Raw genomic sequence first — 144,179 nt, forward strand, 5'->3', positions numbered from 1 at the left:
AAAAATTATCTTATGAAGATGATAGAGACCATTAAAGAGGAAACAAGAAAATCCCTTAAAGAAATAGAAGAAAAAACAAGCAAAAAATTACATGAAATGGAGGAAAAGACAAACCAAAAAATTGAAGAAATAAACAAATCTCTTAAAGAATCTAAAGAAAGCAAAGAAAAAACAACCAAATAAGTGAAGGAAACAATTCAAACAGTCCATGGTTTGAAAGCAGAATTAGAAACAATAAAGAAAACACAGAATGAGGGACTGCTAGAAATAGAAAAGCTGGTAAATGATCAGGAACCAATGATTTAAGTATAACCAATAGAATCCAAGAGATGGAAGAGAGAATCTCAGGTGTTGAAGACTCACTAGAGGATGTACAGTCATCGACCAAAGAAAATCTCAAGTCCAACAAGTCCCTAACACACAATATCCACGAAATATGGGACACCATGAAAAGACCAAACCTAAGAATAATAGGTATAGAAGAATGTGAAGAAATTTAGCTTAAAGGTACAGAAAACATATTCAACAAATCATAGAAGAAAACTTCCCCAACATACAGAAGGAAATGCCTATGAAAGTACAAGAAGATTACAGAACACCAAGTAGATTAGACCACAAAAAGAAGTCCCCTCACCACATAATAATCAAAACACCAAACTTACAGAATAAAGAAAAAATATTAAGAGCAGCAAAAGAAAAAGGCCAAGTAACATATAAAGGCAGACCTATCCGAATTACACTGACTTCTCAATGGAAACTTTGAAAGCCAGAAGATCCTGGATTCTATAAATGCTGGGAACATGGATGCCAGCCCAGACTACTATATCCAGCAGAGCTTCCAATCACTTTAGATGGAGAAAACAAGATATTCCATGACAAAACCAGATTTAAGCAATATATATCCATTAATCCAGCTCCACAGAAATTACTAGAAGGAAAATGACAACCCAATGAAGATAACTATTCTCAAAAGACCATAGGCAATAGATAATCCCAGTTTATGAAACACCAAAGTAAAAAAGGGGGAAATACATACATAATAACACCACCACCACCAAATCCAAAACAAACAACAATCAATAATAAATAGTCATTAATATCACTCAATGTCAATGGTCTTAACTTTCCTATAAAAAGATACAGGCTAACAGAATGGATACAAAGACAGAATCCACCCTTCAGCTTCATACAAGAAACATATCTCAACTTCAAAGACAGACAGCACCTCAGAGCAAAGATTGAGAAAATATTTCCCAATCAAATGGGCCCAAGAAACAAGCTGGTGTAGCAATTCTAATATCTAACAAATTAGACTTCAAACTAAAATCAATCAAAAGAGATGAAGAAGGGCACTTCATACTCATCACAGGAAAAGTCCATTAAGATGAAGTCTCAATCCAGAACATCTATGTCCCAAATATGAAGGCACCCACATTTGTAAAAGAAACATTACTAAAGCTCAAATCACACATAAAACCTCACACACTTATACTAGGAGACTTCCACACCCCACTCTTGTCACTAGATAGGACCACCAGACACAAACTTAACAAAGAAACAAAATAACTAACAGAAGTTATGACACAATTGGGATTAACAGACATCTATAGAACATTCCATCCAAACACAGAAGAATATGCCTTCTTTTCATGGAACCTTCTCTAAAATTGACCACAAACTTGGCAATGTAGCAAACTTACACAGATACAAAAAATTGGAATACCCCCTGAATCTTATCAGACCACCATTCTTTAAAGTTAGAATTCAACAACAACACAAATTGTAGAAATCCCACAAACTCATGGAAATTGAATAATGTGCAATTGCACCATTCCTGGGTCAAGGAAATATAAAAAAAGAAATTAAAGACTTCCTAGAATTTAATGAGAATGAAGACACAACATACCCAAACCTATGGGACTTTGAATGCAGTGCTAAGAGGAAAGTTCATAGCACTAAGTGCCCACATGAAGAAACTGGAGAATAGTCACACTAGGGAATTAACAGCACAACTCTAGAACAAATGGAAAAGCTCTAGAACAAATGGAAGCAAATGTGCCCCAGAGGAGTAAACACCAGGAAATAATCAAACTGTGGGCTGAAATCAATAAAGTAGAAACTAGGAAAACATTACAAAGACTCAATGAAACAAAGAGTTGGTTCTTTGAGAAAGTCAACAAGATAGACAAACCTTTATTCAAACTAACCAAAAAACAGAGAGAGATCATGCTAATTAATAAAATCATAAATGAAAAAGGGGACATAACTACGGACACTGAGGAAATCTAGAGAATCATCAGGTCATACTTTGAAAACCTATACTCCACAAAATTTGAAAATCTAAAGGAAATGGACAATTTTCTGAATAGATATCACTTACCAAAACTAATCAAGAACAGATAAGCAATTTAAACAGACCTATAATCCCTAATGAAATAGAAGCAGACATCAAAAGTCTACCAACCAAAAGAAACACAGGGCCAGATGGTTTCAGTGCAGAATTCTATCAGAAATTCAAAGAAGAGCTAATACTAGTACTCCTCAAATTGTTCTACACAATAGCAGCAGAAGGGACATTGCCAAGCTCTTTTTATGAGTCTACAATTACCTTGGTACCCAAGCCACACAAAGACAAAACTAAACAAGAGAATTACAGACCAATATCCCTCATGAACATCGATGCAAAAAATATTCAATAACATACTGGCAAATCGAATCCAAAAACACATCAGAGAAATCATCCACCATGATCAAGTTGGCTTTATCCCACGAATGCAGGGATGGTTCAAGATATGAAAATCCACCAATGTAATCCACCATATAAACAAACTGAAAAAAAAAAACATGAGATCATCTCACTAGATGCTGAAAAAGCCTTTGACAAAATCCAACATCCCTTCATGATAAAGGTCTTGGAGAGATCAGGAATAACAGGAACATACATAAACATGATAAAAAAAAAATACAGCAAAGCAACAGCCAACATCATACTAAATGGAGAGAAACTCAAAGCAATTCCTCTAAAATCAGGAACAAGACAAGGCTGTCCACTCTCTCCATATCTCTTCAATATTGTACTTGAGGACTGAGACAAGGGAGGAATAGAGGAGGGCAAGAAAGGAGATGCCTTGATAGAGGGAGACAGTACAGGTATGGAGAGAGGTCTGGCACAGGGGAAATGTTAAGGGATTCACAGGGATGACCCCAACTAAGAATCCAAGCAGTGGTGGTGAAGATACCATTGATGCCCTTCCCCTATAATGAGATTGATGCCTACCTTGGTTACCATTCCTAGAGCCTTCATCCAGTAGCTGTTCCAAGCAGAAACAGGCACCCACAGCTAAGCGTTGAACCATACTCCTGGAATCCCGTTGTGGAGAGGGAGGAGAGATGAGCAAAGGAGGCAAGACTGTGCTGCAGAAACCTGAAGAAACAGTTGACCTGACCTAATGAGAGCATGGAGACCCTAGTCATAAAGCTTCGGAAACAGCCTTGGACCAAACCAAGCCCTCTGAATGTGGGTGTCTAGGCCCTCCCCCAAATGATATGATGGACCTTGAAGGTCCCCCATGGAGGGCCTCACTATCCCTGGGAGGAGTTGGGGAGTGGGTTGGGGGGGTTGGTGGGGAACATGGGAGGATGGGAGGACAAGGGAATGGGGGGATGGATATGTAAATATGAGTAGTAATTAATTAATTAAAAAAAGAATCCCTCCTTAGCAGAACTTGCCTTTATTAGGAAAATTCAATTCCTGCCTGAGATGAACTGCCCAACCTCCCATCTTCAGAGGTTGGGTGTGACTCATGACCTCACAAGGAGCTAGGTCCTGATGAATCTGTGAGAGAGAAAGGAAGAGGGAAAGAAGACAAGTGACAGAAGAGATATTGGATGCCATGCTATTTGGAGCCCTTAGAGGACTCAAAGTTTTAAAGTAAGTCACCAAGAATTTCTTCTGGAAACTGTAGAGAAACTGAAGAGGCAACCATCTATGGCGCCATGTAAGAAGTCCTTGGCGAGGTTTGGACAAGGCCAGGCCCAGTGGGGGCCCACGGACAGACAATAAGTGTGAGTTAAGACACAGTAGCAAGCATAGATACAGGGGACATGAAGCAGGTAGGTTAGTGAAAAGATACAGAGCTACTTGGAGAAATAACAGAGATTGACATGATTTTGAGAGAAGGCTAGGTTGAGAGAGCTTCAAGAAGGCAGCTTGTTCCATTTGGCAAGGTTTAAGATGACAAATCCCTGGAGAGAGAAGAAAAATGCAACTATTTGTCCCCCCCCCTTTTTTTTTTTTTAAAAAAAGATTTATTTATTCACTGTGTATACAGTTTTCTGTCAGCATGTGTGCCTACATGCCAGAAGAGGGCACCAGACCTCATTATAGATGGTTGTGAGACACCATGTGGTTGCTTGGAAATTGAACTCAGGACCTCTGGAAGAGCAGCCAATGCTCTCAACCTTTGAGCTATCTCTCCAGCCCTATTTGTCTGTTCTTGAATGAAGTGAAGCGTCTCTAGAAACTGTGTCATTAAGTATATTCTACAAAACAGAACCCGGCTCCTCCTAGGAAATATATTACAGTGGAGTAGAATCCTGACTGCTAATTGAACATCCCATAAACATAAATGTAGCCAACTGCATGTCACAAAAACAAAGCAAAGTGTGAATTTACTAACCACCTAAAACTGTAAGATGAGTCTTAAGTCCCATAAAACAGACAAGGATTTAATGTATGCATAATTTTAAGAGATTCTGGTATGTCAAAAGGTAAACAGCTGTAAAAACCCAATGAAACAAATTTAGCATAGAATGTTAGTTATAATAAAAAGGAATTTTGTTTGTCTTCTCGGTACTTAAATGTGTTTTTATGGGGTGATAAATATAACTCTTAAAAGAACCAGTAAAAAAAAGTTCTAGTCGTTGCTGTCTTGGGACTGGATGAATGTTTCTGAATTAAACAGTGTTGCTTGAAGCCATACAGTTTAACTGAGTCCTGTAAGGAACACAGTAGATATAACTTACTGTTTTTGCTATGACATTGTCAAAGGTAATAGAAATAATTTCTTTTTGGAGCACAATGAATGGCAAATTGTTGAATCAAGCTTCAAGACTTTAAAGAGAAATCTGGCACTAGGGAAATGTTCAGAGATCCACAAAGATGACTCCAACTAAGAATCTAGACAGTAGTGGAGAAGCCACCTTTGATGCCCTCCCCTATAATGAGATTGATGACTACCTTAATTGCCATCCTAGAGCCTTCATCCAGTAGCTGATGGAAGCAGAAGCAGGCACCCACAGCTAAGCACTGAACCATACTCCTGGAATCCAGTTGTAGAGAGGGAGGAGGGATGAGCAAAGGAGTCAAGACTGTGCTGGAGAAACCTACAGAAACAGCTAACCTGACTGAGTGAGAGCACAGGGACCCCAGTCGTAAAGCTGGGGAATCAGCATTGGGCTGAACCAAACCCTCTGAATGTGGGTACAGTTATGAGGCGTGGGCAGTCTATGGAACCTCTGACAGTGGAACCAGTTTTTATCCCAGTAGGATAAATGGACTTTGGGAGGCCATTCCCTATGAAGGGATACTATTTCAACCCAGATACACGGTAGAGGGTCTAGGTTCTCCCACAAATGATGTGACAGACTTTGATAATCACCAATGGAAGGCCTCACTAGCCTTGGGAAGTGGATGGGTAGAGGGAGTCGGTGGGGGCTTGGGAGGATGGGAGGGATTGGGAACAGGGGGATTGATATGTAAAAGAAGATTTTATATATATATGCTTCATGACTAAGAAGTCTCTGAAATAAAGGGTTGATTGAACTGGGACAAATGATAACAATATCTTCCTTCAAGCCACTAGCGGTAGGGCCAGAGAGCAGGTAGGAGAATGTCCTCTGGATCTAAGATGCAGGATGTTGTATCATGTTTTGGGGGAGAAGAGGCACACACAGTTGGGCCTGACTATGTATAAGAAGAACAGGACAGAACAAAGTGCTCAAAGTCCTCAGTAGAAAGTTTGTCCATGAGGAGAAGGTTTTTCTGCTTCTTGATTGGTTGTTCCTGGAAGCAGAATGCCATGTAGTCTTAATGGACAGCCTTCAGAAAATTAGAACGAATGTGTGGCAGCCTTTGCTTCATTGCTGATTTACTCTCATGCTGTGGATTACAATAAATTCTTTTATATCATCCATCCCTCCATTCTCTGGTCTGTAATTTAATTTAGGGCATCTCTGGGTCCTCTTACAAAGATTTAGAAAAAAAGGAGGAGAGAAAAAGTAAGCCACTGTCACAGAATATTAAACTATACTGACCCCAGCTGGAAGCAGACCTTTCCTAAACAGAATCAGCTCAATGGCATGGGCTTTGAGATCTGACCTGGGCCTCTCTCACTTCTAGACAATGGTCTGTTACAGTGATGTAGTGATGGCTTTGAGAGAGGCTCGGAATAAAGACAACTACTCAGTGCATTGAACTACATTTAACTGGCTACAAAATCTAATCTCAAGCAAAATTTCACTCTGTTTGTGGTAATAGGGGAGGCCAAAGGCACAGATTAGGTGGATAAAACACTTAGGGTTTTTTTTTTTTTTTCTTGCTCTGAATTTTCTGCTTGATTCTGAGAAAATCCTTTCTCTGATATCACTCAGTATCAAATGGTCCATCCGAGCCTCTGTAGGCCTTTTCACACATTATTTCCACTATATGAAAACCTTCAACCTTATTTATATCCCATAATCCCTCAGTTCTGATCATCTTTTGTCTCAATTAAAGCAGGTCTTTCGTACCCCTTCCCAGACCACTCTAACTCTCCAGGAATGCTAATTTCATATTTTCATCCTTGTACTCCATAGATAGATTTCACTTCTGGTGGACAGATTATCCCTTCCCTTAAAAACAAAAACTAAACTGCCTACACCCTAGTGAATATGTTCCAAAAGTGATTTTGCAAATGTGATTAAAATATTGATATGTGGCTGATATGGCTTAGTGGTTAAGAGCACTAACTGCTCTTCCAGAGGACCCAGGTTCAATTTCCAGCACCCACATGGCAGCTCACAATGCTCTGTAATTCCAGTTCCAGGGGATCTGACACCTTCACATCAATGCATATAAAGTTAAATAAATTATTAAAAAACAATATGGGGAAATTACCTGAAATACCTAGTGGGTGCAATATAACCTCAGAAATCCTTATAAACAAAAGAGGCAAGAGGGTCAGGAGAGAGATATTCGGGAACTCTGTGGTTGCCTTCAGATGAGGAGGGAGCAAGAGTCATGGGGTGTAAGCATCCTCTAGAAGCTGGTGAAGGTAAGAAATGGAATCATGGAAGACAAGCAGGCTGGATGACATCCTGAGTCCAGCAAAGTGTTTTGCAGACTTTGGATATGAGCACTGAGAGATACTTCTTCGAGGCACAAAATCCTGCTAATGCTACAGAATTAACAAAATGAACACTGTACTGACCCCAGTTACTTGTCCCTCTGTCTTCCCTTTCCCACTGTGTCCTTAGCACAGTAGCTGGCATTCAGAAACACAGGGTACACATTTGTAAATGAACTGGCCTAATTGGTATTGCATTAAAATGAGTTGCAGGAGATTCCGTAATCATTAGGTAATGTGCTTTTCTGTATTCTGAGGTCAAGCTTGTGCTGTCTTCCTCCCTGGAAGATGACCGTGTTAGCATCCAATTCAAAACCTGGGTTCGAAGAGCACCAACAGTGTGCTTGCTAGTTGAGCTTCCCAGCTCTCCAGGTCAGTAAGCGCAGAGCCAGTGGAAGTGAGGAGGGAATGCAGGGTGATGAAGCTGGAGCACAGTTTCTGTAGACTCTAGTTCAATGAGCACACCATCTACAGAATTTTCTTTTTCTTTTTTTTAGAAAAGCTCTGCCCCATCCTGAAAAGCTCATGTGTTCTCTACTGCCACCTGCTGTTGTCTCTGGGGAAATCTTTGTGCCTCTAAATTTCACAATGGTCAGATTAGGATGACTTTATGTAGTGGAGAAAATATGAAAGTTCATTTGCTCTACACAGCTCTGACAACACATGGTAAACTTTTAAAACTGTTGCCATATTGGTGACACCCTGGAGGTACCTTCTGGCTTTATTCTGCACTCTATGTTCACTAACACTGGTGAATATTTTTCCATGCTCTTATGCATAACCACATAGGGAATGGCACTACTGGAGGTGTGGCTTTGTTGGAGTAGGTATGGGCTTATTGAAGGAAGTGTGTCACTGTGGCGGTGGGCTTTGAGGTCTCCTATGCTCAAGCTATGACCAGTGACACAGTTCACTTTTTATTGCCTTTGGATCAAGATGTAGGACTCTCAGCTCCTTCTCCAGCACCATATCTGCCTGCATGCTGCCATGTCCTACCATGAAGATAATGGATTAAATCTCTGAAACTGTAAGCCACCTGAATTGTTTTCCTTTATAAGAGTTGCTGTGGTCATGTGTCTCTTCACAGCAATAGAACCCCTAACTAATACAGTAACACATTTGCATTCTGCTAGCAGGTTCTAGAAACTAAATGAAAGCACTAATCAGAAAGGATACAGTGGCAGGGAAAAAGGGATTCAGTTTTGTTTAGGGTTTCCAAGGAAAAGGCAACATAAGGCAGGGCGATTGGTTTGGGAAAGCAGCTCATGTAATTTCAGAGTTCTAAGCCAGCTGGGTGATCATCTTGTTTCATGGCCCTGGGATGATCAAGGCCGGGGAAGTTGCCCCCTGAGGTGGGGCTCAGGATGAGTTAGTCTGTATAATGTACTCTAGGCATGCTTCTACCTAACCTCACAGTTCTAAGAATCTCCCAGCAAGAAAGATTAAGTAGCTGAAACATCATAGTATAATAAAAAAATAAGATGTGTATTCTATTCAAATGACCTGTGCCACCCTAAATCACTATGCACTTCTTATGAATATTCTAGTTTCTTTTTTGGATGTATTTGACTTTGGTTTATCTTAAAATCTAATACAAAACACACCTTTTCTGAGGTTGAAGCCCTGATGACCCAGAGGCACAGTTAATAGGTTTTAAGTTATATCCCTGTGGCTACAACTGTACTTAATGGTTAATATCCCCCTTTCCTCTATCAGTGATAAGACCCTTATGAAGGGCTAGGAAGTGGGGAGAGGTGTTTGAATGAATGAACAAATGAATGAATGAGTGAATGAGCAAATGAAAGAAATCCTTGCTATTAAAGACACAGTATCCCACACGCCCTCCTTTTCTATACTCTGTATCATGAACCAAATCTTTAGCACTAGATGGTGACAGCTCCTTTCTTGCACCATGCAACCACTACTGGAGCCTTGTGGTGAGGCTAGAATAGCTGAAGAAGGCTCAGCATCTCATTAATCTGAGTATCAATATCATGAAATTAATTCATTTGCAAGACGGACATATATTTTGAGAGACTTTAAGCTAATAATACTAATTATTATTGCTAAAAATAAGAACTTCAACATTCATAGATACTATTTTAAGATTTTGCTTACTTTTGTGTGTTGCAGTGCTGTGGACCAGACCCAGGATGTCATCTACATTAGGTGTGATGACTATTCTTGATTGTCAACTTGACTACACCTGGAATAAATGAAGCCTAAATGGTTGTGCACACCAGTAAGGGCTTTTTTCTTAATTAAATCATTTGAAGTGGGAAGGCCCACTTCTAACCTGGATCTTTGAGGTAGGAAGATCCCACCTTTAATCTGGACCACAACTTCGGCTGGCAGCCTCTATAAAGGACATGGAACATGGAGGCTGGCTCTCCCTTTGCCTGCTTGCTTTTGCTCTCAGTCTCAATAGCAAGCCCATTCCTTTACTGTCATTAAAGCCTAATGCTTCACTGAAGACCAGCTAAGACGCCCAGACTTGTGTAATGAACAACTACTGGTTCTTGGACCATTTCTTGGTAGATAGCCATTGTTGGACAAGCTAGACTATTTGTAAACTGTGCTAATATCTCTCCTCTCTGTATATTCAACACACACACACACACACACACACACACACACACACACACACACACACACACACACAATTCTGTAAGTTCTGTTCCTCTAGAGAACCCTAACAAATAAATCAGGCAAGTGTTCTACCATTGAGCTACACCCCAGACTCCGGTTGTAATCTTATCTTAAGTCAGTCTCTTAATATATGAATCTTTGGGACACCCAAGTGGTGAGGAAAGGATACTATTTCTAGTAAAGATGTAGTGTTTTCCACGGTGAGTGAAAACCTCTCATTTGAATCCACAACTGGTACAGCTTCATTAAGCCATTCTGCTTACTGCTCTGACTTCCATTTACTTCCCCTAAGATGATACTGGTCAATATGTACATAACAGGAAAAGACACAAGCTTCTTGCTTGAAAGCATTTGAGTTAAAATCATAGTGAATATGCCCCCATACAGATTCCCAGCCTCCTCCAATAGCAGCAGCCTGTTTACACAGGTATTTTTGGGACTGCTTATTTCTGAGAAGGATACAAAGTACACCGAAGCTTTTACAGGATCCCCTTTAGGGCCCGTTTCACTGTGAAGGGACAGGAGTAGAAGACACAATCAGTGTTTCCAGGGACTGTGTGAAACTGGTGAAGCTGCTACAGAAGTAAACAGGAAATTTAACGTGGGGCAGAAACCAATGGTTGCCACACTGTGTGAGATGGGAGCACAGGATGGAACCAAGGCACTAAGTATACACAAAACTACTTCCGAGTCGATCCCCTTTTCATTCTCAGCAAGTGCCGTACCAGATTCTACATTTTGAAATTTACTTAAAGCACTCACCTTAGTAGTAACGATTTATTAAGGCATGAAGGCTGAAGTTCTTCTGAGTAGGTGGTTTTAAGATTCTATGCTGCCTCCTTTATTCACCCCTGTAGCATGTATAAGGACACCCTAATGAGGTTTACAAAGTGGAGTCAGAAATAGATTGATAACAGGTAGTTTATTAAGGAATAGTACTCACGAAAGGGAACCAGTGACCAGGTTTGCACCGGAGCTGGAGGGACCCACACGATGCTTCCTAGTGAGCTCATCCAGATGAAAGAGACCACATGGGCACCTCCGTCCTACTTAAACCCTTGTTCTGTCACTCTGACCACACTCAAGCAGGCGTGGTCAGCGGTACCTCTTAATCTGGGTTTCTCCCTACAACACCCTTGTTCTGTGGCCCTTCAGAAACTACAGTTCCAATGACCCTGCTTTTTACTTCTTTCCTTTTCTCTTCAGTCATCCACAAACAAAGGGAACGTGAAAGATCCAGCTTGGGCAGTGGCCAGACACCTGTCCTGACATACTGCATTCCTGAATGCTAGGTTTTCTGGTATACACAAAAGGAAATAGAAATGAAAAATGTTTATTATATATTTTTGATTCATAAATATATACAGTATGTACATTGCATTGCATTTAAGTGGTTACACAGCATCCTTGTAGGAAGCAGTCAGAGATGGTGGTTTTAGAGTACAACAACTATCCTTCAGTGCCAGAGCCCTGGAAGGACAGGGTATGCCATGAAAAGAATTATTTAAGAGTATCCTGAGAAAAATAGAAACTAGAAAATGATTAACTATGTGGCTTAGGACTTTTTTTTTTTTTTGGACACAGGGTTTCTCTGTGTAGCCATGGCAGTCCTGGAACTCACTCTATAGATCAGGCTGGCCTCAAACTCAGAGAGATCTGCCTGTCTGTGCCTTCTGAGTTCTGGGATTAAAGGCATGAGCTACCACTGCCAGGCTATTTCAATGGTAATTTGAATCCATTTTTCCTTATTAAAAAATAAGCTACTAGGCCAGGTGATGGTGGTGGCACACCTTTAATCCAAACACTTGGGAGGCAGAGGCAGGCAGATCTTTGAGTTTGGGGCCAGCCTGCTCTATAGAGTGAGTTCCAGGACAGCCAGAGCTACACAGAGAAAGTCTGTGTCCAAACAAAAAGAAAGCCAGACAAAAACAAAAAATTAAGCTATTGACTTATGAAGCCTAAATTTGCTTTCAATAAAATGGTCAAATAACATGATATATTTATAGTCTGTTATTTATAGTATTTACTCATAATATTGAAAGACCCCTGTCCCTTAGCCCTTTCTTTCTCAAGTTTGTCTCCTCTTCCTCCTGTCGGCGGCTTCCCCGATCCCCACCCCCGGTGGCCTTTCCCCGCCCGGCCCGAGAACAAGCACCGGGTGGGGCCGGCCCGAGAATGAGCACCAGGTGGGCCAGCCCGAGAATGAGCACCGGGTGGGCCGGCACGAGGGCGAGCACCAGGTGGGTCAGCACGAGAACAAACACCGAGTGAGCCGGCCTGGAGCCCTGCCCCTGAGCCCCCGCCCCGCCCGAAGAGAAACACTCCGTCCCAAGGTCTCCGCCCCCAAGGTCAGCCATCAGGAAAGGGGGGGGAATTGAGTCTGCTGTACCAGACACCAGACCTTGAGAATATGCTGATCTGGAATGGCTCTGTGTCTCATTTGAACCATCCAATGGAAATGATTCTGTATTTCGCCTCATTTGAAAGACTCTATGTTTCACCTCATTTGAATAACTCTGTACTTTGCCTCATTTGAATAACCCTGTATAGCGCCTCATATACATTGACCAATGGGAATAGCTCTGTATAATGCCTCATTAGAATTATCCAATCGAATCCCTGCTCCTAGCTTGCGCCTTTTTCCCTATATAAGGACCCCTTTCCCTTGGCTCGGGGCGCTTAGCCACACAAAGGCTAAGTCGCCCCGGGTACCCGCGTCTCCAATAAAGCCTCTTGTTTTTTTGCATCCAGTTCGTGGCCTCGCTGATTCCTGGGTGTGTGGGTCTCCCTCTACGAAAGTGCCTCTTCGGGGGTCTTTCATTATAAAAGCAGCACTTTGGAAGAGTACTCTTAAAATATTAAAATGGGTGAAAAATCCTATGTTGGGAAAAAAGTCACCCAGCTTATAAATGTAAATGACCTGAGAGACCAGGTTCACGACTGACTGGCTAGATTTATACCAAACCACCCTGTGTCTAGTAGGGACCTGAGTCAGCAATAACACAAACAAAAAATTTAAGTACAATTGAAAATATATTTATTTAACAGTAAGCACAAATAAAACAAGCAAATACTGAACACTAGCTTTGAACCTAGAATCAAACAGAATTGTAATTATGGGAAAATGTAGGCAGAACAGTTCTGAAACGATGACAGTTATGGAAACTAGCTTACCATCAAGGCCTGACCATGGAAAGCAGCACTGGTTTGTTCTCTTTCTCCCTCCCTCCCTCCTTCCCTCCCTCCCCCCTCCCTCCCTCCCTCCCTCCTTCCCTCCCTCCCTTCCTCTCTCCTTCCTTCCTTCCTTCCTCTCATTCTCTCTTCCACCCTCCCTTTTTTCCTTCCTTCCTTTCTCTCCCTTCCTCTCTGTCTCTCTCCCTCTCTCCCTTCCTCCCTCCCTCTCTCCCTCCCTTCCTTACTTTTTTGTCTTATGGTCAGTATTAATGTAAATTAAACACAACATACAATGGGGAAATAGTACCTTCAACTATATTGCATATTTTACAAGTTATAAAAATAAGTTTTTCTGTAGGTAAAAAAAATGAAAGAATAATATGTATTACAAGTTTTAAAAAATATAACTTGACATCATGGCTTGTGACACAATTACACTGAGTTCTTAAGTTTTGTAGTCACAGGTTAGATCAGAAATCTTTCATCCACTAGTGTTTTGGTTGCCAAATTCTTTTGTCCTACTGTATTACGGATAAATCGAAAAATCTGGGAAAACAAAACAGATGAGAAGGAAATTAACTATTCCTTAAAAATTAAATATGAAAATCAATTTAAAATATTTAAATTAAATTAGTTAATTTTCTCAACCATTTCTTGTCATGAATGAGATATTTTAATTATTTGATACTATATTTAAAAAACTGTAAAATATGAAATATGTTTATGAATTAATATATACCTCTCATGCTTACAAGAATATACCTTTGTTTTTAATTTAAATAAAATTAATTAAAAAAGAATATACCTTTAAATACTTAAGGATTTTTTTTTGTTATGATTCTAGGTCTCTATCTAGGGATAGCTCATGTACTGACTCATGCCTTCTTTCATGCTGGAGGGTATTTAGGTGCTATTAATAATGGCATTTCAAGGCCAGGCATTGGTGGCGCATGCCTTTAATCCCAGCACTCGGGAGGCAGAGGCAGGTGGATCTCTGTGAGTTTGAGGCCAGCCTGGTCTCCAGATCGAGTGCCAGGATAGGCTCCAAAGCTACCCAGAGAAACCCTGTCTCAAAAAAAAAAAAAAAAAAAAAACAAAACCAACCAACCAACCAAACAAAAACCAAACTGGCATTTCAAGTACAGTTGCTATTTCTTGAAATGTCCACTTCAGAGGTTTTACCCACACAGTTACTCACTATGCACACGGGTGAGACTGATGTACAGCTCCAAATGGCATCTCCCATTGTTTGGATGGGACTCTTATAAAAACTAGTGCTCACTTTTGGTATGTGGGAGACTGGCAGTGAAGTATCTTTCTGGTTGCTCAAGGAACTTCTGCCCTCCCCTGGATCCTAGCATTTACTGTCCCTGGGACAGAGTGCAGAGTGTGATCAGCTAAATGCGTTTTCCTTTATTTGGTAGGGTTAGTCACATCGTAAACATTCCCCAAACCTTATTGTAAGTAGAGGCTCACACATTCTGTTAAGAAAATAAACACCTACACTTCTAACACTTCTGCTTTAGAAAAAACCCAAATATATGTGTTTAGATTTACCTCTTGTTGCAGGTATGTGAGGAAGGATGCTAAGACAAAATTCTGGCACGCCAAGTCCACAATGCAGAAGAACAACAGATCAAAGATAAGGAGTGTGGCCTCATTTCCATAATACAGCACACTGCTGAAAGAATGGCTTTCGTCTACAAAAAAAAAAAAAACATGTATGAGACATGTCAAACATTGGCAGAACAGATCTGTACTAGCCTTTGGTAACAGTAGATTATTCATTCAATGCTTTATGGCTCACATGAAAATAAAAGGTATTAAAATTTGCCAGTCTCAGATGTTAGTCAAAGAACTCAGAAGCAGTGGTTTTAATATCAAAGCCAACATCGATAATTGCTAGTAGTGTAAATATCCTATGAATGCTTTCTAAAGAGCAGTTAGTGAATATTCTTTCTCTGATTATAGAACCAAAGAATAAATTAATCTTAGAAATATTGTCTAAGATAAAGAATATAAGTTAAATCCAGCAAGGCATAGCACAAGTATTCTAAAATTTCTGTTTCAGTGTCCTACAGTTTTGTACTATGCATGAAACACACAATTGTGTCCTTTGTGGGATGTGAGCACCCTTTTAAAAGACCTGATAAGTGGTACACACCCCTTTACCATGAAAAACAAACAAAAAACCCAAGTAGACATACACAAATGCTATAAACAATTTGTAGGGTGCTCAGAGAACCACCAACACTGCCATAGAAGTCCAGTAAGGGCCGGGCGGTGGTGGCGCACGCCTTTAATCCCAGCACTTGGGAGGCAGAGGCAGAGGCAGGCGGATCTCTGTGAGTTCAAGACCAGCCTGGTCTACAAGAGCTAGTTCCAGGACAGCCTCCAAAGCCACAGAGAAACCCTGTCTTAAAAAAAAAAAAAGAAGTCCAGTAAGGAGTTCGTTTTATACATTATACAGGGTACAATTCCACCATGCCCTAGGTGCTAGAACAAGGATGACTCAGTTTGTTAAAATCCACTGACCTGGCAGCAATACCCTTACAATATACACACTTCTCTACATATGTATAGGCATGTAATACTTATATAAAGCAAAACAAAACAACCCGAAGTTCACATATTCGCCTGGTGACTGCTATCTCTTATAGCAATGACACCATAGGATGGTTCCCTAGCTAGCTGTGCACCTTCTTTCTCCCCAAAGCTTCTCCCTTATATTTCCTTAATGAACACCTCGTCCTAGATGTCCCAAGTTACCTGCAGATACAACATAGTCTCATTCTCTTTCCTCAAACCTTGTCCTCATCTGCATTCCCTGATTAGGGAAGGGCGTTGCTATCATTCACTAAGTTGGAATCACAGCTGGAAATATGGATAATTTTTGTCTTCCTTTCCTCTTTCTTTTTAATTTGTTGTGGGTGGTGGTGATGATGACAGTAGTGGTGTGTGTATGTGTGTGAGTGTGGTGTGTGTGTGTGTGTGTGGTATATGCACATGTGTATGGGAGTACACATGTCTGTGCATGCCTACGATGCATTTGGGTGCTAGAGGAAGATGTCAGGTGTCTCAGGTTTCCACTCTCTGCCTTACACCTTTGAGACAGGGTCTCTCACTGAAGTTGGAGCTAGGCTGGCAGCTGGTAAGCCTCATACTCTTCTGCCCAATCACTCTGCTGTAGCAACAAGATTACAGACATGCATGTGGTCATGGTCCAGCTTTTAACAGGTACTGCTGGTCCAAACTCAGGTCCTCATGCACACACAGCCATCTCCCTAGCTCCTCTCTTCTTTACTGATGAGGTCTCACTATGTGGCTTAAGCTGACCTGGAACTCGGAGGTCTTACCTCACCCTTCTGAGTTGATGGAACTGTAGGGTATACCATGTCTGGCTTTGTCTAATTTTTCTTTCCTAGTGCCTTTTTCTCCTAACATCTCTGGTAAACCCCTTGTCTTTTTTGTATCCACTCCTACTGCCTTAAACTTTTTATCATCTCCTTGTGAAGACTGAGACAGAGGAATGGAAGGCAGGAAAAGAAGGAAGGTACAGGAGGAACGTGTGAAAACAATTGTACTTTTAGACCATCTTCCCTCGGCACCTACCTATAAAACCCCTCTCCTGGCACCTACCCTAACACCCCTCTCCTAGCACCTAGCCATAATACCCCTCTCCTGGCATATACCCTACACCACTCTCCTGGCACCTACCCATATTCTGCTTTAGGGTCTTTACACATGATTATTCTCATACTAACTTTAGAGAAAAGGGGTCTTCAAAAGTTCAGAAAGGTTAAGCAGCAGTTTGAAGTTCACAAAGCTAGGGAGTGTCAAGTTCAGTTTTAAAAATAAGGGGAGAAGAGTCTGAAGCTATATTCTCAATGACTGGCTCATTGTTTTAACTTAGCCTACACCATGCCAACAGAGTAACTAACTAATCCAATCTACATACCAGATCAGTTCTTCTAACCTGCTGCCACCATGTGTGCTCACCAAAATAAAATGCTGGTAATACACTCTCACATAGACATAGCCCACTATCTTTTATATTATACAGTTTTTAAAATACAGGTTAAGAGGAATGGGATGACACATTTATGAAGTAATTCTAGTATTTCACACCACATGCATCAATTTACATATAGCTGGTGGTGTAAATTAAGTATTTTTATTTTTTGAATGACTAGTCTGTAAAATAAAGGGAAACTCACAAAACAAATTCTTTTAAAATCTTTTTTTAAAATGGGGATGGAAAGACAGTTTGGCAGTTAAGAGCAGTGGCTGCTTTTTCAGAGGCCTGGACAATTTGATTCCCAGTGCCCACAGGCTGGCTCACACAGTAACTCCAGTATTAGAGGATATGACACCGTCTTCTGGCCTTGGTAGGTATCGGGCACATACTTGACACACAGACATATATTCAGGCAAAACATCTATAAATATGAAAACTTAAAATATAAAAAAAAATTTAAAGATGTTTCCTCTATCAATATAGGTAATTTTTAAGACGGGCTAAAAATGAATTAGATATAGAAGATAAACCACATAGTACTCTTTACACATTTTGTAAGTCTGGCATTAAATGAATATTATGTATTTGTTTTACTATTTGAGATGTAACACACACACACACACACACACACACACACACACACACACACGTTATATTTCAAAATAAAATGGGAACACAGAATAGACTATAGCTCCATGAGGTTGAGTTATCAAAGCTCTCATTCCTTCTACATAAAATTACTAAAATTAATGAAAAAAACCTATCTCAAGCCACCCCCCCAAACTTGCAAACAGGACTCAGGTTCAGCAAGGCCACAGGAGTCACCGTTGTAGAAGATGCTCTTCTCCATGGGCTCCATGAACTCCATCCCCAGGACCCTCTCAAGTAGCAGCTTGTCTTTTATAAAGTAATCCATTTCCTTATGAACCTAGTTTGAGAAGACAGTCATGTAAAAAACTGTAATGAAATAAATAAATAAATGTCTAGTTAATGCAAAATTTCTATTAGAAATAGAAAAAAATGAGGAATAATTAACATACTAAGAAATTCTTAAAATGAATCACTACATTAGTCTTTATAACAAAAAATAGTTTTAGAAAAAATTTTAAGTCTTAAATTCTGTGAATTTATTTAAGGGTAGATATACTGAAAATTGATTTATAAGATGCTTTTAAGAATACAATCACAGTGTAAGGATGCCAATGAGTAATAAAAACATTTTGGTGACATAAAATTCTAGTATAGGCATATTTAAGAGAATCATCATTTGCTAATGGGCACATTGAATTCACATCTTTCTTTTATATCATCTAACTTTAGCTCTAAATCATAAATTATTAGTGACTATAAATGCTTTTTAATATTATTCATAAGTATTAAATGAGACAGAAAACAAAACAGTAAGAGGTCCCCTGACTTGGCTGATTGAAAATATAACTGAGTTCCCATTTAACTTTTCAAAAGCAGCAGACAACCTTTGCTTACATAGAGACATTAGTATACATACATGATCAATGAAGGAGCCAAGGAACTTATTCATTGCGTGGTATGCTTTTACACTTTGTTCAAAAGTACTTGCTGATGAACTCAGTAGTCTGGCAGGGCCATTTCTCTAATATAAAAAAGAGAAATGAATAAATATAACACACTTTATGCCTTGGACCTTAAGTACCATAAGCTACATGTCAACAGTCCTTTATACAAACCCTTGTTAGTGTTTCATGAATTCTGTCATAGTGTTGTCTCATCTGATCAGAAACTGCAATCTGAAAAGTCTGCCCATCTGTGTTGGGTACCAAACCTCTTTGGCTGCACAAATTTTCCTGAAAAAGTTAAAGGATTTAAGTTAAGATAGAAATGATTGCTAAAGGCCTTTCCTAAAAAGAAAAGCATACCACTTCTCTTTAGTTAGTATCACATGTTATTGGACTGATTAACATAGTGAAATTGAAATTCTGCTGATACTGTACTTGAGACAAAGGTTCTAATGTTGCTCAAGGTCCCTCCCTCCCGATTTGACCATGTTCCCCTCCATTCTTGTCCTAGCTTCCATGTAGGTCTTCATGTTGTCCCATTTACTGTGCTACTTAAACCACCCCACTCATTGTGTACTTGGTATTCTTAGCTTTTACTGTGATTAGCCTTACTGCTTTTCATGTTTGTAAGACGAGACTCAACAGTGAATGTTATGGATAGGACTTCTTCTCACAATCTGACAATCACAATCTATGACACACACTTTGCTCTGGCTCACTGCCTAGCCAGTTTCCACTGAAGGCTCTTGGTTCCCTCAGATTCTGGCTCTGTGACACCCATTCACCTACTTCAGAACTCACTACTCTGCTTTCTCTGATCCAATCAGCAATCAGTATAGCACTTGGCTTCCACAAAGTTAAAGGAAGAATATATACAATGAGCTTCTACATTTTAAATAAAAGTTTTTCATAAAAGAGTACAGGTAATTGTGGAAAATGTCTAAACCATGAAGAGTTACCAAGAACAAAAAAAAAATTAACTATAAATTTTAACATCTGGACTAAAGATATTTAAAGCCCTTCATTTCCAGACCTTTTCTAAGTCATAACATATGGACAACAAAAAAACTAGGGTCACACTTTTTTTGTCTATCATCATACCCTGAGCATTTTCCATGTCATTACATACTCTATAAATCATTTGTGGTGGTGGTGGAAAGAGTGACATTTATTATTTATTATTACTTATTATTTATATAAAAAGTGGCATCATAGGAATGGTACCCAGGTGCAGTCTGATAGCTCTGCTCAGTTGGTGATGATGAACCCTCAGTCTTCACAGATTCCATCTGGCAGGTAGTGAATAATGCTGGGGATCTTTCAGGTCAGACCTTGAGTTCCTTCACAGTGAAGAACTGGCTTCCCTCCCTAGCTCTACCATCACTGGGGCACACATCGTGATCTGGAGTGCTATGGGGTCCAGCATGTGGGCGTGCTGTACTTGGTCATGTATGGAGGATGATTCACTTCTGGTTGGCCTGTGGTTGCTCCTCAGAGGAGAGGACTCTATATATTCTTCTGACTCTTCTCCTAGGGATTTTCCAAGTCATCTAGGCCTTCATCCTCCTCCACATCTTCAAAGACATTGCTATCAAAACAGTCCCCATTGTCTGACATGACACTCTCATCATGAACCTACGTTCACACACCTCAGCCTCGCACAGCACCACTCATGGTATTCCATTTTAATAGAAAATATTTAAACACCTACTTCAGAGATTTTATTGTAAAGATAAACCAACTTATATAATAATCTCCAACTTTTACATGTTTTCTCTTTGTGTTAAAAATCTAGAATCTAATTAGCTATTTATATTTTGAATTTTCCTTGAGTTAATTCCATATCATCAGTCAAAGACTAGGAAGTCTTAAGAAACCCCTGGCATATATTACCCAAAACATTTTCCATTTGTAAAAGCTTATCCTGATAACAATTGTTTTATTGTCCATTCTTCAATGTTATTAACTATTAGCTTCAAAAAAGTACAGTAAGTTGAAGAGGGAAAACCATGTTTTTGGTTATCAATATCACTATCATATTTGTTATAAGCACTTTACCCAAATTTGCTATCTTTTATTTATGACTGATATATATGTACTATGTTACTAAAGTAAAATCAATTTTTACTTGATTCTTATGGCTTTCTATTTGTTATGCTTTAATCACATTCCTCAGTTGGGCATATTCTTTTTCAGGTGCTTTTGGTTTAATCTCTAAGTGCTAAGAGAATGGTTTAGCATTCTAAGTATGCCAAGCTCAGTAACCCCTAAGGCTTTCTTCTTAAGCATCCCTAGTTTTTTTTTTTTTTTTCTTTTATTTGAAGGTTATCAGGGTACACAGTAGAAATAAAACAGCAACTCCATCATCACGCAGGCTTCAATGTTATCAACATTTAACTAATCTTTGTTCATTTATCTTCCCAAGTTTCTTTTTTCTTAGAGTATTTTAGAGCAGACTTCAGATCCTGTCATTTCATGTGTGTTTCTCTAAAAAGGACTTAAGCTACCACAGTAATTTTTATAGCTAACAAAATTAACCATTGCTCAATATAAGGTAACAATAAAACCATTAAATCGGATTTTTTTCCAAAGACTGAATCAGGATCCAAAGTCCACATCTTGAGCTTCATTGCTTTGCTTTGTAGGCTTCCCTCAGTACATGGTATCTCATCACTCACGCCATCACCTCTTCTTTCCGTTCATGCCACTGGTTTGTTTGAAAACACTCTTGTCATTTGTTCTGTGGCATTATGCACTGGATCTGCTAAGGACTTCCTTCAATTCTGTTGAAGTTGTTCCTGTAGTCTTTGTTATTTCCTATAAACCGTGACTAGATCTAGAGACTTGATTATAGTCAGGATCGATTTTCACATCCTACCAGGATTGCCTCATTTGTACCTTATTGAGAAGGAGTCAGTGTGTGCCCAGTGTATCAGTCTGACTCTTCGTTAGCAGTTCCCCACTGGCAGGCGCTTGTTTTAGCACCCACTGATGACTACAGCACACGCTCATTTATCTGTTAGTCATTGTGAAATGCTGATTTCCTAACATAAATAAATGTCCAGTTTCTTCCCTGCTGAGGAGGAACCTTCCTGTTCTACTTGATTACTCTGAAGTGTAGTTCACACCGAAACTACAGGACAAAATGTGACTATTAGTATTTGGGGTCATGAGTTGGTCAGGAGCTTTTGAAAGGTACCCACGAGCATTTTAAGCCCTCTGAATGTGGGTACCAGCTAGGAGGCCTGGGAAGTCTATGGGGCCTCTGACAGTGGAACCAGTATTTATCCCTAGTGAACAGAAGGATTTGGGAGTCCATTCCCTATGGAGGGGAACTATTGCAGCCCAGATACACAAAAGAGGTCCTAGGCCCTCCCTCAAAAGATGCGACAGACTTTGACAATCCCCCTTGGAAGGCCTCACTATTCTTGGAGAGTGGGTGGGGAGTAGGTTGAGGGGGTCGGTGGGGGCATGGGAGGATGGGATTGATATGTAAAATAAGATTGTTTCTAACATAAAAAAAAACTAACCAGAAGAGATAGGGAAGGAAACTATATTCTCATGAAAGGAAAAATCCACTAAAATGACATTTCATTTCTTAATATCTATGTCCCAAACACAAGGGCATACATATATATACATACAGTGTTTTATAAGAAACACTACTATAGTGCATGAATGGACTTTGGAAGCCCATTCCCCATGGAGGGATACTGTCTCGGCCTAGATACATGGGGGAGGGATTAGGACCCGCCCCAAATGGTGTGACAGACTTTGATGATCCCCCATGGAAGACCTCATCCTCCCTAGGGAGGGAATGGGGGGTTGGGATGGGGGGGGTTCTAGGCATGAGAGGATGGGAGGGAGAGAGAACTGGGATTGATAATAAGATTGCTTCTAATTTAAATAAAAATTTATATAAAAAGAAACAAAAAATAAAGAAGATATAGATTACATTCCTACCGCTTCTCTTTTGAGATTCATGTTCATCTCTTCCATGTTGGTGTCTGCATGTCCATGGACTGACCTCCCATGAATGTAATACCCAAAACATCTGTGGGACAGCAGAAACACAGATACCTACAGAAAGAGAAGAAAGAGAAGCAGAGGCTCATCCAGAATACTACAAAATTAACTTTTGGTTAAAATTGCTCCCCTTTCCCCAAAATAATAAGTATTGAATTCTTAGGAAGTACATGAAATAGAAACCAAGATAGTGAAGATAATAAAGGTTTACTTTATTTTACTAGATGGAGAAGACTGGAGCTGTTTTCTAAGAAAGGAAGGCTGTAGGATGAATGAATCTATTTTTCAAAACTAACTGTGGATAAAGAAGAAAAAAGCTAAGGCAGGAGAATTAACTTGTGGAAGGTTATAGCTATTCTTCAGGTTAATAGCTGGTTGAAAATTAGATTAACAATCCAATCATCATAAACCAACTTGTTAAGCTGCAATAGAACTGCTTTGTGAAACACATGTGTAACATAGCTGTCTTTTCAGAGTGGGAATAACAGCTGCAGATGGGGTCAGATGGTACTCACATTACTCATGGAGCAGAGATCAACAAACTGCCGGATCTTGTCTTCTATGAATCGCTCATAAAAGGCAGCAAAGAAAAAAACCTGCAACAGTAAGTCAGGGTCATGAGCATTTGCCTTCAGGACAACCATCTTCTTTAATAACCACGGTGCAGTATTTTAGAGAAAAAATGAAGCTCCAACCAAGAACACAGTGGCCTCTAAAGGTTCCCATGGGATAAAGTCCCACTTACCAATTCTGACTCTATCCTCAAAGCAAGGGAGATTTAGAATTATATTAAGAGTTATTGAGTACTCATTTGAATTTTAAAAACTTATCTTGCTAATGAAACCAGGAAAGACAAAGGTAGGAAGAAAGAGTCTTACAAATTTAGTACATATTAGTGTTGGGAAGAGGGCTCAGAACATAAATGCTTGCTGCACATGCCTGAGGACCTGTGTTTGGATCCCCAGCAGCCGTACCAGAAGCCTGCTGTGCAGGCTGCAACACCTCAGAGCCTGGTGTGCAGGTTGCAGCTAACCTCAGAGCCTGGTGTACAGGCTGCAGCTAACCTCAGCACAAAGGGTGGAGATGGGCGGGACCCTGATTCACTTCCAGACCCTCCAAGAGTATAGTGGAGTAACTGAAGGAGACACTGCATGCTGATCTCTGGCTCACACATGTACACACATGTACACCTACATGTACATGTGCACACACTTACACAAGCAGGTATGTACATCACCCATTCACAATTTGAATAAATCATTGTACTGGTAGCCAAGACATATGACTAGATTTGTAATTTTGCTCATGTTTTGAATTTCAAAAGCTATTTAAAACCTTCATGGATTTCAAATTAATCTTGAACAGAATAGCATATAAAAACATATTTAGCATTAAACTTTAACTATTGATAATGTGTTAACTTTCAAATGAAATGCTTTTAAGCGTCTAATTATATAGATTTAAAAGCAATACTAGGTAAGGACATTTTATAAATTCAAGTTTCAATTATAGGCATTTTTAGATATGTTTCAGAGAAACATATTCCCTAACTACCCCTATTTAGGGCTGCGCCTACTGTTTCCCTACGCTGACCTCTACTCTACTCTTTTGGCTGATGATCTCATATTCCTATAAATATCTTCACAACACTCTTCACATTCCCTAGTAAGCTCTTGTTAGAGCATTCCCATGAATTCAACACAATATCTATTATGTACACCATGCTTAAGTCCAAGAATTGATTAGACTCTAGAGCATCTCATTTGGTCATTTGGCTCCTTAAACTGAGCCAAACGACCAAACAATAATGACAATAGCAACAACAAAACAACAATACACACACACACACACACACACACACACACACACACACACACACAGACACACAAACACACACGCTTTTAAAGCACAGGACAATACCAACAGTCAAGGTTTAAACACGTGGAAGAAAAGGACACTAAAGCCTGACTACCATCCCACTGCAGAGAGGTGAGAGGTTAGGTGGTGGCACAACTGCTAGCCCTGTCCTCAGCCCCTTCCCCTGTTCTTCTAAGCTACAGACCTGTCCTTTGGGCAGGACACACAGATGCCTAGCACAAGGGCATCAGCACAGTTAGGTGTGGCCACATGACTAAGTTAGAGTCCCAAAGATCCTGAATGTTACTTCACAAAGATTCTTTTATTCTTTAAAAGTGTTTTTTTTTTAACGTGTGTGTGTGTGTGTGTGTGTGTGTGTGTGTGTGTGTGTGTGTGTGTGTGTACGCTGGTGTGTATGTATATGTGCATGTACAAGTATATGTGCAGACAGGTGTCTACAGAGGTCATTAGAGGCCATTGGATCCTCAAGAGCTGGTGTTACATAGGTGATGAGCCACACAATTTGCCTGCTTATGGAGCCCTGCAAGAGTACCCAGTGTTGTTCCAGTTAGTTTAAACTAACTTGATATGGCCTTGTCACCTGAGAAGGCAGATTCAGTTGGGGGACTTTCAGGGTCAGACTGGCCCTCCTTCAGGCATGTCTGTTGGGGACTGTCTTGATTATTAATTGATGTAGGAGAGTCCAGCTACCTATGGGCAATGCCATTCATAAGTCCAATACATCTTTCCTCCCCTAGTTGTTTTTGTCATTGGTGCTATATCACAGGAACAGAATGAGAGTTGCACACTCTGAACTAGAGTCATTTCTCCAGTCCCAAGACTTAAAGAGAGGCAGAAAAACCAGACTCCCAACTCCCTTCTGTAAACCCATCAGCCATTATGGACCAGGAGATGAACTCAGGGATGGAGGTTCCACTTCCACCTGGGTCCTGATGACAACACCAAGCCACCTCTTCAGACTGCACTGCTGACTTTCTGCTCTTCTTTTTCTTGAGAAGAAGGTGGAAGGGGAGGGAATAGCTTTCCCTGCCAACACTCCTGTTTTGCTTTGTTGTTACATGTAATGAAATGGGAAATGTTTCAAATTCCATCTTCTGTGTGTCATCCTCTCCTGGTGATCAGTCACTAACTCTCACTAGACCCAGCTCTGTAGCTTCAAGTTTGAACACTGTCACCTATGCAAAAAAGGTGTACATTCCAAAAGTCAGTTCTCAAGCTGGGAACAATACATACTTCAAGTGGTAGAGCACTTGCCTGGTACACGTAAGGCCCTGGGTTCAATTCCCAGCTCAGGGGGAAAAGCCCAGTCTCAGGCAATGGAATGTCACTGGAATCCAATCCAAAGGAAAATGATAATTTAAACCGAATAGGTAAAGAAAACACTGTCCCAATAAATGCAAACAACAAGAAAAAGAAAATATCCAAAATATAGCAGCACATCTGGCCCCTTAGTTACATATAAACTAGTCTTCTTTGGGTGTGTGTCTCCAAAAGACCCTCCAGAGTCCACAATGGATAAGAAGTGAACTTTGAAACCAAACTCCCTGGGTTCAAATTCCAGCATTGCCAACTCTAACTGTAAGGCTTTATATAACCATTTACTACTCTAGAGCCTTGGGTTTCCTTGCTCATAACTCGAGGACACTAACTTAACCCATTTCCGAAGGGTGAAGTACAGACTAAGTAGTTAATGTGTGTAAAGCAATTATTGATTCTCAGATGCCTGGATCATGATACACTATAAATAGCTGTTATTATTTCCTTTGTCACCATCTTTCTGCTGTAGAACTCAGCATTAGAGCGATGTTAGTACATAAGCAGGTTTACAAACTGGCAATGACACTTACAGCACAATTTATTGTTACCTGTATTATTCCAATCACCAGCCAGATAGCAGTAGCCACGGCATATCTCAAAATGCGGCTGTAAGGAGCTATGTAGTCAGACATGTTTCTAGAAAGGCTAGAGGATGAATCCATTAATGCTAAGTGTTTGAACCCCACAACCTGAAGGAAAAGGAGAAATGGGAATTTAAACAAACATAGGTAAAGAAAAAAAAGTCTTCCAAACTGAAAATGAAAAACTCTCCTTTACTTACCTTGAAAAACTAAAATACCCAGACTTGCAAACAGTAGGAAAACCTAGACACAAATTACAAAACTAAAGCTACCAATAAACAAACCAGCAACTCGTGAATATTTAACACATGCCAGGTAGCTACATTAAATATTTTCTGTATTTCAAAAGAATACATTCCAAAATATCTAACAAGGAATATACCTCCTTGTGTGAAACGAAGCCATAGTTAAGTTCCATGGGTATTTGATGGGTATATTATACTGACTGTCATGTCTCTTCTTACAAAACAAAGGCTCTGAGAATTTTTACAGTATGATGTCTATACAATTTTATTTGCTCTAGTGCTTGCAAAGTTAACTGCAGAAGCATATAGTATCTTTTCAAGTTCATCAAATATTCTAATCCTTTTTACTTTTTGGGATTTGAATCAGGGTCTCCTTAGCCTAGGCTAGGTTGGAACTTGCTATGTGCATGACCTTGAATTCTTGATCCTCTTCTGTCTCCACCTTTGGAGTAATAGTCCTGTATTACCACACCTGGCTTCATCAAAGAGTATTAAAATCAAACAAACAGTGCTTTGCCAAAAAGTAAGTATATGAGGCAGTAGAAACGTTGATTAAATTCAGCCATTCTACAATATGTATGCTGTATACTAACAATATACCATTTGTGTAGAGTAGATATGCTGGTGAGTAACTTAGGGCTTCTCGGATGCTGAGTAACTGCTCTATTACTGAGCTATAGTCCCCTGTATGCATCCACCTAGAACTCCTTCCTGTAACTACTTGGAGACAAGGTCTTACTAAGTTGTTCAGGCTAGCCTTGAACTTACTCTGAAGCCCAGGCAGGCCTTGACCTTGTGACCCTCACACTTCAATTCCTCAATAGCAAGCATACAGTAGTTGTTGGCTCTAAGGCAGGGGTGGGAATATAAAATCATATAAAAAGGGGGATATTTGAAAATATACAGGTGAGATCACCTAAAAGCTACCAAAAATAATCTTTAATGATAATGTACACAGGTATACAAGTTCATCACGGAATTCTGCTGCAGACTACCTGTACAAAAGCTACTCCTTAAAATTCCAGAGTTCATGGAGACACAAAGAGGAATAGTAGTGACCTGGATAGGGGGGCTGCAGGGAAGAGGAATGGTGGTGATGGGAGGGGGGAGGGGTTCAGATGGTAAACATTCCATGTGTTCCATCACAACTTACTTAACTTTGTGTTTTTGTTTATGTTATAGGAAGGATAAAAGGGAAAAGTAAAAGAATTCCCTTCTACTGCTGTGACAATACTTCACCACAGAACAATGTTGAGACTATAGTGATATTTGTGAAGTGCTAATAAAAAACTGCACTCAGTTGTATCACATGACTACATCACACAGTTTATACCTCCAAAAAGAAGAGTGTGGCAAGCACTTGAAAGAGAGGATTAATTTTTCTCACAGTCTGAATCTCATTCCATTCATTTGCTACAAAATATGTCCTCCATATGCTCACAGGAACGGTGGCACTCCGGACACCGCCTTCACCTGGGGAGGGAGAAGAAATAAGTAAAAACTTTTCTCCCTTGCTCTGTAAGACAGCAAAAGAATTTTGGTACAAACAATGACTTCTGTTACCTTCGACAGCTTTAAGAACTTTTCCTTTAGGTCGCTCCCAATCAATAAAGAATATATCTATGGTGATTTGGGATATGAGCTTATGCAAAAATTGTAGAGCCTAAAAATAACATACAAAAAAAACACTTGAAAAGTATCAGTATTTAAGACTAATTATAAACATACACAATTCTTTTCTAAGCACCAAGAATACAGAACTGTCATACCCCTACTAATTCACCTACTTTTTTTCTTTCTGTCCTTACGATAGGAACATGAAGAAGAGGAGCTGTCCTTCTTCCTCTCTCCTATGGAACCTTGCTCAAATGGCTCCCTTCCTCTAGGTTCTGTGCATTTTCTGACTCCATTATGAGTAAGGTGAGCTTTGAAGCCTCGTGAACACAGTAGATGCCCCGATTGTCTTTTCCATCCCTCAGACTGAGAGAGAAGCAGAGTGCTGTTGAAACACATCTCTCTCCTTTACAGAAGCAGTCGGTTTAAACCTAGTTCTCATCCCTGGGGCATTACTGATCAAATGATAAAATCCAAGTACAGGATGGTAACTGTCCTCAAGAATTATTTTCTCGGTGGGTGAAGCAGATACTGCACTTCCAACAGCAAGTGTGGTGAGGGATGTGAACAGCTGGCAGCTGTGTGGATGAGGACATGTTGAGGGGTGGACACCACAGAAAGATGAGGAGGAAAGAGTAATAATAGCTTCTACAATTCCAGCACTTCATCAGAGTTGGATTTTACTCTTCATTAACAAAGAAACAAAATCCACAATGGAAGGTATTTTGTCCCATTGTGAACACATTGCCAGATTTTAAAGGAAAAGTTAAACATTGAATATCATTTTATCAAATTAGTTGCAATTTGTGATTGCTCAGGCATATTTGCAACTTCTTTGAAAAAAAAAACAACTTAAGGTATAAGTTTAAATGGAATATTATAAATGAAGGCACATTTCCCAAGTAAAATTTTCACTAAAAGTCATGAATGCATCTGGAATTTGAAAGACTCACAAGCTTTTTAGCAGGCCTTTGAAATTGAGTAAGCTGTCTTTTGAAACGTACCTTCATAGCAAATGCACACCCCACGTAAGTAACGAAACGTTCTTCTTGAACTGGCATTGGCAGCAAAACAGAGACAGATTTCTGTGCCTAAAAGACATGGTGTATAAAGGAAGCAGAAGTGTGGCAAATATTGACAACCTCAGTAAATGACACACCAAAGGGTGGGGAGCTCAGCAGCTGCCCAGAACTTGAACAGAAATGTCCCTAAAAGTGTTCTGTTATTAAAGTAGCTTGCCAGTTATTCAGATATATGCATTTAGTTTAAATTCAGAAACTTACTCACTTTGAAGAAAATAAGCCAATAGAGACCGGTTCCCACTGTGATGATAAAAAACACATTGGCCAGGTCGCCAGCATAGTACACCAAGAATTTCATAACTGTCTACAATTTAAAAAGAATTACAATTGTTAAAGATTCCATTTATTACCTGCCTATTACATTTATTTCTGCTGAAAAATTGAGCAGAAAATATGTTCTACTTCACTTTCATCATATATAAAATGGGAATAATAAAAGTACTATTTTATTTAAGAACTTAAAGTATAAAATACTTTCTTCTTACTGGGTGTGAGCATGATCTGTATGCATGAGTGTTAACTATCATGGAATGCATTAGAAGTCAGAGGACAATTTTCTGGAATTGGTTCTCTCCTTCTACCTTTATGTGGGTTCCAGAAATAGAACCCATATCTGACAGCTTTTGTGGCAAGTGCCCTTACTTCACTGAGCTGTCTTATTGGCCCATGAGTACTACTACTTCTTACTTATTTATTTTTATTATTGTAGAATTGTGCCCATCTGAGTGCAGGTGCCTGATGTCAGAAGAGGGTGTCAGATTCCCAGCAAGTGGAGTTGCTGGTGGTTGTGAGCTGCCCAAGGTGGATGCTGGGAATTGAGTCTGGGTCCTCTGCAGGAGCAGTACACACTTAATCACCGGGCCTCTCTAATATTATTAATATATTGGCCATTTACATCCATACACTAACAGTTACAAAGACCCACTGAGTTTGACTGTTGTATTTCTCTTTCACTTTAAGAGAAAGTGGAAACTACTTGCAAATTTCCTTAGTTGGGAATCACTACCCAAATCTATCTTATATATTTTCATAGTTATTATTATATTATTATGTATTATACAAAAGGATTGAAGCTTGCTCATGCTGGACCCTAGAGTTAGCTTTCTTAGATGTAAATTAGATTAAGTCACTTTTTTCTTAAAAATATACAATGACTACTCACTAAATTCTTTACCAACAAGATCCTTCACAGTATCAACCAGAGTCAACTTTCTCCTTTGCTCACATGCTAGTTTCCACTCACAGTTCCATCTTGAATACTTCATGGAAAGCAACTGTCATCCTTTTGTCAAATGTCCTTCCCTTTCTCTATCATGAGCTCTGAGGGCAGGATCTGTTGTAGCTGTTTCTGTCATGTTCCCCAGTACCTGGCAGTCTACAACAGACCCTGGGTGACCACTGTGGAATAAACAGTTTAAAGTTTACTTCCATGAAAGTCCTTCTTTGGCTGTCCCAAAGAGGAGCAGAAGCCCTTTGCTCTCACTCCTTATCACACTGGCTAAACAAATTACTACAGAACCATTCTCATGTGCTTGATTTGCAAAACAGAAATAACACTGTTGCTGAATTATTGCAAAAATTAAGCAGAAAATCTAAGCTCTGTTTCATTTTTATTATATATAAAATGGGAATAATAATAATGCCCAACTACATAAGGCTATGTGAAGATTAAGTAAACCATACATATAATGCTTAAGAATGTGCCTGTGCATAGTAAATATTCAATAAATGTTAGGCAAAAGTTTTTATTAATTTCAAAATAAATGAGAAGTAAACTATAAAGTTAATGGAGTAAAATCTTTTTTTGGTATTGAGTGGGCAAGTTTTCCTGAACAAAAAGAACATAATATATATAACACATACAAAATTCATGTGACAGTGTAGACATGAACTAGATGTTAAGTACTAATTATATATTGAATGTTAAAGGCATGGATATTAGGTAGCTCATAAACTTGCACAAAAGATTTCAACATAAACAACCAGAAGGAAATTAATATTTTGAAAAGACAGCTCCTTCATATAAATAAGAAAAAGAAGGAACCTAGTAGAAAAATGACCAAGAGATCTAAATAGTTCACAAAAAAGGAGCCTAAACATTTACAAAGTATATAAAAGGTCAGAGAAATGGCTTAGCGGTTAAGAACACTTTCTGTTCTTCCAGATGTTCGATTCCCAGCATCCAATGGCATCTCACAACCATCTCTGACTCCACTTCCAGGAGATCTGGTGCCTCTTCTGGCCTCTGTGGGCACAGGCAAGTATGTAATGCACAGGCATACATGCAAGCAAAAACACTATATACATAAATGTATGAATAATAAAACAAAATAAAGAAAATAAAATCAACAATGACATCTTAACACATGCCACTTTATTTATGTACAAATATGTTAATGTTGAAAAATATCAAGCATTAGCAAAGACAAAAATAAAAATGGAGGTGGGAATGTAGAGACCTTGGGATCCTGGAAAGAAAGTGAAGTTGCATATGTTCTATGACCTCAAAATACCTTTCCTAACTTATACTCCAGAAAAATCAAAGGCAGCTCGCTTACTCATCTTCTACCTGTATCTTCTGGAAAAGATCTAGAATAGTTAAAACATAAAAACATTCATTTCAAAACCGACTGTACCTGTAAATCAATCATGGGGCTCCCAATGCGCCTCTTCCACCCTGCCGTCTTCAAAAGAGATGACAACACAGCCAGCCCACCCAACACGCCCAATGCAATCTAGAAAAGAAAACAAACATTTTAGAACTTGCATAATTCCTCTCATTGCTCCTAAAACCCATGGTAAATAGAATGTGAAGTTACTCAAAAATTGATGGCAAGTGGTTGAAAAGACATGGGAGACAAGCTGTAAGAAATTCCAGTGACTAACTTTGGAAAATTGTACAAGAAAATGAATAGTAATGGATTATAAAAAATCACTTAAAATCAATGAGATTATATTGACTTAAGTAAATAACTGAATAAATATTAATGAGGGTAAAAGGAAAGTTCTGGCTTATAATAAAGTTCCAATCCTTCAATTCTAAAGAAATGAAGGAAATAAAAAAACATCTGGCAAATACCACAGTGATATTATCCTACAGGCGAGCATCACCAGTGGGCACCAGTATTAGAGGGCAGCAGCGCTGGAGATGGCTCTGTCAGCAAGTGCTTGCTGCACAATCACAAGGACATTGATTTGGGTCCCCAGAACCCATGTAACAGCCACATAAAAAGCATGGGGCATGTGCCTGCGATCCCAGTGACACAGAGGTAGAGGCTAAGGATCCCTGTAGCTTGCTGGCCAGATAGTCAAGCCAAATATGTGAGTTCAGTGTAAGATACTGTCTTAAACAAATAAGGTAAACACACACACACCTGACCCCATGCACTGAGAAGGGCTTGATACACTCCTGTGGCATCTCTAATAAAACTACACAAACTCAATTTAACCATGGAAAATTCCAGAGAAACCCAAATTGATGACCAAAAAAGCTAACTAACAAATGCTAGCAAAGGATGATGGCCATGAAAGACAAAGAAATACTGGGACACTGCTATAGACTGGAGGAAAAAGATGTGACAACCGAAAGCAATGTAGGATCTGAAAAATGATAGAGAAATACCCAAACACAGTACAGGTTAACTGACAGGATTACATCAATATTCATCTCCTGGTTGCCATCACTGCACTATGGGAAGCCAGGGTAAAAGTACATGGCATATCTATTTTCACAACTTTATTTACATCTGAAAAATTTAAAATTAAAAGTAGAGTGTAAATATTTTAAGAAGGCAAAAGGTACTCACATCTGTCTGGACAAATGCATCTCCTTGATTCATCTCATATTTGACTGAGAAGGAAATCTGGTATTTAAGAGAACAGATCAGTCATACTAAAATTAGACACCATATGCCTATTTCATAATAGTAAACTTGTAGCTAGATTTTGGCATAAACACCATCTTTTTAACAATCACTATTATGGATGTTGGCTTTTATTCACAGAGAGATATGCTTTTATGAGAACGTTTATGATGCATTAAATCTCTCTCTTGAACATGCATAAAGAACGGAGGGGTTTATTAGGAACTAAGGTCATTGACAGAAGTTCAAGCCAAACTAATCATATTTCATTTTCAGATAGGTTTTTGCCATTGAGAAATATGATTGTCATTGTATCAAAAATTATCAAGTAGCAAAACAACCATATCCTAGGAAAGCAGGTCTTCAAACATCCAAACAGGAAACCTGGGGATAGCATAGTATTAAGGCACAAGAGAAAGAATGAGAAAAGGTATGGGAGGTGGGAAAGGCAGTTACCTTGGCCACCAAAGAGTGAGTTTGGGGAAGGGTGAAGGAGTTAAAAGTATACTATCAGATGTAGCAATGCCAAGATCAAGATGGCTGACCTCCATGATTTTCAGAGAAGTTTTCTTCTCTGTCAAGAGCTGGAGTGAAAACAACAAAAGATTCAAATGGTTGGAAAATGGAAGGAAGGGAGCCAGGGGCAAGCTGAGGAGCTGGCAATATTGAGGGAGGATCTGACTGGCTGTTAGCTGCTTTAGGCGTGTTTTTAAGGTGAAGCACCCCAAGAGTTCTACAAGTACAGGAAATGATCTATTAGAGAGGCTGGCTGAATACCAGCTGGGGAGGATGGGGTGTCACATAGACCCAGAGTCACTGAGGAGGAAAGGGTGTCATACAGGCCCAGAGTCACTGAGGAGGAAGGGGTGTCACACAGACCCAGGGTCACTGGGGAGGAAGGGTGTCACACAGACCCAGGGTCACTGAGGAGGAAAGGGTGTCACACAGGCGCAGGGTCACTGAGGAGGGAGAGTGTTACACAGGCCCAGGGTTACTGAGGAGGAAAGGGTGTCAACCAGGCCCAGGGTCACTGGGGAGGAAGGGATGTCACACAGGCCCAGGGTCACTGGGGAGGAAGGGATGTCACACAGGCCCAGGGTCACTGGGGAGGAAGGGGAGTCACACAGGTCCAGGGTCACCAAAGAGGAAAGGGTGTCACACAGGCCCAGAGTCACTGAGGAGGGAGAGTGTTACACAGGCCCAGGGTTACTGAGGAGGAAAGGGTGTCAACCAGGCCCAGGGTCACTGGGGAGGAAGGGATGTCACACAGGCCCAGGGTCACTGGGGAGGAAGGGATGTCACACAGGCCCAGGGTCACTGGGGAGGAAGGGGAGTCACACAGGTCCAGGGTCACCGAAGAGGAAAGGGTGTCACACAGGCCCAGAGTCACTGGGGAGGAAAGGGTACCACACAGGTTCAGGGTCACTGAGGAGAAAGGGTATCACACAGGTTCAGAGTCACTGAGGAGAAAGGGTATCACACAGGCCCAGATTCACTGGGGAGAAAAGGGTGTCACACAGGCCCAGGGTCACTGAGGAGGGGAGGAACAGACAACAATGGGGCAGGAAACGAAGTGAGTCCCTTCTTAGGTGTCCAGGAGGAGATCCAAAGGATTTGTGCAGGTAAATCAAAAAGTAAAGTTAGTTAGCTGGTGTGGGTCAGAGAGAAATGGTGGACATTTGAAACTCATGCATTTTGTAATGACTGCTAAGAAATTTAAAATGACTTAATTATATTTTAATTAAATTGTATTTTAAAAAGGTCAAAACACTGTATTTTTGCACTTTCAATAAATTTAAGGTGAGTGCCATCAACTCAAGGTAGTTGATAGCTCTAAATTTCTTTTTCTTCTTTTATTTTGAAATTTTATTTGTGGCACATGTGTGAAGGTCAGAGGGCAACTTTGTGTAGTCATTCTCTCCTTCCCCCACTCCAGGACTGAAACCTGCTGTCAGGCTCCTGGGGAGAACTTCCACTCACTGAGCAACCAGTTGGCACGGCCTGCTGCTCCTTTATTTCTTATGTTTCAGTTTCTCAACACTTAGTTTGAAAATTGTGGACAATAATAACACTTAAAGAAAAGAGTGTTTCCATTGAAATAAGAAACTTAATAGAAAGTTTTAAGCCGGGCAGCGTTTTCTGTTGTTATTTAACATGTTTCTGGATTTTCTTCTCTCACTAAGGATACGTAAACTCAGTGAATGGAAGTTGATCTTACCTAATTGTATTAAGTACTACAGATGAGAACAAGACATCTTTTGGGTTATATTGTGTCCCTCTTTTGTTCAGTGAAAGCCTGGTCACAGCGGAGAGCAAACAGGAACAGGAGCACCAGCTAGCCAGGAAAATTAAGATAGTAATAAACAGCAGGATGACAGAAATTAGGCTGAGTGAGTTCCAGAGGTAAGGAAAGTTTATCTCCTGCCTTTCATGTTTCCAGAGGACAGGTAACATAACATACTAATCTTCAGCAACCAGGATTTCCTGTTTCACTGCTGTCCCTCTCTCATTTGTTCCCCCTCCAAGCAGGAATGCTCTCTGAGGGACAGAAGGAAAGGCACTGGCCACATGTTGCCTGGATTTTCCAGGCTTAGTCTTTGGTACATCTGCCTTTTGGATGTCTGAGCTCTTTCTCTCCCATAGGTGGGCCCTCTCAGACAAGAAGGCCTTCAGCTCTTCAGTGAATTGAGGCTACAGGTACGAACTCCATTCTCTAGCCATCTTTGCACTACTAGTTCTGAAGCTGGTGATTATAGTCTTTCTGCCTGCTGAAGCATCTCTATCTAGTGATGAGCCCACTTAGATCCACTGTGATTTCTGAGTTCCTGGCTTAACCAGGCAAGGAAACAAAAAGCCAGATCCAGATGCTATGTGTCTCATGTGTAACAGTTAGCCACTGGTGATCCTTCCACTGAAAAGCTTCACCCATTCTTGGGGCTGGAAGGGTGGCTCAGTGGTCAAGAGTGCACACCGCTCCTGCATAGGACCCCAGTTGAGTTCAGTTCCAGGTCCCAGATTGAGTGAGCTATCCTCAGTTCCAGCTCAACTCCAGCTGAGTTCCAGGGGACCAGGTGGCTCTGATTTCAACAGGAACCTGCCCTCACCCCCACTACACAACACATGACTAAAAATAAAACAAATGCCACTCATTCATGCCTTTTAATACCTTAAGTTCCTTAAGAGTTCAGCTTCTTTCTTTTATTAGATACTCCTAATTAAGATTAGAATATATAAAGAAAAAGATTTGTTTAAAACTTTAAAATATTACCTTTTGACCATTATAAGCTACATCAGCATTATATTAATATTTATAATTACAAGGGCACTGACTAGTAAAGAACTCACCTTCACAAACTGGCTGTTAGCATTTTTGATGTCAATGTCACTGTAGGCAATGCTAAGTAAGGGAGTATATATGTTTCCATTTTTTGTGTTGGGTACAAGGCGTATGCTATTAAAAGAAAAATACTCAAAATTATAAAAATATTTAATAACTTAAGCATATATTTATCTTTCTTTTTGAATTTTATATAGACTGTTTTTATATTTTAGGCTCAATCAGAAGAGCTAGTGGAGGCTAACTATAAGCTAAGGGTTAAACCATAGTTCATCTTCATTGGTTAAAAACTTTAACAGTAAAGTATGCTGCAGGAGATACGTTTGAAGCTCTGCTGATGTTGGCTCTGACATATACAAATGAAATCACTGACACACTGTGACCAGTCTTTAAGGAACAGCTGATTGAGCTGTACTACACGACACCTAAATGGAAGACATAGTGTAGATCTTCAGATAAGAAAGATGAAGTTTTACTAAAATACATGCTACATATAGCCCTGTTTTAGGCACAATTTGGCAAGTTCAATGTTTTAGTATCATATAGTTAGTGAACCCCAAAAGAAAAATGCCAGCATGGCTTTCCCAAGAACAAGTCTACCATAATTAGGTTTGATTTCATTTATATTAGAAATTCCACTGGCAGATTGAGCAGATGTGAAAACTCAGTACATATGGATGTCAGCATGATGTACGAGAAAATTCTCAGTGTCTAACTCATAAACTCATGAGAATCCAAACAAATAGTGAGAAACTAATGAGCAAATGAAGTACTTCAATGTGAAAAACTAATGTATTCAGAGCATAATTATAAAATACTGGAGTCGGGGTGGGGGGTTCAATTTCAGGCTGCATGGTACCACTCTAAGGTAGGCTAGTTTAGAAAAAGGGAGATGCTGCTGACCTAGGTCAATCTAGAGAGATAACCATGAAAGGGAATGGGGATGAGGAGGCTGAACCCATCCTCATTTCTCAGGTCTTATTAAAGTACCCATTTCAGCTACTGGTATCATCTTACTTTCACTTTCAACCTACTGCAATTCGACAGGTGCAGAGTGACCTAGGACATGAATCTGGGCAAACTCCTGAGGCCCTTTTGATATCAGTATATCAGTGCCCCCTTTATCCCTTAACCTTTTTTTTTTTTTTTTTTTTTTTTTGGTTTTTCGAGATAGGGTTTCTCTGTGTAGCTTTGGAGCACCCGTTCTGGAGACCAGGCTGATCTCGAACTCACAGAGATCTGCCTGCCTCTGCCTCCTGAGTACTGACGCCCGGCCTGGCCCGGCCCGGCCTATCCCTTAACCTTTATTGGTCTGTGCCAACCTAGACATGTCTAAGGAAAGCTGAAGTACTATTTCAGTTCAGTTCCCCTTCTGGTTTCTATCTGATAGCTTCTGGTAAATACTCTCCTTACAGCATTGTCTCATACACTCCAAAGTCTAACTTAGTCCTCAGGCATCAGTTTACCTCAGTGATATCTGGGTAGCAATCCGAATGACTCTTGGCTGACTTCCCAGGTCATTTTCTCGTCCACTGACTGCATCCACTAAGAAAATACGCCGGGTAAGAAACCACTTGCTGGAGCTACTGTCTTTTGTTATAAAAAGGGAAAAAGAGGCATTAGGAAAACTGCTTCAAACTGATTAAGATATCACTCACAAACCCTTACTGACAAAAATCAAGATTAAAACTTAGTGTTTTGTTTAAAGTAAGATGGCCACAAAGAGCTACTCATGTTAGAGATTGTCAGTCTTCTCTTCTCTCTGCCTGGGTCCTATTTTATAGCATGGGTAACAACAAAAGAAATTAGCTTGTCCCCAAAGAGGGTCAAGAACAGTAAAGAAAAAGTCACTTTGCAGTCCTCCTCATTTTCCTCAGGATATTCTCTCAGCTAGGGTATGAATCTTAAAGTTCTGAAAATCAAATTTATAAAATGGCCTAAACACAGCAGCCATCCTACCACTTTATTGTACCTTGGGGCACATTGTATAAAATCACACACTAAGATGATCGATCCATCATTATCGTCATCACTGCCTTACTGATGTTAACATATTGGTTTACATCTATTGAGTTCAGCTATGAGACAGCAGAGTAGAAAGTCTTACCTTGGTTCACAAACATCTTATTGTGTTGAAGATTTAGGTTTAATACAGGGACAGCCCAAATATAATGGTGTTGATCGTTGCCAGTATACTCGAGGTAAATATCATAAAACATAGGACTGGGAAAGTCAGCCAGGATTTTAGAAAGAGAGATTTCACACTAGGAAGTAAAACAAAAATAAAAGGATCATGACTCAAAATTAGAAAGTATATGTTATCATTAAATATTTCTTTTTAATTTGTTGTGTCTTTAAACTATATTATTTGCATGCACTTCCAAGAGACTTCCATAACATGAATTCCTAAAGGTCTACTCAAAAAAAAAAAAATTCTAACCAGTAAAGAACTTCAGTTTTTTACTGAGGAGAAGATCAGCTTCTACTTTTTATACTAAGTGAATATCAAAGAAGAGGCCTAAAAACTACTGTTGTCCTACAGGATGAAGGACAATTCTCTCTCCTGATGTATAATGATGCATATGACTGGTTCCCCTCACGAAGGCTAAGCTCACCTCTCAGTGTTCCCTATCAGTCTATACTCATCCGTTCAAACTATTCCATTACAGTCCTTACCATGTATATGCCAGGCCACTCTATCTTCCCAACATTGCCCATGTATCATTAATTCCTTTCTTCCTGTGCTCCATCTAACTCACGTTAGTTAGACAACTAGAGCATCTTTGACTCTTGGACCTTTCTGTGATTCCCCTAGAACTGGTATCTTATGCATATCTACAATATAACATGTGGACAGTCTCTACCATCTCTGTCTATATAGGTATTTTGTTTATGAGCTCTCTGAACTACATTTATGAGTGGCAACCAGTTACACTGTAGTAATCATGGTTTTAACCCAAGCAGAACATTTACCTGATGCAGCAATTGGAGTAATCACCTAAGACCACTGAGTGCCATTGAAGCACAAGTACCAAGCACCTCAGATACTTGTTTTAGGATTGAATGGGACATCAATGATAAAATGCTGCACATCATCAGATACATAATACCTGTTGATTCTCCCCACTCATTGTAGCTCATGTTGTTATAAAAAGATGATGACAAAACATCCTATAAGTCATTTCTTATCACAGAAATAAATTCATGTTTATGGTAGAAAATTTGGAAAATTTAAGAAATGAAACAAAAACCATCTCTACCACAACTATCCAAAACTGATCAATAAAAACATTAATCTTCTTCCAATTAGTTGCTCATGATGGTACTGTTCACTGTGTTTTTTTTTTTCCTTTGAGTGTGCACAAACAAGTTAAGAAACATTTTTATATGCTACTGAGGATCTTTCAAATGTTCATGGCTCACAGTATTCCTTTGTACCATGCTGCAATGTTGAAGTGAATTAAGTCATAATAAGAAGGAGAAAGGAAGTGTGGAGAGAGAGAGAGTGATGTGTTAAAAGAAAGGGAAGAAAGCACTGTTATTTTATTGGGAGGTAAAGTGAACAGGGAATTACATTGTTAGTAGTCACCAACTGTATTATAAAGTGTTCAAGAGTAGCATTATGGTAAAGACACATAAGCCTAGATGCAAATAAACAATTGACTATAGAAATCTAGTATTATAGAGTATTTAAAACTCTGTAGATGCCAATGTACCTTTATCTTGATGATTAACATTTTCTGTGCCCAGATATGAGATTTACTAATTAATGAAATTTTTATTACCATTAAAACTATTTCTGATTAAAAAAATATTCACCTATCATATCAGTCACTGGAGAACAAAATGAAAATACAGACACACTCACATTTTGCTGGTAGGTTGTTCCAAAAGAGTAAGCCGCATCTAGTCTTGTCTCTGTGTCTGGACAAAGCTTCAGAAGAATACAATTGATGAGTGTCTCTTTCAAATGATTTCTTTGCTGAAAAGTTCTCTGGCTCCCATGTGAACATATGTTCTATTTTCTACTAATTTAATGTGTGATGGCCATACAAAGTTAAGAGAGGGTGGGTGGTAGAACATGCCTTTAATACCAGCACTCAGGAGGGAGAGACAGGCAGATCTCTGTGAGTCTGAGGCTAGCCTGGTCTAAGAGTAGGTTCCAGGATAGCCAGAGCTACACAGAGAAACCCTGTCTCAAAAAATAAAAACAAATAAACAAAAAGCTAAGGGAGTATTTTTTATTATAATATTATAACTTGAAAAACATTTTTAAAAAATTGCAACTTGGAGCAGGTAAGATGGCTCCACAGGTAAAGGCACTTGCCACCAAGCTTCAGTCCCAACAGGGACCAACATGGTAGAAGGAAGAGAACTGACTCCAAAAGTTGTCATCTATCCTACACACATTATAGATGTACATGAACACACACACACACACACACACACACACACACACACACACACACACACACACACACACTGCAATTTTAAAATTCTAATTTAAAGCATCAGGAACACCCTCCCACCACCGCATGCTCCCCATAGCAGATTCTCTTCAAGCAATACTCTAGACTGTTCCTTTTGTCCTTGATAAAAAAAAATAAAGCACATTAGTAACATTTTAGGTAGGATCACACTTACCTGTAAAACACCACCTTCTAAAGTTTGCCATTTGATAAAATTTCCTCTTATATCATAAGAAGCAGCAACAAACTTCAGCTTTATGTTTTGGTTAAAGGAAAACAAGAGTAAAATAATGTCAAATAGTCTATGGAGGGTATTCTTATTACTATCTTTTCAGTATTAACACTGTTTCTGTTGAAAAATTAAATTAAATTATATTTATTTGAATGTAAATTAATCCCACTATCTATACATTTAAACGCACCATAAGACAGGACTGGTATTTTGCACAAGTATACTTCAGAACTGAGATGAACACAAGTGCAGGTACCTTCCTCTCAAATCTATTACATGAGATGAGTGTGGACAGAAGGTATAGCACCTCATTCTGAAAAGTTCAACACTTAGAGGTGAGAGTGAGGAGCTGTGGGGTGCCATGAAATGCCACAGAGCCCTGGGCATTTTCTGTATGCTGTCTTAAAGGTGAGGGCATACACAATGAGGTGAGTCTGCATTTGGTGATGGCACCATTCACCTCAGTCCTCCAAGTGCGGCCATATCCACACAATCCAGATACCAACAGTGAGACAGCCCAACTCTACACTATGCAGTTTCTATAGCAGCTGATACTTATATAATTGAATACATACACTTTTAAAAGTAATCTTGGAAATTAAGAAGTGTGACTAGTAACTGCCTCTTTTTTCTGACACTAGAGTCTGGGGAATTGAAGCCAGGACCTTGTGTGTGTCACATAAGCACATCACCACTGAGCTGTATCCCCGATCAGTTATTTCTTCTCTTAAAGTTGGTAGATCACATGGAGTTATCCCTCTGGTGATACGGAGACTTGTACCTGGTTTTGTCCTTTAAAACTGAAGTTTGTAGGAAGAGGGGTAGTACTGAGAACCTGAGGTGCCAATCCTGGCTGGTCTCCATAAAACAACCAAGGAAGGTTCTGTCTCCTATGAACAATTAGACTTGTCTTAATAAAGGGAAGAAATAGTTATTACCACATTTGTGAAAATAATTGCACTGAGTTCATTTCAGAACATTTCACCAATCCAAATATCCTTACCAGAATGGGATAGAATGAACACTGCTCAACCCAGCAGCGCTTTCAAAGATATAATGGAACAGGCGACATGCGTCAAATGTGGTAGAGTCATAAGAGTTCATGTTCATCACACACATATTTCCAAGAGCTTGGCAAGATGTCAGGTTAGCATGAATCTGCACAAGAGGAGCAATAATAGCCGTGTAAACAAAAGGGGATAGGAAGCCTATGTAGACAATTAAGTAGACAATAAAGTTTTAAAAACTTTTATTTATGTGTCTGTGGACTTTGCTGGCATGTGTGTCTGTCTTCACCATGACAGCAGAGGCTAGAAGAGGGCTTCAGTTTCCCTGGGACTGGAATTACACAGTTGTGAGCCACCATGTGGGTGCTTGGAATTGAACCTGGGTCCTTTGCAACAATAGCTAGTGCTCTTAACTGCTAAGACATTTTCCCAGTCCCAAAAATAAACTCTTAATACATGAAGATGAATAATAAGAATATTGCAATTATAAATTTTGGGCAAAATTTTAGCATGAGTATCTGAAAGAAGTACAAATATAGAGAATGATATTTTTTAAAAAAAATATTAAAGAGAAGTTATATTTTGCACATTTTATGTATGTCTTACTTTTTTAAGTCTTTTTTTATTAATTTATTTTTTTTATGTTCCAATTCCAGTCCCCCCACCTCCTGCTCCCCTCTCCTTCCTCCCATCCCACCTCCCATATGCTCCATGGAGAGGATAAGGCCTCCTCTAGTGAGTCTACTAAGTCTGTCCCATCACCTCACTGAGGCAGGACCAAGGCACCCCCCACACCCCTGTGTCTTGGCTGAGCAAGGTATCTCTCCATATAGAATGGGCTCCACTAAGTCAGTTTGTGCATTAGAGTTAGATCTTGGACCCACTGCCAGTGGCCTCATATATTGTCCCAGCCGCATGATTGCCACCTATATTAAGAGAGTCTAGTTTGGTCTTATGCAGGTTCCCCATTTGTCAGACCTGAGTCAGTGATCTCTCACTAGCTCAGGTCAGCTGCTCCTGTTGGTTTCACCATTATGGTCTTGACTCCTTTGTTCATACTATTGCTCCTCCCTCACTTTGATTGCATTCCAGGAGCTTGGCCCATTGGTTAGTTGTGGATTTCTGCATCTGCTTCCATCTGTTTCTGGAAGATGGTTCTAGCTTCTCTGTGGTTGTGGATTATAGGTTGGGTATCTTTTGCTTTATGTCTAGTATCCACTTATGAATGAGTACACACTATGTTTGCCTTTCTGGTTTTGTGTTACCTTGCTTAGGATTTTTTTTTTCTAATTCTGTCCATTTGCTTGCAAATTTTGGGATGTCATTGTTTCTTACCACTGAGTAGTACTCCATTGTGTAAATGTACCACATTTTTTAAAATCCATTCTTCAGTTGAGGGGCATTTAGGTTGTTTCCAAATTCTGGCTATTATGAATAATGTTGCTATGAACATAGTTGAGCAAATGTCCTTGTGGTGTGAATGTGCCTTCCAAACAATCCAATTAAAAACTGGGGTACAGATCTAAACAGAGAATTCTCAACAGAACAATCTCAAATGGCAGAAAAACACTTAAGGAAATGCTCAACACCCTTAACATCAGGGAAATGCAAATCAAAACCACTCTGAGATTCCATCTTACACTGATCAGAATGGCTAAGAACAAAAACACCAATGACAGCCTATGCTGGAGAAAGGGGAACACTCCTCCATTGCTGGTGGGAGTGCAAACTTGTACAGTCACTGTGGAAATCAGTACGGCAATTTCTCAGTGATTGTATATTTTATCTAAAATAGAATTTGTTCCACTTTGCTTGAGTTATTTGTTTTTATGAACAACAAAATCTAATCAGTTGAGTTTAATCTCTCAATTTCCTTTCCTGGTTTTCCCTATTTAGAAAAAGCAACTTTGTTATTCAAGTAGAAAACTTTAGAAAGAACTTACCTTTCCCCTTCTCATATTCAACTTGTTAGTGAGTATTGCTGCTCAGTCTTGACTAAGAGGCAGAAGCTCAATGTGTCTCTTATTTCTCCATCTCCACCCATGCCTGTGCTCTCCCTCACTCAAGTTACTTTAATAGGACTCCAAGTGATCTCCTTGCTCCTGGTGTTGTCCCAAAAAAATCTATGCTGCATGCCACAGAAACACTTTCAAAACATGAAATCAGATTATGATCTCTCGTGCAGAGACCCTCGTAGCTTCCGGGGAGCCATTCACTACACTCTTGGCTCTACCTTCAATCTCCTGCTCACTCTGCTTAGCCTCTCCTGCCTACTTCTAGCTGTCTAAGCATGAGTGAGAAAGAGTCAATTTGGCTCTGTGATCTTTATTCCAGTGGTGGTCTCCTAGAGCACTCTTCTTCTTTGTATTTACATGGCTTACTAGCACTTCTTCCAGTCTTTGCTCAAATATCACTCTCTAAGACACGTATGCCTTTACCACTCTAGATAACACAGTGAAGGTCAGGCATGCTGGTGCACAGATTTAATCTCAGTACTCAGGAGACAGAGATAGGTGGATCTCTGTGAGTATGGGCCAGCCTGGTTTACATAGTGAGTTTCTGACCAGCCAATGCTGGTTGATAATGAGAACAACAATAACAAACAACAACAATAACAAAACAACTAAAAACAAACAAACAAAAATCTAAAACACCCAGCATATACACAGACACACACTTACTTTTTTTGTCTTTATTCTGATTTATTGCTGTCATACACTATTAATAACCTGGCATTTATTTAGATCAATGTAAAGAGGGATGATGTAAGTACATTTGGATTACTTAACTGAGGGAGATATTCTGTCTTCTGAATATTAAAGCTGAGAACAGGCCTGGCACATACCATGTCCATAAGATACTTCCTAAGTGACAGTTTCTCCAGACAGGAAATTACAATTGTGATGCCTTGAATGAGGATCACCCCATAGGAGCATAAGTCTGAATACCTGGGCCCAGTGGGGTTAGGAGAGGATGCCTTGAGGTTTCAAAAGACTCCTTGTCATTCCTAGTGTTGTCTCTCCCTCTCCTGCTTGTGGATTAAGATGTGAGCTCTCAGCTGTTCCTGACACCATACCTGCTCTGCTATCAGGGACTCTAACCTCCTGAACTGTAAGTCCAATTCAATGCTTTCTTTTATAAGTTGCTTTGGTCCTGGTATTCTGTCACAGCATTTGAACAGCAACTAAGACAACCATCAAAAAACCCCGGAGACAATCAGTATGTGTAAACTGCATAGTCATTTATATACTCTATTTCAATCCAATAGAAACACTTTATTCTTTAGAATATGACTAAAGAGATATATCCACTTAGAAAACTTTTATCTAAGTTAAAAAAGATACTATGACTTGTCAATGTGAAATTAATTTTGAAAGCATTTAAACTTACCCAGCATGCAGCTGCTGCTGCCTGCAAATACTTGGCAAACCATTCTGAGTTTAATGACATGCCCTATAAGCAGAAAAATGAAGATAGGTTTAAATTCAAAGTAGGATTCCTTAATCCTATGTGTTAGGAAGACATTAATACACATGTTAACTGAGAAATGAACAATGCTATTTTCTTAATGTTATTAGAAAAATAGAGTCTATTGGAATTTTTTAAAATGCTGGTGAGTGACTCCTACATAATTAAAGCTGTGTGACAAAATAATGACACTTAGACAAAGGCTAAGATGATAAAATATGTACACACACCTATAATACTGATGCTAATTTTACTAAAACAAAAAGTAAAGTCGTGAAGAGAAAAATGATAGCATCTGACTGAGTACTGAGTGGTTAATATTTGCTGGCTTAGGATTACTGTAAGTGTATCAAACTGATGAGCACTAAAAATGAGAATTGCTACACAATGGGAAAGTTGGTATCTACAGAGTAATATCTGACATCTCCAAAATGGTGCTTTGTACACCGAAGAGTATCAGAATAACCTTTGGAATGTTCTAAAACCAAAAGTTACTTTATTTATCCAAAGGCAACCAGAAACTCCAGGAGGCCAGGCCAGGGCAGGCATACATGGTTTTTGTTTGTTTATTTTATGGAGACAGGTTTCATGCAGCCCAGATTGGTCTCAAACTCACTACATAGACAACTTTGACCTTGAACTCTTGATCCTCTTGCTTCCACTTTCAAGTACTAGGACTATAGAAGTGTGTCATCAAACCTGTTTTCATAACTGAATTCTGAGAACTATATATAGGTATAAACCTCTGGTCAAAAGCTCAAAAACTGAGAACACAAGAGTGAGTTACAGATAACAGAGGAGATACAACCAAATCTAGAATGGTATCACAGCCATCAGATACATTAAAATACAATTATGAGGCACTGTTTTCATCTCTTCAGTAAGCAAAATTTTCTTTTTTAGGAAACATACACGTGCACAGTTATGCTCACACACACATATTCACACATGCACAAATGTTCTTTATGAACAGTGTCAGTGAATAAATGTGGAAGGCTGTTAAAGGAAAGAATCACAAAGGGAGATCAGATGGTACATTAAGACTCAGTAAAGTATATATAGCCTTTGAAATTCTCCTCACACCATCTATGGCCTCACCACCCTGACTGCACCTATCTCAGAAGCTAAGCAGGGTCAGGCTCAGACAGTCCTTGGACAGGAGAAATTCTCTTTAAAAAAGCACTCTTCAATTACAAAGGAGGAAATGGTGAGTTTAAGGTACTCATAATAACATCATAGCTGGTGTTCAAAATTGACAGTATCAGCGATGGGGCAGGCAGACAGTCACTGTATGCTCTCTGACATGGAGAGACATTGTACACTGTCTGACAGGACATAGAGCACTGAGTTGAGTATACCATTTTTTCTTTAATGGTTTTCTAGCAAGCACACATTGACTATGATGAGGCACAGGACAGATGCAGGCTGGAGTTATCCCACAGATGGGAAGTCTTGGAACCTGAACTGTCAAGTTCATGAAAGAAAAGGACAGACAGAGGGCTTGTCTCAAACTGGAAAACAAAAAAGAACATAACCTCTAAAAGCTGGAAATTTCAGGAAAAATACAACGTTGTGATTCTTTGAAAATTATTTCTCCCCTCTCCTCCACTGAGACAGGGCTTCTCTGCATAGTTCTGGCTGTTCTGGAACTTACTCTGTAGACCAGACTGACCTCGAGCTCACAAGTTCCACCTACTTCTACCTCCTGAGAGGTGGGATCATCATTGCCTGGCAATTTCAGTTTTAATTATGAAAAAGTAAATTCATGTAAATTAAAGGGATGAGAGAAGGTAAAGAGAAGGAGTACACTTTTAAAATATACTGCTGAGATGTCAGACTCATGGTTTTAACTATTTGTATTTTAAAGTCATTTACACATAAAGCTTTCTCAGTTTGTCTGAAATTAATCAAAGGAAGAAATGCAAGACAAGCTTGGTCAATCAAAAAAGAACCCCAAAACACTCACAAGCTCTCCGTAACGTGCCGTGGAAATCACACGTTGTCGAAAATTCCCTGTGTTGCTGAAACATAATCCACCTGTCTTCACAAATTAATAAGAGAAAAATATCTAATTATAGAAAAGTATTATTATGTATTGAATTAAAAATATGTACTTCATCCCCTTGTTTGTCCTTACTAAAATGTGAGGCTCTGAACATGTACAAGACCGGCTGGTATTCACGAACGTTGGTTCACAGCGGACACACCTGATCAATATAATAAAAATAATTTTAAATGTTAATGAATGACATTGAGCCCAACTTAACTGAGAACTTATCTTCCCTAAATGACACATTAGAACACAGTAAGTCAACTAAGCAATTAATTGTATAAGCTTGAAATATTAGCCTGCCTTTAAAGAGTTTTACATCATTATAATAAAGCAAAGTATAAATGAAATTGGCTAATCATAGAGGGTATTTTCTTAACTACATACTTGAAAATGTATAACATGAGTATAGTGAAGATTATAAAATCATTAACAACAGAGTCCAACAAACTCATGTAAATGATACTAAATCCATTTGCACAAGTAGGTATATCAAATACACCTTTTCAGTGTGAGCTGAGAACACAAGCATGTTTAGCCTTTTGCCAAAGTTGCAAGAACACATTGGTCTATCATCTCTGTTATTTTCAATTAAGGTATGAGATGGAGACAGTGGGACTAGTGGGGATTGAGATGGACTTATATGGACCATCAATTACCTGAGACAGACAAGTTAAAAAGCAGGATCAAACTAGGCCCTCTAGATGTGGGTAAAAGTTGTGTGACTTGGACAGTCTGTGGGGCCACTGGCAGTGGGGCCAGGATTTATCCCTAGTTCTTAAACTGGCTTTGGAGCCCATTCTTTTTGGAGGGATACCTTGCTCAGCCTAGGTATAGGAAGGAAGGCCCTGGTCCAGGCTTACAGTGATATGCCAGACTTTGTTGACTTCCCCTGGGAAGGCTTACCTCTCTGAGGAGTGGAGTGGGGGGAAGCAACAAACTTACTTTCTGTTGCAATTATCCAATTAGTCTATTGACAAGTGTATTTATTTCTTCTTTACTGTCCTCAATTCTATTTATCTCATATGCTGTGTTTTTGTTTTACTTGTTTTCTTTTAGAAGTTCCATTTAATTTATATCTATTTTTCTTTACTTTTGATGAATTTTTCACTTCTCTGAAGAGAAATATTTATTCATTTATTTATTCAGTCTGAACCCTAAGTCTTGTACATCAACACAAACACTCTCCCTCTGAACTGTATCCTCAGTCTTTCAGTTTCTTTGGGGCATTTTAATTACTCATTGACACATCCCCACAATGCACTGCTATGGCCAGGAGTACTCGGGATGATCACGGAGGGGCGCTGTATCTTAAGTCTCTATGCATGCACCCATGGGTTCTTTGTTAGGATTTCCTCATTGCTGATGTATTTGTTGTCCAGACAGCAGAGGGTAAGGGTGAACTCATTGCCTTTGGCCAATGTTTAAAAGCTCTGACTTATTGTATACCTTCTTCTAACCCCATTCCAGTGGACAGGAGCAGAGTGCCCAGGTACTACCAAGTTGGATGGAAATCCAGATGTCTCTCTTGGTCTCCATTTATATTATGTGAGGCTGGTGTTCATTACAATGAAGGAATCTCTCTGATATTCTCCTTTAATGAAGATGGTTATGTTCATTATACACACCTCATTATCTTCTATTCATAAAAGAAATCTCAGCTACTCACTTCAATATATATAAGAAGAAAACTTAGAAAATAAAAAGAAAAACAGTGCCCAGAGGCACTGGTATAGGTATAATGGACTAGGTATAATGTATTTACACTAGAGGAACATGTGGAAAAAGGGATGTGCTTATGAATTTATGTGCATGTGGTAAATGAATACATAAAGAGGGAACAGAAGCATTACAAAATTGGGCTACCAGTCAGTGTACCTGAGTTATGACAACATTCATTAATATGTCCTTGTGCTGGTTTGAATGAGACTGGCCATCATAGGCTCACATATTTGAATGCTTAGTCATCAAGGAGTGGAAATGTTTGAGAAGGATTAGGAGGTGTGTCCTTGTTAGAGGAGGTGTGTCACTGGGGTGGGCTTTTAGGGGTCAAAGACTCAGGATAGGCCCAGTCTCTCTCTTTGCCTGTTGCCTGAAGATCAGGATGTAAAGCTCTCAGCTACTGCTCCAGTGCCATGCCTGACTGCTTCCCACTATGATGAACATGGACTAAGCCTCTTAAACTATAAGCAAGCCCCCAATTAAATGCTTTGTTTTATAAGTTATCATGGTTACAGTGCCTCCTCACAGCAAAAGAACAGTAAAGCAAGACACCCTTCTATGTAACACTGTAATGTAAAATGGTTTTTGAATCATACTCTATTCTGTATGTTATGTACAAGTTACATAAAAATGAACAATTAGCTGCCTTTTGTTAAGCAATTACTACAGCACTATGCTGACATTTGCATATTTATTTTGAGGCAGGACAGTTTATTTGCCCATTCTAAATAACAGGGATTGTGACTACCTAAAGTCAGACTACTAGAAGGCTAACTGAAGACTTAAACATGACTTTTCATGGATTCTGGGTCTCAGATCCTTTAATGTCCATGCATATTCTCTCTTGGGATATACAGATGGAACATAAAATAGGATGACATCAGTGAAGTCAGTTTTCAGTATACCACTTACCTGCTTCCTAAAGCATTGGCTATTGTAAATGAGTTTTCGGTTTCATCACAAAGCTCACAAGTGGCTTGGGATAACAAAGACCCATTAACATTTCTTTCCACTGTGCAAGATACAAGCAAAACGGTGAATGTTGTACTATATGTTCTGAAATATTCACATAAATGTATAATTATCAGTATTATAATAATTATCAAAGCAATATCATTTGCTTGGAAGCATGTCAAGCATGTATATAATAAAGTATATAAGAAAAATCTTCCCAACTCCAACTAAAAACATAAAGAAACCAGTTTCCTAAGTGATGATAACAGTAAATCAACATTTTTCCTAAACAAAATTTCTAACGTCTTTCCTGTCATGCTGGGATGAGGAAAAATATTCTCTTCAGAGATTGCTGACCAGTTTCCATAAATGGGAGGGCTTTCAATAATCTCCAAACTCATATACCCCACCCAGCACTAAACCTTATTTTTAGAAACAAAACCTACAGAAGCACTTGCACCAGAACATAACAATCTTCATTAAAGATGGTTATTGTATTTGGTTATATGGTATTTGGTAGAGCAGAACTGAAATGTCTAAAATAGCAGAATGGTGATGTACCCATGATTAACTTTTTTCAAGGAATAATATATTTAGTCTCTGACTTTTGTGATTGTTTTATTTTAAAAATTATAGCCAGGTGGTAGTGGCACATTGGGCAGAGGCAAGTGGATCTCTATGAGTTTGAGGCCAGCCTGGTCTACAGAGCGAGTTCCAGGACAGGCTCCAAAGCTACATAGAGAAACTCTGTCTTGAAAAACAAACAAACAAAAAAAAAATTGGTTGGTGCATACCAAATGATTGGACTCATTTTAATTGTGTCTTAAGTTCCAAACACTCAGGCTGGAGAGATGGCTCAGAGGTTAAGAGCACTGACTGCTCTTCCAGAGGTCCTGAGTTCAATTCCCAGCAACCACATGGTGGCTCACAACCATCCGTTATGAGACCTGGTGCCCTCTTCTGGTGTGCAGATATACATGGAAGCAGAATGTCGTATACATAATAAATAAATAAAATCTTTTTTAAAAAAAGTTCCACACACGCTGTTGGTGAAAGCATAAAACATACACAATATCTGACAGTACAGTTTCCTCTTTCAGAATTTTCATGTATTTTGTGTATAAATTTGAGGATCTGTGTATCATCTGGGACAAATAAACCCAGGTAGATTTTATTATTAATACCATCCCTTAATATATAGGCTGGTAGAACAGCTGACAGTTTTTATATTTAATCTTTTCAACTAAATATGAAGAGCGTATTTTCATTATTAAAGCATTTTGGTTTTTTTGGCAGTCCCTCCGAAGCTGTTCATCTAACCCACAGCCTCTCCTTTACCTTTTTTTCTGATGCTGGCCACAGTCAGCTTAACTCAGCAATAGGGCTCAGCATGGCTTTCCCTTCCTTCCTTAATTCTCCTCCTCCAGGCAGCAGCCAAGATTTACAGCTTGCTGGCCCTGAGATGTTTTATTTTAAACTCTAATGAAAATTGTCCTCAGCTTAAAAAACAACAACAACAACAACAAAAAGCCTTCTTTTAAAGCTCATTTACATACGCCTTCAATTAATTTATCTTATACATTTCTAAAGTGTGTTTCATTTTTTATTGTCTTATATCACATTTTCTAATGACTTGCTTTTTACCTAGAATATAACTCCTGGATATTGATTTTATAAGAAATTCTGTGTTTATAGGAATTTTTAATGATTTCCTTGGGCTTTCTGAACATATTCTGGCAATGACTTTAAAAAAAAAAAACAAAAACAAAACTTTTCTTTCCTAAGAATACTTTTGACTTTTACTTGAATACAACAGTTTTTATCCTTATTACTTAAATACAACAGTTTCTATCCTTATCCAGACATGCTTACTACTTTTCCCTCCAAGAAATGTGTCATGCCTGGTGGTGCACACCTTTAAACCTAGCCCTTGGGAGGCAGAAGCAGGAAGATCTCTGTGAGTCCAAGGCCAGCTGGATCTGGATCTACAAAGCAAGTTCTGGGACCACCAGGGCTATCTGGAAACCTAGTCTCAAAGGGGGAAAAACAAAACAAAAGCATGGGCCAGCAAGACGGTTTGGAGTACAATCTGGGGTCCCCATGGTGGAAGGAGAGAACTGACTCCTGCAAGTGGTCCTCTGACCTCCATACAGGCATGCACTGCACAGAACTTATGTCCACAGACAGGCACGCACTACACAGGTGCACATCGAAGTGCTTATGTGCATATGCCTACACATAAATAAATCCACGTAATTTAAAAATTAAAAAAGAATCATTGATTTTTGAGTTGAAATGTAAATATCATGTTTTACTAAGGAAATATCATCTAATGTTGAATCAGGAAGAATTCTTAAAAAATTTTCTTCTCAATGCCTCCTGTGTCAAGCATCATGAAATTTTGTACTCCGACAATTTTTACACAACTACGAAGCCATTTAAATTGATGCCCTTTACAAAATACATACAAATAAAAACTCATCACCATGATTTTATAAATAATATCCTTACCTAATATATGACCAGTGGGACAGTGGCATTTTCCTTCAGCAGTTAAGCCACTAGGGCAAGAAATACAGTCCCAGCCATCTTTGGTAACACCTTTCTAAAGTTAAAAAAACATAGAAGATTTTTCTTCTTAATTAACTTTCTTAATTGATAATACAAATTTAAAATTATTTGTCACTTTGCATTCACAAATATAAAATGTAACAAAATTCAAGAGAATTTAACAGATTAAAAAGCCAGTTATCAGTTTACTCTTACCTGTTCCACAATGTTCCATTGTTAAAACAATCAAGTTTATTGGCTTTTAAAATTTAAGTTATGATTCCAAGTGGGTTTATGGCATGTCAGCTATGTAGTTATTAATTTCATTCAAGAGAATTCAATGGAATACTGATCCATTGAATACTGATTCAGTGGACTAGCAAAAGTTTTAATAAAGTTTGATATCATGAAAACTTGACCTTCTCATATCACATGGTTTAGGACAAACCTGGATTAACAGTCATTAAAAATACAGTTACGCCTGAAATCAACAGACTAATGCCAAAATAAATGACACAAATTAGACTTTGTTGAAGAGACTGAACTTATTAATACATGTTTCACATTTGGCCTGCTGCATAACATTAAAAAACCACAATAGCTTCAATAATATCACTGGAAAGTAAACGTGCCCCCAAAACTATATTCTATCCACAATTTTCATAATCAGTCATTCAGCTACAACTAGTACTCCCAAAACATGAACTAAATATAAATATGGCAAGCAGATCTTCAGGACAAATAGTTCAGAGGATAACTGCTAATGATAACAGGTTCTCAGACAAACAGAATAAGAAACAACATTACAATAAAACTCAGAACTGGTACAAAGACTCCTAAAATGATTGGAAAGCAAAATATATTTCAATTAACTGAAAATTAGCCTATGGATTGTCATGCAATTCAATCTTGTTTCTAATTCAAATAAAAAATGATAAAAAAAGAAAGTTAGCCTATGTAGTAACTACTAACTGATTAAATTTCCCCAAATCAGTATGCAACGAAGAGACTAACCAAACTGCAAATCATATTTAAATTTTTTACTGATGCAACTGGCATTGCATGAGCTTATTGTCCTTTGCATAGCATTATAACCATTCATCATCATGTCAGACCACTGAGCCCATAGGTCTAAGCCATCTACATCAGAGTATTCATCCTGACTTGCTCCATGTGTATAATGCTCACCTTCTCTACTCTATGGGGAAAATGGAAACAACTTTTCACAGCTTTGGATGTGGGGATATCTGATACTTCCATAACAAAATGAATTTCTGCCCCCCCAAAGTTTTCATGTATTTTATTGATCTCTCAAAAAAAGTACAATAACAAGGGTAGCTTAATAACTTTAAAGTTCATAGAGAAATGGGAAAAATATATTGAAGTTTGAGAGAGAAAGTCATTTATGACTTTTTTCCCAAAAGTTATTTTAAAATCAGTTCTGCATACCATGTTTTCTGGGCACTTCTTACAAATAATGGAAGGTCCTCCGTTATTGGAGATCATATGATATCCTGGTAGACATACACATGAAGTTCCTGAAGAGAAAAAACAATTTTGTCCTTAGTAAATAAAACTTCAAGTCAGGGAAACTTAACAGGGCTTAAGATCTTGAAGCCAGGAGTGGTGCTGTATGCCTGTAACCCTAAAACCTGGGGCGAAGAGGCAGGAAGATCAGGCTGGAGTTAAGGTTATCCTTGCCCACATAGGTAGTGGGAGGCCAGCCTGGGCATCGCACGTGTGTGTGTGTGTGTGTGTGTGTGTGTGTGTGTGTGTGTGTGTGTGTGCATGGGAAGATTGAGTGGGTCAATGAATTTTACACTTTGGCTTCTTGCTTAGTAAAACGGAGAAAATAACAGTACCTACCTAATAGGATCAAGACTTAGAAATATGTCTGGTATTTGGTTGCTACTATTTAAATTGTAATTATTATTAAACTAAGAAAACTATTTTCTTATCACTAAACCATATGTGTGTGTTTAATGAATTTTGTTTATATCTTATTGGAAAATGATTTTCATCCAATATACTACTCATGTTTAGAAAGACAATAAATATTGTATGGTACTTAATATCCAACTTGCTGTATAATTAAACTCTATGGACTCTAAGTAAAAATAGCACACATAGGAGTCTATGTACAACACACACACACACACACACACACACACACACACACACACACACACACACACACACCCCTTCCTTCCATAACCATGGAACAAACACAATGTAGCATGCATTTTCTCTCACACTTCCTCTCTGAACACCCTGATCTGCACTGCTCAAAGACTGAAGTGAGATCTAAAGATGACAGAGTTAACCAAACTCAGATTCAAAGCATTTAGATTTCAGTAAACAGAAAAAGGATTACTCTGAGTAGTTTCAGTGAGAACTAGACCAATTGATTCAATTTAGGAGAAAAATTAACTAAATCTAAAAAGACATCAGGAGCAAACAGTAACAATCACCAATTAAAGGGATAGGTCCTAAGGAAATCTAATAGATGCATAGGTGGAGACTGAGGGAAAGGAGACAAGAGTTCTCTTAGCTTCCAGAGAACATTATACAGCTGTCACAATATCTGGGTTTCAATTTCCTTATTTGTACAGTGTACAGAATCTGATCATAGTTAAGGTCACCTCTAGCTCTCAATTTCTTGGGGAGTAGGATCACAAGCTAAATTCACATTTCCTCCCTTTCTTGTCAGGTTGCCTAACTCGTTACCCCAGGTTGCTTCTTTACTATTTCTATTCTACTTTTGTTAGGAGACTTTCCAGGTGCTACCCTAAGGATTCCCCTTCCAGGAACTGACCCCTGGAAATGAGCTCCTGGTTAAGATAGGGTGGTGGGGCCAGGGTTCCTGATCCAATTAGTGGGCCAATGCAATCCTCCCAGAAACCCTTTTCTTAAGCATGGCGGCTGTGAATTATCGGAAATACTATTCTAACAAAGTATTGGGCTGTCAAGAGTGTGTCGTTTTGGTCAGGATCCATCCACCCCATACCGCCTCACCTAGGGTATCCCTCCTCTGGTTGGCGCCACAGGGCTCACAGGAGAGCGCGGAGATGTCGAAGTACTGGTTGGGGCCGCACGCCTCCGGCCGCCGGAAAGGGAAGGAGAAGATCTGGGCCCATGAGACTCCGCAGAGAACCAAGAGAAGAAACGCAGTGCCAGCCCGAACTGGAGAGCTAGATTTGACCATCATGACCACCACAGGCCCTGCACGCGTCGCCATGGTACCCGCACTCGCAGTACGCAGGCGCGGCGGCTCCCCCAGCGGCCTCCTCGGTGACGTGGTGAGTCCGCTGAGCTGATTGGACAACACGGCTCAGGAACTCTCTTTTACCCCCGCCTGGTTGCTAGGTTACCACGCACCCGGGAAAAGATGAGCCAAGCAGAGAGTACAGTTAGGGGCTGCTATTTCAAATGTATTTTTTAATGTATTTAATTAATGCATGTATTAAATTATAGGTAACAACAATGTAAAGTGTTTAAAATGTATTCTGGGACACAGTTAATTTAGGATGTCAGGAGAAAATACTACAGCAACAGAAAATATCTGGTTGTAACATTTAGTTAAGTATTGTTTCATGAAGGTGGAAATCACACACACACACACACACACACACACACACACACACACACACACACACACACACACACACACACACACACACACACACACACACACACACACACACACGAGAATTTATCCAGGCAGTATAATTTTCACAACACAGGAAATATGACACTTTTTTTTTTTTAAATCCCACTAAGATAGTGGTTGTTTCAGGTCATGGGCTTGATCTTAAGCAAAATCCTCATTGATTTTATATGCAACACCAGAATATCTTTATGACATAAGACTGGGGGAAACCCTTGCTCACTAGATCTTGTTTATCTCCTTTTCCTGTTTTGTACACAGCGCACCATTCATATAAAGCTCATCTCATACTTGTTTTGAAAAATCAAATTCACACAAACAAAGTAGACATCCTTGCAGACTGTTAGCTCAAAGATATCTTGGCACTACATTCATAGCTAATTTATAGGTCTGAAGACAAAGATGGTGTTTGATATTTAAAGTTCAATTCTATTTTGCTATGCTTTATGTTAAACTGTTGTGTTTTATCTGTTTAACTTTTTCTCCCCCAATAAAATCATCTGGCATATTTTTTTTTAATCAGTAGTAGTTTGTCATGCTTTTTTTTCTCAGAATAGGCAAAGTTTTGTAATAAAAATAGTGTTGTGCCCTTTGGAAGAAGGGTATATATATTCTCAATGCCTATGGGAAATGCATCTAAGGAAGTTAGATAATTCTTAAGTTACCATTGTGTCTTCCTCAAAAGACTAACGTTGGTCTGGTTTCTAGACTTTATGGCAAAAAGAATTATATGCTCTTAAGTGGTTCTCCAAAGAGAAAAAATCTCTCATCATTACATTTTTGAACCAGAAGTAACTTATTTGGACCCATTTAAAAACCTGTGATGATGTGAAATTGGAGACTAAGAAAGGAGAATGTTAAGACTAAGAACAGCTGGTATTAATCTGCAAAAGCCCAGTGTGGGTGTATTTTGACCCTTGTCTTCCTTGATAAGGTGCATACTTGTTACCGGTGTCTGGAGGTGACTAAAGCAATGATAGGTACAACCTCCTCACTGTGTAATTGAAATGATAAAGAGTTCCTTTTTATGATGACCCCACCCTGTGCACAAAGCTTGGCAACTTTAATCTTAAATTTTCATAACAACTTTTAGAGGAAGTACTATCCTCATTTTAATAAAAGTGGAAATGAGAATATAAAAAAAATGTTAAGTGGTGACAAAACTGGATTTATCTTCATTGTTCTGTTCCAAAACTTGCTATCTTTTCACTACCTTAACTGACAGGTACATGAACAGATGGAAAAAAACAGGGCTTGCTTACATATATCCAGCTAACAGTGAAGCTGCAGTTATATACTCCCTACATCAAAATTATAATTTTCTAACACCTTTGGCCACTGGACTTAACCAAACTTCTAAGAAACAGTTTAGATGTGGTACAAGGACTTGATATAGACAAACACAATTAACTTTGAAATAACTCTAGATATTGTAGGCTTACCAGGCAATAAGAAAGTTAGGAAAGAATGTAAACTAAAACCATGAAGCATAAATTTGAGATTGTATCATTTGGATTATTTCTGTTGAAAGTAATCAAAGACCAGCTTAAGCCAATTTATAATAGTTTAAATTAAAAAATAAGTCTCAAGGTATGTGGTTGCTGATATTTGTTTAGTGTACGGATCATCCCTCTTAATTGCAGGTGGAAGCCATATAGCGGACATCAAGTTTCAACTTTAAGATAGGAATAAAGAAAGGAAATGAACAGCAGCTATTGCCCCTTTAATCAAGTACGGGAATACCTTCTCATATGTTGTGTTAAATTCCTTACATGCATATGTCCTTTAAATCTTTTTAAAGCAACCCTGAACAAGCAGTGCAATTATCTTCAATTTAGAGACATGCTCAATATCAATTACCCAGTTAAGATATAGAAGTCATTCATGAAAGTAGAATTAACTATGGGAAAGTGGTTTAATGACAGCTTAGAGAGAAATATACCAGAAAAAGACTGGATTTAAAGTGAATACTGATGATGATGTAGGCACCAAAATATTCTCCTTGTAATATCAAAGTTAATTATAAATAATATTAATAATTAATAATATTAATGTTCTAATTTTTAGTAAGTCATCATTGCTTTATTAAATGGAGACAAGAATTAGAGATTTAAAACTTAAATCCTCTGCTTGCAATTTGCAGCAACAAACTTTGAATTCTGAGAGTTTAACTGCAGGAGTTGTTTAACCAAAGTGCTGTGCACCCTAACATTATAAATGCTGCAAAGGGAGTTAAAATAAAGAAATAGTCTTTGGAACTAGCAACTAAATGATCATGTATTATCTCTAAGAATATGATTTTATTACAGTGTTTGAGAAAGAAGTCATATAACATTAATGAGACATAAGAAACAGAACGATTATTTTGAGAAATTTTGCAAAAGAAATGATAGAAGAGGAATTTTTAAAAATTAAGTATAAAGGCAACATATATGAAAGTGAAGAGGATATTCTCAACAGAGAAAAGATTTAAAATAAATATTGATTTTTCTCTTGTGGAAGGCTGGGAGGAAGAACTTCACAGGAGGCGATTCATTCTTTCTTCGGTGCTGTGTTTTGCATGGGTCCATTGAAGGAAAAGGGCTATTCCAAGATGAATTTTAGGCTCTCTGCAGCAGGGAAGTCCATCCTCTGATGGACTGAACCTTGAACAGCCATGCAAAGGATTATTTCTTGATTGCTACATACAAGTTGGTTTTGGATAACACAAGTTCTGCATATCAAAGCCCCTGCTCTAATCTATGTCTTCCAGAGGAAAGCACCACACCCCTGCCACTTTAGTCCTTACTGTATACTGTTTGCAGAAGCCAGTAACTCAAGATATCCAAGTATGCCAGGACAGTCTTGTGACCAAAATCATGCAATGCTGAAAAGGTGCTTCAGAAAATCAACTCTATAGATAACAGAAAACAATCATTGTTTTCTTCAATGATTTCTAAGAACTTCTAAAAAAACAGCTGTTGATTTTGATGTTTACCAGAGATACAGTGAAAACAACTATTTGGTTCTAATGTTTACCCTAGATGCAATGTAGTGGCAAGGAAAGCCACTACATTTTTTCTCAGAGCTCCTAAAGAGGAAAGATAAATGAAGCCAGACATAAAGCCCAGAATGGAAATGAGAGAAATCAAGCATGATCAATTTTCTGAGAAATGAACATGAAAACAAATATGAAATATTTTGAAAGGACATTATAATTGGAAGGGAAATTTTTCAGATTTAAAAAACTGGCTGTATTCTAGAGTGCAAGCATAATTGTTTTGGCCTGAGGGTAGCTAGAGGATGAAGTAGTTGAGTCCTAGAGTAGAGATGAACAGTGTAGGGAGAAGATGGGGTAGTTTGCTTCCCTCCTAAGGTAGGGAGGGGTGGCAGAATTGAATGTGGACCAGTTCGAGTGCTTGGTGAAGAGATTGGAAGTGGAAGATAGGGTTGTTTACAAGGTTAAGCTGAATTGAGACAAAAATCACCCAAATACAGAGCCTACATGACAACTCAGAAAGTCACTCAGCCTTGGAGGGGCATCCAGTATTTCAAGACATCCATTCAGCATTCTGTGATTTGTTCCTAAATGTCTGGAAAGACCGAAGAATCTCCATGGTTCAATGTGATTACTTTGAACCTGTTTTGCTGTTCTGGAAACAGTGTTTTCTGTTGTAAAAATGCTTAGGTCTAATAATGAGAACACCATGTAGTATTACCTTGACAAGAACTTTTCTTTTTATACTACAATGGCATTATCATTTGAGACAAGCAGGAGAGGGACTAGAAATATAGACATTTACTCTGGTATCCTGTTAGGAAAAAGCCTGTGTGAACTAACGGGAATGTTAGCCCAGGGCAAGGAGGGAGGTGGTTGGAGGCTGACCATGCCTGTCAAGTATGTTTGGAGTCTATGAACATTCTTGTCCAGGTGAATTAAATCTTCATTAAATCTCTGGCTGAGATTTTTGTAAATGAGAGTGAGGATCACTACAAGTGGCCTTAACTGAAAACCACAAGCCCTCATCTAGTCTCACCTCTGTCCACTTCTACCCTTCTATGGTTTCCTTTCTCTTCCCTAATAGGCCTTCCGTTTTGTTTTTTTTTTTAACCTACTTACATGTCTTTCTAAAGACTCACGTTTACACATTTACAAGTGTGTGTGTGTGTGTGTGTGTGTGTGTGTGTGTGTGTGTGTGTGTGTTTATGTGTAGGCCACACATAAACCACAGCATACAAATGGAGGTCAGAAGATAATGTTTCAGAGTTGGTTCTCTCCTTTCATGTTCTTGGGTTCTGGGGCTTGAGCTGAGGTCATTGGACTTCTCCAAAAGTACTTTTACCCATTGACCCGTCTCACCATCCACAGGGATCATGCTTTGAGATGATATATTCATATTCTACTTCCATTTATAGCAGAAGTTCTCTAATAATTTGATCCTGTGTAGAAAGAGTTGGTCACAATTTTGCTTTGCCAGTGTTTCTTTTCACTGAACATTGCCACTAGGATTCCCAATCATGTACAGTTGTTCTAAGGGAATATACCTTAAGAGTTCAGAACCTTATCTGCAGTGATCTCTGAAGGAAATCACTAGGGCTCAATTCATGGATTTATCTTTTATCATTTATATTACTGTGATGGTTTTAAAGAATATGGTCCCCATAGGCCCATAGGGAAATGTGGCCTTTTTTGAAGGAAGTGGTCACTGGCAGGGTGGGGTGGGTTTTGAGGTCTCAAGCCACATCCAGTGTGACATTCACTTCTGCTGCCTTAGGATAAGGATATAAAATTCTTAGCTCCTTCTCCGGCACATGTCTGCCTGCATACCACAATGCTTCCTGCCATGACGATAGGCTCTGAACTGCAAGCCAGCTCCAATTATATGTTTTCCCTTATAAGAGTTGCTGTGGTCACAGTGTCTCTTCATAGCAATAAAACCTACTTTATGGTCTCTTTACAGTAATAAAACTCAAAGACAATTGCCTTGGGGGGGCTGTGTAATTCCCTATGTCCAATTCCAGTTACATATAAAATAAGAAAACAATACTATTTACATTTGAACAAAGTCCTGAGACTAAAATGCACATGACATGGAACATAAAACCTCAGTAAATGTTAGTAGTCTTTTGAGATCAGAATCCTTGGCCCACAATACCTGGGCCAAAGCCAAGACTAAACAATCTGATACTTGGTCCAAGAATCACGCCTCTCATAACAGCCTCTGCTTCTGTTTGGATCAACTTGACATTTCGAAGAAGATATCAGCAGTTTTAATATTGCTTTACATTGTCATTGTTTCTCTCAAACCTAAGAGGCACATTCTATTACTATTCCCATTTTAGAATAGCAAACCAAAGAAGCCCAGAAACATTTTTTTTTTATTCAATTGTTAGAGTACCTCTTGTTTCTTACTGCACATCATTTGGGACATTATTTTACGATGACCGGAATTAAGCTCGTTTTCTTCTAAGATTTAAAAGTCTTTGTTTTCTTAGAGGGCTTCGAAACCACTCATAAATACATCTTGTGGTTATTTTCAAGTGATTAAGGAAAACCTAATACAGAGCAGGTATCACAGAACATGCTTGTGATCACACTTTTCATTTCTCAATTCTCAGAAGTGGTTTATCCTTTTTGTTTTAAAAAAATTCCAGATGAAAGCAAGTTTATAAAGGTACTTACCAACATTATTGAGGCCTAGTAGATCAGCTAAACAAAATTTATTAAGCCCTTGGCTATTGACATTGTATTTGTGCACAATCTACAGCAGTAAAATGAACATTGCTGTGGCTTTCCTGAATGTTGAGGAGCCTTTCAGAAGAGCTTACACCTGTCGAAAGTGAAACCAAAACAGGAACCACAGTGCTATACATTGTTATTAAGTCTCCATACCTTAGAAGAATAAGTTTCTGTTTCCTAAGACTGATGTATCCTGGAAACTATGTTTTTCAGTCTAAACTGAACTTGTGACCTCATGTTGTATGACCACCCTCCTTGCCTTGCTAAACTCCTGAATCTGTAATATATGGTTGCCCTTTTGCCTAAGGAAAACAAGTATTCCCAGACACCTTGATGACTTCCCTTCTGTAAGGATTCAGGCATTATGTTGGCCTGGCCCTGTCACCTGGCAGGATGCACTCAGGCAGTACCCTGGTCAGTCCATGGCTACATAGTCTAATCACAGGTGCAAAGGACCCCTTTAAAAGAAATTCCCAGCTGGCAGTGGTGGTGCATACCTTTAAACCAGCACTTGGGGAGGCAGAGGCAGGAGGATCCCTGTGAGTTAGAAGCCAACCTGGTCTACAGAGTGAGTTCCAGGAGAGGCTCCAAAATTACAGAGAAACCCTGTCTTGAAAAACAAACAAACTAACTAACAAACAAATACATCGTTCTTTTCTGCCATTCCCCTGGGGCAGATAGGACTTTTCCTGTCTCCCTCTTCTCTTCCGTCAGAATTCTGTCTCTTTACCTCTTTTCTTACCTCCCCCCAATAAAACTTTCAATATGAGCCAGGTCTACAGGTCTCTCCCCGCCTCCCTCCCGGCTGTCCATCACCCACTCCAGAACCGGGGACCTGCCACCTGCAGTCCCAACCCATTCTTTATTTCTAACACCTTCCACATGACATATTCTTACACTTATCTACCCACAGGCAGCCTTGAGCCCCAGTCCCCACTCTTCTGTCCAGGTGCTAACAGTCAATTATCCTGACAGCTGTTTTCTATCTACCCAAACCCTTCCCCATAAAAGGGATCCATCTCAAAAGACAGTGAGGAGCTACTCTGAAAGCTCTAGGAGAGGTAGCCGGCTGGACAGTTCTAAATCCAGCTTGCCCCCCCCCCACTCCCAGGTCTAACAGACACTGCAGAAAATGAAGGACAAAGAAATCCCCAGCTTCCTCCTTCCATCTTTCTCCCCAACCTGAAAGGAAAATAAAAAAGAAGAAAAGAAGAAGAAGAAAGAAGAAGAAGAAAGAAGAAGAAAAAAGAAGAAAAAGAAAGAAGAAGAAGAAAGAAGAAGAAAGAAGAAGAAAAAGAAGAAGAAAAAGAAAGAAGAAGAAGAAACCTGTTAGGTTTGTGTGTTTTTGCAGTTGTCTCCTGCAGATGGGAATTTCGCGGGACAGGTCCGGGCTCCCGGATTGGTTAGGAACAGGGTGTGAGCAGAAGTCCACACAAGCAGGACACAGCTTACTACTGCAAACGGCACGGGACGTGTGCGCATGCGCTGCCCCGGCACCTGGTTGTGGGTTATGTCTGGAGAGCGCATGGGCAGACAAACTGTATGTCGGTTTGTCCCGACCGACGGGAGGGCAGTGTGGGCGCCATCTTCTTGGGGGCCGCCTGGGGGCTCCGCTGGCTGTGTGGCGGCTGCTGCAACAGCTCCTGTCTGTGTGGTGTGTGCTCAGTGGCCAGTGCCAAGCACTTCTCCTCGGGGCGCCGGGCGGGAGGGGGTGCGAGCCGAAGGACGGGCAGGCGGGGCCGGGAGCGAGCAGCGGCCGTACCGTTAGAGCCAGCTCGCTCGCTGACCCCGACTCCCTCCTGTCAGCCTCCCTGAGATGGTGTGTGCGCTTCTTAGGATCTTGACAGCGAAGATCTCGGAGCATTGCCTAGGTACTTCTTTTCTTTGCCATGTCCACGCTCGTGGCGGCGCGGGAGAGCCCCGCAAGTCGGTGTCCTCGGGCTGGAGGGGCACAGAGCGGTTCAGTGAGGTTGGGAAGCCAGTCCCCTTGGGAGAGCTGGGGTGGAGCTTTTGCTCTTGAGACAGGGGAACGCAAAGGCACGTTGGTTGGGCGGTCCTGGTTAATTTGAAAGACAATTTGGGCTCAAACTCTTGCGACAATGTTGGATCCGACATAGCAAGTTGGCCTGGCGGTAAAAGAAGGAAAGTGATGCTCGGGAGTGTGGACAAAGGCGTCCGGCTGTGAAATCGATGTCTTCCGCGTATTCCCCATTGATGATGATGGATGACATGAGAAGTCTGTGCCCTGTGGATTCGACTTCACTTAACAGTTCCTGACCCGGGACTGTGGCTCTATATGGTCATGCCTTTTTTTTTTTTTTTTTTTTTTTTTTTAATTTTAGACATCTGCATTATAAAAGGCAGATTTTATCAGAGACTATTTGTGGACTGGGGTAAATTTTCTGCTGGAAAAAATCAAGTTTAGAATTTTAATGTTCTTCATAACTGGGCAGTTAGACATAGTTGGGGACATATAGTAAAACTGTCTCCAATACCATGTCTGGAAAATGCCTTTATTTGGTAATTAAAATCAAGTGGATCTGAAATTATAGCTCTTAAGTTCAGTCTACCGTTTTTCTCTGAATCTTGATTAAAAGATGCACATGTAAGATCATTTAATTAAGATGGTGATTTCAATGGAAGGATGGCATGTAAAATTAACAAAGTTGTTTAAAATGTGTTATCATTAAATGAATTTTTAGGAATTGGCTTCCTTTTCTTAGCAGTTCATTGTGACCTGACATTAACACCGTCACTATTCACTTTAGCATTCACAACTAAACCAGGGTTAGTATGTGTTTTGATTTGTGTGCAGTGGCATTCAAAACTAGAACAGGATAATTTGTGTTTTGACTTTGGTGCAATCTAAAGTGTCAGCAAATTAAGGTAATAGTGTATTGTAAGAAATCCTTGGAGTCTCTTAGATATGTTCTAGATATTATTGCCTATGAATAAATGATAACATTGTTCTACTATGGCAAGGGCAAAGAAGTTTAAGCATTAACTTTTATTTGGCTAATTAGAACAAACTTTAGGTCTCTTGGACTGGAATTCAATAGCTTTGTGCCTGTGAAACTGCTTAATGGAGATAGCTTATTTAAGACACTTAGATATGTGGTTTTTAAGCTAGGATGTGTTCGAGACGCATTTTGAACTTGGTGTCTACTTATTTCCATGGAATATCTCCAAATTCATGGACTTGTAGCTGAATTTATGTCTTCAAGGTCCATCCCTTTTGAATTTTAAAAGTTTAAGGTCAGACAAAGTGATACTTACCATTTGCTCCCCAAAATATTTAGAGTTAAAAACTTGCCTAGTAAGTTTATATAGGAGTCTTGGAATTTGAATGTTGACAGGTGTTTCAAGGAGCCATTTATAGTTTTTGTTGAATTGCTGGGTGTGGATATTAACTTGTTGAAATTAGGCTTACATTTTTTTTGTACTGCAAAGATTTTAATAGTAAACCTCAATTTTAAAATGTAGTGTATGCCACTGATTTTATTAACCTTTCAAACTTGATATTTATGCACAGTGGTACTTAGGTTTAAAGGAACTTTATTTGCACATTAGGTATAATGATTAATTTGGCACATTTTAAAAGTTATTTTGTAAATATTGTTTGTGAAAGTGCTACATACAAGTTTCCTTAGTACTAAGTTGAGTTTTTTCCCAGTAATATTGGCAATCCCAATATTCCTAATTATTCCTTATATTGTTTACTTCTCTATATTATTATTGTTTCTGTGATATAAGTATGTAGGGTAGTTTTTTGAAGTGGCTGTTCACATAATAAAATTCCAAAGTTGATACTTTTTTTTTTGTTTTGTGTGTGTTTGAAATGAATTTTAATATTCTACTGTTGTAAGCATGTTGAATAAGAATGACATTGATCTTATTTCAGTTTTAGGGATGCTATAGTATTTCCTTAATTACATCATAGTTAACACTTGTTTCTGTATTTGTAATACGAGGAATTTGTATCCAAATGGTAGCCATTGACTTGGATTTATTGCATAATAATTGATAGTTTTATAGTTTTGATATTTTTATTTACTATACCATTTTGAATTGTTGCTTTGTTTGGCTTAGTATTATGTTTTGAAAGGGTGGAGAATGGCAAGGGAGTTGGACGTAAGTCTGAACTACATGTTTGGGTCATCATTAGGTGAAGTGATATAAGGTCTTTAAAAATAGTTGATTTTCAAATTGATGTTTTACTTATAAAAGAGATTTTTTTAAAAGTACATGTACAACTGTATATCAGCAAGTGATTAGCCTGGACTTTACTTAATGATAGAATTTAGTGAGCTTTGGTATATTTTATACATTCAAGTAAGCACCCATAATTGTGATGCATTCCATTTTTTTACTCTGATAGGTAATTCTGAAATGGATTTCAGGCATTGAGATCAATTACAGAGTTCAGAGATTAATTATATTTCATTTTCTTTCCACAGTTAAGTTGCTTTTACAGAATTATCAGGTCTCCAAGAAATAAAAGGAAAAGGTAAGGCACCAGAGTTGAAGGCTTTGCACAGAAATGTGACAAGATCAGATAGATTAGTGCATCTTTGTACTCATTGCTTCTGTTTTTTACGTGGCAGCTGAATATCCTGAGCAGAAATTGTATACTGGCTTTCTGAATATGTAAACTTTATTGTGGTTAGTAACAGACAGGTCAGTAGGAGACACATTTCTAAACAGTCTGAAAGTAGTTTGGTCTTGTTGTGAAACAGCATTTGGCAGACTTACAAAGGAAGAGTTGATATTTTTTGATGTTCCTATTGAATAGGATAGGTGATGTGAAATGTTACTTTAAGGCAGTTGGTTTATTTGTATGCTTAGATAGGAGAAAGTATTTTTGTTTTCTTTAAGAATTAAATAAGATCAGTTTTTTTGTGAACTAGTATCTTGTTTCCACTTATTAGTGTTGAAGGAAGCAGGAGCCAGGTAATTGTTAAGCTAGTTTGTGCTAAGGTACTGCAAAAATAAGACTTGCTATTATGTGTACCTTTTTGTCTGCAGGTCATTATTGCTGTGGTTTGAGCTCAGCATGGCTGTAGTCATCCGTTTACTGGGGCTTCCTTTTATTGCGGGGCCTGTGGATATCCGTCACTTCTTCAAGGGATTGACTATTCCTGATGGAGGAGTGCATATAATTGGAGGGAAAGTTGGGGAGGCTTTTATTATTTTTGCAACAGATGAAGATGCGAGACGTGCCATAAGTCGTTCAGGAGGGTTTATCAAGGATTCATCTGTAGAGCTTTTTCTTAGTAGCAAGGCAGAAATGCAGAAGACCATAGAAATGAAAAGAACTGCTCGTGGAGGAAGAGGGCGACTGGGATCAGGGGCATCAGGGGCTAGCAGCCTGTACCATTTTATTGATGCTATGAAGGAAGAGGAGAGTTATTCTGGATATGGCTCTTCAATTAATCAAGATGCTGGGTTTCATACTAATGGTACAGGACTTGATATAAGGCCAAGAAAGACCAGGCCATTGAAGGCTGAGAACCCTTACTTGTTTCTACGAGGTTTGCCTTACTTAGTAAATGAAGATGATGTACGTGTCTTTTTTTCTGGTTTGTGTGTGGATGGAGTAATTTTCTTAAAACATCATGATGGCCGAAATAATGGTGATGCTGTAGTAAAATTTGCATCATGTATTGATGCTTCAGGAGGTCTTAAATGCCATAGAAGTTTCATGGGTTCAAGATTTATAGAAGTAATGCAGGGCTCAGAACAACAGTGGATTGAATTTGGTGGTAATGCAGCTAAGGGTGGTGATGTTCCTTGTATGAGAGCTGAAGAACATTCTCCGTCAAGAGGCATGAATGATAGATATTTTCGAAAACGGACTCATTCAAAATCTCCTAGAAGAACACGTTCTCGCTCTCCTCTTGGATTTTATCTTCACTTAAAAAATCTGTCCTTAAGCATTGACAAAAGAGATTTAAGAAATTTCTTTAAAGATACTGATTTGACTAATGAACAGATTAAGTTTTTATATAAAGATGAAAGAAGAACACGGTATGCCTTTGTGATGTTCAAGAATCTGAAAGACTATAATACTGCCCTGGGTTTGCATAAGACTGTTTTACAATATCGTCCAGTTTTTATTGATCCAATTTCTAGAAAGCAAATGGTGAAATTCATTGAATGTTATGAAAAGAAGAGACCAGGGTCGGTAGAGAAAGGAAGGCCTGGACGTGTTTCACAAAAGTTCTTTGAAGAAGGCTACTCTGGTCAGAAGCTGTACATATATATAAGAAACTTTCCATTTGATGTTACAAAAGTTGAAGTGCAGAAGTTCTTTGTAGACTTTTCCCTTGTTGAGAATGACATTTATTTGCTTTATGATGACAAGGGAGTTGGTTTGGGAGAAGCACTGGTGAGATTTAAATCAGAAGAACAGGCCATGAAAGCTGAACGTTTAAACCGCAGAAGATTCTTAGGGACAGAGGTGTTGTTAAGACTTATATCTGAGGTACAAATGCAGGAGTTTGGCGTAAATTTTTCCTTTATGTGCAATGAGAAAACACAAGCCTGTTCCCAGTCACACAATAGAGATGACCATTCCCGTCTGTTTGACCTAAAAGACTCACCATTATGTTCACTGGGCCGGTCTGAAAGCGTTGGTTACCAGCCAGAAGACTTAAGGCATCCCCACAGGTATTTCCAACAGTCTGACAAGCGCCCTCTAGAAGACTTCCGACACTCTCCTGAGGACTTCCGACACTCCCCAGAAGACTACAGACACCCCCAGGAGGAACACATCAGGTGCTCAAGGGAGGAAGCCTGGAGACGGCCTCTAGAGGATTGGAGATGGTCACCAGAAGATGACTTCAGGCACTCTCATGAGAAAGATTTTAGGCAGCTGCCAGAGGATGATTTCACATTCTCTTGGGAGGACTTCAGACGGCCACCTCAGGAGCACTTCAGGAGACCATCCCAGGAGCACTTTAGAAGGCCACCCCAAGAACATTTCCGGCTTTCCAGAGAGGAGTATTTCAGGCATATGGTAGATGAAGACTATAGGCACCCTTCTGATGAGGACTTCAGGACCCAAGAAGAAGATCTGAGATGTCCCACTGATGAGGACTTCAGGCAGGTCTCTGGGGAGGACCTCAGGGAAGTATCAGAGGACAGCCTTAGAGTTCCTGATAGTTTTAGATCTCCTGGTGAGGAATTTTGGACCTCACCTGATTTCAGAGATCACCATCCTTTTATGAACTTTGGTCACTTAGAAGGTGGCAAGTTTGATTTTGGAAAGCATAATATAGGATGTGTTCCTGAGGGAAGATTTATGCCTGATCTAAAATTAAATTGTAGTTCAGGTAGAATAACTCCTGTTAAGATCATGAATCTTCCATTTAAAGCTAATGCTAATGAAATTTTAGACTTTTTCCATGGTTATAAAGTCATACCTGACTCAGTTTCAATACAGTATAATGAGCAAGGGTTACCTATAGGAGAAGCCATTATTGCTATGATAAATTATAATGAAGCTATAGCTGCTATTAAAGAACTAAATGGTAGACCAGTTGGTCCCCGCAAAGTTAAGCTCATTTTGCTTTAGAGAGCCTTTCTAAGTCCTTAGTTTTCTTTCACAGTATTGATGCAGAAAAACATAGCTTTCTTAAAAGTTTAAATTATCTAATTAAACATTTTAATTTTAACTTGTGAATAAACAAACTGTGTTATGTAAATATGGATTTCCTTTGCTTACAAATGGACATTCCTTTTCCTCTCTAATTTAAAATTACATATGCTTTTTTTCTTTGATAGGGGAGAGGAAACAAATTTCCTGAATTCCTTAGTTTCATTGATGTTATGGATAAACCCCGGTCTTGTGAAATATGGAGTTATGTTTGGGGAAGGTAAATTTATTTTTGTTTTCACCATCTTTTACTCAGACTGTATAAGGAAATGATGGATGACTGACTGTTCAGGTTTGGCACTTTAATTGCTACCTGCCTGCAGAATTCCCTTTTGTTTGAGATATTGTGTGAAGGTCTCCTATTAATTTTAAATGGTTCAGAAAATGAACATACTGTAAATTTGAATTTTACTTATGTGAAAGGCTTAGGAACTTCCCAACATTTGTGTTCACAACTTTGAAAAGTTTTATAAAATAAAATTGCAACTGAAATACTTATTAACTTGTATTTGTATAACAGGAACAAAGACAGAATTGCAGCTGGGTATTATAAAATTTCTCAACAGTTCTATTAAAACTATATGGTAAGCAGAATCAAATAATGTGTAATAATAATGCACAGGTCTATGATTTCTTCAACATCATTTTATCCTAAGCACCAAGGGCCTGGAGCTTATCATAACTAGACTGCTAAGATTAACCCAAAATATTCAGAAGTTAGTAAAATAATTTGCTTAATGCTAAAGGGGAACTCTCTGGCTGGCAAGAATATGACAAAAGAGTATATAGTTTTTCTAGGAACAATTTACTGGTGACTCATTTGGTTTCCTTTTTTAGCTTCAAAACTTTGTATTTATTCACAGACTCACTACAAAATTTCTGAGTGTGAATTTTGACTTTGATACTCAATGTTTATATTTTGCTTATACTCAATTAGATTTTCCTTACGCATAATAATAGAAGTAGCTGACATGGACCGTAATTTATTAGACAGTAAGTCCTTTAATGTATGACCTCTATTATCTCTATTTCACAAATGAGAAAAGAAGTTTAGAGAGTGTAAGCAAATTGCCTGAAGTAATACTAAGTTATGGAACCAATTTCAACACCTGTAAGCAGACCTTTGATTATACCATGTCCATAAATATTTTTGCTGTGTCACTTTGTTATATGGTATTTTTAACTTTAGTAAGATTATGATAAAAATATTTTCACAAGCAAATATATTTTCTTGTTTTGTTTTTAAGGTTGCATTTAAAGTATGATTAAAAAGTATGATACTTAACCCTTGTTAGCTAAATTAAAGAGAAAAATGACTTAAGAATTTATAGTTTCTCAAAGTTCTTCATTTTATCTAATTTGATTTGTGATTTTTATAGTTTATATTGAAACAAAGTTTTACATACTTCTTCAGACATTTCCCACACTGAGTAGTTGTGAATAATTTTTTTTAATATGGTGTATCATTTAGCTACTGCAGAAGTAGAATACTTTCAGTATCTTGAATTAACATTCAGTGATTTAAAGAAATCAAAGAGAAGTGTGCATAATTTTTGTTTTAAATAGTTAATTAAATAGAATAAATTGATAAATTCTGTTAAAAAAAACCCACATTCTAAGTCTTAAAGCTAATAAGCTTTTACAGATAGAATGAAAAATTTGACTACTAAGCCAAGGACAATGATTACATAGATGGTTCATTTGATAAGATGTGTTAGACTGTAAATACTTTCCAGATCAATACATAGTGAAACAACTAAGATACAGCTTAAAATGAAAGATCATTGAGTATTTAATTGCTTGTCAAATTGGGCTGGGCTGGGAGTGGTGGATAAGAGACCAGCTGGGAAACACAGCACTATGTCTTGACTTGTATTAATTTATATTTTATGGATGAGTGCTTTGCATGTATGTGTGTGTACCATGTGTCTGTGGAGCTGAGAGGAGTACACCTAACTGCTGTGCCAACTGCTGTGCTGTCTCTTTTCCCATGCCTTGATTTTCAAGTTGAGCACTGTGGCCATTTTAGTTCAGTTATCAGTCTTAGTATACATATACTGGTGTGTTTGTATGAGGCTAGAGTTTGATGGTGTCTTGTTTAAACACTTTTCAAGTTTTCTGTGAGGCAGGTCTCTCACTGAACTTGTAGACTGACTGGCCAGCACCCTCACCCCATCTTCCTGTATGTGCCTCCTCAGCACTTTTGACTTTATAGTTGTGCTGCAAACACCTCACTGATTGAGCCATCTCACTCAGCCCCAGGTTTAATACTTTGTAAACTTTATTATAAAAATGTTTACTAAACAGTATGGGAGCTGTTTTGCACATCTCTTTCTAATACTGCCTTGAGTAACATGGTGAATTAACTTCAGTTGGCCATGGTAGTAGCTAACATTTACACCATGTCAGAGTATTTCCCTTGTTTGCCAAGCCTAACTATACATGTCAGTTTCAGACACATGAAAGGATAGTTCTACTGCTTCATGCTTTGGTCACCGAGCTTCAGTAATTCCATGGCCAGTTTTCTATCAATAGTAGGTACACTGGGAGAGTGTTGATTCTCTTTATAAAAATAGGAAAACATGTCTAGAAAGGAAAACTTAATCCTTTAAGATTTGTCAAACCATCCTGGAGATGAGAGAATATTGTTACAAATCAGTGGCTTTTGATTATATTAAGATTATCAACCCTTAATTTTTATTAGAGATTCCAAATGATGGGCTATTTACCATGTTGAGGCTTTTTTTTTTTTAAGTTGTGCTGGGAATTGAACCCAGGGCCTCATCATGCACAATAGGCTAGTGCTAACCCCTAGCCCAGTTTTCACATTCTTAAATGTAGTTATATCCTAACTGGTCTTGTAAGTAGTCATATAATGACCTTGTTTTTGCCTCATTGCCCACAAATAGTAAAATGTAGTCTAATATTCCTTTTATTTTTATATACATACATGTATATAATTTTTGTTGTTGTTGTTGTTTGAGACAGGGTTTCTCTGAGTAGCCCTGGCTGTCCTGGAACTTATTCTACTGACCAGGCTGCCGTGAAACTTATAGAGATCCACTTGCCTCTGCCTCCGGAGAGCTAGGATTAAAGGTGTGCACCACCACTGCCAGTCTTATACAAGTAATCTTTTTTCCTTTCCTGTAGACCATGCTGGTCCCTGAACTTGGCTGAATCGAAGAATGACCTTGAACAACCAATCCCCTGCCTCTGCCTTCTAAAAGTGGGATAGCAGGCTTGGACCCCACACTGAGCTCTTTCTCTGAAGTAGGAACGGCAACTATAGAATCAGAACTGTTTGCTGTATTAGGCATTATTTGATAGATGAGGCAGTTGCTGCTTAAGAGAAGTTACTAGTACTGAGCAGCAACCGAAATACTGTAGCTATTTTCCCTCTCAGCTCCAACATCAAATTTGAATACTGACCAAGAATATACAAATAAAGTAATAATCTCCCTTCCTTAATTCCAGGGAATTAAGTACCAAAAGAATCTTAAAAGTATTCTCAGGGAGCAATACTTATTGTTTTGAATAATTTCGTTGAGATTTCTTTTAACCAAAAGAAAAAGAAATGTCAACCACAATGAAAGTTTGTGGATTTAGGAATAAAGTACATACATGTTTATTGATTGTGGTGGCCTGATAAGAGTGTGTTTAGTGGTTCATGGCATCCTATGATGAGGGAGGCACATTTCTAACAAATCACTTGCCTTCTGAGTATCAGTGACTTGCATAAGTAGAGTGAACAGTGCTTTAGAGTCAGAGCAGTTTGTTTTAAACCAGTTGTACACTTACAAAACCTGATGTCAGCATTCTATACCTTTTCTTCTTTTGCTGAAGAAACTAAATTTATACACCAAATGATGAAACATAATGTTATGATAAATGTAAAAGAAGCAATCTTTTTTACTTAAGGCATTATGGCATAGAATTAAATGACCTCTTATGGTATTCAAAACTCCAAGTTTTAGCCTAAAAGAAACTGAAAGGAATTATTCAATGTTTTGTTACCCCATTCCTTTTGCATCTTTAATAGGTGCATTAAATCTGAAATGCTTTAAAATACATAACCCTTTTTGTTGGTTTGTTTAATAAAACATATACAGAAAAATAAATTACCAAATAGGATGCTGAAAGACTGGCATGAGCCTGGCTGTGGTGGCACACACCTTTAAACCCAGCACTGAGGTGGCAGAGGTAGGAGGCTCTCTGTGAGTTTCAGGACAGCCTGGTCTACAGAGTGAGTGCCAAGACAGCCAGGGCCGTTACACAGAGAAACTCTGTCTTGAAAAAAACAATAACAAAAGACTGGTATGGAACATTTAAAAAAACTGTTTTTTTTTTTCTTTTGGTGTGCATAACTGCCTTTACCTCCGCCCCTGCCCTCTTTCATAGTAGTATTTCATTTTGAAGTTTGAGCTGTTGAGTGAGTATAAAGTGATCCTGGATTTCACTTAACATGAAAATGGAAATGTGAAGTTTTCTTAAAATTAGTTTTCATCTTCTGTCACATCTAACTCTTCATCATCTTCATCTTCTACTTGTTGGTCTTTTCTTGTTCGACTGGTGGCTATCTGTTAACAACCCATGAAAAAAAATAAAAACAAATGTTTTTACATGCTTGGCATCTTTTTACATATCCTTATAGGAAAGGGAATTTAGAACAACTATTTCAGAAAATGAGGAAGAACTATGGCCAGAGATTATGCATTGTCATGATCACATCGAAAGGGAAGCCTTTTTAGTTAGTACTAAGCAGTTCCAAAGGCAACAACTCAAATTCCTTTAGTTTTTTTTCTGCTCACCTGTCCAGTTCCAGATGTGCACTTAGCTGACACTGATCTCTGAAGAGGTGACTTTGAATTTGCTCTTACAATATCTAAACGAGATGGATAATCTGGTAGATACAGAGAATTTCGGAAAACCTATTGCAATGTAAAACAACATTATAAAGTAGATGCAAAATGAATATCTAGATAACCAACTTACATTCTTAAATTTGAGTTACTGTAAGCTTAAGAGGAAAAATTACAAATCTAGTCAAGTTGGAAAAGGGTAAAAAATTCTACTAGGATCATGCAAGTTGACAAAAGGTGTTCTGTTCAGTAATCATAAAATCATTTGATTGAGGCTACTGAAAACTAGTGTGGTACACATTTATCTTTGGTCCTTTTTGCTTTGCCTACATTCACTGCAGGAGTGTTATTGTGCACAGTTTACATTGGAGTCACCCTAACCCTAACATGGACACCATCATTAGAATCTGAACTTGTCAGTACTCTCAAATATTGTCAGTGTTTCTCGAGCCTTCCTCTCTTATACTTAACCCATATTTCTAGCAAAGATGGAGAGTCAAGACTTCCAAACTCTTCCAAATGTCATCCTAATTTTTTTTATTCTGTATTTTTCCTTCACTGTCAAAAACTACGAATTTACAAAGACATTTGGTTTCCATGGGTTCCCTTTAGAAAGTGGTTTTCAACCTTCTTAATGCTGTGGCTCTCTAATGCAGTTCCTCAGACTATGGTGATTCCCAACTACAAAATTGTTCTTGTTGCCACTTCATAACTGTAATTTTGCTACTGTTACAAATCATTGGTATCTGTGTTTTCCAATGATCTTAGGCAACCCTGTGACAGGGCTGTTTGTCCCTCAAAGGGGTTGCCATCCACAGGTTGAGAACCACTGCTCTAGAAAAAAGCACCTACTCATTCTTTTTTCCTTATTTTATTACTTCAATGTACATCTTAAAAAAAAAAAAAAAACTGATCAGTTACTTTACTTCAACCCCTCATTAGAATTGGACATTCATCCCGAAGCATTGCTCATCAGAATCCTTAAATCTTTATCCTCCCTCACCCCAACTCTTCCTTTTCCATGCCATCACAAGTTACTGCTAGCTTGCCTTTTCTACTGCTTCATCTGTTTACAACCAACTCATCCAGAAAATGTCCATCTCTTCTACTGCTAGCACCTTAAATACATTTTAAGGGTTTTGATCACTTAATATTTTTTTCTCTACAGTGTTTAATGTCTTATCAACTAATGAATGAATTTGCTGTATACTTCATATATTTTTTTATTATAGACTAACAGTGTCCAATAGCATAGAATGTGAGATTAAGGAAATGTTTGATGTCCAAAAAGGCTCTTGACTATGTGTGGCTGCTAATCACGTGGCATGGTTTGTGTGGGATTTTGACTTAATAAAAAAAAAAGATAGCCTACTGTATTGGGTGTGGACTCAATGAAAGGCTTTATACCTAGCAGTATGGGCATTATACTTAGTTTCTTTCCGAAGTACTTAACATACTGACTGTATTGCTGCAGACCAAATATTCTCAACTAAAAATCGTTTTTGTGGCTCTTTCTCTGAGGAAAATGTTGACTTCAGAATGATCTTCAGACGCCTCCTACCACTCAAACTCACAGAACTAACTTATGTGGGGAATGTCTGTTATACTGTGCCTCTTTATTGCTGCTTTATTAGCAGGACATCTTGGCTCCTTGGAGCCAAGTCAAATGTTATCTTTCTCCTATTCGGTAGCCAGCAGCTCCTATGATTCTCAAGGGTAATTGTTAATGTTACTAAGTTTGATCAGATGACTCAACTAGCCTTAAGTTTCTAATGAAGGGAACCCTGTTTTATTTCTTGTCATTCTTCCAAATAAATGGTGCTAATTAAATTCACTTTTGCCTAACGAATGCTAACACCAACGTAATTCCTATTTTGTGAAAGTAAAGACCGGAACTAAGGACTGTCCCTTTCATTCCTGTAAGCCCTTGGTTCTTAACCTTCCTAATACTGTGACCCTTTAACCATTCCTCATGTTGTGGTGACCCGGTGGTGGTGGTGCATGCCTTCACTCTCAGCACTTGGGAAGCAGAGACAGGTGAATTTGAGACTTGGTGGTCTACAAAACAAGTTCCAGGATAGCCAGGGCTGTATACAGAGAAACCCTGTCTCAAAAAATTATTTTGTTGCTACTTCATAACTGTAATTTTGGTGTTACAAATTGTAATGTAAATATCTGTGTTTTCTGATGGCATTAGGTGATCCCTGTGAAATGGTCATTCATCCCCAAAGGGGTCATGACCCACAGGTTGACAACCCACTGCTGTTGTAAGCTTTGCAGAATACAAAATGGAATCCAGGGATTCAATTTAGGATGTAAGAACTATATTTTAGGATAGTTGAAGAATAATTAAGTTAGCAGATTTTACATTGATGACATCCAGGTATAACAGATGGGTGGTTCAAGGTCACCTAGTATTGAGAGGGAATATAATTGTATTTGAACACTGTTTCTTCTCTAGCGAAGAAAAATAACATGAATTGACGGAACCAGATGCAGAGATTCACAACCAAGCACCAGGCTGAGCTTCAGGAATCCAGTCAAAGGAGGGAGGAGGGAATACATGAGCAAGGGAGGTCAAGATCACAAAGGGGAAATCTACAGAGATAGCTGACCAAGCTTGTGGGAACACATGAAAGCTGTGGAGCCTCTATGGGACTGAACTAGGCCCTCCATATGTAGGAGACAGTTGTGAAGCTTGGACTATCTGAGGGGCCAGGCAGCAGGACCAGGATCTATCCCTGGTACATGAACTAGCTTGTTTTGGAACACATTCCCTATGGTGGGATGCCATGCTCAGTCTTAATGCGGCAGGGGGGAGGGAGGGACAGACGACGGACAGACGGATGGACAAACACAAGTTTGGTCCTGCCCCAATTTGTGGCAGATTTTGTTGACTCCCCATGGGAGCTTTTACTCTTTGGGAGAAGTGGATGGGGGAGGTGGGCTGCAGGGGGAGGTGAGAGGATGGGGGTGGGAAGGAGAACTGTGGTAGATTATAAAATGAAATTTAAAAAGAAAAAACAGAAAAATAACCCTTGAGATAAACTTAAAGACCAACCCTTTAACTGCCATTTGCAATGTCCAAGATCAAGAGCAAAATCAGGATATACTCTCAAATGAAAGCAGAGAAATTATTTTTGAAGGAGAAATGGGCCAGAGAATACCATTCGTGTGAGGAACAAGATAGTTAGCTGCTGTGCTGCTGAAATAAATCTAGAAGTATGACTATGAAGAAAAACAAGTTACATCTCTCTGCATTTTTCTTGTTTCCAAGAAATTTAGGTTATGTACATATCATTATAATTGTACATATCATCTAGAGTAACGGATGTTAGATGATTTAATAGAGGTTGAGGGTTATGTATGAGGGTTATTCATTCCATGCTAAATGTTTAAAGTACATTGCTCTTCATTCACAATAGCCCAGGAACCTTTGTATTATCTATGCCACCATAAGGTTTTTGATAGGCATCTCAATCTCAAGCTCCTCTGGCTTTAAGACTGTGGAACCTTCCCTTCTTCCCCCGCCCTCAACACCACATTATGGCATTGGTTGCATTATAGAATTTTAATGGCTACATAGACTTTTTGCCTCTTTCATATCACTGGTAGATTGTAATTAGCTTTGACAATGTAGACTATTTCTTATTCATAATCCCAGTGCTTAGAATGGTGCTTGGCATAACAGGTGCTCAACAAACCAGTTGCAGCTTGGACACCTTAGCAGGTAAGTGGCATAATTTTTATTTTGTCATGAAGATATGTAAAAAAATTAATTTATTCAGTACTATTACACTGGAATGTGAAGGAAGTTGTTCAGAAACACATCTACTATACAACCTTGAAACCTTTAGTTTTTCATCTGTTTCTTCTACACAACCTACTTAGCTAGCTGATTGAAAACAGTGATAAGTTATAAAAGGTGTAGTGTGGCATCTAGGGCCTCTGGAATGAGGAAAAGCATTTTAAGGACCAAAGAATGTAACTTGAGGGTCAGTTCACAAGTCAGGAATGTTAGAAAAAAGGGAGACTGGTACTTGTAAAGGGGACGAGTTTTGCAGGAAAAGTAAAGAGATCACTTGAACCTACTATTCAATGCAGTGTTTTTTCTTGCAAGAAATTGTGCAAGTCACCACCCATCCTCAACACTAGCTGTAGCCTTGAGTACAAAGCATTAAGAACAGCACTGTGATAGACTTTTAGACGTGACTCCCACCTGTGCTACTAAACTAGCTGTCATCCTCTGGGAAATTTCTTTACTGTGTTTCGATTTTTCTTATCCTTAGAGTTGGTGAATTAATTAGCATAGTTAAAATATGCAGATCTGCTCAAAACAATGATTACAAAAATATTTGCTACTATTTTACTGTCATGTAAAAGCCTGATAATCTTTTAAAGATGAAAACATGGAAAGGACAACGATTAAATGTCATTGAGAACTTGAAGAGTGACAGTCATCTGCTAAAAGTATGACTGGAAAACCACAGAAGGTCAGTTATTTGGGTTACACATTTAAGATTATTGCCCATACAAACTAAAGCTCTCACACATTCCCACGCCAACAGAAGAACTGAGTGTAGATGTAGGCCTACCTCTAGATCTTCATCCTCATCGATCTTTTGTATATTTTGGTATGCAGTAGTGAAGACCTCTAAAGCTTTGCCATGAAATAACATTTCAATTGTGATAAACTCAGAAAATATGTTCTGAAAAACACAAAGATTGTAATTTTAAAGTCATTTAAATACAATTTAAGAGTTTACCATAGAACCATAGAGTTTTATATTCACTAAGACATTATATAGTCTTATTATTTTATGCAGGACAAACCATAACTGAAATATGTGAAGACTTTTTATAGCAAAAAATTTACATTGTGTGTAAAGTATTGCCCTAAACATTATTCTTTACTTTTTTAAAAAATTCTTTTTACATGATAATTGACATTTGGATGAAAAAAAGATGACTATATACTCCAATACTATATCCTCTATATTCATGTTAAAATTTTGAAGCATTTTTTTTAATTTTTTTTCATTTTACATACTAACCCCAGTTCCCCCTCCCTCTCCTCCTGCTCTCCTACCTCTTCCCTTCCCACCCCCATCCACTCTTCAGAGGGGGTAAGGACTCCCTTGGGGAGTCAACAAAGTCTGGCATACCAAGATGAAGCAGGACTAAGCCCTTCCCCTTGTATCAAGGTTGAGCAAGGTATCCCTCCATAGGAAATGGGCTCCAAAAAGCAAGTAATGCACCTGGGTAAGTCCTGGTCCCACTGCCAGGGGCATCCCAATAGATCAAGCCACATAACTGTCATCCACATTCAGAGGACCTAGTTGGTTCCCATGCAGGTTCCGCAGCTGTCAGTCCAGAGTCCATGTGCTCCCACTAGCTCAGGTCAGCTGTCTGTGTTTTTCCCCATCATGATCTTGACCCCCTCCTGTTCATATGATCCCTCCTCCCTCTCTTCAGCTGTAATCCAGGAGCTCAGCCCAGTGCTTGGCTGTAGTTCCCTGCATCTGTTGAAGCATATTTTTTAAAACTATAGAAGATTGGCTTCTTTTTGAGATAAGACATAAAACTATGGCCAACAATAACTGTTACTCTATGATATTGGCCATGGAAGGCTATGTTGTACTTGATCAGTGAACAGCACTATGTTTAGATACCACTTGGAATTTCATACTGAGCATCTACAGAGATACACAGGGATACCTTACAAGCTTGGATGGCTTCTGACTAGGAATTAATTCCTTAATTGTCAGTTTCCCTAAGTTGGGGTTAAAAAAAAACAAAACAAAAAAACCAACAACAACAACAAAAAAACCAGAAGAATGATGACATTGTTCTACTGTCTAAGAGCAGGGTCACATCAATAAGACTCCAGAAAAATGAAACATTTTAAACAAAAAGAATGAAATTTAACCCCGAGTTCAGACAATGTAAAAATAAGTGCATCACAGACTTTACATGAATGAAAATGACAAAATTTAGAGGAAAGCTGAGAGAAATCACCACCCAATTTGGCAATGGATTCTTAGCTGAGACACTAAACCACAAGCAATAGAAGAAACTGAATAGGTAATACTAAAATTAATGTGTGTTCGTATAATACCATCAAAAAAGCAATTTAGTAAGCAACTTGTGTCTAGAATATGAAAAAAAAAAAAAACCCTTTACAACCCAATAGTAAAGATAACCCAATTGAAATATGAACAAAGACCTAAATGGGCATTTCTCCAAGTAGGTAGCAGTGTACACCTTTAACCCAGCACTTGGGAGGCAGAGGGATTTCTGTGAGTTTGAGGCCAGCCTGATCTACAGAGCGAGTTCTAATACAGTCAGAGCTACACAGAGAAATCCTGTCTCCAAAACAAAACAAGTTACTGAGGATTATCAAAACCACAGTGAGATGCTACTTTACACACACCAGTATGGCTACAATAACGTGTAATCAATGAGGAGGCCTTGGCACTCTATGGGGCCCCTGGTGGTGGTGGATCAGTATTTTTCCCTAGTGTAAGAAGGGTCTTGAGAGCCCATGTCATATGAAGGGATGCTCTCTTGGCCTGAACAAATGGGGGAGGGCCTATGCTTGGCCCAGGATGATGTGGTGGACTTTGGGGAGCCCCCATGGAGGACCCTACCCTCTCTGGGGAGCAGAGGGGGGAGGGGGGAAGGGGGCTGGTAGGGAGCTGGGGGGAGAAGGGATTGACATGTGAAGCAAGCTTGTTCCCAATCTGAACTAATAAAAATTGTAAGAAGGAAGTACTGAAGAGTCAAAAGAATTAGGGACCATCATGCAATGCTAGGAAGGATGTACAATGACAAAGCCATCTTGAAACAGTCTGGCAATTCCTCAAATAGCTAAACAGTTACTGAACGATCTAGTAATTTTGCTCCTATTTCTTATAAGAAATGAAAATATAGTTTGCTACTTTGGAACAGTCTGTCAATTATTCAAATAGTTAGCAGTTACTGTATGATCCAGCAATATCACTCACATATATACATATGAAAATGTATTTTTACACAAGAACATGTATAGGAATGTTTAAATTAAACATAGATAAATGGTGGGAGCAATTAAAGTAGCCATTAACTAATGGATCAACAAAATAGTATTTTACAATCAAATTTATTTGGCCAAAACCAATGAAAGAATTATGCAATACATAGATAAACTTACAAACATGCTAAATGAAATAAAACACAAAAACTGTTCCTTTCATGGTGGAATATTCAGAATGACCCTATCTATAGAGGTAAACCCAATGGTGGTTTCTTAGGGCTGGTAAGCAGGCAGAGAGGTAAAGCCGAAGTGTACAAAGTTGAGGTGATAAAAATGTTCCAAAACTGGTGACGGTTGCACATACCTTAAAAAGCAGTGAGTTGTATACTTTTGAATTGTAACTACCTTTTCAAAGTAATATTGTTTCCTGCTCCTTTCTCCCTGTAAACACCATGATTCTTTTTTCGGGGGGACACAGTAATGCAGACAAGGAGAGGAACTTGAACACACTGTAGCTCCATCTATTTAGAAATCCCTGGAAATAGTCATTGAAGCTAGAATTCTGCACTCACTCTCTTTGCCTAATTTTGTATTCAGTATTGAGCAGGAAATTTATAACACCTGTTGAGGTAACATGCATGTAGGGGGAAACAAAAGCAAACCCAAAGATCACAGATTTCATGTGAAAAACATTTGGTACAAGGAATAGCTAAGTGGTAAAGGGAATCATAACCTAACCCTAAATTTTACAACGTCAGCAGTTGTAGAACTTCATGCCTCCTATATTCTCTCCACTTGGAAAAGATGTTATTTTAGAACATCCTCTTTGGGTACTCTGAAAAATTACCTGCTTTTACATAGCACAATGTAGAGCCTGTGATTTACTTTAGAGGCCAAAGCTCTGAAATGTTTCAAAACTATTCCCAGGAAATATTTAAATGCATTGCTTTCAGAGATGAATTAACTGTGTCAGATAATTCTTATTTTATTGACAATATAGCAAAATAGCAGTGAGTCAAAAAATCCTTAATTTTTTTTTTGTTTTGTTTTTTTGTTTTTGTTTTTTGTTTTTGGAGACAGGGTTTCTCTGTGTAGCTTTGGAGCCTATCCTGGCACTCCCTCTGGAGACCAGGCTGGCCTTGAACTCACAGAGATCTGCCTGCCTCTGCCTCCCCAGTGCTGGGATTAAAGGCATGTGCCACCAACACCCGGCTAAAATCCTTAATTTTTAATAGCATATAAAATGATCATTAAGCAATATTTAAGATCTTTCAAAGACACCTAAAACACTGTCATCAAAGACCCACTGAAAAGTCAAATCTACAGGTTTGTCACACAATAAAGGCAATTATGAGTATTTGGAACCAAACTAGTTTGTCACTGGGTATAATTTATGTTACTGTCCTAATTAGGGGTACTATTGCTGTGATGAAACACTATGACCAAAAGCAAGTTGGAAAGGAAAGGGTTTATTTGGCTTATGCTTCCAGATCATAGTCCATCACTGAAGGAAGTCAGAACAGGAACTCAAGGCAGGAACCTGAAGGCAGGAGCTGATGGGAGGGGTACTACTTACTGGCTTGCTCATTATGACTTGCTCAGTCTGCTTTCTTAATCTTTTTAAATCTTTGAAAATTATGTAGCTATCAATTTTATGCCATAGATATTGATAGCAGTCTACTATAATGGAAATCACAGGCTTAAAAACACAACTGATTTATAGTTCATATTTTTGGTTAGAGTTCCTTGAATAAGTTACTATGTGTATTTGCTTATTTTTTAAAGTCCAATTGGTGTAAATGAAATATGTCAAGGTGCGGGAATGGTATATGATACATAAGTATATATGTTAGCTCTTGCTAAGAATACAGCACCTTGATTCTGGCACACAACTCCAGCAGAAGACTTCATGCTGGCCCTAGGGATTGCAGGTAAGATACTGCCAACTGCCTGCTAATAGCCCTTTAAGCCCACAGAACAGCCTCCAACAGCACCACTTTGCTGGGCTCCATATCCTACATCTTCAGTGGAAGACTTCTACTATACTGGAGGCCACAACATATTAGGAACCCCAGAGACCAAGGGGGTACCCAGAACCCCAGAGGCCAAAGAGGTACTTCGAACCCCAGAAGTAACATTGGCACCCAGAACCCCAGAGGTTATGCAGGTCGCAAAATCCTCAGTGGAGACACTCTACTGGATCTGAAGACTTACTGGTCATCAGAACCCAGGGGCCACTAAAGTGAGAAGACCATAGAAGAAACAGAAATCATGGGTGGGGGGAAACATCCAACTAACAAAGATAAACTTACCAAAACCTATAATAACCCCAAAACCAGATGACTAGAGGCCAGTGTAAGAACACCAACAACAGCCAGGGCAATATGATACCACCAGAGCCCAGCTATCCAACTACTGCAACCCTGGAAGTTTCAATACAGCTGAAGCACAAGAAAATGATCTTAAATCCAATCTTATGAAGATGATAGAGGCCCTGAAATGGATAAATCCCCTAAAGAAATCCAGAAAAATATAAACAGGTGAAGGAAATGGATAAAACTGTTCAGTTCCTGAAAATGGAAATAGAAGTAATAAAGAAAACAAACTCAGAGAATCCTGGAGAAGGAAAATCCAGGTAAGTGAACAGGAGCTACAGATGCAAGCATCACAAGCAGAATACAGGAGATGGAAGAGAATCTCTGGAGTAGAAGATATGGTAGAAGAAACTGATACACTGGGCAAAGAAAATGTTAAATCTAAAGTTCCTGACAAAAAACATCCAGGAAATCTGGGACACTAAATAAAGACCAAATCTAAGAATAATAGGAATAGAACAAAGAGAAGAATCTCAGTTCAGAGGCTCAGGAAATATTTTCAACAAAATCACAGAAAATTTCCCTAATGTAAAGAAGGAGATGCCTTTAAACATACAAGAAGCTTAAGAACACCAAATAGATTGGACCAGAAAAGACCACATAATAAAGCACTAAAAATACAGAACAAAGAAAGAATATTAAAAACTACAAAGGAAAGAGGCCAAGTAACATATAAAAACAGACCTATTAGAATTACACCCAACTTCTCAATGGAGACACTAAAAGCCAGAAGGGCCTGGACAGATGTCCTGCAGACACTAAGAGATCACAGATGCCAGCTCAGACTGCTATACCCAGCAAAACTTTTAATCACCATAGATGGAGAAAACAAAATATTCCATGACAAAGCCAGGTATAAATATCTATCTACAATCCCAGCCCTACAGAAGACACTAGAAGGAAAACTCCAACCCAAGGAGGTTAATTAATTACACTCAAGAAAACATAGGAAATTATTTCACACTAGCAAAACAAGAAGTGAATTGCTTTCATACACATTCATATGCCACCACCACCAACATCAAAGTAACAGGAATTAGCAATCATTGGTCATTGATATCCCTCAATAATATATCCATATCCCCAATTTTAAAAAACCACAGGCTAACATAATGGATAAAAAAACAGGATCCATCATTTTGCTGCATACAAGAAATACACCTCAACATTTAAGATAGCCATTACCTCAGAGTAAAGGGTTAAAAAAGATTTTCCAAACAAATGGACCCAAGAAACAAGCTGGTGTGGCTATTTAATATCTATCAAAATAGACTTCAAACCAAAATTAATCAAAAGAGATAGGGAAGGACGTTTCATACTCATCAAAGGAAAACCCACCAAGATGATTCAGTTCTGAACATCTATGCTCCACATGCAAGGGTACCCATATTTGTAAAAGAAGCAGTACTAAAACATCACACATCGAACTTCACATATTAATTTTGGGACACTTCTATACTCCATTCTTACCAATGCACAGGTTATTCAGATAGTTAAAAGAAATACTGGAACTAACAGACATGACTCAAATGAACTTAATAGAACATTTCATCCAAACAAAAGAATATATCATCTTCTCAGCACCTCATGGAACCTTCTCCAAAACTGACCATATAGGCAGTCACAGATAATTGAAATAACCTCTTACCAGATCATCATGGATTCAAGTTGGATTTCAACAACAGAAAGCCTAGAAACTCATTGAAACTGGACAACCCTCTATTGAATTGCCACTGGGTCAAAGAAGAAATAAAGAAACTAAAGACTTCTAGAATTCAATGAAATGAATATGCACCAATCCCAAACCCATGGAACACAATGAAAGCAGTGCTAAGAGGAAAGTTCATAGCACTAACAGCCATCATAAAGAAACTAGAGAGATCTCATACTATCAACTTAAAAACATACCTGAAAGCTCTAGAACAACAGGAAGCAAGCACACCCAAATGAGTAGATGGCAGGGAATAATTAAACTCAGGGTTGAAATCAATAAAATACAAATAAAGGGAACAATACAAATAATCAATGAAACAAGGAGAAGGTACTTGAGAAAATCAATGTAGACAAAATGTTATCCAAACTAAAGGGCAGAGAGAGAATACACAATTAACAAAATCAGAAATGAAAAGGGGGACATTAATAGACACCAAGGAAACTGAAAGAACCATTAGGTCTTACTTCAAAAACCTGTATTCCACAAAATTGGAAAATATAAAAGAAATGCATAATTTTCTCAATAAATAATACTTACCAAAGTTAAATCAAGATCAGATCATTTAAATAGACCTCTAACTCTTAGTAAAATAGAAGCAATTACCAAAAGTCTCCCAACCAAAAAAGCTCAGGGCCTGATGGTTTCAGCACAAAATTTTACCAAACCTTCAAAAAAAAGCTAATACCAATACTCCTCAAATTATTCCAGAAAATAGAAACAGAAGGATCATTGCCAAATTCATTTCATGAGGCTGCAGTCACCCTGGTAATCCAGACCACACAAAGACTCAACAAAGAAAGAGAATTATAGACAAATTTCCCTCATGAATATTGATGCAAAAATACTCACAAACCAAATCCAAGAACACATCAAAAAGATCATTCACTATGAGTAAGTAGGCTTTCCCAAAGATGCAGGAATGGTTCAACATATGAAAATCTATCAATGTATTCCACCATATTAATAAACTGAAAGAAAAAAGGCACAGGATCATCTCATTAAATGCTGAAAAAGCCTTTGACAAAATCTGACACCCCTTCATAATAAAAGTATTGGAGAGAGATCAGTGATACAAAGGACATACCTAAACATAATAAAAGCAATATACAGCAAGCTGACTGCAAAGATCAAACTAAATGGAGATAAACTCAAAGCAATTCCACTAAAATCAGAAACAAGACACCCTCTCCCTATCTATTCAATATAGTACTCAAAGTTAAATTGAGAGCAATAAGACAGCAAAAGGAGATCAAGGGGATACAAATTGGAAAGGAAGAAGTCAAAATATTGATATTTACATATGATACATAAGTGACCTCAAAAATTCTACCTGGGAACTCCTACAGCTGATAAACAACTTCAGGAAAGAGGCTGGATACAAAATTAACTAAAAAAAAAAAATCAGTAGCCCTCCCATATACAAACAACAAATTGGCTGAGAAAGAAATCAGGGAAACAACACCCTTCACAATAGCTATAAATAATATATCTTGGTGTAACTTTAACCAAGCAAGTGAAAGACCTATCTGACAAGAACTTCAAGTCTTAGAAGAAAGAAATTGAAGAGAATATAAGAAGATGAAAAGATCTCCCATGCTTTGGATAGGCAGGATTAACATAGTAAAAATGATCATCTTATCAAAAGCAATTTACAGATTCAATGCAATTCCCATCAAAATTCCAACATAATTCTTTAAAGACCTTGAAAGAATAATATTCAACTTCACATGGAAAAAAAAAAAAAAACAGGATAGCCAAAACAATCCTGTATAATAAAGGAACTTTTGGAGGCATCACCATCCCTGACTTCAAACTCTATTATAGAGCCATAATAATAAAAACTGCATGGCATTGGCATAAAAACAGAATGGTTGATCAATGGAGTCGAATTGAAGACCTAGACATAAATCCACACATCTAAGGACACCTGATTTTTTTTTTTATAAAGAAGCTAGAAATATAAAAAGGAAGCATCTTGAGCAAATGGTGCTGGCCTAACTGGATGTGGGCATGTAGATCAAATAGATCCATTTCTATCACCCCTCACAAAATTCAAGTCCAAGTGGACTTGAATATAAAACCAGACATACTAAACTTGATAGAAGAGAAAGTAAGGAATAGCCTTGAATGCATTGGCATAGAGACAACTTCCAGAATAGAACACCAGTAGCACAAACACTAAGACTGACAGTAAATGGGACCTCACGAAACTGAAAAGGTTCTGAAAGAAAAAGGGTACCATCCAATGAACAAAACAGCAGTCTACATAATGGGAAAAGATCTTCAACCCCACATCTGACAGAGGGCTGACCTCCAAAATAGCAAAGAACTGAAGAAGCTTGACATCACCAAACCAAATAATTCAATTTAAAAATGGTGTACAGATCTAAACAGGGAATTTTCAACAGGAATCTCAAATGGCCAACAAACACTTAAATATTCAGTATCCTTAGTGATCAGAGAAATGCAAATTGAAACTACTTTGAGATTTCATCTTACACCTGTCATAATGGCTAAGACCATTAACACAAGTGACAGCCCCTGCTTTTGAGGATGTGGAGTAAGTGTGAAACTCCTCCATTGGTGGTGGGAGTACAAACTTGTACAGCCACTTTGGAAATCAGCATGGCAGTTTCTCAGAGAATTGGGAATTGATCTACCTCAAGACCCAGCTATACCATATACCACTGTTGGGCATATACCCAAAGGACATTACACCATATCACAAGGACAATTGCTCAACTATGTTCATAGAGTGATGTAACCCAGACCCAGAAAGACAAATATGGTATGTACTTACAGGTGTACATTAACAGTAAAGGACAACCCTGCTACAATCCACAGACCTCGAGAAGCTATGTAATAAGCAGCGCTCAAGGGGGACATATAAATCTCACTGTGAAGAGGAAATAGAATAGATATTGCAGGTGGCTTGGGGGAGGGGTCTTGTTGGGGAGTAGGGATGAGAATAGGAAGGATCAGGTGGGGAAGGATGGAGGGAAAGAGTAACAGGAGATACAACTGGAATTGGGGGGGGATGGACATCTCTGGGAAAAGCTAGAAACCTAGTGCAATGGAAGCTCCCAGAAATCTATGGGGATAACCCTAGCTAGGACTTCTAGCAATGGTTGATAAGGAATCTGAACTGGCCATTTCCTGTGACAGGCAAGACTTCCAGTGGAGGAATTGGGATTCCAACCCAGCCATATAACCTTCGACCTACAGTCTGTCCTGCTCATGGGATGTGCTAGGGTAAGGGTGGTGCAGAGATTGTGGGAGTGGATAGCCAATGACTGGTCTAGTTTAGACCCCTGCCATGAGAGTGAGACCATCCAATGCACTGCCTGGAGGGCCAGGACCCAGAGGCTGGATAGCCCAGAGACCTAAGATAGAACCAAAGAGAACTGGCTAAAAAGTAAAAGCCAATGAAATGATTCGTAATGATATTCTGTTATATTCATAGATTGGTGCCTAGTCCAGTTGTCATCTGAGAGGTTTCACCCAGCAACTGATGAAAACAGATGCAGACCCACAGCCAAACAGTAGTCTTGAGCGTGGGCAATCATGCAGAAGAGTGGGAGAAGGATTGCAGGAGCCAGAAGGGCAAGAACACCACAAGAAAACTCACAGAATCAACTAACCTAGGCTTATAGGGGCTCACAGAGACTGAACTGACAAACAGGGAGCCTGCATGGGACTGATCTAGGCCCTCTGCATTTATGTTGCAGTTGTGTAGCTTGACTTTCTTCGGACTCCTCTAACAGTGGAAGCATGGGCTGTCTCTGCCTCTGTTGCCTGTTGTTGGGACTCATTCCTTCTACTAGGTTCGTCTTTCAGACTTAATAGGAGAGAATGTACCTAGTCTTACTGCAACTTGATATATTATGGCTGGCTAATATCCATGGGAAGCCTGCCCTTTTCTTGAAGAGGAATGGAAGAAGAGTGTATGAGGGTTGGGGAAGTGACTAGGAGAAGAGGAGGGAGGAGAAACTGCAGTCAGAATGAAAAAAAAAATAGCCCCTATATCATTGTGTTCATAATAACAATTAACAATTGACATATGTTGGTCTATAATTTTTTTAACTTAAGGATTCTGAGCTAAAAATCAGTACATTATTTCTTCTCTAACTTTAAGTAACATTAGAAAACATTCTGTATTAAGTTATTACCTTTATGTCCTTTATTTTCTGCTTTTCAAAATTGTCAATAGTTTCCTCCAAATGACGACTTGTTCGAGTAGCATCAATTGTGGCTCTCTGTAATTCAGTTTCTGCCTAAAAAGTAAATCCCCCCAACAAAAGGAAATATTTAAATCAGAATCCATATAGTTGAATCTTTTGGTAAAAGTTATCATTTCAGTGTTAGATTTTAGGGTCTAACAGTATATACTGTTCACATTTACCTTTTACCACATACAATGAAAGAACTCTATTAGAAAGTATGCACAATATAGAATTTTAAGTTTGTTAAGTGACATTTAATCTCAAAACAAAAATCCTGTCTTTAAAGCTATTTTTCCCTGTAGCCCTTGGATTTACTGTAGAACTATTTTCTATTTTCTGCCACTTCCCTCTATGTCAGTCTGTGCCATTCATCACACTATCCTTTTTCTAATTCCCCTCTCCTTCACTCTCATCCCCCAAAGAAAAGACTTATAATTTGTTAGTATTTCCAATGCTCTCACATTATATTGTCTGTAAAATAACGGTTATCTCACAAGACTATTGTATAGATTAAATGAACTAAATAAATCTTTGTGAAGGACTAAGAACACACAGTAAAAAGACCTAAGCTATAACAATTTCCACTACACAGAACCAAATTTTTTTTATTATTACAACATACAAGCGCTTGAAGCTAGTGGGACTAAAGTGTCTTATCACTATTTACTTTTTCAGATTCCCCAAATGCATTAGAGTCTCCCTATACAGCCTGGGCTGTCCTAGGAGCCTCTGAACAGTTTGATTGGAAAGTCATGTTCTCCTGCCTCTGCCTCCTGACTACAGGTGTGTGTCACAATATCCCTATCTGTATCTATATCTGTATAGTTTTAGAATACATATAACATGGTCTGTGCTGGCTATAAGCTTGCTATCTGGTAGAAGACAACCTTGAACTTCTGATCCTCCTTTTACCTTTCAAATGATGGATTACAGGCATGTACCATTAAGCTCAGCTTAATCAGATCAGATTCTTACAAGCTAACAACATTGCATTGCTTTGGTTTATGGTTATTATATATTATATATAAAATAACTAATATATTAAATGGCAATTTTCAATGTTTTGCTTTATACATGGTGGTACACACACCCATACTTTCTAGATCTGTTGTAAAACAAATTATCATTGCTATTTACTTGTGAATTGCACATAGTTTTTTTTCATTTTGTACTTTAAATTAGAAACAATCTTATTATCTTATTTTACATATCAATTCCACCAGTTCCCTCTCCCTCCCATCCTCCCATGCTCCCCACCAACCTCCCATTCCATCCTCCTGCTCCCCAGGTAGGAGGGCGAGGCCTTCCATGGGGGGGGATCTTCAAAGTCAGCTCCAGAGATTTTTTTAAAAACTGTTTCCTAAGTCACTCTAGCTGCATATCAAGAATTCAGGTACATACTGTAGCAATGGTATTGTTGAGTGCAGAAAATTCCAATTGAATCATGTTATTTCTCTTTAAGCATCTTTTCCTTTAGAACAACAGTTGCCCCCACACATTAAATGTTAAGCAATACTAACAATTAAAAAGACCTCAATTTTATGATTATATAATTCCTAATAAAGTTTTGTGCATTATACTAAAATTATATTTTCTCTAAAATCATATATTGGCATTTGTCATCAAAGTTTTGAGATGTAATAATATTCTGACATTTAGCTATTGCTTTCTTTTAAAAGAATCTATAAACTGAAACAAGTAAAAGGTTTACTCTCAGGATCCATTTCTTTTAAAAGAATGTATAAATTGAAACAAGTAAAAGGGTTTACTCTCAGGGTCCATTTCTTGACACACCCAATTTATTGCCCACCTGCGACTGAAAATTTTCATAAAGGAAAAATACATTTCAAAGAGAACTGAACATTTTTGAATAAAATCATATAACTTTATAGAATTGGTCTTAGAGATCTGAAGATATTAAGCACTTAAAAGTATATCAATTTGTATCTGTATTTGTTTATATTTACCATATATATTTTTTTTAACAAAGACTCAATTTAATCCTAACTAGCATTAAAAACTATTTAAAAGTATAAAAAGTATTTAAAAATATTTCTGTATATTCCTGGATTTTTTTTTAAACAGCAGAAAATTCAAATGTAAAGTAGAGCCCCTTTGAAGAGCTGCTCTTAAAACAGTTGCTGTCAATTATTTTGATTTCTGATCAATTTTTTTCTGAGAATACTCAGGCTGATTCCTAAGGATTATTGTATGTGACATACAGTTCTTTTATTTTGTATCGTATCTTTATCCTTCTGTTTCCCTGATATTTTACTTTAAAAACTGGGAATCTCTGTAGACTGCTTAAAGGAAAGCATAGGGAAGCAGAAGCCATAGCTGAGATCCTTGTAGTCACTGACAAAACTGAAAAGGCCTCGGTCAGGAAGTGTAACTACTGTTTCACTGGCAGGTTTCTACTGTGAGAATTCCTAAATGGACACAAGAATTCTCCACACACTTAGATCTAGAGATGTATGGTGTCCGCTTATTTTTGTACTGCATACCTTACAAAACTGTTTTTTTATTTTATTTTATTTTATTTTAAGATCAAAATCCAAAGGATACAATTACATGTCGATCAGATGGGTTTCGTTGGCGTGTCCTTTCTAACTGTGATAACTGTTTGGCTTCTCGATTCCTTGCTGTTAATGTTGCTTTGAGATCATCCTGTAAATAAGCATTTTTGTTAATAAACTTTCTAACTTAAGAACCGAACACTTTATGTTAAGAATGGAAGACTGCTTCTTATTTATCCAGGCACTGTGAGTACTGTGTGTGTGCACACGGAAGCATGTATTTCATTGATGTGTTCTCAAAGGAAGGCACAGTATGAATGGAAAATAAATCATACAAACATGACTTCAATTTTGGTTGTGGTGATGCTTATAAGAGCATATATATTTATGAAAAACAAACACTGAAAAATAAGAATTGTAGTGTATGTAAATTTTACTCCAATTTGATTTTTAAAAGTTTGTCATATTTTAAAGATACAAGCCACCTACTTTAAAATAAAAATACTTAAACACATCCATTACATTATTTTAAAAATTTTCCATAATAATGATTTTTACTGCTACTGTAGAATATTAGAATACTTATCAATAATGCACTGATGAATGCACTTTATTATTTTTAAAGATCCAAATTTTTCCAAAGTATGTAGAAAGAATAACTGCATGTTATTTTGTATTTGTAATAAAAAAGACAAAAAACTCATACCTTGTCAGACTACTAAATAGATGAAAAAATGGATTTACTTACCCGTTTCATTTTTACAATGGTTCCATATGCTTTCAAAGGTTCAACTACTTTGGCTTCAAGCCTTTCAACCTATTGAAAATCATATAAAATATAACTGAAAAGAAACATAGAAATATCAAAATTTAAACATCGAAATGAAATCTATACTGTTTAACCTGAAATAAATACTGTAGAGATTAAGACTTGAAATTTCAAGATGATACCCTATGACATTTTTATAAAGGGTAATCATCTGGATATTGCTAATACTCAGAATCTACACTCAAACATTAAAAATGTAAAACACACAGCAACAGCCTCAATCACAAGCACCTGGAACACAGCCTGACAGGAATGTGCCTGGCACTTCAAAGCGCTCATCCTTGAACAAGCACAGTGTTTACCTTACAGCTGCAGCTTCTAGGACGTTTTTAAGGCATCTATAGTTTTAGGACAGCTACCATTTTCATCATGTGTTCAAGCAGATACTGTCAGATATTACAGATACCCGTCTCCTAATTCCTATAGCTCAACTTTTCAGAAAGCCTGAATCTGAAAGATACAGTGTTACTAGGAACATTAAAGACTCTCAAAAGCAAACAGCTTAGGGATTATTGTATGAGCTGCATTTTTTTTAGACAGCCATTTGACTTATCAAAGTCTAGAGAACAAGATAAGTGGGATTAGATTAGCACTGCTGATCTGCCAAACTGTACAGCTGATCTCTTTTTATCTAGAATTAAACACTTTCTCATACTCACTTAAATTTTTATCAAAAAATAATAGTAACTCTCTTACTAACACTAGTCAAAGAAACCGAAGAAGTATCTTTTCTACAAATACACAGGCAAGAAAATGATGGGGTACTGCAACTTTGTCAGGGTGGGCAAGTAGATGGCATCTGTTGCTTAAGACAAACATTTTTTACAGCAAATAAAATGCTTTTCAAAAATGATACATGTTTATCTAATCAATGCCTTTCCATTTCATACCCAATCAATGAAATTTTATTTCATATTTATGCTTTATTTTCTGGAAGTGATGCTATATAGATGTTTCATTTTAGAAGGTTTTAGGAAGTATAAAATGTAAAAAATAAGTTCCCATCAGTAATTTACATATTCAGAATTCTAAAATCAGAGTTCTGAATACTCAGGACAGTTTACACCATTGTCAATAACGTACACGGAGAGGATTATTCAAGCCTGTTCTAGAGGCTTCCATTTCTTTCCCTTGCCTACCTTTGTCATGTTCATTAGCATCTCCACCATTTGGTAAGCAGGGAAACAGAGCAGAGCAAATGCAAATCAATTCACTTTGCTATTTGATAAGTAGCATAAAATTTTTCAAGAAAGGGGAAACTACTGCAAACAGGGACTTTAGGATTATCTGTGCATTAAAAAATACTTTTAAAATACTAAATCTTCAGTTACCATGTATAATTGAGTATTGCTTGTTATAGAAGAAATGTATGCCAAGAAAACATTTTCCTTACAGTATCCCAGAGTGATCAGTACTCAAATTTTGTATGCATAATGATAAGTTCAAAAAATTTTTGGTAACTGAAATGTAAACAAGGAAAAGAACAATGGCACTTGTTTAAAAAGTAAAAGAGCAATGAAGTTTAAACTAGGCAACTTTTATAAGTTAACTAGCATTTAAAAGAAGGATGTGAAAGTGCTTATGTGGGTTTTTGTTGTTATTGTTTTTTAAGAAAGAACCCACAAGAGCAAGACTCTGGTCACTCAAAGCAACCACACAGCCAACCTTTCCGATACATCACTTGGTTTGCTTCTGTTTATAAATCACAGCTTTCTGACCGTTCAACTTTCAAACCAAGGGAATATCAGCACTATGCTGACCATTTATTGGGAATTTGTTCATTTTGTCATTTTCAGCATTTCCATCTCTAGCTGTCCTTTAAAGCGCACTTGATGTACCCAGGATATGCAGGTGCTTTCCTTCTTATAAGTGCTGTATCTGACACCTTTTCTGGACACTTGCACCCTGTAACCAGAGTTGGCAAATGAACCGGGAAATTTAAGACTCAAACACACCCAAAGTTTAGTTTGAAAGCTGTGAATTCATAGAAAGTTTCCCTATAGCGGACTCACAGACAGGAAATGCTCCATCAAGTGTGCATTCGCCGGGTTAAGATAAGTTACAATGGAAAAATCTCCACAAATCCTACACACTACTTCTTGTGTTTATAATAATGCCACCATGACCGAATTTCATACCTCTGCTTGGCGGTAATCTTGAAGTTTGGCAAACTCGTCAGCAAAGCTTTTCAGACCCTGCTTTAAATTTGGGGTCTCGGTAGAGGCATACAAGTTGATTTCATTCACCAGGAGATCGGCTTTGTCTCTCAGTCTGGCAGTTTTCCGTACATAAGCAGCAAAGATTTGGCAAAGCTCTCCAAAATGCTTCTCCACATTGGTGACAGCAGACTGCAGTTGTTTTGTTTGAGCATCTCTAGAAAAAGGAGACACTGTTTTAAAAATTAAGATGGTGTCCCGTTAATTTTATATGCAAACACTCCCGGGGCATCCCGAAGCCCAACCTCCCCAACTGTCCCGGGGGCCGTCCTATTCTGGGACCCCATTCAGTATCTGGTCCTACCCTAAGACCATGCAGGCCCGGGATTAGGCCCCGGCCGGGCCCGCAGAAGAGGCGGCAGCTGTGAGCCCTGGCCGGGGCCCAGCGGCCTCCCGGGTTCTCTACCTCGGCAGGGCCTGGCCAAGCTCAGTGGGATGGGTCGGCTGGGAGACTCTCTCGGCCTGGTACTAGCTGAAGCCTGGGGGACGGGGTGCAGAGCGCTCCGGGGACCCTGCGGCCTCCTCCCACCCCGGCCGGCTTCGAGCCCTGGGCCCGGCTCCCCTCGCCCACCCGATCCTCTCCCCCGGGCGGTTTGCAGGACCAGGCCCCTGCAGGACGAGGTCCCGAGCAGTTACCGGTCTTCCAGGTTGCGTCTCAACATGTTGCCTTGCTCCCCGCCGGAGACCCGGGGTGGGAGCCCAACGAGCGCGGCTCTGGGGCGCCACGGCGCGCGGGAACAGGAGCCACCGCCACTTCTACCGGGAGGCGAGAGCGCGCCATGCGCGCCCCCGCGCCTGCCCGGCGTTTCCGTGGCAACGCGGCGCGCGCCCCTGTGGTCAAGAGCAGGGCAAGAGAAACCAGAGGGCATTGGGTTGAGGGACCACAGAGCATCCTCCTTCAGTGCTGCTCTCAAGCTCTCCTGAGCCTCTGGAAGCAAAGGAGAAAAACAACCCACCAGTAACCGGAAGGAGCACGAGAAAGTAAAGGTGAATGGGGTCCGGGCTCTGCTTCTGGCAGTGAGGACTTAATGCCATGTGCCCACGCTTCTTTGTTGAATGTGTCATGCTGGCTCTCAGAAGCTGCCTTTGGAAAAGAGCAGCTGAATCAGTTAAATTTCTATTGCTGTGATAAGATCATGACGAGAAACAAGTTGGGGAGGAAAGGGTTTCTATGGCTGACATATCCCAAGTCACAGTTTATTTGGGAACTCAAAGCCGGAACCTGGAGGCAGGCACTGAAGCAGAGGACATGGAAGAAAACTGCTTGCTGGCTTGTTCAGTTGGTTTTCTTATATACCCTGGGACCTCCTGAGCAGGAGTGGCACTGTTCACAGTGGGCTGGGCCCTTCCACATTAATCATCAATCAAGGAAACCACCTTACAAATTTGTCTACAGGCAATCTAATGGGGGCATTTTCTGAATCTAGGTTCCCTCTTCTCAGATAACTCAAGCTTGTGTCAAATTGACCAAAAAAAAAAAAAAAAAAAAAAAAAAAAAAAAAAAAAAAAAAGAATTTAGATAGCACAAAAAACAGTGCTTACTGCCTCATCTTTCAATTCACCCCTCCCCCTGCAGATGATGTTAGATCTAGGGAATAAGTCAAAGAAAGAAGCCATGGAGTGGGCCTGGATGAAAGTCTCCACTTTGAAGACACACGGATAACCCAGAGCTTTTCCTTTAACTTCTGAACACCTATGGCCTAGACTTGTGTGTGTTGGGGGCGGGGTGAGAAAGGGGAGGGGAGAGAAAGACAGAGACAGTGAGACAGAGAGAAACTTCTCTTTCAAATGAACTCAGTTTCCAAATCAAGCTTTATCTGCTTCACTGGGCTTCTCCCATACTTGACTAGTACAGTCCTGATTTTGTGTTGTCTCCTTGAAGCAGAGAAAATGTGATTTTTGTCTTGTGCTCATCAGTGCCTTCTACAAGTTTGTGAAGGGTTATCTTGCACAAATGGATGTCCCAGTCTTATGTAACTTTTGCTTTAAATTCCCCTATTTTTTCATGTTGTAATTTCTATTTCAGAGCCCGACATGTTATTACTTCTGTTTTAGAACTCCTTGCTCTCTCATGTTGTAAACTCATCTCTTCTCCATTGTATTTATTGCAGAAGCCATCTGTCAAATGCCCATAGTCTCTGAGAATGGAGTCCTAACCAAAGGTCAGAAGAGTCTTTGCTCTTGTGTATTGTGACTCACTTCTTCATATGTTACATGCCTTTTTAATTCAACCTTATCACCTCCTCCCATCATCATTTACTGTCCTCCTCAAGACCACTGTTATGTTGAAGTACAGCAAAATACATGCACTTCAGATCATGACAACTTTTCAAAGCTTTCACTGTTCTTATAATCAGATTTGAAATCCGAATTCTATTAAGGCTGTGTCTCGTGCCTACCCATGTGCCTTCTCTTGTTGCCCTGCAGGGTTCTACTGCATCATCTTTCTGTTCCTGGCAACACCAAACTTATTTCAGAGTGGGTTTTGCATTTGTCATTTCCTCTGCCTGCATGTTCCTTCTCCAGGTCTTCACGTGGATGGTCCTTGCTTAAAATATATACAATTATGCTAAACAAAAAAGTACTTGCAGAGGGAGGGAGGCTTTCTTTTTTTAGATTACCAAATTCCTGTGTTATCTCCCGTGATGTTTCCCTTCAAGTACATACCACTTTCTGAAACGAACCTGTTTATATGCTATTTTGATTTTTTCATGAGAATAGTACTCTCCATGAAATTAGTCTTTACTGTATTCTATTAGTTTTCATTGTATTGCCAGTAGTACCAACCTTCTAGACCTTAGTAGGAACTCACTGATGAGATGAATTCATCAGTGAATAAATGAATAGTGAAACCCCCATGGCTAAGTGTTTTCTTGTGTGAGAGGAAGTAGAAGGAAACCAATGAGGCTGAAGTAGAGGTGACTATGGGATGTAATGGAAGGGGTGAGTAAGGGATAGGTCCTGCAGAGAATTTTGGATAATGCCAATGAATTTGGAATTTGGTTTTGGATGAGTCAGGGTTCTCCAGAGGAAAATAATCATATATATATATATATATATATATATATATATAATATATATATGTATAAATTCATTAAAAGGAATTGGTTCAAGTGATTATGGAGGCTGAGAGATTTGCTACATAAGTGACACAGGAGAACCAGCATATAACAACAGTCCAAGTGTAAGGCCTGAGAACTGGAAAAGCTGATGCTGTGATGCTGTGAATATTACTGTGGAAGCTGGTTGTCTATATTCCTCAAAAATGTGTTTCAGTCCTAGACTATTCAGATCTTTGATTAGCTGAAGGAGGTGTGCTGCATTAGGAAGAGAAACTTGCTTTACTTGCTACTGTTGCAAATGTCTATCACATCCAGGTAGACTTCTTAGCAGATGCCTCATGTTCAGTATAGCAATTCTTGAACAAGTGTGTGTTGAATTTCAATCCTTTAGGCCAGAGTCCTCTTAGGATGTTTCTTCTGAGACATGGGCTCTTCAGTCTTACTCTCTCAACAGCCAGTCAGAACATGGATCAGCACAATTGCTCTCAGATCTTTTCTACTCAGAGATGCTTTCTCTCTTACAGGCACCTAGGACACATCTCACTGAGGGAAAAATAAGGACTTGGGAAGTCAATTCCCAGGCCACCATTATATGGTAAGACAGTGAACTGAAGTTTGTTTTCCGTCTTTAATATTCTTTTCTCTATTCCCAGGTGTCTTATCTTTCTCCCTCCGTCTCCCCTCCCCCTCCTTTCTTTTTTAATTTTAATTGTGTGTTTAATTTATTTTTTATTTTAATTTTTTGTGTGTGTGGGGGGATGTACACATGAATGCAAGTGCCCACAGAAGTCAAAGGTGTGTGGGCTTATAGACAGTTGTGAGCTACCTGATATGGGTGCTGGGAATTGAACTCAGGTTCTCGGGAAGAGCAGTATGTGGGCTCTCAACCACTGAACCATCTCTCCAGCTGCTCTTCCTTTCTTTCTAACTTGACATAAGTGAGAGTTATCTGGGAAGAGGAAACCTCATTTGAGAAAATGTTTCCACCAGACTAGCCTATAGGCAAGTCTATAGGACAGTTTTTGGATTCTGATCAGTGTGGGAGAGCCCAGCCCACTGTGTGTGGTGCCATTCCTGGGTTGTATGGGAAAACAAGCTGAGGGAGTCACAGGGAGCAAGCCACTGAGCAACATTCCCCTGTGGGTTCTGCTTCAGTTCCTGCCTTGGGTTCCTACCCTGACTTCTCTTCATTGATAGAAAACAACTGTAAGCTGAAAGAATCCCTTTCCTCTGCCAGTTGCTTTTTAAACAATGGAAACTTAAAAATAGGACACCAGAACACCACCCGACACCTCTCTTAATATTCTTTTCACAAAGTTCTCAACAAATGTGACATGCCAATGGCATTCTTTATTTGGAGAAAAGAAGGCATATGTTTTAGGGTAAGTCACGGGGCATTCCTTCCCTGTGGAAGTAGTGTAAGTGTTCCCTTTTCCAGTACTACTACATGTCTGTGTATTTTTTAAGTCAACGTAATATTATTTTGTAAAACATTTAATGAGTCCCATTTTATATAGTATGACGGAAGAGGGGCCCAATGGGCACATGCTTAATAGCTTATACTATTATTGGTAAGCACTATTATGGAGAAATAGTCATGTTCCATATCCTGGACTTGCTATTTCTAAACTCAAGCATTTTAAGTAAGATGGTAGAACAAAACATACCCACAAATGGACTATTATTAAAAACTATTTTTAATCCCCTAAGTTGGATTTCAGAGGTGATAATGCCCTTTAAATTAGAATTTTTGCAATTAAAAAATGTTACTATTTTGTTAATCTAAACTTTCTCTCTCACTTCCCTACTCCTACTTTATGAGTGAACCTGAGGCTCATCCCCAGCTCCCAATTCCCTTACCAAAGAAAAACAAATGGACACAAATGTTTAATGGTCAATTATAATTTATTTTATTTAACTGCTAACAGCAGGTTAATTCCTAAAAATTATAACTTTAAAAAGTTGGGTCCTTGTACAGTGGGTTAAGCAAATTGCTTTAATGTCAATGCATAGAGCTAAACATGTTCTCTACCAGAGACATTTTGTTCTTTTTACTAAATTGCTGACTTTTGGCTTTGTTTAATGATTGAAATATCCAGTTTAACTAGGGTCTTTTGTGTGACTATTGCTTTGAAACTAAACACTGAAACATGGTAGGGTCATCAGTGGGTACAGAATTTATAAGTAGCACATAGTTCAGCTGTGAGAGGTAGGGTCTCCTGAGCTTCTTCTCCATCCATGCCTGATGGTTGACAGGCCCATTCTTGGTGTAGGCAACTATACTACTGTGAGTTCATGATTGCAATAGCTATATCTTGCATGAATGTTGGCATTTTTTTGCAGCCCTTCTCCCTATTATCTACATTTTATATTCTTTGTACACCCTCTTTAGGTGGATAGTATAAATGTCTTGATGAGGGCTGACAACTCATCTGTCATTTATTCTCACAATCTTATGAAGCAAGTTGTACTCATCAGCATTCATTGCTAAGAGATGCTTCTCTGACTAGGCTGAGGGTAGCATTTGTCTCTGGCTATAAGCATCGATACATAGAAGGCAATTTGATACTATATCAATTTAGCTAAACAACAGTATTCACTTCCCCTCTAGGACCTATGAACTCATCCACCATGCATTTATAGTACCAGGCATGGATTCTGTGGAGTGGAACTTAAATCTGATCATCGAGTAGTTGGTGGCCCCATAACAGCACTACCACTGTGTACAGTAAGCATATCTTGCCTGGAAGGTTGGGCTCATGATTCATATGGGTCACAGTTGGGTAAGACCTTCGATACTTTTATCCTCCAGTTGCCTCTTTAGTGCCATCTGACACTAGGAAAGCCAACTGGCACAGAGGAATCTTCCAGCTCAGTTCCAGCTTGATTTCTGTTTACTGTGCAACTAACCTTGGCAATAAGATCTTATCCTCTAGTTCTGGGGGAAACCAAGAGGAATGACAAAAACCTGTATGGTGTTTGCTTTTGTTTCTGGTATCTTATTGACTAATGACTCATAATAAAGCTTCCCACCCTGGCACTGGGTTTTTTCTTTAATCATCTTTGTTGTCTAGAAGCAGCCTTTACCCAGCCCTATAGAATATCACCCTCCAAATGTCTTAAAAAGTTTATACAAAGTTGTAGTTTCCACATGACTTGTTCTAGGAAAGGATATAGGGACTCCCTCTGGTGGCAAGTTTAGTACATAAACTTATTTGGTCCAATACTACCAGCCAAGGAGAAAGATTGATATTGGACACTTCTTCATTATGAGTTTTAAATAGAAATAACCAGAAACTGGTTTTCTTCTTAGAACAGTGGATATGGGTGTGCTTAAGTAATTAAGCACAAGGACTTTGATAAGCTCTCAGTTCCATGACAAGGAATTCACTTCTGGTGTCCCCTTGCTCACAAGCATTGGCATGTATCTGACTCTCCTGGAATAAATGTTAAAATTCTCAAGCCCCAGAATTTTGATTAAAGAGGTCTGTGGTGAGGCCAAGAATGTGCATTTATAGTGCTTTTTAGGGTGATTCTGATCCTTCTGGTGCAGGGACCACAGTTTGGGTGTGAGGACGATCTGGGTTTCTATCATTCACTGATCCAAGGTTGATTCAGTTGACCTGCCTGGGCAGGCAGGTGGTTCACTCCTCTTTCACCTGTCTCTCTGGTCCCTCCCTCCTTGAGATCTTCCTGACACAATAGAGAGGAAGACTGCTTTTTAATCAAGGCTGTATGAGGAGTTGTACTCCCTACTAGAACCTCCACACAAGCTCCCAGGGACCATGCTTTGAGAACACTTGATGGCCTTGTATTCTCATAGCTTAGCCATGGGATTGTTGTGAAGACTACTAGAAGCATTCATCATTAAGTGCTTACCGTGGTATCTGTTATAGTAAGCACTCTGTAAAGTTAGCTCCTACTACTATCAAATTTATCAATGGAAAAAGAGACCAGAGGCCAAGGCACATGCGGGTGGGAGTGGGGATAAAGCACATAGAAGGGTTGCAGGGAGGAAAATGAAGGTGGGTGATGTCATTGTATTTTAATTAAAAAATAAAGACATATGTATGGCTCCAGTTTCCATTCTCAAAAATACAACAAACAAACAAATACTGTAAAAAATATTAGCATTTAAAAATTCTAAGTATAACAGAACTTTTAAATAACATTTTGGAGTTTATTGTGTTGTTAGTCATGGTATATTGGCAATTTTATTTATCACTGAGGCCTTTGTGCCTAATAGCGTGAGCACTATTAGCATAGTTACTATCATTCTTCTATTTGTGTATTCATCTTTTGAATATTTTTTAAAGGCACACATATGGTGTATGGCAAAATAATTAAGAATCAATTAAAGATCTCTCAGTGGTTAAATTAGAAAGAGTTTGAACAAGAAAATAAAGTAGTTATGGATTATAACCCAAAGCAAAAGATGAACATCCCTGAATCCATGACAAGATAAAACAGTGCTTGAGTGAGTGAGTGTTTTGAGATTAAAATAGAAATTTCCCATGCATAAGAACCCATGTGATATATATATATATATATATATATATATATATATATTATATATATATATATATATAGTCTTTAAGCAGGCTGAGTAAAACTGCCCTGTCCTTATGGATGGTCAAAATCAGTATGGTGCATGAAAAAAGGAAAAGAGAGGTTCTCTATATAGAGAAACATGATGATCTGCCTCAACCAGGTGTCCAATGTCAATATTGACAGTGAAAGGAAGTGCTATTAGTAGGTATCACATATAAACATTTTATAACATAATGAAAATGGGTAAGAGAAATGGTTCAGCAGTTAAGAGCATTGGCTGCTCTTCCATAGGATGTGGGTTTCATTCCCAGCACCCATATGGTGACTTGCAACTTTTTGTAACTACCTTCCCAGTGTGTCTGATGCCTTCTTCTTGCCTCCATGTGCACCAGATATACACATGGGGCATACACATACATGTAGGCAAGACACTCATACACATTAAAGAATGCATAAAACCCACAGTGGGAATGGTATACACTTGTGTTCTTTGACTTCCGAGTTGATAATCCCACTGTGATCCTGACAAAAACATCAAATAAATCTAAGCGCAGGGGCATTTACAGCATTCCTGAGTGGCACACCTCAACAACTTTCAAGGTCATCAAAAACCGAGGAAAATTTGAGCAATTCTATGGCCACGGAGATCTAAAATGAAGCATGAGATATGACAAGTACATGAAGTCCTGGGTGAATCCAGGACCATAAAATGCACGTTAGGCAAGCAAATGTGAAAGAAAGCATGAAATACAGCACAGCCCTGTGAGCTTTAGAGGAACCTGCTGCACCACAGGCTCGTTATTAGACATTCCATCAGTACTGGAGTGTTACAATAAATTTTTTTGCCAAAAGTCGCCGAGCCCCACCACCACGTGTGTGCTCTATGCCTGAGTTTGGGCCCCAATTAATGACTGCCCAGAGAGACTTGTATTAGGTATAATGCTGCTTGGCCAATGACTAAGATTCCTCATCTGTTAGCTCAGTCTCAATTATCATAAATCTATATATTTTATAAGACTTATTTTATAGAGGATGCCTTTCACTGGCACCGTCTCTTGCCAGTGGCTCACATGGCGGTGCTGGAGGAGTAGAGGGGAAAAGGGGGGGGCACTTCCTGTTTCTCCTGGCTAAATATGAGTCTCCTGGCTATGTCACTTCTGGCCTGAATCACCACTTCTCTACTACATTTCCCAGAATCCTCTTTGACTCCTAGTCCTGTCTAACTTGCTGTTTCATTGGCCAAACAGAACTTTATTTAACAATCAATAAGATAAACATACACAGAAGTACTTCCTCTATCACTGGAGGGTATTACAATGCCTATGAGATGCTACTATTAGGATTTTCCTCTTCCCTCCCTTCCTCCCCTTTCCCCCAAGTAGGAAGGTAGACAAAGCTAACCCCTGCCACAAGTGTGTGCACACAGTGAGCAGAGAGATAATATTATTAAGACGGTGTGTGTGTGTGTGTGTGTGTGTGTGTGTGTGTGTGTGTGTGAGAGAGAGAGAGAGAGAGAGAGAGAGAGAGAGAGAGAGAGAGAGAGAGAGAGAGAGAGTCACAGGAAAACCTCCAGTGTTGGTCCTCATCTTCTACTTTATTTGGAACAGGGTTTCTTTGTTGTTAGCCACTGTGTCTTCCAGGTTGCCAGCCTCATGAGCTTAAGGGGATTTTCCTGTCTTTACCTCCTATCTCACTGTAGGAATGCTGGGATTGCAACACCCAGTTTTGTAGGAGTGCTGGGGATGGAGACTCCACTCCTCACACATGCACAGCAGGTGCTTTATCCACAGAACTTCATCCTCACCACCGTATCTTCCCAGCTGTCTTTCATATTGTTAATAATCAAAAATTGTAGACAAGATAAACTCCTCCCCTTCCTTGTACGAGTGCACCACTCTGATCACTACAATCCATCTGTCTTAAAAGTGGTTCATCTCATGCTGGGTGGTGGTGCCACACACCTTTAGTTCTAGCACTCAGAGGCAGAGGCAGGTGGATCTCTGAGGTCAAGGTCAGCCTGGTCTACAGAATGAGTTCCAGGACAGCAAAGGCTATGCAGAGAAGCCCCTGTCTTGAAAAACCCCCCAAAGTTGGTATTTTTCCTTCCCATCTGTGTTTTACATTTCTGTCTCATTTATGCATTTATGATATAGTAGTTTTTGCATCAAAATTCTATATATCCATCATTTGCAAACCTTTTATAACTTGCTCCTTTAACACAACATCACATGTTATACTTAGTGTGATCTAGTTTTCTATTGATTAAATCACAGTGGTTGTGTTCTTTACAAGATACTGGTTACTTGTATTTTTCCTTTGCACACAATGAAGTGTATGTAACACATATGTCCTTCATTTTTGTTTGTCTTTCCATGTTTGTAGGGAGACACTGTAGCCCCACCTCCTAGTAGCCCCTATAGGTGTGCCTGGCCACGCCCGTGAGGGCATGGTCAGGGGAGGTCGAAGATGACTCGGAGAGAATTCTTAAGAGGCCACGAACATGTGGATGCCCCTTCTCTCTGGCCACGCTAGCTTGCGGCCTCTGGGCGCGCTCTGGCTTGCGTTTGGGCTGGTGCTTAGCTGAATAAAGAAATCTTAGCCTTATGGACTACAGATCATCTTTGAGCGCACGCAATACATGTTGTTTATCATAACTTTTATAGGATAGGAGTTTTCCATTGTAGGTCCTAATATATATATATAATATATAATATATATATATATATATATATGTTGAATTATTCATCCTCCAATTGATTTTCATTACCACTTCATTAACACTTCTCTCATCTACCAAGTTTATAGACATAGGTTGGCCTGTTTTTGGCGTTCTTTACATTGGCCTGTTTGTTTATTTTTGTGCCAATACCAAACTATATTACTTGTAGATGGAACACTCTGAATGGATTAAATTTCTTGAAACCAAGAGAGAGTTGTTTGCAGTTTGTAAAATGAGTGCAGTTGGCCTTCAGTGACTGCATTGTAGGGCAGGCTCACTTTTACCTTCTCTTCTCAAGACATTGGGTCTCCCAGGTCTACAAACAATCTTAGATTCTATTTTAAACAAAATTAAACCCTCTAGATTCTTTGTGAGGCATCCATTATGACATTGCTTTGGGAATAGTGGACTTGTTAAGGAAGGAGCTTGGAAGCACCTATTTTTCCTCTTGTTTAATGGCCAGTGAGACCAGATAGTCAGCGTTAAATTTTTTAAATGAGGTTTATTTAGTTTGGCATTTTGCTTTCATGGATGTCTCTGCACCACATGCATATTTGGTGCCCATAGAGGTCAGAAAAGGCTGCCAGATGCCCTGGAACTGGAATTACAGACAGTTGTGAGCCACTGTGTGGGCACTGGGAATGGAAGCAGGAGCCAGTGTTCATCACTGAGCCATCTCTCCAGCCTGTACTTAGCCTTTTGAAAACACAGCATCATGGGTAAAAACCTCTATTCAGTCATACTTTGCTCTCATACTTTTGACATAAAGACTAAAATTCTAAAATGATCTGTTTGGCATAATCTGCTGCTTGTACTGGAGAAGTTTATGTGGTTTACAGACAGTTAGCCTACAGAGATTTCAGTATTTCTTCAGACTGGAATGAACACTCTGCTTCTAGATGGCAGCCATTGAGTTAGGAGTTCTTTCGTTTGCCAGATTGTGTTTAGATCTGTATTCTGGAAAGAAATCAAATATTCAAATACCTTTCAGAAACATTGTTCTCAATGTAGATATACTAATATCATACAAAAAGAGATTCATTATTCAGAGAATGTAATGCCAATAATTTTCTTTAAAATTCCCTTATATTTGTTCCTTTTTTATTACTAAGGAAGCTACAATACTTTTGACAAACATGAAAAATAAAAACAGAAAATGCCAAACACCCTGTAACACCTCACACTTCTCCACAGCCCTGGTCCTAAGGATTGGATGATGAATGGGCAGTTTGTATCTCTGCCCTGCTTGTTGGTGGACTGAATCCATGCAGACTCCAAGGCTGTGGTGTTCACCCCCAAGAACCCAGGAACTAGTTGTAATAAGTGGTGGTTACACTTTTTGGACACGGAGCACTTGACAGAATGTGAGTAGGTGTGTGTGTGTGTGTGTGTGTGTGTGTGTGTGTGTGTGAATATATATATATATGTATATGTATATATATATGTATATGTATATATATATGTATATGTATATATATATGTGTGTGTGTGAGAGAGAGAGAGAGAGAGAGAGAGAGAGAGAGAGAGAGAGAGAGAGATTTTAATTTGCTTCTTTATATTTTAAACATGTAAGTGTATTTAGTGGTATTTGCAATTTACTTTTGTTTATTGTATGCCCCTTCTCTCTTTTTCCTGTGTTAACTTCTTATGGTTTCATTGTATGCAAATCACCTTTTAATGCGTCTGTTTGTCCTAAGTCATAGGATAACAGTCTTGAATTTTTATTCTTAACTCCTCATTTTCCACTGCACTATTGATTAAACAATATCTACATTTCTTGAACATTTGTAGCTTCATGTGTTTCCCACTGGCCTAAAAAAGACTCCTCTAAAGTAACTAGAAAGGAGGAGCTATTATTCATAGAAAGAGGACCAGAATCTTAAATATTTCAAAATGATTCTTATAAATGCCATTTTTAACTTTTGATTTTTAAATGTAGACTTATGTTTACTCTTAGTTTTGCTTTTTTTTGACAAGTTTTCTCTATTTCCTGTTTGACTTGAACTCCCTGTATAGCCAAGGATGAACTTGAACTTCTGAGCCTCCTGATTCTACCTCCTGAGATCTGGGTCACATGTGGTACCACCATGACTGGTTAGTATAGTGCTGGTGCCTGAACCCAGAGCCTCAAGCATGCTCGCCAAGCCCTCTACAGCTGAGCCACATTGCTATCCCTCATCTTATTTTAGTTTTGACTAATACATAGTTTTACATATTTATGGGTATACGGTGATGTTTTGAAAATGTATACATTATATACTGATCAAATCATTTTATTTAGCATACCCATCTATCTCCTCAGAGCATTGACTTGATTTTTTCTAGAGTATACACAGAGCTTGTATTTTCATGTTGTTTGTAATAAGTTTTACAGGCGTTTTCAATTGTAGTCCCTAGTTTGAATGTGTTTTATATACAATGTGAGGTATTTCTGCCAAAAATAATTTAGTGAATTTTTGTCCCCCTTCTTTTCTAGTGATTCCCTCTGTTCTGTTTACTTAGAAATATATTGTTGTTGCTATAGTTACCTTACTGTACAGAATACCAGAGTTTAACCTTTTCTTCCCCATTGCACAGTTGACTTTAGGGATGCTAACTTTGCCAGCTGTGGAAGGAAGAGTTATTTGTTCATTTTTTTCTCTCATAAAAAAATGTGCAGCAGTGGGCTGTGTAGTGATTTGTAGAGGCTCCACAAAACTTTACAGAAAAAAAACTTTCAGATGTTGCAACAGAATTTCACTTCAGCCACTACATACAGATTTTTTTTTTTTTTTTTTTTTGGTTTCTGACAATTTTTGGAAAAGTGGAAGAGTTAAGAAAAAGGCTTTTAAAATACAGCAAGTTGAGAGAGGTTGTGGTGGTAGATATGGGCAGAGTTAGTGTGAGGATAAGGGGTGTATATGATGAGAGCATGATCAAAGCACACTGTAAGTGTATGCAATTAACAGAAAATAATAAAAAGAGTGTAGTTTGGTTTTTTAAGCTTTTTTTGTTTTTTTGAGACAGGGTTTCTCTGTGTAGCTTTGGAACTTATCCTGGCACTCACTCTGGAGACCAGGCTGGCCTCGAACTCACAGAGATCCTCCTGTCTCTGCCTCCTGAGTGCTGGGTTTAAAGGAATGCACCACCAACGCCTGGCTTTTTACATCTTTTTCTATAAAGGTCTATGCCCCTTTAAGGACTTTTAAAAATGTCTCACAGAACAACTGGCTTCCACATCATCGGTCAAATGTTGACTCTGTGGCTACACCAAGATTCAGAGGAAGCTAGCATCTAATAGAGAACTAATAGAGAACTATAATCATCAGGATAAAACTTGGGGTTCTATTAATAAATAGGGGCATGAGGGGTTGGCATGGACAATGGTATTTATTCTCTGATACCCCTACCAAGTTGCTGAGTCCTTGGTAGGCTTTATATCCCATGGACTTCTATGTTGTATAGGGATTTCTGCATTTGCTTGGAGTTCTTTTCTAGTAATACCAAGAGTTCTTAGAGATAGCCATTGTTTTCTTGAGATGATATGAATAAACACCTCTTCAACTAGACAGAACCCAATGGCAGATCAAAGAACTGATTCTGTCCACATTCAGCTTGATAAAACAATGAGTTTATTTTTCTCACTTAGAGGAACATTGATGGGGGATGTCTTTCTGTATGCTGTGAATATATGTTTCTCTTATTTGTTGATGAAGAAAGCTGTTTCAGCCAATAGCAGGATGTGGCCAGGCAGGAAGGATAGGCAGGGCTACTAGACTAGAATGATTCTGGGAAGAGGAACACAGAGAGTGAGTTGCCAGGGAGACAACATATAGCTGCTGAAGAATCAAGAGATCTGGGCATCACCAGTAAGCCAAGACTCCATGGAGACATACAGATTAATAGAAATGGGCTAATAATTAACAAACAGTTAGCCAATAAGAACCCTGAGCCATCAGCTAAACAGTTGATGATGGGGGATGTCCTTCTGTGTATGTTTATCTTCTTATTGGTTGTTGATTAAAGTACTCTTGGCCAATGAAGAAGCAGGTTAGGCAGGACTAGGAGTCAAGGAGAATTCTGGGAAATGTAGTAAAAGGAAGTCTAGTGATACAGGCAGGTAGTGACATGGCAGGCAGACTCATAAAAGCAAGGGCAAGAAGGAAATTGTTCCTTTTTTTCTTCCTCCTACTCTCTGCTCTGGAACTGCTATGTGATCCTGGCAAGAGAAGATGCCAGCAGCTGACTTCTGATAACATAACGTCTTTATGGTTGATACTTAAAACTGAGCTAGCAAGTAAGAAATCCTAGTTAGTTGGCCAATCAGCATTTGTACCTAATATAAGTCTCTGTATATTATTTGGGACCTTAACATGATGGCGGGCAGACTCAGGCAGCCTGGCAGAAAGTACCATGTGGCGGCAGGGCTCAGTGGCTTGGAGTAAAGGCTTATTGTTATAGAATGGTGTCAGAAGTGGGATAGCCCCACGCCCTGAGGTTCCCAGAGGAAGCCAAGAACCTGCCTCCACAGCCTGCCCTTTTGAGCCACTGTGTGGCATCGGTGCAGATCCATATGCTTGCAGCATACTGCCGCATTCCTGGGGGTTGGACTCTGCACTGCCTGCAGCCCTCAAGAGTTCTAGGGGTTAGAATTCTGTGCTCTCACTGCTGCATTTCAAGCCAACAGGCACTGTAAGCCATGAGACTCCAGGGGCCTCGGGCCGCCTTTCCTCGACTAGTCAAGCTGCAGCAGAACCCAGACAGCTGGTCGTAATGTTACGAACTTCCATGTAAACTTCATAGAAGCAAAAGAATAGAGACAAACACAAATTCTTTTTTTTTTTTTTGTAAGTTTTTTTATTAGTTCAAATTAGGAACAAGCTTGTTTCACATGTCAATCCCTTCTCCCGCTCCCTCCCCTCCCCACCTAGACCCCTCACCTCCTCCACCCTCCACCCCAGGCAGGGTAGGGCCCTCGATAGGGGCTCCCCAAAGTCCACCACATCATCCTGGGCCAGGCCTAGGCCCTCCCCCATGTGTCCAGGCCAAGAGTACACCCCTTCACATGAGATGGGCTCTCAAAGTCCCTTCTTATAGCAGGGAAAAATACTAATCCACTACAAGGGACCCCCTAGAGTGTGGAGGTCTCCTAAATGACATCCATGATCAGGGGTCTGGATCAGTCCTGTACTGGCTTCCCAGACAGCAGTCTGGGGTCCCTGTGCTCCTCCTTGTACAGGCCAGCTGTTTCTGTGGGTTTCACCAGCCTGGTACCGACCCCTTTGATCTTCATTCCTCCCTCTCTGCAACTAAGTTCCAGAGTTCAGTTCAGTATGTATCTGTGGGTGTCTGCCTCTGCTTCCATCAGCCACTAGATGAGGACTCTAGGATAGCATAAAAAGTAGTCATCAGTCTCAATATAGGGAAAGGGCATTTTAGGTTATCCTTTCCACCATTGCCTAGATTGTCAGTTCATGTCATCCTTGTAGGTCTCTGGAAATCTCCCTAGTGCCAGATCTCTCCTCGGACCTATAATGGCTCCCTCTAATATGGTATCTCTCATCCTGCTCTCCTCTATTCTTCCCCCAACTCAATATTACTGCTCCTCCATTTCTTCCTCTCCTCTCCTCTTCTCCTCCTCTCATTCTGGCAGCTCTCTCTCCCCTACCCGCATGCTCCCAATTAGCTCAGGAATTCCTGCCCCTTCCCATTCCTGGGGTCTATGCATTTTTCCCTTAGAGTCCTTCATGTTTCCTAGTTTCTTTGATGAAGAGGATTGTAGGCTGGTAATCCTTTGCTCTATGTCTAAAATTCATATATGAGTGAGTACATACTATGTTTGTCTTTTTGTGACTGGGTTACCTCCCTCAGAATGGTTTCTTCTGGTTCTATCCATTTGCCTGTGAATTTCAAGATTCCATTGTTTATTTCTGCTGGGTAGTACTCCATTGTATAAATTTCCACATTTTCTCTATACATTCTTACGTTGAGGGGCATCTAGTTTGCTTTCAGGTTCTGGCTATTACAAACAATGCTGCTATGAACATGGTTGAACACATGTCCTTGTTGTATGGACGTGCATTATTTGGGTATATGCCCAAGAGAGGAATTGCTGGATTTTGAGGTAGACTGATTCCCATTTCTCTGAGCAACCACTATACTGATTTCCAGAGTGGTCTTATAAATTCACACTCCCACCAGCAATGGAGGAGTGTTTCTTTTCTCTACATTCTCTCCAGGATAGATTGTCATTGGTGTTTTTGATTTTAGCCATTCTGGCCAGTGTAAGATCGTATCTCAGGGTTGTTTTGAGTTGCAATTCTCTAATGGCCAAGGATTTTGAGCACTTTCTTAAGTGTCTTTCAGCCAGTTTGGATTCCTCTGTTGAGAATTCTCTATTTAGTTCTGCACCCCACTTTTTTAATTTCATTGTTTGGTGTTTTTGTGGCTAGCTTCTTGAATTCATTGTATATTTGGAAATCAGCCCTCTGTCAGATGTGGGGTTGGTGAAGATCTTTCTTTTCCCATTCTGTGGGCTGTCGTTTTTGTCTTACTGACTGTGTCCTTTGCCTTACAGAAGCTTCTCAGTTTCAGGAGGTCCCATTCATTAATTGCAGATCTCAATGTCTGTGCTACTGTTCTAATGTTCAGGAAGCAGTCTCCTGTGCCAACTCGTTCAAGGGTATCTCCCACTTTTTCTTCTAGAAGATTCAGTGTAGCTGGATTTATGTTGAGATCTTTGATCCATTTGGACTTAAGTTTTGTGCATGGTGACAGATATGGATCTATCTGCAATGCAGTAGTTGTACCAGCACCATTTGTTGAAGATGCTATCTTTCTTCCATTGTATAGATATAGCATCTTTGTCAAAAATAAGGTGTTCATAGGTGTGTGGGTTAATATCAGTGTTTTCAATTCAGTTCCATTGGTCTATCTGTCTATTTTTGTGCTAATACCAAGATGTTTTTCAGAACTATGGCTCTATAATAGAGATTGAAGTCAGGGAATGTGAGACCTCCAGAAGATCCTTTATTGTACTGAGTTGTTTTGGCTATCCTGGGTTTTTTGATTTTCCATATAAAGTTGAGTATTGTTCTTTCAAGGTCTGTGAAGAACTGTGTTGGGATTTTGATGGGGATTTTGTTGAATCTGTAGATTACTTTTGGCAAGATTGACATTTTTACCATGTGGATTCTCCCTATCCAAGAGCATGGGAGATCTTTCCATTTTCTAGTATCTTCTTTAATTTCTTTCTTTAAAGACTCAAAGTTCTTACTGTACAGGTCTTTCACTTCTTTGGTTAGTGTTACCCCAAGGTATTTTATGTTGTTTGTGGCAATTATAAAGGGTGATGTTTCTCTGATTTCTCTCTCCACCAATGTATCATCTGTATATAGTAGGGCTACTGATTTTTTTGAGTTAATTTTGTATCCTACTTTGCTGAAGGTGTTTATCAGCTGTAGGAGTTCCCTGGTTGAGTTTTTTGGGTCACTTATTTAGACTATCATATCAGTTGCAAATAGTGAAAGTTTGACTTCTTCCTTTCCAATTTGTATCCCTTTGATCCCCTTTTCTTGTCTTATTGCTCTAGTTAGAACTTCAAGTACAATATTGAAGAGATATGGAGAATGTGGACAGCCTTGTCTTGTTCCTGATTTTAGAGGAAACGTGTTGAGTTTCTCTCCATTTAGTTTGATGTTGGCTATTGGTTTGGTGTATATTGAGTTTATCATGTTTAGATATGTTCCTGTTATTGCTGTTCTCTCCAAGATCTTTATCATGCAGGGATGTTGGATTTTGTCAAAGTTTTTTTCAGCATCTAGTGAGATGATCATGTGGTTTTTCTTTTTCAGTTTGTTTATGTGGTGGATTACATTGATGGATTTTTCATATGTTGAACCATCTTTGCATAGGATGAAAGCTAATTGATCATAGTGGATGATTTTTCTGATGTGTCCTTGGATTAAATTTTCCAATATTTTGTTGAGTATTTTTGCATTGATGTTCATGAGGGATATTGGTCTGTAGTTCTCTTTTTTAGTTGTATCTTTGTGTGGCTTGGGTATCAAAGTGATTGTAGCCTCCTAAAAAGAATTTGGGAATGTCCCTTCTGCTTCTATTGTGTGGAACAATTTGAGGAGTACTTGTATTAGCTCTTGTTTGAATTTCTGGTAGAATTCTGCAGTTAAGCCATCTGGCTCTGGGCTTTTTTTTGGTTGGGGGGCTTTTGATGACTGCTTCTATTTTATTAGGGGTTATAGGTCAATTTAAACTGCTTGTCTGTTCTTGGTTTAATTTTGGCAAGTGATATCTATTCAGAAAATTGTCCATTTCCTTTAGATTTTCAAATGTTTGTGGAGTACAGGTTTTCAAAATATGACCTGATGATTCTCTGGATTTCTTCAGGGTCTGTTGTTATGTCCCCCTTTTCATTTCTGATTTTGTTAATTAGCATGATATCTCTCTTTGCCTTTTGGTTATTTTGGATAGAGGTTTGTCTATCTTGTTGATCTTCTCAAAGAACCAAATTTTTGTTTCACTGATTCTTTGTTATGTTTTCCTAGTTTCTACTTTATTGATTTCAGCCCTCAGTTTGATTATTTCCTGGCATCTACTCCTCCGTGGTGAGTTTGCTTCTCTTTGCTCTAAAGCTTTCAGTTGTTCTGTCAATTCTCTAGTGTAACTTTTTTCCAGTTTCTTCATGTGGGCACTTAGTGCTATGAATTTTCCTCTTAGCACTGCTTTGAGAGTGTCCCATAAGTTTGGGTATGTTGTGTCTACATTCTCATTAAATTCTAGGAAGTCTTTACTTTCTTTTTTTATTTCTTCCTCAACCCAGGAATGGTGCAATTGGGTGTTATTCAATTTCCACAGGTTTGTAGGTTTTCTGCAATTTGTATTGCTGTTGAATTCTAACTTTAAAGCATGGTGGTCTGAAAAGATACCGGGGGTTATTTCAATTCTTTTGTATCTGTGGAGGTTTTCTTTGTTGCCAACTATGTGGTCAATTTTAGAGAAGGTTCCATATGGTACTGAGAAGAAGGTATATTATTTTTTGTTTGGATGGAATGTTCTATAGATATCTGTTAAACCCAGTTGGGTCATAACTTCTATTTCATCCTTTGTTTCTTTTTAAGTTTCTGTCTGGTGGTCCTGTCTAGTGGTGAAAGTGGGGTGTTGAAGTCTCGTACTATAAGTGTGTGTGGTTTTATGTGTGGTTTGAGCTTTAATAATGTTTCTTTTACCAATGTGGGTGCCTTCGTATTTGGGGCATAGATGTTCAGGATTGAGAGTTCATCTTGATGAACTTTTCCTGTCATGAGTATGAAATGCCCTTCTTCATCTCTTTTGATTGATTTTAGTTTGAAGTCTAATTTGTTAGGTATTAGGATTGCTACACCAGCTTGTTTCTTGAGCCCATTTGATTGGAAAATCTTTTCCCAACCCTTTACTCTGAGGTAACGCCTGTCTTTGAAGTTGAGGTGTGTTTCTTATATACAGCAGAAGAATGGATTCTGTCTTCATATCCATTCTGTTAGCTTGTATCTTTTTTATGGGCAGGTTAAGACAATTGACATTTAGGGATATTAATGTCCATTGATTATTGGTTCTTGTTTGTTTTGGATTTATTGTTGGTGGTGTCATTGTGTGTGTATTTCACTCTCCTGTTTCTTTTCCTGTTTGGTAAAATTGGATTATCTATTGCCTATGTTTTTGTGAGTGTAGTTATCTTGTTGGGTTGGAGTTTTTTTCCCAGAACTTTCTGTAGTGCTGGATTTGTGGATATGTATCTGTTTAAGTCTGAATATCTTGTTTTCTCCATCTATAGTGGTTGAAAGTTTTGCTGGGTACAGTAGTCTGGGTTGGCATCCATGCTCCCTTAGTGTTTGTAGGATATCTATCCAGGATCTTCTGGCTTTCAAAGTTTCCATTGAGAAGTCGGGTGTGATTCTGATTGGTTTGCCTTTATATGTTACTTGGCCTTTTTCCTTTGCTGCTCTTAATATTTTCTCTTTATTGTGTCGGTTTGGTCTTTTGATTATTATGTGTCGAGGGGACTTCTTTTTGTGGTCCAGTCTGTTTGTTGTTATGCAAGCTTCTTGTACTTTCATAGGCATATCCTTCTGTAGGTTGGGGAAGTTTTCTTCTATGATTTCGTTGAATATGTTTTCTGTGCCTTTGAGTTGTTTTTCTTCACTTCTTCTATATCTATTATTCTTAGGTTTGGCCTTTTCATTGTGTCCCACATTTCCTGAATATTTTGTGTTAGGGATTTGTTGGCCTTGTGATTTTCTTTGGTCGATGACTGTATATCCTCCAGTGAGTCTTCAACAGCTGAGATTCTCTCTTCCATTTCTTAAATTCTATTCGTTATATTCACATCTTTAGTTCTTGACCGTTTATCCATCCTTTCTATTTCTAGTATCCCCTCATTCTGTGTTTTCTTTATTGTGTCTATTTCAGCTTTCATGCCTTGAATTGTTTTGAGTGCTTCCTTCACTTGTTTGGTTATTTTTTCTTGGCTTTCTTTAGGTTCTTTTAGAGATTTGTTTACTTCTTGAATTTTTTGGTTTGTCTTTTCCTCCATTTCATGTAATTTTTTGCTTGATTTTTCTTCTATTTAAGGGATTTTCTTGTTTCCTCTTTAAAGGTCTCCATCATCTTCCTAAGACAATCTTTTGAGATCCATATCTTCTTCATCCTTTGTGTTGGGCTTTTCAGTTCTTGCTGGTGTGGAGTCCCTAGATTCTGGTGGTGTCATATTGGTCTTTCTGTTGTGTGTATTCTTACTCTTATGAATTCTTGGTAGCAGTATTTTCTCAGGTGGTCTCTGTTTTGCTAGAGACAAGCAGAGACTTGAGTAAACCTTAAGGGAGGTTTCCTGACTCAACATAAATGGAAAAACCACATGGCTCATGGCTCAGTCACTGGAGCTTGAGACTCTTAATCTCAGGGTCATGGGTTCATGCCCCAGGCAGCTGGCAGTGGTAGTGACCCCATCTCTAAGCCAGCAGCATGCTCCTTGGTGGCAGCATAGACCAAGCCAGTGAGCACAGCTTTCAGAGCTTGTGGTAAATGTACCATGCTATCTTGGAAAAACAGAGGCTAAAAAAGCCACTGCTTTAATTTTGGTGGTGTTTTTAACAGTTAAAAGACTGTGTGGCCAGACAAAGTTAAAGATTTACAATAAAGACAGATTCAGATGAAGAAAAACTTCTAAAGATTTATGCTGCATTTAAAAGAAAGAAGGAAATAGAGTAGTTGGGTGTGGTGGCATACACCTTTAATTCCAGCATTCTAGAAGTAGAGACAGGGAGATTTCCACAGAGAAACTCTGTCTCAGGAAAAAAGAAACAAAAGGAAGTAAAAGAAACAGAATAATAAAAAGCCACATAAAGATGGAAAATACTCAGAGAGTCTGGATACTATATGCTATATTGTTGTCTTTAAATTGTTTGATTGCTGAGGAAAGAGTTATAGCTGCTAAAATATATTTGATTATAAGTACTGCTCAATTAATCCAACTTATAAATTTTAAAAATGCTTTGACTTCAAAATTTAAGTCTAAGGACAGGCTACTTAGGGAAAGATTTCTTGCTTGTGTTTTCACAGAAAATAAAGGCTGTGGATTTCTTCCAGACTAATATGGTTTAATCAAGCAAGACCCCCTGAAGCAGTGGCCCAACTGATCCTACATCCAAAGCAGCTGAGATGATGCAGCCATAGATTACTACAGCCAGATTTCTGTGTTTTATCATGATCCCTATGATATGGACATCACCCCCAACCAGCAGGAAGCAGTTTGGAATGAACATCGCCAAATTCCCAAATATTGTTTATAAATATTTGTTTTCATTTAAATGGGGTTTGTTATAAGTGGTAATGATCACAATCTCTTTTTAAAGGAAAAAAGGGGAATAGGATATAGGAATGAATACATTGGTATAGATTTTCATTTATTGATACAAATTTAAGCTCAACTTTGTGATATGTAATTTTCTCCTCTTGTTTAAGTATTGTGTTTATACTGACCTTTTAAAATGTAATTCATAATTAACTATAGATTATATAGTCACCTATAATAGTCAAATCTTAGGTTAGTTAGGTTTTCTAGATACACAGAGATATATTTGAGATGGATATTCTTCAAACCTTTCAAAGACCTCAGAATATATAGCATTTAAATGGTTTAGGGTTTTTCTTGACAGTGAGACACAACTGCTCCTGGCACACCAATTACATCAGAAAGGAAGATGGACATTGAAGAAACTCATCATGGAATTTGCCTTCAACATGGCATGATTAGCCATTTGGTCAAGAAACTGCTTTTGCCTGGAATATATGTTGCTGTATAAACTGGACATGCAGGACCCCCAAGAAAGTGACTGCTGAACTTACAAAACAAGATGAACAGTCCTAAAGGGTTCCTGATAAAATAGAGAAGTGTGCAAGACACACTGTGGCCTATAGGATGAAGATGGATGCCCCAACATTACAGAGGAAATTTGAGTGACTGTCCAGGTATCGAGATGTCTCTGTCAATTCTAGAGTTTATATATCATCCTTCAGTGGACTTTGATGAAGTTGAAGACAGATAGTTATGGTTATAGTTTTCTTCAGTTATTATAAAAGATAAGTTACTCTTCTTTTTATTTAGACAGAAAAGAGGAGATGATGGGGTATGTCCTTCTGTGTATGTTTATCTTCTTATTGGTTGTTGATTAAAGTACTCTTGGCCAATGAAGAAGCAGGTTAGGCAGGACTAGGAGTCAAGGAGAATTATGGGAAATGTAGTAAAAGGAAGTCTTGTGATACAGGCAGGAAGTGACATAGCAGGTAGACTCATAAAAGCAAGGGCAAGAAGAAAGTTGTTCCTTTTTCTCTTCCTCCTGCTCTCTGCTCTGGAGCTGCCATGTGATCCTGGCAAGAGAAGACGCCAGCAGTTGGTGTGACTAACATTTCCCATAAAAGTTATAATTAATATAAGCCTTAGTGTGTTTATTTGAGACTAAATGACTGCAGGACCAGGTGGGACAGAAACTTCCTTCTATAGAACATGTGTGAACATGGTGGCTATTCTTGGTTGTCAAGTTGACTGCATCTAGAATTAACCAATACCCTACAAATGGAGGGGCACACCTCTGAGGGATTTTTGCTTAATTTGAAGAGGGAATATCTATTACTAATCTGGGAGTGGGGGGAGTCACATCTTTAATTAAGATCTTTTGAGGTGGCTAAACACACCTCTAATCTGGGCCACACCTTCTGCTTGGAAGCCTAAAATAAGGACATGGAAGAAGAAAGTGTTTGCTGTTGGCCTTCTTGCTGTCATCTCATCGGCAAATCCATCCTTTCACTGGCTTTAGTGACTACTTATTGTGGATTCTGGTGTATGTTGAAGACCAGCTGGGACATCCAGCCTCTGAACAATTACTGGATTCTTGGACCTTCCATACATAGACAACAATTGTTGGATTAGCTGAACCACAGCCATTAGTCATTTTAATAAGTCACCTTACATACATCACACACACACACACACACACACACACACACACACACACACACACACACACACGTAATGTCAGTTAAACTTAGAGAACCCTGACTAACACAGTGAGGGTATTTATATAAATGAATGCAGGTTACTCAAAACTAGCTGCAGTCCCCCAAAGCCCACCCCAGCATATGTGGCAACTCATGAAAGGTACATTATTGGAGTTCCCCATCCACAGGCAAACTTTCACCTCATATATACTATATATACTCCTAAATAGCACCACCCTAAAACCATTCACAGCTGGGTAAGATTACATGATGCTGGGTATGTGTTTTAAATGGTTGGAGTCTCAGATGAAGGTCTGATGACTCCCCGTGTCCTAGGAGGGAATGTTGATAAACTCAATGTGTGTCTCCCCTGAGTGATAGTTGTTCTTACTTTAATATGGCAACAGCTTTTCCATGGTCTGAGGATGGAAGCCCACAACTCATGCCTCTTATACCTTTTGTCTCTCCCTTCCAGGCCAGCTGAAATCTGTTCATGCAGGCTTTACTGACTATGATGTAGCAATTGAGCTCTGTTACCATCCCTAAATGAAGCCTCTGACTCCAAATACAGACAATGAAATTTTCTGGATAGGCTTGCACACCAAGTCATGTCTAGTTATTGCTGACTGACTCTTGAAATGGAAATGTCTTCTCTTTTCAGTTTCTCTTCTTCATTGCTACCTTCAATGAGGTTAGAGAAGTCTTTATTTCTTCTCTAGTTCTTTAGCTGAGGAAGTCTTGGGAAAGACTTCTTGAATTTAGCTCATGATTTATTTCATACTGTTGCCTTTGAGTTTTTGAAGTGAAGTTTCCTTTTTTGTTGCCATGGACTCAGGCATCTGCACATGTTTCTTCTCTATTAATCTGGGGGAATTGGCCTGCATCCAATTGTTTTCTTGTCTCTGGACCTACATTAATTTGTTCCGAGTGCCCACACTAATATGATCCTTCTGGGACATTAAATTGCTAGTCTAAAAGATGTAAAGTGTAGCTTGATAGTGATGAATTGTTCTCAGAAAATGGGTTTGTATTCCCATCAATATTTGTGTGAGGAGAGAATATTAGTTTCTCTGTAGCCTTTCTTTCATGGATATCATCCATTCTTTAAAATACTGCCCATGGTTTACTCTGTTTGATTCTAGTTTACTTATCTTTTGCTTTGATAAATACCATATCCAAAAACAAGTTGTGGAGGATAGGGCTTATTTTAGCCTATAGTTATAGGTTATAGTCCATAATTAAAAGGAAACCACGGGAGAACTTGAAGTAGAAAGCACAAATGAATGCTGCTTACTGGCTTTCCCTGTCTGGTTTGGTCAACTAGCTTTCTTATACAGGCCAGAACCACCTGCCTAGGGATGGTGCCTCCCACAGTGGCCCTAGCACTCCTACATGAATTAGAAGCTAAGAAAATGCCTCATAGGTATGGTCATAGGTCAAATATGATCAGGCAGTTTTCAGTTGAAGTTCTCTAGGATTGTGTATAGTTGACAGCTGAAGCTAACTATGGCTTATTCTCTATTTAAATCTGAATTTCTTCAAAGGCTCTGTATGGTGTCATATGCTTGTAATCTCAGGATTCAGGAATCTGAAGCTAGAGGATGAAAAGTTTGAGGCTAGCCCAGGTTATGTAATGAATGATCCTGTATAAAAACATGTTTTAAAGGGTCTTTAAATGGCAGCGAAGGCAATCATTCTTTAAAATATATCATTTGGTAGGGCACTCCCTAATAACCCACAGGCCACACCTGCTAGAAAACCAGGTAGGCTGCCTATAAATCTTGTCCTCTCTCTCTGTTTCCTCAGACCCAATCCCCCATCTCATCTCTATCTCTGCAGCAGAACACCCTTGGCATCCTTCCCTGTCCCTCTGCTCTCATCTCCTGTGGATCCCACAGATCTTTCATTCCTAACCTTTCTCCCCACAAAGGTTGTTTTGTCCCAGATCCTGGCCCCAGCAGGCACTTCCTGATAACCCAAGGGCTACTCATCCAATGCAACAAGTAGGCTGAAGACCCTTGCATCTCCTATTGCTCCTGAGATACAATCCTCCCAGTCATTATTCCCAGCCTTGTAGCAGGAAATCTGCTGTGGTCTCCCTTTCCTCTCTAACCCTATCCCAAGGTATCACAAGGACTTTCTCCAATGACCTTCCTTCCCAACTCAACCCAGCATTCCTAGCCTCTAACACCACCAGGGATTCCCTGTGAAAACAACAGCCAAATAGGGTAGGGAAACATCACAACACACAGTCATCATACTCTCCAAATATCCAGGGATGAAAAAGAAACCAAGGAACAAATCACCCACCCAACAAAGACAAATCCAGAAATCAGCACCTAGACTTATAATGTCCCAAACCCATATGTCTATATGTTAGCATAAAAACATAATTAATAAAAAGCCATGGCAATATGTCTTCAATAGAGTGAAGCTATCCTACCCTACTGTAGCAGGCCCTGAATCTTCAAACACTGCTGAAATACAAGGAAAATGATTTAAAACCAACTATGTGAAGATGATAGAGGTCCTTAAAGAGGAAATGAATAAATCCCTCAAAGAAAGCCAAGAAAAAAACAGAGTTGAAGGAAATGAATAAAACTGTTCAAGACCTGAAAAGGGAAATAGAATCAATGAAGAAACACAAGCTGAGGGAATTCTGGAAATGAAAAAATTGGGAGTTAGAACAGGAGCTACAGAAGCAAGCTTCACCAATAGAACACAAGAGATGGAAAAGAGACTCTCAAGCATGGAAGATAGGATAGAAGAGATGGATAAACCAGTTAAAGAAGAAGACATGCATACACCAAGGAAATGTTAAATCTAAAATAATTCCTGGCACAAAACATCCAGGAAATATGGGACACTATGAGAAGACCAAACCTAATAATAACAATAATAGAGGAAGGAGAAGAATCCCAACCCAAACTCCAGAAAATATTTTCAACAAAATCAAAGAAGAAAAATTTCTTAACCTGAGCCGGGCATTGGTGGTGCACGCCTTTAATCCCAGCACTCGGGAGGCAGAGGCAGGTGGATCTCTGTGAGTTCGAGGCCAGCTGGTCTCCAGAGTGAGTGCCAGGATAGGCTCCAAAGCTACACAGAGAAACCCTGTCTCAAAAAACCAAAGAAAAAAATTCCTAACCTAAAGAAGGAGATGCCTATAAATGTACAAGAAACTTACAAAATACCAAAAAGTTTGAACCAGAAAATAAAGTCCCCTCAGCACATAATAATCAAAACATACAGAACTAAGAAAGAATATGAAAACCTGCAAGGGAAAAGACCAAGTAACTTATAAAGGCAGACATATTGGAACTAAACCTAACTTCTTAGTGGAGACTCTTGAAGCCAGAAGGGCATAGACAGATGTGCTACAGACTCTAAGAGACCATAGATGCCATCCAAGACTACTATAACCAGCAAAACTTTCAATTACCATAGTTCGGGAAAGTAAGATATTCCAGGATATCGTCAAATTCAAACAATATAAGTGTACAAATTCAGCTTTATAAAAATATTAGAAGGAAAACTCCAACCTTAGAGGACTAACTACACCCATGAAAACACAGGAAATAGACTCACACTAGTAAAATCAAAAGATAGAAACACACACACACACTTATATACTTACACACTCACATATACACCACCACAAGCAGCAACAGCAGCCACAACAACAACAATTAAAAAATAACAGGAATTAACATTATCATTGGTCATTGATCTCCCTCAATATCAATAGTCCCAATGTCCAAATCAAAAGATACAGGCTAACAGAACAAATGCAAAAATAGGATCCATCCTTCTGCAACATCAATAATGAACATTACCTCAAGGTAATGGAGAAAGATGATCCAAGTAAATGTACTTAAGAAGCAAACTGGGTGGGGTGTTGGTGGTGCACACCTTTAATCCCAGTACTCGGGAGGCAGAGGCAGTCCGATCTCTGTGAGTTCGAGGCCAGCCTGGTCTCCAGAGCGAGTGCCAGGATAGGTTCCAAAGCTACACAGAGAAACCCTGTCTCGAAAAACCAAAAAAAAAAAAAAAAAAAAAGAAGCAAACTTGTGTAGCCATTTTAATATCCAACAAAATAGACTTCAAACCAAAACTAATTGAAAGAGACAGGAAAGGACACTACATACCCATTGTCTTAGTTAGTGTTTTCTATTGCTGTGAAATGATACCATGACCATGGCAACTGTTATAAGGAAAACATTTAATTGAGGTGGCGGCTTCCAGTTTCAGATGTTCAGTCCATTATCATGATGGCAGAGAGCATGGCAGCATGCAGGCTAACATGGTGCTGGAGGAATAGCTGAGAGTTTTGAAGGCAACAGAAAGTCGACTGGGACAGTGGGTGGCATCATGAGCATAGTAAACCTCAATGTCCATGCTCACAGTAACACACATCCTCTGACAGGGCCATACCCACTCCAACAAAGCCATACCTCCCAAGAGTACCACTCCCTATGAGATTATTGGGGACAATTACATTCAAACTACCACATTCTCCTCCCTGGCCCCCATAAGCTTGTAACAATATCATAATGCAAAATGCATTTAGTTTAACTTCAAAAGTCCCCATAAGTCTATAAAAATGTTTAAAAGTCCAAAGTTAAAAGTCTCTTCTGAGATTCATGCAATCTCTTAACTATAATCCCATGTAAAATAAAAATCAAAAAGCAGATAACATACTTCCAACATATAATGGCACAGGATATACATTACCATTCTAAAACGTAGGGAAGGAGGTATAGAGAAGGAATACTGGGCCAATGCAAGAGTGAAAACCAGCTGGACAAATTACAAACTGCATCTTCATGTCTGATGTCAAAACACTCTTCAGATCTCCAATTACATTCAGCTTTGTTGACTGCAACACATTCTCTGCCTTGGGCTGTTTCCACTCCCTGTTAGCAGCTCTCCTTGGCGGGTATCTGATGACTCTGGCATCTCCTACATCTTGGGTTCTCCAATGCAATCCAGGCTTCATAGCTTCACACAATGGTCTCTTTACTAGGCCTCCATTCAAGAATACCCCTGACAAATGCCTGGCTTCAGGGGCTTTCTTTAGGCATGGAAGCACCTTTTGTAACCCATTTCCTCTTTTCTTAACTCTGAAGCCAGAACTACATGGCCGAAGCTGCCAAGTTCTGCTACTTATGTGGGCTGGAACAAGGCCTCCTCATTCAAATACATCTTCACTATCTTTCTATCCTTTACTGCCTAAGGTTGACTGTCCTGAAACTTGCTCTGTGGACCAGTCTGGCCTCAAACTCAGAGATCTGCTTTTCCAGTGCTGGAATTAAAGTTGGGCACCACCATACCTGCCTCTAACATTCTCTTTAGTTTCTTTTCACAAGTTGGAAACTTTGCTGGGTAGGTTCCTGCCCTTTGGCCATCACTCTATTTACTGAAATTTTTAACCCATTATCTCCTTGAATGTAGGACTTAGCTCCATTCCACTTCCTGGTACTCCTTTTCTCCTAAAAAATTTGCATTTTGTAATTTACCCTGCTTAACTTGCTCTTTTTCTTTATATCTTCATTACAGTTACCACTAATAACCATATGAGGCAGTCTATAATAGGCTTTTTGAGATTTCTTCTGCCAATGGAATTAATACAAAACTCTTCACTTTAGCCTCAGGCAGACTCCTCAGACAAGAGCAAAAAGCAGCCATTTTCCTCACCAAAATATCACAAGACCATTCTTCTCTTCTGAAACCTCTTGATTCCCACAGTTCAAATAACTTTTAGCATGTTTATCTTCCATGCTCTTACTAGAATGGCACCTTAAGCAGTACTTAAAGCATCTCACTGCTCTTATAACCCAAAGTACCAAATCCAAATTCCTCCAAACAGAAACATTGTTAAGTCTATCACAGCAATGCCCCTCTTCTGACACCAACTTCTGTCCTAGAGTTTTCTATTGCTAAGAAAAGACACCATGACCATGGCAAACTCTTATAAGGAAAACATTTGGGGGCTCTTACAGTTTCAGAGATTCAGTCCATTATCATCATGACAGCATGCTGGCACATGTGGTGCTGGGGTAGTATTGGAGAGTCCTATATCTTGCAGGCAACAGGAAGTCAACTGAGACACTGGGAAGTATCCTGAGCATAGGAAACCTCAGAACCTGCCCCCACAGTGATATATTTCTTCCAACAAGGCCATACCCACTTCAACAAAGCCATACTTCCTAATAGTGCCATTCCCTATAAGATTATGGGGATCAATTACATTCAAACTACCACACCCATCAAATGAAAAATTCACCAAGATGACATTACAATTCTTATGATTTATACCCCAAACACAAGGGCACTCAAGTTTGTAAAAGAAACACTATTACAGTAGCACAGACACTGAGACCAACAATTAATAAATGGGACCTCCTGAAACTGAGAAGCTTCTGTAAGGCAAAGGACATAGTCAGCAAAAACAAAACGGCAGCCCACAGACTGGGAAAAGATACTCACCAAGCCCACATCTGACAGAGGGCTGATCTCCAAAATATACAAAGAACTCAAGAAGCTAGTCTCAAAAACATGAAACAATCAAATTAAAAAGTGGGGTACAGAACTAAATAAACAATTCTCAATAGAGGAATCTAAAATGGCTGAAAGACACATAAGAAAGTGTTCAACATCCTTAGCCATCAGGGAAATGCAAATCAAAACAACTCTGAGATACCATCTTACTCCTGTCAGAATGGCTAAAATCAAAAACACCAATGACAGTTTATGCTGGAGAGGATTCGGAGAATGGGGAACACTCCTCCACTGCTGGTGGGAGTGCCAACTTGCACAGCCACTTTGAAAATCAGTATGGCGACTCCTCAAGAAAATGGGAATGAGTCTACCACAGGATCCAGCAATTCCACTCCTAGGCATATACCCCAAAGAAGCACATTCATACAACAAGGACATCTGTTCAACCATGTTCATAGCAGCATTATTTGTAATAGCCAGAAACTGGAAGCAGCCTAGATGCTCCTCATCTGAAGAATGAATAGAGAAATTGGAGTACACAATGGAGTACTACTCAGCAGAAAAAAACAAAACAAAACAATGGAACCCTGAAATTTGCAGGAAAATGGATGGAACTTGAAGAAACCATTCTGAGCGAGGTAACCTAATCACAAAAAGACAAACATGATATGTACTCACTCATATGTGGATTTTAGATATAGAGTAAGGGATTACCAGCCTACAATCCATACTGCCAGATAAACTAGGAAATAAGGAGGACCCTAAAAGAGACAAACTTTGTCCCCTGGAGAAGGGAAAGGGTCACCATCCCCTGAGCAAATTGAGAGCATGGGAAGAGGGGGAAGGGATCTACGAGAATGAGAAGGGAAGAAAAGGAAGAATGCAGAAAGGTTGAGTCAGGTGTAGATTAGAAGAAAGGAAATGTGCTTGGTAGGGTTTTATTTGGGGGGATTGTAGGGGAGGAAGGGAGGGAGAAGGGAACTGGGATTGTCATGTAATTCAATCTTGTTTGTAATTCAAATAAAAACGCAAACAAAAAGTAAATAAATATGCAAAATGCCTTAGATTAGTCCCATATCACTAGTTTTGGGTGTTGTTTGAGAAATGGTCTCACACATACACACACAAAAAAACATTATTACAACTTAAATCACATATTGACCCTCACATACTTATAGTGGGAGAATTCAATACCCCATTCTCATCAATGGACAGGTCATCCAGACAAAATCTAAACAGAAATACTGGAGCTAAGAGATATTATAAACCAAATGGGCCTAACAGATATCTAAAGAACATTTTACCCAAACATAAAAGAATATATATTCTTCTCATCATCTCATGGAATTTTCTTCAAAATTGACTTAAATACTAAGGACAAAGCAAGTCTCAAAAGATATAAGAAAATTGAAATAATTCCTTCCATCCTATCAGACGACCACAGAGTAAAGCCAGATATCAATAAGAACAGAAACAACAGAAAGCCTATAAACTCATGGAAACTAAACAGCTCTTTACTGAATGAAAAGTAGGTCAACACAAGAATAAAGAAAGAAATTAAAGAGTTTCTAGAATTCAGTGAAAACAAATGAACAGCATACCAATCTTATGGGACACAATGAAAGCAGTGCTATGAGGAAAATACAAAGCACCAAGTGCCGACAGGGGATAAGAAAAACTAGATAACATACCAGCATGATGGGAGATGTCCTTCTATATACTGTGAATATATGTTTCTCTTATTGGTTGATGAATAAAGCTGTTTTGGTCAATGGACAGGCAGGATGTAGCCAGGCAGGAATTACAGGTAGGGCTACCAGACTAGGAGAATCCTGGGGAGAGGAATGAAGGAGTTAGTCTTGGGGAAGATACCATGTAGCTACTAGGAAGATAGGAAGCTGGGCATTCTCTGGTAAGCTAAGACCCCACAGAAATACATAGATTAATAAAAATGTGTTTATAATTAAGAGAGAGCTAGCCAATAAGATGCCTGAGCCATTCAACAAACAGTTTATAATTAATAGAAACCCCTGTATGTTTATTTGGGACTAAATGGCTGTGGGACCAGGCAGAACAGAAACTTCCATCTGCATCAGCAACCAATAAGAGAAATGAAGTCATAGGTTCCCTGATACCAAAACCACATACTCAACAAAGAAAGGGAATTACAGACCAATTTCCCTTATGAACATAGAATCAAAAATACTTAACAAAATATTTGCAAATTGAATCCAAGAACATACCAAAAAGATCACCACCATCCCACAGATGCAGTGATGGTTCAATATATGAAAATCAGTAAATGTAATCCACTACATAAAGAAACTGAAAGACAAAAACCACGTGATATTCTCATTAGATTCAGAAAAGGCCTTTAACAAATTCCAACACCCCTTCATGATAAAGGTCTTGGAGAAATCAGGGATACAGAGGACATTCCTAAACATAAAATCAATATATAGAAAGCCTATAGCCAACGTAAAATTAAATGGAGACAAACTCAAAGCAATCCCATTATAATCAGGAAAAAGACAAGGTTGTCCACACTCTTCATGCCTGTTCAATATAGTACTTGAAGTTTTAGCTAGAGCAATAAGACAACTGATGGAGATCAAGGACATACAAATTAAAAAGGAATAAGTCCAAGTATCTTTATTTGCAAATGATATATAGTATATACATAAGTGACCCTAGAAATTCTACTAGGGAACTGCTACAGCTGATAAGCATTTTCAGCAAAGTGGATAGGTACAAGATCAACTAAAAAAAATGTCAGTAGTCCTCCTATATACAAATGACAAATTGTATTTGTTATTTTTTTACTCTTTTTACTCTTTGCTCTTTGGCTTTTTTGAGGGGGCCTGCTACCCAGATCCTTAATAAATACACACAAAGTATTATTATTAGTTCTAAATGCCAGGCCTTAGCTTGGCTTGTTTTTAGCCAGCTTTTCTTAAATTATCCCATCTATTTTTTGCCTCTGGACACTTACCTTTCTCTATTTCTGTATACCTTTCTTTACTTCTTACCCCATGCTTTGCTGTGTAGCTGAGTGGCTGGACCCTGGAGTCCTCTTCCTCTTGCTCCTAAATCTTTTCCTCCAAGATCTCTCCTCTCTCTGCCTGTAAGGCCTGCCTATCCTTTCTTCTGCCTTGCTATTAGCTATCCAGCTCTTTATTAGACCAATCACGTATTTTACATAGGCAAAGTAGCACAGCTTAACAGAATTAAACAAATGCAATATAAAAGAATTTAACACATCTTTGCATCATTAAAACAAATGTTTCATGGAATAACAAATGTAACATATCTTAAAATAGTATTCCACAATGACAAATAGACTGAGAAAGAAATTGGGGAAACAGTAACTTTCACAATAGCCTCAAATAATATAAAATATATTGTGGGAAACTCTAACCAAGCAATTGAAAACTTGTATGACATAAACTCCAAGTCTTTGAAGAAAGAAATGGAAGAAGATATCAGCAGATGGGAAGGCCTCTCATGCTCATGGATTGGCAGGATTAACATAGTAATGATGGCCAGCCTACCAAAAACAATCTACAGATTCAACACAAGCCCCATCCAACCCCCCACACTATTCTTTACAGACCTAGAAAGAACAATGCTCAACTTCATATGGAAAAACAGAAAACCCATGATAGCCAAAACAACCCTTAACAATAAGAGAACTTCTGAACATCTCTCCATTTCAATTTCAAGTTATACTAAAAAACTATGGTAATAAAAACCACATGGTACTGGTATAAAAATAGACATGTTGATCAATGGAATCAAATTGAAGACACAGACATGAATCCACATAAATAGAAATACCTGAATTTTGATAAAGAAGCCAGAAATACCCATTGGGGAAAACACAGCATCTTCCACAATTGGTACTAGTCAATTGAATGGCTATATTTTCAGAAGAATCCAAATAGATCCATACTTATCACTCTGTACAAAACTCAAGTCCAAGTAGATCAAAGACCTCGACATAAAACCAATTAACCTGACCCTGGTAGAAAAGAAAGTGGGGGATACCCTTGAATGCATTGGCACAGGGAATGATTTTCTGAACAGAACACCACTAGCACAGACACTAAGATCATCAACTAATGAATGGGACCTCATGAAACTAAAAAGCTTCTGTAAGGTAAAGGACACCAACATTCAGACAAAGCAGCAGCCTACAGAATGGAGAAAGATTTCTACCAATTCCACTTCTAATAGGAGACTAACATCCAAATTATATAAAGAACTCAAGAAACTAGATATCAAAAACCCAAATAATCTAATTTAAAAATGGGCTAGACACACACACACACACACACACACACACACACACACACACACACACAATATATTATATAATATATATAATTAATATATATATGATGGGGGAAATACTTCTGTGTATGTTTATAAATAAAGTACTTGCTTGGCCAATGAGACAGCAGGTTAGGCTGGACTAGGAGTCAAAGAGGATTCTGGGAAATGTAGTAGAGAAGTGGTGTTCCAGACAGGAAGTGACATAGCAAGGAGACTCATATTTAAGAAGAGGAAAAAGGAAGTGTCGCTCTCTTTCCCCTCGGCTCCTGCTCCAGCGGCACGATGTGATCCACCAGCTAGGAGGGACGCCAATAAGGCGTCCGATAAGATAAGTCTTATAAAATATATAGATGTATGATAATTGATACTGAGCTAACAGATGAGAATCCTAGTCATTGGCCAAGCAACATTGTAACTAATACAAGTCTCTCTGTGTATTCATTTGGGCCTAACTTGGGCAGGCAGCTGCCATAAAGCTTATACATGGCGGTGGGACTCAGCGACTTTTGGCAGAAAGATTTATCGTAACATATATATATATATATATATATATATATATATATATATATCCATCAAATCCCTATCCTCAGAGCTCAGGGAATCCCAAGGAAACTGTAATAGTCAGAGGGGATGGAGGACACCAAGATAACAAGGCCTTCTGAATCAGCTAAGCAAGGTACAAGATGCATATGAGCTCATAGAGACTGAAGAAGCAAGCAGAGTGCCTTCATGAGTCTGTACCAGGTTCCTGTGTATATATTACATCTATTGGCTTAGGATTTTTATGGGACTCCTGACTCTGAGAATAATTGGGTCTCTGACTCTTGTGCCTGCTCTTGAGACTCTTCTTCCTTTTGATTTGCTGTGACCAACTTTGGTATGATAGTTTTTGCTTCATCTTATTGTATTTTATTTTGTCATGTATGGTTGTTAACTTTTCTAGTGAGAGACAGAAATGGGGTGGATCTGGAGTGGAAGAGAGATGGGGAGGGGCTGGGAGAAGTAGAGCCAGTATATATTGTATGAAATCAGAATATATTGTATGAAAAAAGAATCTATTTTCAATAAGATGGAAAAAAGAATAAAACAATGCCTCAACAAGGTTAAGACTACATGGCCATATAGGGGTCTATAATCCTGTACCATGGCAAGTATTTTCCTGAGAGTAATTAATGTTTAATCCATACTTATGAAATGAATGATGCTCTTCCTTCTAGCCTGTGTCATTTCCTGCTATTTTCTGTGAACTTTTAGGAATCCCTGTGTATTTCTGTGATAAAACACAATGACCAAGGCAACTCATAAAAGAAAGCATGGAATTATGCTTACAGTTTCAGAGGGTTAGAGTCTATGTTGGCACAGCAAAGGCATGATTGCATAAACAGTTGAGAGCTTACATCTTGCTCTGAAAGCAGGAGGTAGACAGGAAACTCGGTGGAATGACATAAGTCTTTTGAAACCCCAAATCACATCCTCTGTTACCCACCTTTTCCAATGAGGCCACATCTCCTAACTCTTCCCAAACAATTCCATCAGTTGGAGACCAAACATAGGAGCCTATGTTTGGTCTCATTCAAACTACAAGCCTTATGACCACACTTACCATTTGTGGTCTCTAAAGTCACAGCTAACACTTTAGACCACATAAGGAAATTGTACAGTCTCTTTCTGTGAGCTACCTAAAGTAGTCTGTCTGCCAGAATTGCAACATGAGCCATGTTTATCTTTATAAATTATGTAGTAGCTATATTAAAAGAGAAAAAAGAATGAAGTTATTTTTATAACAAATTTTATTTAATAAACACATCTAAAACGTTAGCTTTTAAATACAGTTTTATTGGTACACAGTCTCTCCCATTTTTATTTTTTTTTGCATGGATCTGTCTGTGAGTTATGGCTGCTTTTATACAAAACATGTATTACCTGTCTCTGTAGAAAGAAATTGTGGTTAGCCTTAGTTGCTATTATTTGTGTTATGTAATATTAGTTAAGACAGCAATTAGGAAAATGAACTTTGGACACATAATTGTGCTGTTGTAAACCTGAGAATATTCTCAATGGTATGCTTATTAAAATCCTCTGTCATTAAGGAGTTTGAAATTAAAATCATGGATGTATTTCTACATGTCTTTTAATGTTTCAATGCTTCATTCTTTTCTTTTTAAAAGTAAAAAATAAATTGAAATTTTCACACACACACACACATGTGTGTGTAACAGATTTTGTGTGTGTGTGTAACAGATTTTGATCAAATATGCCTCTCCCTCCCTCCTTCCCCTCCAAGTCCTCTAGTACCCAACCTTCTCCTCAAAATTTCATGTACTGTTTTTAAAGCTCATTAAGTTCATTGGATGCCAATGGGATGTTTAGGACCATCTGCTACAGCATGGGAAGCCTATCAGGGAACATAAATGTTGCCTCCCCCAGCAGCCATGCATTGCCAGTAGCTCCTCAGGTAGGGGTGGGACTACACAGGTCTCTCCCCGACCCAGGTTGGAGTTTTCCATAACTTGGTCTTGTTTACATCTTCTGTGTGCCATGGCAGCTGCTGTGAGTTCATGTGTGCAAAGCCCTTGTCACACAGAGAAAGCAGTGTTTTGTAGCAGCCATCCACTACCTCTCACTTTTATCATTTTTTTACCCCACTTCCACAAGGATCGTTGAGCCTTAGGAAGAGGGATGTGTGATATAGATGTTTCACTTGAGGCTGAACACTCCACAGTCATTTATTCCCCACTTGTTGACCAGTTGTAGGCCTCTGTATTATTAATCACCACTCAGTGCAAAACAAGTTTCTCGAATGAGGGTTGAGAGATGTACTAGTCTATGGGTATGAAGAAATATACCAAGGGTGAAGTTTGATACTGTGTTCATTTAACAGAATAATAATAGCTTCTCTACTATGGCCTATGACCTACACATCCATAGCTTCTTGGCTCAGTTCACACTACCAGGCATGAGTTCCATCTTGTGAAGAAGGCCTGGAGTTCAGTTAGAAAGACTTTGGTTACTCATATAGCACTTGTACCACTTTCCCACCAAAAGACCTGCCTTGCCAGGCAAGCTAGTATTGTACCTTTCTATTGGATAAAACTGTTGGTTACTTTTCTCCTTGAGTAGTAATGCATAGCGCTTTGTAGCACTATGAAAGCTAGCTAGTAGGGAGAAGCTCTGGGTTAGTACCATCTGGATTTCTCCATTGAGGATTAAAATACATGTTTCTTACCATTTGTATTTCTTCTTTTGAGAACTGTTTGATCCCACGTCCAAGTTTTAATTTTTTTAAATTGGTGTTTAGTTTTTTGCATATTCCAGACACCAATACTGTGTTGGATAATACCTGCTAACGATTTTATTTTACTATTCTATAGGCTTCTTCACTTGATTGATTGTGCCCCTTGCTTTATAGAACCTTTTAAGTTTCATGAGATTTCTCTTTGCTAATTGATTTTGATTCCTGTGCTACCAGAGTTCTATTCAGGAAGTTGTTACACATGCTTATAAGTTGAGTTGTACTCCCTACTTTCTCTTCTAACAGATTCTGAATACCTTATTTTTCTGGTTAATTTTGTCAACTTGATATAAATCTATACATGTATGGAAAGAGGGAATCTCCTTCATTGTATTACCTAGATTAGCTTATCTTTTGGCCATGTCTGTAGGGTATTTTCTTGATTAACTATTGAATTGGAGAGGCCAAGCCCACTGTGGGTTGTGTCACCTTTGGGCAGGTAGTCATGGGTTGTATAAGAAAGCAAGCTGAAAAAGCCAGTGAGCCTAGGACAGTGAGCAGTCCTCCTCTGGCATTGCTTTAGCTTCTGCCTGGATTTTCTGCCTTGAGCCCCCTTCCTGATGAACTATAAACTGTAAATAGAAATAAATCCTTTCTTCCATAAAAGTTGCTTTGGTTTGTGGTGTTTATCACAGCAACAGAAAACAAAATAGGACACTTTTACATATTTTAAAAACATGATCTATTTCCTTTTTTATGACTCTATACCACACCAAAAAGTAGATTGTAAAGTTGGAATATTCAATCAACAAATTCATTATTTTGTATACCATATAGCTCCTTTTTTTTTTTCTGATTATGAACTAACAAATGTGTTGCCTGGAGGAGGAAGGCTGAGCAGAAGAAGTTACTTGAAAGAATGTAATTAACATTCTAAGATATATGGGAAAGGACTTGTCCAGAGCACTAAAGCCAGTGCTCACACTGGGATGGAGTAAACTCTAGCCTTGTTTGTTACTGCACCAGCAGACCTGGCTTTGAATGCATCACCAGGCTTTTGGGGGTGCACACCCATGCAGAAGGAATCTATTTGGAGTTTGCTGAGTCACTCTCTCTGGACTCTAGGATTATGCCCACCATGCTTGTTAGGTTTACTCAGTTCAAGATCCTGTCTATGGAATGGTTTAGACTTAGGTAATCAGGTAATGTGTGTGTGTGTGTGTGTGTGTGTGTGTGTGTGTGTGTGTGTGTGTGTTATCTATAATAATTCTGAACATGACACATGTGGCAACTCTGAATTAATATGCCATCTTCCTTGTTGTGGTTTTTCTTATGAGGTGACAAAGCTAAGGTGTCTTCTGCCAAAGGGTGAGTTCCATTCTCCCTCTAGTAGCCTAGCTCTGGCCAGCCATACTCTAAATTTGGTGCTATTTGTACTGATACAATGACCTGGCAAAGTATTCTTTTTAATTTAACAACAAAAGTGACAACAACAAAATTCCCTTTTTATAAAACTTTGGATCTTTACTTAAATAAAAAAAAAAACATATCTATCTCCTTGACACCTGTCCATTCACTGTTTTGTAGTGACAAATATCTTGCTCATTGGGATCCTGGATAATCTGACAATCTCTTGGTCTCATTCCAGAAACCTCTTTTTGGTACTTAGCTATGCGTGTTTAAAACAACATCACATCAAAGAATACGCACTAACATTCATACTCACAGGCACAGTCCTCGCCTATTTGAGGGTGTTTCCTTTGGTAATTACAGTAGTAAATCCTTCCCAGCATAAGCTTCTCATGCCCCCTGTGAAGCTAGACACACTGTTCTTTCATGGTTCTGCTTCATGCTGTTCCTGACTTGAATGCACCCTGCACATGCTACTCAGAAAACACCTCTTAGTCTACCACATTTGTCTTTAACTCCCTGAAGGGATCAGCACCCTCTGACTTCAGTGCTCAACACTTTCTTCCGGAATCTAACAGTGTTTATTGCAGTTAAGTGATTTGCTTTTGTGCTCCACTTGCTCCTTGATCACAAATTGCACCTTGGTTATTTCGAGCACCATATGTTTTGAACATCAGCAACCACAGAGTGAATCTACACAAAAGGAGGTTGAATGAAGGTCCTGGCCCTTAAGGGTTCAAAGTTGGGTTCTATAAGTGTTGAGGAAATTGTGGTAGTAAATTCATTCGATAGCAAATATTTACTAAGTGTCTCCTATATGCCAGATCTAATGTGATGCCCACCATACATTAAGGAACAAAACAAAAAAATCTCTGTACTCTTTTTAGTGATGAGATACAGGCAGAGGATAATATATGAATGTCGGCAACTCATCCATTTCTAGTGTTCTAGAAATTGTAAAATGTTACAAAAAACAAACAGAAAAGTAGAGCAGAGTGAAAGAAGCCAGGAGTGCTGATGTCAGGGGGGCATCATCCAGTCCTCTAATGACATCCAAATCTGAGCCGCTTACTATAAAGATGAATTCATTTAAAGCTGAGGTCAGCCCCATATGATGAGGATTATTTGTCTTATCATCTTTAAATAGATTAGGAAATGAAAACAAATGTGTTATCTAAGTTGACTAGACAGACATCCACTCCTGTACTTGGGCTTGGGTTTGAACCCAGGTGATCTAACCTAAAACTCCAGGTCCTAAGTTAGTACTATGTTGTTTGTAGGATGTGACAAGTTCCCTGAATTCCCCTTGTTTTTAAAAATCTGGTGTAGTAATCTTTTCCTTTAAAAGCAAATTCACTGAAAATAATAAAGACTTTTCACAGGTAGGGGGCAGCAAATGATTGGTTTTCAACAGAAACTGTTCATACAAGATGACTTATAAAAACAAACAAACAAAAATCAACCGACAAAACCTGTTTAATTATAGTAAATAATGTCTCTAAATAAGGTTCAATTTATGTCGTCTTTTAGAATAACATTCATTTCTTTCATTCTAATATATACATTTAAAATTATTGCTTTAAAGTCATGAATTTACTTTATTACTTTATATCTTTATATTTTATTTTTTGCTTTATATCATCTCAGTCTGAATCTTGATCTAAATATCAACATTACTAATATCTTCCCACTTTTATTTTATATTATATTAAGATGCCAGAATATGTACATTCTTTTCTTTCTACTTTGTTTTTTTTCAAGTTACATTCTCATTTTTTCTTTCTTTTTTTTTTAACATATTCTGATTACAGTTTCCCCCTCCTAGTTCATCTCCATCACCCCTGCCCTCTTGATGCACTCCCTTTCTGTCTCTCATTAGAAAAGAACAGGCTTCTAAGAGATAACAACCAAACATAGCAAAATGAGATATAATGAGATGAAACAAAAGTCACCACATCAAGGCTGGACAAGGCAAACCAACAGAAGGAGAAGAGCCAAAGAGAAGTCACCAGAATAATGTTTAAATTTCAGTCACTTTTGGTTGACATGGAAGGTAATGGTTTCCATTAGGTTGTAAAGCCTTGCTGCTTGATCACTGTGTTCTGCTCAGGTTAGCTCTGCCCCATTACCCTCCCTGATCCTACTCCTCCTCTCACTGACCCCCCATCTCTATAAGTACTCCCCATTCTGCTTTCATGATATATAGATGTACCGGTGAGTATATGTATATTTAGATTCTGCATATAAGAGAAAACATGCTTTGTTCATCTTCCTCTACTATTTTCTCTTTTCTCCCTACTGCCCCGTTAAATCTCTTCCTCCACATAGTCTCCCTCTACTTTCATGTCCTGTATCCTTTTAAAAAACTATATATATATATATATATATTATATTATATATATTGTCAGAGTTAGAGAAAGGAATAAAATTGATGTGTATTTATGTTTTTATACATACTGTTTTTAGAACTTTCATGTATGTGTGTAATGAAACATAGCCATATACACTTCAGCCCATTTTCCCCTCCAAATCACTCCATAACCCCTGCAACCACTCTTCCATCATAACTTTGCATCTGTTTTTTCTTTCACAGGTAACACAATAAGCCCAGTTAGTGCTGCCAGGATGTGTGTGGGTGTGGGCCTATTGCCTGGAGCATGGCAAATCTATCAGAAGCCAGGTCCCCAAAGGACAGCGATTCTCCCTTCGAAGCAGCATGGAAGTGCAAAAAGCTCCTCAGTAGGGCTGGGGGCTGTGATCATCTCCTCCATCTCCACTACCGTTTTGCCCAGCCTGGTGAACCTTCTGTGTTACCACACTTTTTCTTCTGAATCATTATGGAATCATGTTTCTATCTTTCTTCTAATTAAAACACCACCACACACCACACGCATAATTAGGTGGACTTTATCCTAAGCCACTTTATTAGATTACAAGAACTTACTCAGCTTTGGAGCCTCTGCACACTTAGGCTTTCGTGTAGTAGGTTCCTTTCCCTGGACCTTTGCAAGTGCTGTTCTCTTTGCTAGGGGTGATTTGCTCTGATATCTGCACAGCTTATTATCTCTCTTGTGAGGGTTCTTCATTAAAAATAACATTCTCAGTGTATAAACCCTCCTGCTTTACATCATTTTGGACTGCCACTTTCTGCAATACTATTTTTTTCTTAGCAATAATACACAATGCATTGTGTGCTTTGTGCTCATTTATCTTATTTATTTATTTGTCTAGATTGCAAGTTACACTAGGACAGAGATTTTCATCAATTCTGTTTGCAACTCTATCTATAGTGCTTAGCACAAAGTAGGAGACTGATACATATTTCAGGAATAAATAAACAGATAGCAGCCTTCAATAAACACAGCAGAAATGAGCCATGGTGTATATGCATTGGATCTGAGCCTAGAACTAATGTCAAGGGAGATAAATGGGTTTCCCCCAACATATGTGGAAAAGGCACTAGCAAAATTAGCATACATTTACCTAGATCTATTTTATAAAAGGCCAACTAATTGTTTCCCTGATGCTAGCAAGCTTCTACGTAAGACTCAACATATAAGGATTCCGATCCATTTCTACACATCAGAGGGGCTTTGTCTCCTTACCTGCCAGAACAGTGATTATGATTCCAAGACATCTGCTCAGCTCCTCAATGCTGTCACCTGTGGTTTGCACAATTGCGTCTACTGGTACATGTTTGTTTACATGGTGTGGCATATGGCATTGGTCAGTCCTGGCCACAGACATGTCCTGAAGATTTACAGTGGCACTGGGCTTCACTATGTGGTGTTTGTCATTGAAAATTAGATTTATTTTCTAGCAACTGAGTGCTGAACATTTTGACAGGAATTTTCAATGAAGATGTTAAGAATTCCCATCCTGCTGCAAAAATAGCAGGTACCAAGGATACTTATTGAGCTAATACTAAAGTACCTTCATTCAAAAAAAAAACAAGCTCAGATTTAGATAAATTTTGGGGAATTTGATAGGACAAAATTGGGAAAATGTTCAGGCTTGTAGTAGAATTTATGAAAGTATAAATAATATCAGTTTCAATTCGTTTAGTGCAAATAATTTCCAGAAAGCCTTACTTTTGTAGAGTTTTTAAAAAATTTTTCTTTCAAATAAAGGAAAGTTCCTAAGAGCAATCCAGATGCTACTGAGAAAGCTGCCTGGCTTTGCTTTTAGAGCAGGGAGACTCTAGTTCATAATTGTGATTGTTTATTATTTCATTTAGTCAAATTCCCTCAGCTTTAACCAAAGTTACTGCCTTTGTTAAATAAGACAGAAATCTGGACATCTTTGCAAGACAAGACTTTCTTTGGCAGGATTATTGCAAGTGGGGAATGGAATATTGCAGTAGAGAGGATGCTGTGACCACAAGTCTGGGGAGTGGTCTACAAAATTGGAGAGAAGGCATTTCCTTTCTAAGAAATGAATCAGGTGACAAAGATCTGGCATGGATTATGGGATGACAGAGAGATTGAGCATAAGTAGAGACTCGAGCCAGAGTAAAGAACAGCAACTCAGAGGGTCTGTGGCCCTGTCAGAGCAGAGGAAAACATGGAGCAAAGAACTTTACAGGAAGGGTGGCTCCTTGCAGCCAGCCAAAGTGCAGACCACAGAGACTAGCAGGGAGGTTGCTTTGATCTCTAGTGTCTTCCAACACAGAGCTAAGGTAAAATGTGTTCCCTTTGAAACTTAGCATGGGTTTGGAACAATACTTGAGACTTTCTTTCACAAAGGGATGAAAATAACAATTTGATGGCTGTTAATTTTGACATTTGAAATTTGCTCTTCGGGACATATGTGTGTTTGTGTGTGGTATGTAAATCATTTAAAAGTAAAATCATGAACATACAAAGGAATCTGTGGAGATTAAGAACACAATTGCACATGGGGTTTGATGTGTGGCAGCCGCCACGCAGGGGCACTGCATATTTAAAATATGAAGGGTAGGAGAAAAGAAACCTTTGAATTACTGATCAACAAAATGAATACTCAGAAAGTCTTTCTTGAAGGCATGCACCCTGTTCACCTTAAGCTATGTCCTCTCCTCGAAGAGGAAAGACCAGTTACTGAGCTTCGGAGTCCTTTCTAGATGAAGTCAAAGATAAGACAAGAAAGTTGAAAAATATACAAAGAATTAGGATAAAACATCAGGTGTTTCATTTTTATATTGAACTAAAGACCAGAAAGCATAAAGGTCATAGTGAATCATCATCATCATCATCATCATCATCATCATCATCATCATTATTAATTATTTTAGGAAATAAATTACATTGAGCACAGTGGCTTAGAGAGAACCGTTGATTTGGTTTTCTCTTTTAGCTGTGTACATATATCAAAGTCTGATTTTCTCTAAAATATCTCCCCAGGTGAAAACAAGCAGTCGTATTAAAGTCTCTGAAACTTTAACCACCTCAAAACCAAATAAAAGTGGACTGGGGTTAGAAAAACTTTGGAGCAGGGTGGGAAAATCCATTCCTACTGAGACAACTCGCTGAGGAAACCTAGTCACCATTTGAGCACTTAACAGTCAGGTGTTCCGAACTTCAGCTTCCTCTTCTCTTAAAGTTAAGCAGGTGGGGCAATGGCTAGTGTAGCTGCTTTCATTTCGTCTTCTCATGCCAGAAGCTCCTAGACTTATGAAGGAAGTTAAATACTGCGTCGAAAGAGTGCTTCTGCATTTGGAGGAGGCTGGCTAGAAAACCTGCAGAGAATATACAAACAGTGGGAGAGATTTTCCTTTGAGAAGAATCGGTACTCAGGGAAACAATGGCTGTCGCTGGTAATGCTCGCCGAGCACCTCCCCTTCCTCTTTCTCTGCCTGCTGTTTTACATGTTTGCTGTCTTTCCACTCCTCCAGCCCCCTTTCTGCAGAGTACTCAGGCAAGGACCCTGTTCCCAGCCTTAGCTGCCCTGTGACATTCACACCTTCCCAGGGACCAGGGAGCAGTTTCGATGCTATTTCAGTCCAGGTCAGTAGGTGTCGCTGGTTTTCTGTGGGAAGATCTTCCTAGCGGTCCACTAGTCATCATTCCAGGTCTCACATATCAATCAAATCTGTACTGCATCCCCACCCCCAACCCCCAACCCCTCGCCAGACTCAGGTATGTTTGGTTTTTATTTGTAATCATATCTTCCAGGCAAAAATTTCACAAATTTATATAAAATACCCAAACAGTGCTCCCCCGGTTTAGACATTTCTGTTGAAGAATTTTTTTTTTCTTCTTCTGATTTTGATGCCACTGGTGGGACAAGCTATCTCCCCGCCTTAAAGATCTTCCTTAAATCATGCCGTACTCCACGAGGCATTGAGAAGCTGTCTTCTGGAAAAGGCATTTTAAAGAAAGTGCATAAATGACAATATCTTCTGGCTAAACTTTAGTAGTTTCTTCAAAGAAACTCTTAAAATTGTATCACCCATTTGTTTTTTATGCCTTTGAATATCTTCATTTCCATTTAAGCCAGAAGATATCCTTTAATCTTAAAAAATGCAGCTAAGAATTGATTTTTTTGAAAACAGTTTGCTCTTTCTTCTTAACGCCGTCCAGTAACCCAAAGGGAGCAATATGCTGCAGATACACCCATTTCCACAGCCAGCAGAAAGTACTGCAGTCACAAGTATTTGCCTGCCGTGTGTAGCAATGTCTAAGGCAGGGCTTCTGGAGGCAGAGCAGTCAGTAAAGAGCTTGCTTGCTGTACCAGTTTAAGGATGGATTGGAGTCCTGAACGTGTGAACAGATGGTCCATGCAGAGGTGTGTCTGTAGGAGGGTCACTTGGGCTCTTTGGCCAGCCAGTTCAGCTATATTGGTCAGCATCAGGTCCAGTGAGAGACTCTGTTTCAAAAATTAAGGTGAAGAGCCAAGAAATGACTCAGGGGAGGAAGCACTTGCCACACAAGTGTGACAATCCGAGGTTGTTTCCCAGTGCCCATGTAAGGTGGAAGGAGGGAGCCAACTTCTCTATATTATTCTTTGACCTCCACACTTGTGCTGTGGCACATCCCCTCACTTCTCTTTTATACACACACACACACACACACAGTGACTGGGGAAAAGATTTGACATTAACTTCTGACTCCACACTCACTTGCATCTGCATGGACATTAATATATACATTTGCACACACACAAACACAAACACATAATTAATGTACACATACATCATTACACAAATAAGATATTCAAATGATGCTGTCTTAGAAAGCATTTTAAAATGGTTTTCATGAAAACAATTTGTGGGGAACTTGAAGAAAATTATCACTAATAAATTTATAATTTTTACAGCTTGAGTGATTAATGTCCCCCAATACAATTGCACTCATTTCACTAGATGTAGATTGTAAAACATAAGCTCTCTTTTGGGGTAAGAAGAAAGGATGGTATTTGACCAAATGTTATTTAGAGCCAAACCCCTAAAGGTAGAAATTGGCACCAAGAGGGCCTCATTAAAGGGTTTTTTAAATCCATAATTTACCTCAAAATCATGAATCATGTTAACTCTTCTTAGAAATGTCTTCCATTTGAAAAACTGTCATCCACTTCCTGGTGCTGTTTTTAAAGAGGACAACCTATATGTATTTGATGAGATAAGTTAAATTTTTAATGAGTTCTGTTATTAGAAATAAAAACACTTAAAGATTGCCAATATATTCTGAAACCTGATGGTTCTGAAGAAGTCATATTCTTGGTGGCATTCCCAACAGGGGTCATGTCAGTTCGTTGCTTCCTTCTCATTCTCCAATTACCTGAATGTCATGGCGCCAGAGCACAGGCCTCTCTGACCTGGTGATGGGTTTGTGGAGCTGCCAATCCCAGATTTATTGCTTCATTGGGGAACGAGCTGTTTCAGAGGACATGTCCTGCAGACTGTACATCGGGGGGAACATAGGTTGACACCATACACACCTGTAAGTGTGAAGCTGTACAAGCACTTTTTATTATGGATAAAGTTAAAATTTCAAAATGAGAATACTAATTTATGTAATTTATCCTAACTCTGTATTTTGCTGTCTGACAACAACCAGAGCTAAACCCATGATTTAGACTTCAAACAGTCTAATTGAGAAATCATCTTTGTGAGCCAGAGTCCACGAAGCAGCCATTACAATATCTCTCTACAACACATTAGAAACAACATCACAATCACATTGCCAAATTACTACTTCTCTAGCAGAAAAACATTTGCAGCAAGTCTTCCTATCAACCAGTACTGTATTCCTTGACTCAGCCATCGCACAGAGCTGTTGAATGCGCGTCCAAGGCACCGTGACTCTTGCTAATCCATACTTCACCTGTTATAACTTAGACTTCCCAAGGACTCAGAACAATTTCCTGGGGCCATACCCTTTCTCTTCTGCCAAGAAACAAGGCTGAGAAATGCAAGGGTGTTCTACATTTCCTTTGTTCCTCCCTCTCTGTGCTTCTCATAAGCAACCATTCCTAGGCTCAGTGGATTTGCTCAAATGCTGTCCTGATTTCCAACCTCCCAGACACATACTACTGCTTTCTTTCTCTAGCCTCCTCATTTCTGTCTTATTTCCTCGTAAAAGTGGGTGATTATTTGCAGCTCTCCCTTTTATTTCTTTTTTAAGTTATGGACAATAAATTTTTTCTCTAACATGTTTCTACTTTTATATCATTAAAATAAATGCTATATGTCTTTTCCTGTAGGAAACCTATGTATGTTTGTATGTATCATCTATCTGTCTTCATCATCATCTTCATCTATCCCCTACTATCTATGTATCTATCATCTATATCTATCTATCTATCTATCTATCTATCTATCTATCTATCTATCTATCTATCTTTTATACAGATAGCATCTATCTATTTATGAATCAATGACATAAACACAGAAGGGTGACTGCATTAGGTGAGGAAGGAG

The 144,179-nt window shown here is 38.8% G+C and overlaps 3 protein-coding genes and 1 long non-coding RNA gene across 9 annotated transcripts; 2 read left to right on the top strand and 2 right to left on the bottom strand.

Moving 5' to 3' along the window:
* Nucleotides 1-13,501: 13,501 nt before the first annotated feature.
* On the bottom strand, nucleotides 13,502-56,429 carry Tmem67 (transmembrane protein 67). The gene is made up of 28 exons (XM_027403530.2): nucleotides 56,172-56,429; nucleotides 54,606-54,694; nucleotides 53,118-53,211; nucleotides 50,565-50,664; nucleotides 48,018-48,087; nucleotides 47,847-47,921; nucleotides 45,803-45,865; nucleotides 42,409-42,563; nucleotides 42,187-42,295; nucleotides 41,349-41,426; nucleotides 40,573-40,638; nucleotides 38,812-38,968; nucleotides 38,171-38,294; nucleotides 36,713-36,818; nucleotides 33,311-33,367; nucleotides 32,141-32,239; nucleotides 29,710-29,808; nucleotides 29,427-29,513; nucleotides 28,372-28,471; nucleotides 28,142-28,281; nucleotides 26,531-26,671; nucleotides 23,303-23,383; nucleotides 22,725-22,841; nucleotides 18,933-19,049; nucleotides 18,734-18,838; nucleotides 18,052-18,154; nucleotides 14,766-14,908; nucleotides 13,502-13,754 (listed from the first exon to the last, which is right to left on the bottom strand). The coding sequence occupies exons 1-28, from the start codon at nucleotides 56,392-56,394 to the stop codon at nucleotides 13,674-13,676; spliced, it is 2,979 nt and encodes a 992-aa protein (XP_027259331.1). The 5' UTR covers nucleotides 56,395-56,429; the 3' UTR covers nucleotides 13,502-13,673.
* A 7,669-nt stretch (nucleotides 56,430-64,098) lies between these two features.
* Nucleotides 64,099-71,421, top strand: Rbm12b (RNA binding motif protein 12B). 3 transcript variants are annotated; one of them, XM_027403531.2, is made up of 3 exons: nucleotides 64,099-64,841; nucleotides 67,000-67,049; nucleotides 67,568-71,421. In XM_027403531.2, the coding sequence occupies exons 1-3, from the start codon at nucleotides 64,839-64,841 to the stop codon at nucleotides 70,116-70,118; spliced, it is 2,604 nt and encodes an 867-aa protein (XP_027259332.1). In that variant the 5' UTR covers nucleotides 64,099-64,838; the 3' UTR covers nucleotides 70,119-71,421. The 3 variants fall into 3 exon arrangements, with proteins under 3 accessions (XP_027259332.1, XP_027259333.1, XP_027259334.1); XM_027403532.2 differs by having other exon boundaries at nucleotides 64,099-64,413; XM_027403533.2 differs by lacking the exon at nucleotides 64,099-64,841 and adding an exon at nucleotides 64,850-65,329.
* A 459-nt stretch (nucleotides 71,422-71,880) lies between these two features.
* Cibar1 (CBY1 interacting BAR domain containing 1) lies at nucleotides 71,881-96,869 on the bottom strand. Of its 2 annotated transcripts, XM_027403534.2 has the most exons (9): nucleotides 96,583-96,857; nucleotides 95,869-96,103; nucleotides 93,650-93,718; nucleotides 92,951-93,052; nucleotides 92,196-92,201; nucleotides 90,332-90,436; nucleotides 79,654-79,767; nucleotides 75,008-75,127; nucleotides 71,881-74,776 (listed from the first exon to the last, which is right to left on the bottom strand). In XM_027403534.2, the coding sequence occupies exons 1-9, from the start codon at nucleotides 96,813-96,815 to the stop codon at nucleotides 74,693-74,695; spliced, it is 1,068 nt and encodes a 355-aa protein (XP_027259335.1). In that variant the 5' UTR covers nucleotides 96,816-96,857; the 3' UTR covers nucleotides 71,881-74,692. The 2 variants fall into 2 exon arrangements, with proteins under 2 accessions (XP_027259335.1, XP_035295858.1); XM_035439967.1 differs by lacking the exon at nucleotides 92,196-92,201 and having other exon boundaries at nucleotides 92,957-93,052; nucleotides 96,583-96,869.
* On the top strand, nucleotides 96,794-117,927 carry LOC103163711. 3 transcript variants are annotated; one of them, XR_003482932.2, is made up of 4 exons: nucleotides 96,794-96,933; nucleotides 98,058-98,108; nucleotides 99,533-99,603; nucleotides 117,871-117,927. It is a non-coding gene; the product is annotated as an uncharacterized LOC103163711 (long non-coding RNA). The 3 variants fall into 3 exon arrangements; XR_003482933.2 differs by lacking the exon at nucleotides 117,871-117,927 and adding an exon at nucleotides 107,473-107,650; XR_003482931.2 differs by lacking the exon at nucleotides 117,871-117,927 and adding an exon at nucleotides 101,620-101,736.
* Nucleotides 117,928-144,179: the final 26,252 nt, after the last annotated feature.

The sequence above is a fragment of the Cricetulus griseus genome, chromosome 2 (assembly GCF_003668045.3).
Source record: "Cricetulus griseus strain 17A/GY chromosome 2, alternate assembly CriGri-PICRH-1.0, whole genome shotgun sequence".
NCBI lineage: Eukaryota > Metazoa > Chordata > Mammalia > Rodentia > Cricetidae > Cricetulus > Cricetulus griseus.

Coding starts and splice junctions, on each gene's coding strand:
- Rbm12b (XM_027403531.2), top strand. Junction 67,050..67,567: donor CCAAGAAATAAAAGGAAAAG/GTAAGGCACCAG, acceptor TTTTGTCTGCAG/GTCATTATTGCTGTGGTTTG.
- Tmem67 (XM_027403530.2), bottom strand. CDS start 56,394: ATGGCGACGCGTGCAGGGCCTGTGGTGGTCATGATGGTCAAATCTAGC. Junction 42,296..42,408: donor GTTCATTCTATCCCATTCTG/GTAAGGATATTT, acceptor AATTGTTCATAG/GAGACAGAACCTTCCTTGGT. Junction 33,368..36,712: donor CTAACAGCCAGTTTGTGAAG/GTGAGTTCTTTA, acceptor CTTAAATACCAG/ATTTCCTTCTCAGTCAAATA.
- Cibar1 (XM_027403534.2), bottom strand. CDS start 96,815: ATGCCCTCTGGTTTCTCTTGCCCTGCTCTTGACCACAGGGGCGCGCGC. Junction 75,128..79,653: donor ATGAGGATGAAGATCTAGAG/GTAGGCCTACAT, acceptor ACATTGCAATAG/GTTTTCCGAAATTCTCTGTA. Junction 74,777..75,007: donor GCACATCTGGAACTGGACAG/GTGAGCAGAAAA, acceptor GGTTGTTAACAG/ATAGCCACCAGTCGAACAAG.